The sequence below is a fragment of the Paroedura picta genome, chromosome 10 (assembly GCF_049243985.1).
Source record: "Paroedura picta isolate Pp20150507F chromosome 10, Ppicta_v3.0, whole genome shotgun sequence".
Classification (NCBI taxonomy): domain Eukaryota; kingdom Metazoa; phylum Chordata; class Lepidosauria; order Squamata; family Gekkonidae; genus Paroedura; species Paroedura picta.
The window spans coordinates 16,143,531-16,286,767 of NC_135378.1; the positions used below are offsets into that span (position 1 = coordinate 16,143,531).

At 47.6% G+C, this 143,237-nt stretch overlaps 2 protein-coding genes across 3 annotated transcripts; one reads left to right on the forward strand and one right to left on the reverse strand.

Moving 5' to 3' along the window:
* The first annotated feature begins 2,409 nt into the window (after positions 1 to 2,409).
* Positions 2,410 to 83,864, forward strand: CCDC149 (coiled-coil domain containing 149). Of its 2 annotated transcripts, XM_077301507.1 has the most exons (13): positions 2,410 to 2,665; positions 19,374 to 19,535; positions 20,776 to 20,814; positions 28,522 to 28,629; positions 47,300 to 47,416; positions 50,524 to 50,696; positions 52,556 to 52,628; positions 54,071 to 54,155; positions 56,589 to 56,733; positions 58,108 to 58,184; positions 67,982 to 68,014; positions 75,443 to 75,547; positions 82,777 to 83,864. In XM_077301507.1, exons 1-13 carry the CDS (start codon positions 2,618 to 2,620, stop codon positions 83,325 to 83,327), a joined length of 1,716 nt encoding a protein of 571 aa, XP_077157622.1. In that variant the 5' UTR covers positions 2,410 to 2,617; the 3' UTR covers positions 83,328 to 83,864. The 2 variants fall into 2 exon arrangements, with proteins under 2 accessions (XP_077157622.1, XP_077157624.1); XM_077301509.1 differs by lacking the exon at positions 67,982 to 68,014 and having other exon boundaries at positions 2,411 to 2,665.
* Positions 83,865 to 96,237: 12,373 nt separating this feature from the next.
* Positions 96,238 to 97,974, reverse strand: SOD3 (superoxide dismutase 3). The gene is made up of 2 exons (XM_077301510.1): positions 97,814 to 97,974; positions 96,238 to 97,314 (listed from the first exon to the last, which is right to left on the reverse strand). The coding sequence occupies exon 2, from the start codon at positions 97,261 to 97,263 to the stop codon at positions 96,577 to 96,579; it is 687 nt and encodes a 228-aa protein (XP_077157625.1). The 5' UTR covers positions 97,264 to 97,314; positions 97,814 to 97,974; the 3' UTR covers positions 96,238 to 96,576.
* Positions 97,975 to 143,237: the final 45,263 nt, after the last annotated feature.

A 143,237-nucleotide genomic window follows, 5' to 3' on the forward strand; every position in this document is an offset into this window, starting at 1 on the left:
CCTCCAGATGGAGCCTGGAGAGCTCCTGGAATTACAGCTCACCTGCAGAGTATAAAGATCAGCTCCCCAGGCAGAAAGGACTACTTTGGACAGGGATGTGATAGAGAAGAAACATTTAAGGCCTCCCACACAAGTTGTTGTTGAATTTAAAGACTTGAGGAGACAGGAGACAAAAGAGCCAGTTTCTTCTGCAGAATAATGCTGTGCAGTGACCTCAAATCTGCAGAGAGTTGCAAAGAAGAGACACATGGCTTGGCTGTGTCTAACCTCCGGGCAGAGCAGTATTTTAAGTGAGAAGGGGCTTTTCTGTGGCCTCCCTGTCAGCCAACTGTTTGGCAGAAGGGGAAAGTCCCCCCCCTCAAAAGGAAGGCCCTCAGGCTCCCCTGCGTTGCTCTTGGAAAGGCCTCCTTCCCTCAGTCAGGGGCTGTCAGAGGCTCCTTCGCAACAGGCCTGATGGGGGGGATGGGGGAGCACTCTGTAGCCTCCTTCCAGCTCTGTCAGGGTTCTGAGGCCATTTGCAGTTGGGCATGGCACTTAGGACAGCCTTGAGGTGAAAAGGGCTGGCGCAGCCTCTGTTCTCATCCCCCTTGGCAGCCCTGCTGACCTCCTCTCCCTGCGGTGGTCAGGAGCAGACTGGCAGCCAGACTGGGCTGGGTGAATGGAATTTTGGTCTGTCCTGGTGAGGGGCCAATGGGAAGGCGCTTTGCGTGCCGCCCCATTGGCCGCTTGGCCCTTGAGTGGCACTTGGAGGGGTGAATGGGAAGGCGCTTCGCGGCTCCTGATTAACCCCTCTGAGTTTTTATCACGGACAGAGCAAGCCCAACTCCTCCCCACGCAGGAGCGGTTAAAGATGGTATAGCCAGGAAAGCCGAGTATTATCTGGCAACCAGGCAAGGGTGGTTTGCCACTGCCTGTCTTCACAACATGACCCCTAGTGGAGGAACTGCCACCTAAATCCTTGGAGGTCTCCCACCCAAATACTAGCCAGGGTCAGCCATGCTTAGCTTCTGAGAGCTGTTGGAATCGGACTTGCTATCTGGGTCAGGGCTGTACCACAGGCAGTTTCACTTAGAATATTACTGGCACACCCCCCCCCCCCCCGGCCCCTGATATTTTTGAAACCCTTCATTAGGCATTAATGACATACATGTAGGGGTGAAATGAGCTGGCCAGGTGAGGAAAAGAACAAGAATTGCATGACTAAAACACACGGCCAGTGGGGAGAACAGGAGAAGTAGCAGGGGGAGAGGGAGATATTTACAAACCATCCGATAACCTCAAACAAGCTAGAAGAAAGCTAACAATTCACAGGTCACCCCGTCACGGGCCTTTGTTTTGAGGGTGGGACTTCTGCCATGTCATCACTGAATGTAGGGCCTTTCGAATATGCCCAGACCATCCACACAGGGAAGTCCAAGAGTTCAGACTCTCCTGTTAGCTTATTCACATGTCCCCAAAAGGCTGGAAGCAGAGGGGACTGCAGTAGGCCTGCTGGAGATGAATTTATGTTGCTGCCCAAAGTAGCAAATCAGTAGAAGCCCAACTGTGGGTTTTTTTTAATCTAGTGAAGTTTCCCAGACTGCAATGATACCATCTAGCACAGTGGTTCTCAACCTGGAGGTCAGGACCCCTTTGGGGGTCGAACTACCCTTTCCCAGGGGTCATGGCAGGGCGAGCAGCTTGCCCGGGGGGGGGCATCCCCACAACAGCCTTGTGGAGTAGATCAAGATAGAGTGTTCGTCTGTCTGGAGCAGTGGAAAAGAGCGAGATCGGCATGGTGGGACAAGAGGCAGGACTGAACTGAGAAATACTGGGGGAAAAAACCCAAAACAATTTATATACAACCATGAGCAATGGATCTTCATGCCATTGGTCAGTTTCGGTTTAATTTCTGTGAAAGAACACTTGCATAATTTTATGGCTGGGGGTCACCACGATATTAAAGGGTCACGGCATTAGGAAGGTTGAGAAACACTGGACTAGCTATACTCTATGAAATCAACGCATAAAGGCAAAGCATGCAGGCCATCCCTGCAGGCAATCTCTGTCATCTCCTGTTAAACCATCTGGCAAGAGGTGAGTGAAAGAGCTCGGCCTGAGACCCTGGAGAGCAGCTGCCAGTCTGAGTAGGAAATACTGACCTTGATGTGCCAAGAGTCTGATTCAGCATAAAACAAGGGGAAGGGGCCATGGCTCAGTGGAAGAGCATCAGCAAAAGGTCCCAGGTCCCATCCCTGAAAGCCTCTCCCATTGAAAGGACCTGGCAGGGGATGATGCAAAAGGCCACCCTAAGGCCTCGGAGGGCCGCTGCCCGCCTGAGTAGGCGACACTGCCTCTGACGGCCCGAGGTCGGACTCAGTATCCGGCAGCTGGACGCTTCCGGGCGTGCGCGCTCTGCACATGCTCCGGGGCACTCCCCGCAGCGCCCCTTTCCCCAGCCGAGGGGAGGCCGGCCCAGGTGAGCCGCCGCCGCCGCCGCCTTGCCAGGTGGCGAGGGAGGCCGCGGCTGGGGCTCCGCCTCTGGGCCGGCGGCCCTCGTCCGAAGCCCGCGTCGCGCAGCAGCCGCCGCCGGAGAAGGAGGAGCCGGCGCGCCACGGAGAGCCGGAGCCGCCGCGCCATGAACGCCAAGCGCAGCGAGAGCGACTGGCAGGGGCTCGTGAGCGAGGTGAGCGCGGCCCGGACAAGGCAAAGCAAAGCAAGGCCAGGCCAGGCCAGGAGGGAAGCCGCCCGCCCGCCCAAGAGGGAGCCCAGCCGGGCGCCGCCTCCGACGCCCACGCCTCCTCCTCCGGCTTGTCGGCCGCAGCTCATCCAGCGCGGAGCCCGGCAGGGAATGGGCGATCCGGGGGATCCTTCCCAAGCAGGGCCTCGCCTGCCCAAGGGACTCCCCCCCCCCCAGTCTCTCCCCGGGGATTTGCTGCAGAGGAACCGCAGGACGGGCGGGCGGGCGGGCGGGGCGATCTGGAAGGCTTCGGTGCTCCCCAGTTTCTGGGGCTGGAAACTTTCGGGGCCACCTGCTGGGCTCAGCCTTCAGCGGCAGAAGCTTCTTGGCCTGGACCCCCGGCTGGCGGGGGCGTTGCTACAGGGGTAGTCCCAACTGCGGCCCTCCAGATGCCCGTGGACTACAATTCCCATGAGCCCCTGCCAGCTTTCGCTGGCAGGGGCTCATGGGAATTGTAGTCCATGGGCATCTGGAGGGCCGCAGTTGGACTGCCCCATATGGCGAAGCCTGTGGCCGCAGCAGGAGGGGAGGATGTCTCTGCTTGAAAGAGCTGGCATCTTAAGGGGGAACAGGTGGGGCAGGGAGGTTGGTGGGGGAGGGGCCGAAGGGCCAGGTGAAGACCCTCACTGGCCACCAGTGGGGATGGGGGCAGGGCTAGGGTTGCTAGCTCCAGGTTGATCCTGGAGATTTGGGGATGGAGCCTGGGAGGGGGGTACAGTGCCAGGGAATCTGCCCTCCAAAACTGTAATGTTTTCCGGGGGAACTGATCTCTGGAGTCTGGAGAAGAGCTGCAAGGCCAGGGGATCCCCGGGCACAGTTGTCGGCTGGTGTTCTCAGCAGCGGACCTAATCAGTGTCAGGTTTAAGAGGCCCCACAACCTTTCCCCTCCTCCATATGGTCATTCTTGCAATTATTACTAATGGTTTTATGTTCAGTGGCCCCTCGTAATCTGAGGCCCTAAGCATGGTTGATTTAGCTTTTGTGTAACTGGCGGTAGGTATCAGGCAGAGGACGGACATGGCAGACAGTGGAACAAAGCTAGTTCTAGTCAAGAGACAAGAGGACCTGTGAATTTGGAGTGAAACAGGAGCTGTTATGGATGTTACGGATGTCTTATTGAGCCAGTTTGGTGTAGTGGTTAGGTGTGTGGACTTCTAATCTAGTGAGCCGAGTTTGATTCCCTGCTTCCCCACATGCTACCAGCTGGGTGGCCTTGGGCTCGACGTGCCATTCATAAAGCTATTCTGACTGAGCAGGAATATCTGGGCTCTGTCAGCCTCACCCACCTCACAGGGTGTCTGTTGTGGGGAGAGGAAAGGGAAGGCGAAAGTCAGCAGCTTTGAGACTCCTTCGGGTACCGAAAAGTGACATAGAAGAACCAACTTTTCTTCTTCTTCAGTAATCTCAGGGCTCTTTCAGCCTCACCTCCCTCACAGGCTGTCTATTGTGGGGAGAGGAAAGGGAAGGCGACTGTAAGCCTCTTTGAGACTCCTTCAGGTAGAGAAAAGCGGCACATAAGAACCAACTCTTCCTCTTCTTTTTCTTATGCTCCTTTACTTTACGCACTAATAAGAATAAGAAGATTTTAGGTTGCCTCTCTCCCATATTGGGCTCAGGGAAGTTTGCAAAATAATAATTAAAATGCATAAACAACATACTCACTTCCATTTAGAATTTAATTCCTATGCTTAAACCCAGTTAAAATCTTGTAGGTTTTTTTTTTTTTTGAATGGGCTGCCATATTTCAAGGCTTGTCCTGAAGGGTCAGGGCTACTTTCCATTTTTAGGGCTTCTCAGAGCAAGTACAAAAGGCTTCTCTGTTTGGGGTTCTGCCCCATGTTTGGACTCTGGCCGGCTGATACCCCCTGTGGCATGGTTCCGGACTCCTCCCCCCCCCCGCCCCCTTGGGGTTTTGGGCCTTCGGGTCTCCTGCCAAGCTCCTTTCTTGCATGGTAACCTGAGCAGTCCAAACTGGAGTGTTGTGCCTGGTTCTGTACCTGGCACAAAATAACCTCAGCTTTCCCCTCCATCTGGCCCACTTCTTTTGTCTGTAATAGCGCAATTGTGTGCACAGTTTCTCCACTTTAAGCCCATTGATATAATTGGAATAACTTAAATTGGAGTAACTTTGGAAACAATTGTATTATAGCAATAGTATGAACTCTGATGCTTTTCTCAGCATGAAGATACAGGGATGGTACATCCTGCTCAGTTCCTACATACTAAGCACCTGTCGTAGTGGCAGGTTAAGGGTCATCAGCTCTGGTATTTTAATAAAGCATTGAGCTGGAAGGGACGCAAATCTAGCTATCTGCACAGTAAGAAGTTCACAGCTGCCTATCTCCCCCCTCCCTCCCCCAGTGACCTCTGCTGTGTACCCAGAGGAAGGCAAAATACCTTCAGGATCCCTGGGCCAATTTGGCCTGGAGGAAAATTTCTTCCTGATCCCAGAGTGGCAAAAAGCATTAAGGAGGGGCCACAAGAGCCAAGCACCGACTCATCTCTTCCTGCCTTCCATCTCACGATCTGCAGGAAAAAATCCACAGAATCAGCATGGCTGTCGGGCAGCTTTCTGTCCTCTGCTTACAAATCTCCAAAGCTCACCTCCCTCCTGAGGAAACGTGTTCCACTGAGGAGCCTCTCTTACTGTCTGGAAGTTCTTCCTAACTTTTAGCCTAAAATTCTTTTCATTTTATTTCAACTCATCATTGGTTCTGATCCAGCCTTCTGGGGCAATAGAGAACAACTCTGCTCCATCCTTCGGAACAAAACTGGTGGCGTTCCTTTGCTCCCACAACCCATGTCTTGTAAATGCCAGAATGCAGTTCTGGAGATGTGTGAAGCAGGGATAAGGAAATATGCTCGAAGCATGTGCAGAGCGCATTTCCCTCATCACTGGATAAAGTAGCATGTCTGTCCACACACCCCCTCCCTTGGGCATGGTTTCTGCATGCCTTGTGGGCTCAACCTGGAGCATTTTTAGGTAGCGATTTTCTATTTCCGTGATAAACATACAAAATAAAATTGCCCCATTAAAAAAAACACACACATACACACTTTGCTATAATATTTTCTGTGGCAAACGTTTGATGAACATGCCACCGGAGACTGCAGTCTGGAAGAGGCAGACTTGACCTAATAATGTAGTCTCACTGCGAGCAATTTCAAAAATGGCTGCAGCCCTAGATTTCAGTTTGCTGCTGGTGTTCTCCAGAAATCCTTCCCTGCAGACAACAATTCCCTCAGCCCTTTAATTCCTGTCTGCTGTTGGCTAAATGCAACTAGCCCCCCCCCCCACACACACACCTGAGATTAGGTTAGGATTCCCATCTTTTGAGAAGTAAAAAAGAGGACATCATTCCCGAATGAATCCTTCAAACAAATGATCACTAGGAGAAATCTCATTTCTGCTGTTGAAGCTGTGATCGTTGCTACTCTCTATGAATATTTCTAACCTCCCAACCCCCAAAAGAGGACATTTTCATCATTTTTATAAAAAGAGCCTAAAAGAAGACAGACACCAAAAATCAAGACATCTAGTAACCCAAGATTAGATGAGCCGGCATCTATATGAGCAAGTAGAGCTTGGGGAAAGGTTTGTGGCCAGCCTTTATTTTAAAAAGTAGGGTTTTGGCTTCCATCTCTTGAATTAGTTTGGAAAACCAAAATTTTCCATGATTTTAGAAGGAAAGATGCCTGAGTCCAGGGGCACCTTTAAGACAAACAAACGTTTATTCCAAGTAGAAGCTTTCATGTGCATATATGCTTCATTAGATACCTTCATCAGTGGGCATGCACACAAAAGTTTATATACCTCTAATAAAACTTTATTGGTCTTAAAGTTGCCACGGGACTACGGTTGTGTGCTTCGGCTCAGTTTGGCCCCCTTGGCAATCACCGAAGCCCAAGGCAGCATGGCGAGGAGGGGTGGCAGTGGTGCGCCAGCCGCTGGTCACACACAGGCTCAGAATGTGCCTGCATGCTCCTGCTGGCTGGTACACCACCACCACCCCTCCTCCATGCCGTGACACTGGCCTCCTACCCATTGCTTTGGGCTTTGGTAATCACCGAGGTGGCCAAACAGATCTGAAGTGCACAACCCTACACTGACACAGCTACCCACCTGGCGTTTACCTGTATAGACAGAATATGGCACGAGAGATCCTGGTGGCAGTTGCAGGTAACTGGAATTTTATACAGATCCTCAATCTGATTCCAAAATGACTTCAGAATTGAACAGCAGGTCTTGGGAAGGGCAACACAGACATTCCCCGTTCAGTGGTGGAGGTGGTGTGGGCATGGAGCATGTGACAACATATGCTTGCTGACAGAGTGCAGCAGAGCGCCTTGGCCGTTTCAGATGTTTCTTATTTGTTTTGGCCTGTGTTCACAGAGCGCTTTCGCCCTCTGTGAGAGAAGAATGGTGCCAGGGCTCAGACCTGGTGTTTGCCATGGGCGGAACCTCTGGCCCTTCCACCTGAGTGTGCTGGGGCAGGATGTGGGTCCCGTGTGACAGGCTACAGCTGTTTAGTTCTATGGGGTTTGTTTCAGGGAGTAGCCATGGTGGTCTGCAGTAGCAAAGGACTCACGAAGCACCTTAGAGATGAACAAGTTTCCTGGGGTATGAACTTTTGAGAGCTGCATAGTTTGATTTCATGCAACCAAGCAGCCCTGTCTGGTGATCTGATTCCTGTCTGGCCGGTTTTCTTTGGTATATGACATCTGTCAGACGGTGGCCTTGAAGTTAGCTAACAGAGGCAGATTTTGAAATCTTTAAAAGACCTGTAGTTTCAGTGTAGCTTTGGTGGTCTTTTTGCACCCACCTTCATCAATGTGGCAGGGGAGGGGAGTTGTTCAGCAAACAGAGAAAAAACGACACCTGCCTGTCTTATGTGCTAGCTTCTAGGAGCAGGTTTGTTGTTGTTGTTTTTTAAACAAATCAGCATTTCTATTCATTTCTCCTCATGACACAACGTTACAGCCACCAGAACTGTTAGTCCTGGGCACTCTGCCACTTGACTTCAGAATTAGTTGGGCCTGTGAGCTGTGCAGATTTTTCTTCTTGACCCTGTTTGAGTGGTCCATTTGGTTGAGGGTGGTGGGGAAGGTGGATCAAGGAGACAGAGCAAGCAGGAAGCAGGGAAGGAACAGAAAGGTCAGAATCACACAGAGCTAAAAGACATCACGAAGGGCCATCCAGTCCAGCCCCGCACCTTCCCGGAGGATTTCAAAATCACACACATCCAATCTCCTCCTAAACATCTCCAATGAAAGAGACTCTCTGAGACAGCACATTACAACTTCAATAAAACCCTCACCCTCAGGAAATGCCTTCTGATATTTAAGTGGAACCTTCTTTCCCGTAATTGGAACCCATGGCTCCTAGTCCTGGGTGTAAACTGCACAGAGCTTTTATTCCAACCCCAGATCGATTCAGTCCCTGCCCTCTACACAGAATGCGATTTCCATTTGAATTTGGGGCGATTTTAATTTTCGTTCTGCAGCAAGGAGGATTGATCCGGAGTGACCCTACCTTTATTGTGCGATATCTTAGAGTGCTTTTAATCCTGAATATCCAGATTGGGAAAGAAAGCGCTGTGGTAGAGAACCTCTGATAGGCTACACCTGGTCATGTGACACACTTGCCTTAAAGGAGAAGCCCCTAATTTCTCTCAACTTCTGGCAGTCCTGGATTTTTCCTCCCTCCTCTGCCTTTTTCGATCCTCTCCCCCACCCCCTCCAAGAAAAGAAAGAAGCTCCAGGCCTAGCTCCTCCCCCCCTTCAAGAAAAGAAAGAAAGAGTCTTGGCTCCCCCCCCTTCTGAACTACCTTAACCACGTGCAGAAGACTTACCTGTTTCAATGGGGAGGGGGAGGGAGAGGAAGACCCGAATTCAAAGCGATCTGAATTCAACAGGATTGACAATGGAATAAAGAAAGTAAGTGCAGACTCTGCCCTGGTCTCTAAAGCAGCACTAAACAGGTTGTCCCCCTCTTCAACATGTCTGCCTTTCAGCTATCCGATCATCCCTTGGTCTCCTCCAGGCTACACAGACCCAATTCTCTCTACACCTCTCCTTTTAAGGCATGGATTCCCACCTCTCAGCCATCCTAGCTGCCTTTCTCTGAACATATTCAAACATGTCAATATATTTCTTAAGGTTTTCCTCTCTGCAATTTATGTAGGTTCCCTTTTGGAACAATGCAAATTATACTGCATACTCTCTTTTCCACACTTGATTTTCCTGGTAGTCAAACCGCAGGCAGTGGGATTGGTTTGGGCACAGTTCTGCACATCTGTCCTCTGCATTTTCACAACTGTTTTCTTCTGCTCAGGTCTCCAGTAAAGATGTTTTTCAAAGTAGGGTGCTGTTGCCATTGGTGACGTCATGGGGTGACATCCTCCATTTATAAAACAACATGAAAATATAGACGTATTATGAGAGAGTTGTAACAGTAGGCTTAGCCAGCTTGGTCCAGTGGTTAGGAGCACTGATTTATAAACTGACAAGTTGGCTTTGATTCCCCACTCCTCCACATGCAGCCAGCTAGGTGATCTTGGGCCAGTCACAGCACTGATAAAGCTGTTCTGACTGAGCAGTAATATCAGGGCTCTCTCAGCCTCACCCACCTCACAGGGTGTCTGTTGTGGGGAGAGGAAAGGGAAGGCGACTGAAAGCCGCTTTGAGCCTCCTTCGGGTAGAGAAAAGTGGCATATAAGAACCAACTCTTCTTCTTCAGTAATCGCAGGGCTCTCTCAGCCTCACCTCTGTCACAGGGTGTCTATTGTAGGGAGAGGAAAAGCAAGGCAAATGTAACCTGCTTTGAGACTCCTTTGGGTAGAGAAAAGCGGCATATAAGAAACTCCTCCTCCTCCTCCTCCTCCTCCTCCCTCTTCCTGAATTCCTAGCTTTCATTTTTAAGTCTCTAGTCCTGCGGTGGCCAAACTGTGGTTCTCTAGGTGTCCACGGTCTACAATTCCCATTGTAGTCCATGGACATCTGGAGAGCCAGTTTGGCCACCCTTGCGTGTAGTCCATTCTCTTGCAGAGATAAGTCTTTACCATTCTGTCTAAAAAATGGAAAGGGCTACAGAGTGACTTTTTTTTAAATGAAATTTTGGATTCAGAAAACCTGCTAAGCCTATTGTTACAATGGTCTAGTGAGACATTGATATTTTATTGCTTTTTTAACGGGTCTTGTGGGAGGGTGGTATAAAAATCAAATAAATAAATAAAACCAGCTTTCACAATAATACCGGAGTAACAGTGGTAATGACTGGGGAAGGCACTGGCAAACCACCCCGTATTGAGTCTGCCATGAAAACGCTAGAGGGCGTCAGCCCAAGGGTCAAACATGACTCGGGGGATACCTTTACCTTTAAAAGTGGTAACAGTAGAGCCTCTTGTAACAGTAGAGCGTCTTGTAACAGTAACAGTAGAGCCTCTTGTGGCGCAGAGTAGTAAGGCAGTAGACATGAAGCTCTGCCCATGAGGCTGGGAGTTCAATCCCAGCAGCCGGCTCAAGGTTGACTCAGCCTTCCATCCTTCCGAGGTCGGTAAAATGAGTACCCAGCTTGCTTGCTGGGGGGTAAATGGTAATGACTGGGGAAGGCACTGGCAAACCACCCCGTATTGAGTCTGCCATGAAAACGCTAGAGGGCGTCACCCCAAGGGTCAGACATGACCCGGTGCTTGCACGGGGGATACCTTTACCTTTAGCAGTGGTGCAAAAAAGAACTAGAAATAAAACTGGGGCGGGGGGGAGGACAAAGGTACAATGCTTTGTGTGGTTTTCAGGGGATAAACTGAAGCAGCATGGGGCCATAACCAGTGTGTGCGTGCGTGTGTGTAGGGGGGGGGGTAGAGAAACTTATGCATAAAAGGTCTCTCGGTGTTTATACATATTCCTTGTGCAAAATACCCTAACATAATTTAAAAGAAGAACGAGAAGACCATGCAGTAGGCTAACCTGTGGGACTACAGAATTCTAAATGGGAAACCATCAACGTCCTGAAGTCAGGTGATCTGAGAATCGTATAGTTGGGAATGTGGAATGGAAAGCAGAATATGTGTCCTTTGGTTTCCTTTGCTGCAGTAAGCATTTGCAACTAGGGCTCATGTTCAGATCCTGGCCATGTTTTCAAGTAAGTAGATTTTGTTGGCTCACTCCCAATTGATGTGCCTAGACTGCATGGACCTCATGGCATTTATTGGCTCTTACTTCTGAGTGGAGATGCCCAAGTTGTTCTCCAAGTTTCTTTCCAGTGGTTGCATCCCTTTAACCATTCTGCTGGTCTAAAGGTCACTTGATGTCTCTGTGATAAAACTTTACTTCAGAACGGAGAGTCCAGCTTGCAAAGCTATGCTACGCTAAATGATTTGACTTTATGAGCTCTTGGGGGAAATGGTTCCTGTTTGAACGCATCTTAGGAAAGTTGGCATACAAAGTTTCCTTCTCCTTAGGTTGGAACCTAAGGTTTACATTATTTTGTTTCTACAGCATAGTTTGCCCAGTCATAGCTGCAGCCTCTAATCTGGAGCACCTGATTTGATTTCCCACTTCTCCTGTATTCAGCCAACTGGGTAACCTTGGGCCTGTCACTGTTCTCTTAGGGCTGCTCTCCCAGAGCAGTTCTCTTAGAGCTCTCTCCACTCCACCTACCTCACAGGGTGCCTGTTGTGGGGAGAGGAAGGGAAGGCAATCGTAAGCTCTTTGAGAAAAGCTGGCTATAAATCTAGCTTTTATGCTGCCTCTGGATCAGGGATGATTATAGCCCATATCTAGTCAATTGAGAATCAAGTAGTCTGTGCAAGAGAAGTGATGAAGGTGAGAAGTCCAAGAGAGATGGTTAAGGGGGCTCCTATCATTTTTTTAATGGTATGAGTAGTTCAGGAGTGGAATTGGCTGCCCTGGTACGAGGGGTGAGCTCTCCCTCACAGGTAGCCTTCGAGCCGCGGCTGGATGAACACTTGTCAGGGATGCTTTAGGCTGAGCCCTCCTTGAGCGGGCTGTGTGTGGGGGGGATTGGACTAGATGTCCTGAAAGGCCTGTTCTGGCTCTCTGATTCACTGCTGTGAGCCAAGTGGCAGGCATTGGGAACTGAGGTAGGATCTTAAGCCAAGTAGAAGAAGAAGAGTTGGTTCTTATATGCCACTTTTCTCTACCAGAAGGAGTCTCAAAGTGGCTTACATTTGTCTTCCCATTCCTGTGCCCACAACAGACACCCTGTGAGGGAGGTGAGGCTGAGAGGGCCCTGATATTACTGAAGAAGAAGAAGAGTTGGTTCTTATATGCCGCTTTTTTCTACCCGAAGGAGCCTCAAAGCGGCTTACAATTGCCTTCCCTTTCCTCTCCCCACCACAGACACCCTGTGAGGGAGGTGAGGCTGAGAGAGCCCTGAGATTACTGAAGAAGAAGAAGAGTTGGTTCTTATATGCCGCTTTTTTCTACCTGAAGGAGCCTCAAAGCAGCTTCCAGTTGCCTTCCCTTTCCTCTCCCCACAACAGACACCCTGTGAGGGAGGGGAGGCTGAGAGAGCCCTGATATTCCAGCTAGGTCAGAACAGCTTTCTCAGTGCTGTGGCGAGCCCAAGGTCACCCAGCTGGTTGCATGTGGGGAGCACAGAATCAAACCCAGCTTGCCAGATTAGAAGTCCGCGCTCCTCACCACTACACCAAGGAAGGTGGAAGTCTGTAGACAGACCGAACATCGAAGAAGGAAGTTTTTTGGGACCAAGTTGGCAGAGACGCCGTGGTCCTAGTTCTAACAGTTTGTGACGCACTTGTCTCTTACATTTATTAGACGGGAAAGCATGTAAAACCTTGACCAGTGTTCTGGCTTCATCAGATTATGAGGTCACTTCTACCCAGGAGTTAATGAGGTCTAAGCAGATTTGTCCCTAAAAATAGCCGTGGGCAAACAGTGGCTGTTTGGGCGCAGAGAGGAGGGAAATGTGCCCTCCTGGAAAAGTCACTCTCTCATTCTCCATAGTTTAAAGCAGTCGGCGGCCTGAGAGGCAATTCAGGCGGTAATGTAATAAATCTGTCTTTACTGATTATGGGCTTGTCGCAATTACAGTCTGCTTATTGTTGGGAAATTGGTGGCGGAGACAAGTCTTGAGACCGCGGTGGGAAACGGTCCTTTTGCACAGCCTGAAAGGAAACGCTCGACCCCGTGACTTAAAAATACAAATAAAAACGATAAAGTGGAGTTTGAAAGCTGCTTAATGAACCCCCCGAAAGTTCACTTTGGCTGTTAGCGAGGCTCACGAGCAGAGTAGGCCGTGGATATCGGTCTTAAACTGTGGATCATTATTTCTGTCCAGGACAAGCGGTTCTCTACATTAAGTGCTTGGAGACCGAACGTTAAAAGTTAAAAAAAAAACAAAACACCTTCAAGTGAAAACCCAGCAAAACACTGTGGTGTCACTGTGTGCTATTGCCTACAATAACGGCTCTCTTGTTGTCATTCTGCAATATTTATTTAGAGCTGGAGGGGCCAGACTGTGGCTCTCCAGATGCCCATGGACTACAATTCCCATGAGCCTCTGCGAGGCAGAGGCTCATGGGAATTGTAGTCCATGGGCATCTGGAGAGCCACAGTCTGGCCACCCCTGATTTAGCGGGTCTCTCTGCACAACATTGAATGATCATCTGTTTATTGGCATCTGTTTATATGATCATCTGTTTATTTATGATGGATAAAGCTGCAAAACTAGGCAGGGCAGGAGAGGTTGACCTCAGTCCCTACCCTTATAAAGGGATCATGTGACTGTCCTCAAAACCATGCTAAGCAAGGGCCATTCATACACATTCTCCAGGTAGTACTAGGAGCGGATTCATTCATTCATTCATTCATTCATTCATTCATTCATTCATTCATTCATTCATTCATTCATTCATTCATTCATTCATTCACAGCCGGCTCACAACCATAAAAACCGGGAGAATCAATAAAAAGAAATCCAATAATGCATCTATTGACAGTAAACACTATGGCATCAGTGGCTTATACTACTAGATATATATCATAGTCTCTAGCATTGTATATGATTTTTTGTAGCAGGGGATTGATATTACGTAGAGGAGGGGGCATTAAGTGGTAACTGCTAGCTACCGCCCGGTCTTGCATCTTGCGTTTCTGGGAAAGGTGGTTGAGAGGGCTGCTGTGGACCAGCTCTTGGCATTCTTGGAGGAAACTTCAGCCCTTGGGCTTCCACCCTAGCCGTGGGGTAGAGACTGCCCATTAAGGCAGGAGGGAAACTGCTGCCAACCCCCTCCAGAGCTCCTGCAGACCCTCAGTTGGGAAGCCCTGCTCTACCATATCAAAAAAAGTCCCCAATTTGTTGGGAGATACTTGCTGTGGCCAAATATCTCTCCGTCATGTTTTCCTTAAAGAAATAAAGGCCCCTTATCTGCTGCTCAAGATCACTAGGTCAAAGGAGCTTGAAAGACATGAAAGGATTCGCTCAATCCATCTCATCATGGCTCTTCCTCTTTTCCTGCTGCTTTCAACTTTTCCTCTCGTCCTGGTCTTTTCCAGTGACTCTTGGGTTCCAGGCTATTGAACAACCAGTCTCAAGAGGGTCAGAACTGGGGGGCTCCGGGGAATCTGTGATGTTCTCCCTGACCATCACCTCAACGGAATCCTCTGCCGTTGCACCCGTACCCAAATCCGGAAGTAGTTGAGCAATAAATATATAGTTAAGATCATTGGAAAGACCTAAGTACAGAAACAAATTAGCATGCAGCATAATAAGTTACATGTGCATCTTGTCTCTAATTAGTCCTCGCTGGCAAGCCTTCTCCACCCTCTCCCTGTATGTAGTGGCTGGTGATTTCTGTTTCGGTGTATCTGAAGAAATGTGTAAAACTTTGTTCTCAAAGGCGTTGCTGGGCCCATACTTTGTTCTGCTGTTCAGACCAGCTGGACAGCCCACCTGCACCTAGCTTCCTGCGGACCGGACCTCAGTGGTGACTTGTGAGCTTGCATTTGTGCAAAGTGATGTGGGAGGTGGGAGGCAGGAGTACATGGCTGTGGTTTTAGGGCAGGTGCTCTGGCTGCTACTGCACTTGCTGGCTCTTAACTTTTATTTTCAGAAGTGTTCACGGCCCAGGTCCTTTGGAAGCCTTTTCCCACTGGGGCACAGGTGGTGCTGGCCGTGGAGGTCTAGAGCAGGGGTAGTCAAACTGCGGCTCTCCAGATGTCCATGGACTACAATTCCCAGGAGCCCCTGCCAGCATTTGCTGGCAGGGGGCTCCTGGGAATTGTAGTCCATGGACATCTGGAGGGCCGCAGTTTGACTACCCCTGGTCTAGAGCAAGACGCAAGGCCGCTGCGCAGCTTCTGTTCGGCGTGCATAGCCATCCATCCCACGCAGCTCCAAAGCGGTGTTCCTGGGGTTTTCTGGCAGGAGGCAAGCTCTAGACAGCTTTCGAAAGGCCTCCAGCTTGCCGCGTGGGCGTTTTGTGGTCCTCCGGCATGACGGTTTGGGATTGTGCTATTTTTAATCCCCGCTGTTTTCCGAGCCTGATTTATTTTAAAGCAGGTTTCATTGCTTGGGGAATCTCGTTGCTGGGTTTCTTGGAAGCCCCCTGAAGCTTTGGCGGGAAGAGTAGGGAGAGGGTGTGCAAATACTTTCAGGCAGCTGAAGTGTGTTCATTACGCAGACAGCCCAGCTGTTCTGTGAAGTCTGCAGAGGGGAGTGGTAAATCTTAGTCACTTGAGTATTCTGGTTATATCAGTTGTGTAGATTGCCTAGAACAGGGGTCGTCAACCTGTGGTCCTCCAGATGTCCATGGACTACAATTCCCATGAGCCCCTGCCAGCATTTGCTGGCAGGGGCTCATGGGAATTGTAGTCCATGAACATCTGGAGGACCACAGGTTGACTGCCCCTGGCCTAGAATATGTTTTCAAAGGGGGACTCCTGTTATTTCTCATAAATGCCGATAGGCAGGCAGACAGATTCCACCAAGTCACAGCTGTCTTGGTGACCCTGAGGCGTTTTTAAGACTAAAGACATTCAGAGGCGGAATAAAATCCAGTAGCACCTTTAAGACCCACAAAGATTTATTCAAGGTGTGAGCTTTCGAGTGCAAGCACTCTTCCTCAGACTAAGAACTCCCTACATGACAGGGGGAATATATAGCAAAAATTAATTCTGTTAAATTAGTAATCTGTGTCATACATCCAAATACAGCCATATGATAATCAGTCCCCTGGAATTCAGTTGTGGTTCACAAAAAACATAGGAGAAATAAAACTCAGTCAGTGATCAAAGGCTCCCACCCCACCATTTGCTGTTTGCCTCTGACTGCCTCCAGTGGGGTGTCAGGGTTAAGAGCAGCAGACTCTAATCTGGAGAACTGGGTTTGATGCCTTTCTCCTCCACACAAAGTCTGCTGGGCCACTTCTGAGCAAGTCTCAGTTCCCTGAGAACTCTCTCAGCCCCACCTGCCTCACAAGGTGCCTGTTGTGGGAAAAGGAAGGCAGTTCGAAGCCGCTTTGAGACTTAGAGAAAAGCAGGGTTTAAAAACCTACTCTTCTTCTTCATGCAGGTCCCTTTCCAAATACTAGCCAGGGCCGACCCTGCTTAGTTTATGAGGTCGGACAAGATCGAGCTAGCCTGAGCTATCCAGGTCGGGCTAGTGATCTCGCTTGGAGGATCTTAAACCAGGGGTAGTCAAACTGCGGCCCTCCTGGTGTCCATGGATTACAATTCCCATGAGCCGCTGCCAGCGAACGCTGGCAGGGGCTCATGGGAATTGTAGTCCATGGACATGTGCAGGGCCGCAGTTTGACTACTCCTGATCTTAAATCAGCATCTCATCCCAGATGTAGCTCGCAACTCCAGTTGTTGTCATGGTGGTTATTCCTTGTCAGCATGCTTGTGAACGGTGTCACCAGTGTGCTGTGCCTCAAAAATCGGACTGGGTGAGAACTGTGGTAGGAGAAGTGCTTGCTTTAGTTTCAGGCCGAAGCAACATTTTATAAAATCTGTGAAGAAGAACAGTTGGCTCTTATATGCCGCTTTTCTCTACCCGAAGGAGTCTCAAAGCGGCTTCCAATCACCTTCCCTTTCCTCTCCCCACAACAGACACCCTGTGAGGGAGGGGAGGCTGAGAGATCCCTGATATTACTGAAGAAGAAGAGCTGGTTCTTAGATGCCGCTTTTCTCTACCCGAAGGAGGCTCAAAGCGGCTTACAGTCGCCTTCCCTTTCCTCTCCCCACCACAGACACCCTGTGAGGGAGGGGAGGCTGAGAGAGCCCTGATATTCCTGCTCAGTCAGAACAGTTTTATCAGTGCCATGGTAAGGCCAAGGTCACCCAGCTGGCTGCATGTGGAGGAGGAGCGGGGAATCAAACCTGGCTCACCAGATTAGAAGTTGGCTCTCCTAACCACTACAAGCTAGCCAGTCAGAAGCCTTGCTGGGCACACTACCTATTTCCTAAAGACATTTGACAACCTGCAGGGAGGGTGTCGGCAGGTGCCGTGGTGCCATTGGCCATCGCATTGGGGGGTCCCTGCCATAGGGGCTTGTATGAGATTTATTCTTCCTCCTCCTCCCCATCTAACAGATAGGAGCTATGACAATAAGTGAGTAACGGCTGTGCTAAGACCATTCAGTACCTGGATATGGTAAAATCTGAACCAGGGACATTGTAGTTGTAACTCTTAACTATTTTGGTCTGTGGCCTCTTTTTGTCGAGAGCCAGCTATATATTCCAAGTTACAATGTCACTTCAATGGCATGTTAAAAGGTTCTGCTTCTGCGTTCGTTTTTAATCAGAGCATTGGCTGTTCTTAATTTGTCACTAAAGATTCCAGCACAATAGTGCTACTTTCTTGAATCTAGTGCCAAGGTATTGTAACTAAGAACGACAATGGCAGGAATTCAACTTTTGTAGCTGCCGTTGCCAGTAATAAAATTGGCTCAAGGTGAAGGTGTTCCCTTGGAAGTTTGTTTCCTTAGAATGGACCTTTTTCACGCCTTTTTGCAGCTAGATGTTTGCAGCTTGAGTTGCACCCGCATTACTATTTCTTTGTGACCAGAAGGAAAAAGGATTGTTCTCTGCACACTTCGGTTGCGTGGAAGTTCTTTAAAAAGGCCCATTATGCACGGAGTGGAAGGTCCGCATTCGGGGTGGAATGGCGGCGGCTAAAATCACCAATTATGCATGCTGCAGGTGGCAACCAGGCGCAGAGTCAACGTATGCCGCCAAAAAAGCCGTGTTAGTGAGATGCGGAAGAATGTGGAGCTTCCCGGGACCAGGGCGCAACCAGAAGCGGCTCCAGAGTAGCCGCATGCATAATCGGTTACTCTGGGTTTTGCCGCCATTGCGTTCCATCCCGTGCGTAAGCGGTTTGCTTCGCTTCTTCCTCCTCTGCGTTCTCCATGCTACCGTTTCATAATAGGCCAAAGGCAGCAAAGCAAAGGGGATCTTTTTGATATACGAAGGAGCATGCATAGAAATATAATTCTGCACTATCCAGTTTAGCATTGAGATTTAATATGGGGATTCTTCACGTATTTTGTGTTATAGTCCTACTGTGCTTTTTATTAAAATGTGGTCTATAAATGAGGTGAAATACAAATTTTCATAAAAATAGGGATGGAGCTTAGCTGCAGCTCTTAATTCTATTATATGTTTGGTTGCAAATCTGGATTTGCTGCCACAAATGTGTTGAATGCCCTTATTGCATTGTGCACAACCTGGAGCTGCATAGAAGACACTGCCACCAAATTGTGGTCTTCAACTTTCCCCATAATGCGTAGTAGCATCCTTGTGACAAGGGGAAAGGTACCAGCTGGATATAAGGAAGAGGAGTTCAGAAGTGGAATCAGGTGCTCTAGGGAGGAGGTGAACTCCCCCTTGCTGGCAGTCTTCAAGCAGTGGCTGGATGGATGCTTGCCAGGGAAGCCTTGGGCCATTATCGAGCAGGGGTGTGTGGACAAGACGGCCTCTACAGCCTCCACCCAAGTCTGTGATTCTGTGTCCCCACCTCCCTCACCCGTTATTTCTTTTTGAATCGTGAAAGAGAAGTCATTTATCCCCGTGAGCCATGTTGGCCATACTTAGGTCAACATATGTTCTAGGACAGTGGTCCCCAACCCGCGGGCCGTGGCCTGGTGCCGGGCCGCGGCTCCGTCTTCCCTCCCCCCCCCCTGAAGCAAGAAGCTCGCTTGGCCACGAGCAGATCGGCCGCCAAAGCGGCCGATTAGCTCGCAGCCCGGAGGGGCCGGGAAGGGAAGCCGCGGCCGCTGGCATGGCGGCGGCGCAAACGCGCATGTGCGGACTGCCGCGCACGCGCGTTTGCGCCCCTGCCGGGCGCAAACGCACATGTGCGGCAGTCCGTGCACGCGCATTTGCACTGGGGCTGCCACGCATGCGCGGGCCCCCGGGCCGCCCTCTCCGCTCACCACTCCGCAGCGGTCCGCGGCAAGCAGAAGCTTGCAGACCGCTGTTCTAGGATTCCTCCTGCCTTTAAGTGTCATAGCGTTATTCCAGAAACTCTCTCACTTCATAGTTCTTTTTTAGGAAATTAAATGCATCTTACCCGCCACCTCTACCATTCACCCTCTCTCTTTTTTTTAATGACCTTTTTGTGCCATGAGTGACCTGTTCATTGTTTCTGCCTTTTCTTTTGCAGTACCTAATATGTAAAAGGAAGCTCGAAAGTAAGAAAGAAGCCTTGCTGATCCTTTCCAAGGAATTGGACACATGCCAACAGGAAAGGGACCAATACAAGCTGATGGCGAATCAACTCCGGGAAAAGCATCAGTCCCTTAAAAAGAAGTACCGGGAACTGATTGTATGTAGCTGACTTGAAAATGCAGCGTTAACAATTGCCCATGTAAAACTCAGGGAACATTGTGTAATGGTTCCTTCTAGTCCTACGTTCTTAATACCATTATTGTCCATTTCAATTAAGGATTATTAATCCAGCTTTAACAAGCTCAATACCATGACTGCAATACTATTATTGCTTCTCAGAATGTAAAACTTAACACATGCCAGGTTTGTTTATACAGGGGTGGTTCTCCAGACGTCCATGGACTACAATTCCTATGAGCCCCTGCCAGCAATTGGAGAGCCACCCCTGGTTTCTAATGTAGGATCTAGCAACACTAATCTGTGCTCATAATAACCTCCATGTGAGAATCTTGTGGTGCTTTCTGTGGGGGCAGTTTCTGTGAAATCATTTGGGACATCCCCTCAACTTCAGAATATGGGGTGCTTGTTGATGGATATGCGGTCACTTGTCATTAGGATATCACCCAAATTTTGAAAGATCATTATCGACTAGTGCCTGTAAAGAGACAGGCCACCTGAGTGCTGGCTTTGACCGAGGCTACCTGGCATTTGAAGGACCTCTTCCTCCCATATTATCCTGCCAGGACACTGAGGTTGCCAGAACAGACTCTCCCTCGTTCCCCTCCTCTGAGGGAAATGGGAGGGTCATGGCAAAAGGACAGAAAGCCATTTTCTTTTGTTCACCCCTCCTCTGGAACATCCATTTGTCTGGTTCACACATCCCCTCCCCTGGTCTAATCCATGCTGGATAATGACAGGGAAGACTCAGGTCAAAGCCCCTCTTTGTCATGACCTTGACTAGATGACCTTGAGCCAGCTATTCTCTCTGCCTCACCTCATGGAGGAAGGAGGGAACTGTGTACTGTACTTTGAGCTCTTTGTGAGGAATTATGGGAGGAAACGTGACAGACACATAGGCAACACTGAGCACCCTCCAGAAACTCCCTCAATTTATAGTTCTTTGTAAGTGTCCCCTTGTCTCAAGCCCCATTTCGGTGACATCTGCAGGCATATCACAGGTACCTCTCTGCCACACTCAAGCTGACCGCCTTTGATTTTCTCTTTGGATTTGCGTGTGCTCTGGTGAATGTGGGATGTGGGCTGAGAACTTTAGCTGACGACGGTGGTTTTGTTGATAGTGTTTTACTGCTGAGTTGGGGGGGGGGCTGGGTATCAAGATTTTAAATAGGCAATCCCACTGTTCTTGCAATGACATGTGAATTTATTCCTCTCTCCAGGATGGGGACCCATCTCTTCCTCCTGAAAAAAGGAAACAGGTAAGCTTTCCCCTCTCCTCGTCTTCTGATCACATGCCTATGTAAATTCACTACTTTGCATGTATCTCACCTCTTCTCTGGCCAGAGATTCTGGTGTTGAGGGGGTGGCACAGAATAGGGGTCATTGTGGTGGGCAGGTAGCGGTGAATTTACTACACTCAGCAGGGGGTTGGACTAGATGACCCTGGGTGTCTGTTCCTACTCTGTGCTTCTCTTAGCAAAGTGGAATGTTTTCCTCTGCATTTGGCAAAGAGCTACATGGGTTGGGAGATGGGTCCTTCACCCAGCAGAGGGCTTCAGACTTCGTTGGATGGAATGGCGGGATACAGGCCCTTGTGCTGCGCTCTTGGTCCTTTTTAACAAGGCAGATGATATTTTATATTGCAAAATTGGTCTAAGCCGGGGGTGGGGGATCGGGCATGGGGCATGGCAACAGTTTTGATCCTGCAGGTACTTTTGGAAAGCTGACAGAGGTGTCAGATGGTTCTCATGTGGCGAACACATAAGAACACACCCTGAGAACTTCACTTTGGCCCAGGATGGAATGGTGGTTCTTGACCACTGTTATTTTTGACGGTGAGCTCCATTTGTTTTGAGAATTTAATGATATATACTGTTTGGGGCTGCAGTTTAATTACGTATTGGATGTTGAAAGAGTTTACTTCCAAGTGTTGTTTACCTGAAGAAGCCCCCCTGGGTGCTAAAACATGCCTGGTTATTGTTCACAGCAAATCTAACCATTAATGCTGTTCTTGGAATTGCAGGTGCAACATCTCATAGGTTGCTGTAAAAGTGGATTTATGTTTTTAACGGTGATATTTTTGTGTGAAGTTTTAATCCTATTTATGGGCACTAGTTTTCTATTTGCTCAGCTTTCAGGGTCTTAACTTGACCTTTCGGGTCGGGTTTTTGGTCTTCCTACAGAGGCACATGAGCACGACCACCTAAGGGCTGCCACAAGAGGTGGAACCAACAACAGACGGTCAGGCAGGGGTAGTCAAACTGCGGCCCTCCAGATGTCCATGGACTACAATTCCCATGAGCCCCTGCCAGCGAATGCAGTTTGACTACCCCTGGGTTAGGGTCTGCAGCCATGCATAACGCTAACAGTAACTCCTCGACATTTCACACAGAAATGTTGGCTGAACGAATCTATCATTTAATAATGTTCTCTTGCGCGCGCACAGAGCTTCTCTGAAGTCATGCTGTGGACAACCTTGCTTTGGGGGGCAGCTGCTGCAGCAGCAATGTGATTTTGATTTTGCTCAGCTCACACGATCGCCAGGGTCCAGCCCATTCCAGAAACAAGATTGCCACTCGTTTTCAGTTTTTGCAGATCTCATTTTGGAAGCTGATCTGGCTGAGGGCGCCCATGTTTCCCCCCAAAATGGAAAGAATCCCAATGAGCAACGCTTGGTTCCCTCTCTGTCACCTTTGGCCCTTTAAGGGAAACCCTTGTTGTATTGCGCAGCCTGTGTCCCCAATGGCCTAGTGTCACTTGGGTGCCCAGCGGGGAGATTTCAGCACAGATCAGGGAAACTTTTTTGCGGGGAGGGGGAGCAGGGAATGAGTTGACACCTGCAGAGGCCTAACCAGGGCAACAATAGCACAAACAAGCCTGTGATGGAAGACCTGCCAATAGCAAATGGGTTAAGGAAGCTGTGCTGCCAATGGCAGGATGTTGACTTGATGGATTGTCGGAAGACGATTCTTCAAGGGGAAAAAGTGTCCAGAGCAATTAGTGGATGCTTCATCAGTGGGAGCCAATGAGAGATGTGCTCCTGATTGCTAGCGTAGAGGGAAGCTTCACCTTTTGGAAAGCAATGCCCATTAGAGTTTAAAGCACACTCCACACCTGTGTGCAGTTCTGGAGGCCTCACTTCAAGAAGGACGTAGATAAAATTGAAAAGGTACAGAGGAGAGCGACGAAGATGATCTGGGGCCAAGGGACCAAGCCCTATGAAGATAGGTTGAGGGACTTGGGAATGTTCAGCCTGGAGAAAAGGAGGTTGAGAGGGGACATGATAGCCCTCTTTAAGTATTTGAAAGGTTGTCATTTGGAGGAGGGCAGGATTCTGTTTCTGCTGGCTGCAGAGGAGAGGACACGCAGTAATGGGTTTAAACTTCAAGTACAACGATTTAGGCTAGATATCAGGAAAAAGTTTTTCACAGTCAGAGTAGTTCAGCAGTGGAATAGGCTGCCTAAGGAGGTGGTGAGCTCCCCCTCAGTGGCAGTCTTCAAGCAAAGGCTGGATACACACTTTTCTTGGATGCTTTAGGATGCTTAGGGCTGATCCTGCATTGAGCAGGGGGGTGGACTAGATGGCCTGTATGGCCCCTTCCAACTCTACGATTCTATGATTCTATGAAAGCAGGGGTAGTCAAACTGTGGGCCTCCAGATGTCCATGGACTACAATTCCCATGAGCCCCTGCCAGCAAATGCTGGCAGGGGCTCATGGGAATTGTTGTCCTTGGACATCTGGAGGCCCGCGGTTTGACTACCCCTGCTTTAAAGAGTGAGAAAGCCTCCGTTTATGGGGCAGTTCTGATCAGAGGTGCTGTCATGGAACAGCCAGAGTCTGTTGATCCAGGTGACTCCTCGGAGGAAAAGGCAGCCAGCAAACCTGACCTAAACTCACAGCCAGTGACAGAGACACTGCAGGAGGAGGCGGTCTCTGAAGAGACGGACATGGCTCCACAGCCAGGTACCAGGACAATGACCCCTCGGCCTGCTGGCCCGGAGTGGGCAACAGAGAGCCAGCTACTGGCCAGTTCACCTCCCCAGTCACAGAGCCATGGGAGCAGCGTAGAAGGAAGAATAGGAGGGAGCCGCAAGGCAGAAAGGTGCAGTGCAGTGCCATATTGGCAGCCCAGCACAGGCTCCTGATTAACCGTGAAAATGAGTGTTTGCAGGAACAGGGCTGAGGTGGCTGGCAGGGTATAAAAGTGGCAGACAAGGGAGTGGTTGTGTGAATGGAGCTGCCTGGATTCTGGATTGAGTCCCTTGTCTCTGACCTGCGCTCTACAATTCTGCTTTTGGATTTCCCTTTGGACTTGAAGCTGTGAGTGTGCTTTACCTGGTATCTGGAGGTTAGAATGATATTTCAAATGCTTCTGCCTGCCTGTTGCATGTCTGGAGTCAGGGCAGGTACGCCATTCTAGACCCAATGATTTCAGTGGACTTAGATGAGTGTAGTTCTGCATAGCATGGTATTGCTCTGGCCTGGAGCTAGTTGGAAGAAGGAGGGAAAGTTCAGAGCGGTCCATGATGTGAAGGTGAAGCAAGTTTGGAAGCAGTAGCTCCTGTGGGGAATCTGAAAAAGGTGTAGTCAACCTGGACTCTTCCAATCAGTTGTTTGTGGGTAAAGTAAAGCTTACCCTGTGAGTTTCAAGTGCTATCTCATTCAAAGGAATCTTAAGCCAGAAGGAGGAAAAGCAAGAACACCTAAGGTGGGGGTCCCCAGTTTTGGGGAGGAGCACATTTGAGTCTGAGAAAGGATGGGGAGCACCATCCCAAAATGGCTGCTGCAGGAGGCAGAGCCAAGGGCAACATCTCCCTCCTTGTTTTGCAAATGAATTGCAGAAGAGGAATAAAAAAGCAACCAACAAAAGCTCAAGGGGGAGAGTAAGGATAAACTAAAGGAAGGGAAGCCTGAACCAGGCGCTGACTAAGGAAAGTATGGTTGCTTAGCAGTCCTTCTGTTCCTGCCGAGGGTGAGGCTGCTCTTTCTGTGGGAGCCCCTTTTCATTTGAATGAATGACCTTTCCCACTTTCTGATAAGCTCTGCAAGTCCTGGCGAGGGCCGTCGTGTCCACAGGTGCTGTGTTGGGGAATCCCACCATATTAGCTTGTGTGAGGCTTTTGAACTCTGGTGCTGGAGAAGACTCTTGCGAGTCCCTTGGACTGCAGGGCGAACAAACCGGTCAGTCCTAGAGGAGATCAGCCCTGACTGCTCCTTAGAAGGCCAGATCCTGAAGATGAAACGCAAATACTTTGGCCACCTCATGAGAAGGAAGGACTCCCTGGAGAAGAGCCTAATGCTGGGAGCGATCGAGGGCAAAAGAAGAAGGGGCCGACAGAGAATGAGGTGGCTGGATGGAGTCACTGAAGCAGTAGGTGCAAACTTAAATGGACTCCGGGGAATGGTAGAGGACAGGAAGGCCTGGAGGATCATTGTCCATGGGGTCACACCTAACAACAACAACAGTCTTTTTGCCTCCGCTCCATTTTGAGCTGCAATCTTTAAAAGCCCTTGGTGGTCTTCAGAATGGCAAATTCGAACAGACCTTTAACTTTGCAATCCCCGTCTTTTCTTTTCTTCCTTCCGAGCGTCGCCCAACGGCTGTTAAGCATCTTTTGTAGAGGAGCCTTGTCAAACGAAGGCTTAATACCTCTTTGGGAGCCGAGTTGCGTTTCATCTGGAATCCGACGGTTGCCACGGAGCTTCTTTTTGTCTGCGGCACGGATCGGTTTGATAATGGATTTTGTTGTGCATCTCTTTCCGACCGGAGCCCGGAGAAGCATATTATTTGGGTGGCAGGACTGTGACAGGCAGCTTTCATCACTTGGAAATTAATGCATGGAAGTTTGTTTTGACAACAAAAATGTGGTGCTGGCAGAGATCATCAATTTGGGCGCCCGCCGTTGAGCTGGCGGGTCTCTTACTAAGCAAAGCTGGTTTTACTGTATTAAGTTGGGTGCCACAATCACACAAAACCAGTGAAGTAGAAATTGCAATAAAATTGCTATCAATCACACTTCTCAAACATACTTGATGTTTCATCAGATTCTCCTACCTGTTCTCTTTTATTCCACTTGTCTAACTTGAGATCTGCCGGAAAATAATTTCAGCTTCCATCGGATTTGAGCGTAATTCAGATGCATCCGTATAAATGTTTTCCACACGGTCGTCTTGCTCCTTCCACCACTCCTAGTTTTGATCTCCCCCCCCCCTTTCCCTCCACCTGAACCCACTTGACAGGGCTTGGGTGGAGCGGGGTGTTGGATGACAACATCTTGTGGATGCCTGCTGAGATACACGTGCCGGGGAATCAAAGGACCAATAAGTTTGGGTTGCTATCCATCATGCTCACAGGAGTCAGAAGCAAAATAACTTTTGCGGCTTGAGTTCGGAAACTGTGTTAAAGGAATCGAATCTTCAGGTGTAGGGGAACTGTTACCAGGGATACTGTCTTCTGTTCTCATTGGTTCGGAGTCTACTTGGGTTGCTTAATGAGTGAATGAATCAAATTGTCCTGTGGCAGCTGTACTTTGGGTGTTATATCCATTTAGCTTGAGCTCCCCCTCTCTCTCCCCCCTCCCTCAGTCTCTTCCAACGATTGTCTTTGCTAAAACAGTCCACATTCGATGGAGCCTGGGAGCCCTTCAGGCCAGCCCACAAAACATCTCTCCAGCGGAGTCTGCTTTTCTTTGGTGCGTAGGCACAAGCTGCAGGCATTGCTGGTGGCTTTGCAGTCCTGTTCCTTGTGTGTTCAGGGGGGCTTCCCCCCCTGTGATGGCCTTTGCGTTCGTGGTCAGGAAGTGATGTGGGATTTTGTGAGCATGACCAAATGAACGGCTCTGCGATTTTAAGCTAGCGGCAAGAAAGAGACACATGCTAAGAGCATCGTCAAGCAATGAAACCGACAGCAGCCCAGCTCCAAGGGGGCGCACTTAAGGGAATTCTGTGCTTTGCAGACCTCTCCCCGTGTCCCAACAACAAATTGTCCGATTTATTGTTCGGCGCTTCAAGAAAGGCAAGTTGGGCACTGTTTCAAACCTCAAGTTCAGAAGCCTGTTTTTTTTTTTCTGATGTGCCACAAGCTGGCTTGAATGATCATTGGGCAATTAAAAAATAACAAATTAAAAAAAAAACAATCACAAAAGCCTTGGGGAAGCAGGATGTGTTTCAGCCGACACCACTTCTTCTGTGAGTTTTTTTGCGACTGATGTGAATGAGAATATGGAGTCGTGAGAAACTCCACTGCTGGGGCCTGGAGCACTGGACCCCTGGCAACACAGTGCTGGGTCCCTTGAGCTTTTCCAGGGGCAAAGGCCAGGAGGCTCTCCTTTGAAGGCTGAAAAGGCCATGCTGGGGGTTATGAAGCCGACACCAAAAGAACAATATGGGTTAGGGCTACTGTGAGAAAGACATGTGGGTAGGATTGAGTAGAAAATCTGGTGGGATTTTTAAAAAAAGTAAGGTATCATATTGTAAAGATATACCTTATTGCTTATACTTGTGCAAGAGAAGGCAATAGAACAAGGGTGGCCGGATGGTGGCTCTCCAGATGTCCATGGACTGCAATTCCCATGAGCCCTTGCTAGTGCTGGCTTATGAAGATCCTTTATCCTAAATCAGTCAGGGTCTGTATGCTCTACTCAGGCTGGTGGCAGCTCTCCAGGGCCTCAGTCTTAGATATGAGTCAAATGGGCCAGGCTCATGCCAGGGATTGATCTTCTGTATGTGAAGCAGAGGCTCCTCCATGCAGCCACAGTCCTGCCCTTTCTTGTAACAGCTCTGGAAAGACATAATTCCGGCTTCCTTGTGCAGCAGTCTACTGGGAGATATAAGAAAACCAGAGTCCAGTAGCACCTTTAAGACCAACAATGATTTATTCAAGGCGTGAGCTTTCGAGTGCAAGCACAGCTTGCACTCGAAAGCTCACGCCTTGAATAAATCATTGTTGGTCTTAAAGGTGCTACTGGACTCTGGTTTTCTTGTGCAACTTCAGACCAACACGGCTACCCATTGGAATCTAGTGTGGGAGATGTCATTGACCCAGTGGGCGTGCAGGATGCTTTCCACATCTGGAAGGGTTTTTAAGGTTGTAACTCTTGTATTGATGGGATGTTTGTTGTACACTGCCCTGAGCCATATGGGAGGGTGGTTTATACATTAAATAAACAGTAATAATAAAGATAACTTTGGATCCAGCTGTCTGAATGGGAATTGTGCAACATACAGCTCTTGTTGCTCTGTTCCTGCAGACGTCAGAGAGCAAGGGACAACTTCACATTGGATTGTGTCTACTTATGAGACATACACCAGGGGTGGCCAAACTTTAGCTCTCCAGCTGTCCGTGGACTACAATTACCTCTGCCAGTGCATCCAGATTGGCTGGCTGGGGAGGCAGGCGCTCTAGGGGCCGTCCCAATCCCGAGCTGGGCACCTCCTGATTGGTCGGCTGCCTGTGGATTCCGAGGCCCAGACCGACCGGGACAGCAGAGCGTGGACCCGGACAGTGCCGCCCAGATGGCTCTTTCAACTTTATTTAAGAGCCCATGGTTAAGATTCCTACATTCATGATTAGATACACCACTGAGGAAGACAATTTCAAAATGAGTTGACTTTGTCCGGAACCTCGTTTTGACTCTTGGAATTGTAAAGTTTGTCTGGGCAATAAAACTACTCAAGAAGTTTTTCCAGGGATTGACTTTTATTATACAGCCAGTATCGTTTCTGCATTTGTTTATGTGCCCCCGTGAAGGTTTATCTCACACATGGTTGATTTGTTTTTATTTTTGTAGCTATTTAGTTATCAGGACGATGCTTTTTTTGGCCTCATGAAGCACGAGGAGTACTGTCACCCCCCCAGTTAAACAAAATGCAAATGCAGCAGTGAATTAAGCCGAATGATGTTAATCCACTGTTACAAGTCACTTGTTGACGGGATTTGACCTTTTTCTTTTCCCCCCACCCCAGGCCAATCTGGCACAGCTACTTGGTGATGCTCGGGATCGAAATAAGCGTCTGGGAGAAGAAATCAAAGAACTTCAGCAGAGGCTGGGAGAAGTACAAGGAGACAATAAGGTATTGTACTAATTATCTCCAAAAGAAACCCAGTACTCCCTTTTGAATAGGCCGGTCTTCTGTTCGGTTTGCCAAATGGTAACAAAGGAAAGATTTTGCCCTCCGTTTTCCAGATTGCCTTCTTTATTTAGACGAGAGATGGCTGAAAAAAACCAATAATATGAATTTCATCTGTGTATTTCTTGTTCCTTGCTTTTCAATGCGGTTATGGTTGTCTTTATTCTGGGATTTGATTTATGAGGTTTGAAAAAGCTGTAATAAAGATAGTGCTGCCTGTACAATAATAATAATAATAGTTTTGCATTTATGTTCTTGGGTTTTAAACTTTTAAGGTAGACTGGGCTTCTTGTTGAAGCGGCGTGTTTATAGTAAGGAAATCTGAATGCTTCCAGAAAATTGATTTCTAGAGGTTTATTCGTGACCCCATTAAGAACCAATATTCATTGATGCAGCTTGTGATATTTTGGTCTCTCTTAAAACCGTGTAAAATTCTCACCTCAGAGTTCAGATCTCACCTGTTTTGGATTGTGTTGTAACTAGAGAACTCAAACATACCTTTCTTTAAAAAAAAAAAACTAATACGGTTTAAAGGATTATAGAGGAAAAACAATATAATTTACTTCAAGTGCCACAGAAATTTCTGGTGGATTCCCCTTTCATTTCATATATTTCTTTAACATATACAGAAGCAATATGAAGTCTTGCTTTAATGTCAATCCTAAAAATAATTCTAAGGAGGGTGACGGTCAGGAAAAGCAAATTGTGGCCTCTCTGTTGCAATATGTTGTTAGGGGAATTGGAGACAGGGAAGAAATCTCTCCTTGGTTCAGGAAATGGACGGGCTGAGGACTAGTAATTGGTTTTATATTAAATATATATCATTTTCCACTAACAATTGTCTCCTTGGATTTTGTAACTACCGTGATGCCCCTTACGATTGTACAATGTATTTCAGTGCCTGACTTCTGCATGTAATTGAGCCTTTGTCACTGGTAGACCTTTTGGCCCATTTGAGAGCTGGCATCACATAACAGCTATGAGTCTTCAGCAGTCTGGAAGACCCTCATCCTACAGCAGGGGTAGTCAACCTGTGGTCCTCCAGATGTTCATGGACTACAATCCCCATGAGCCCCTGCCAGCAAATGCTGGCAGGGGCTCATGGGATTTGCAGTTCATGAACATCTAGAGGACCACAGGTTGACTACCCCTGGCCTACAGGACCATCTCTCACATTACAACCCTCCTCTCCCCCTTCAGGCATTGTCTAGGAGCCTCTGGCAGGTGTCTGGCTCCAGGATGTCTTGGATAGCTGTCAACAAGGGAAGGGCATTTTCAGTTGTGGCCCCTACACTGTGGAATGCACTCTCATATAACCACCATGTCCTGCCAGACTTGTTTAGTTTCTGCAGGGCATGCAAAGCTGAAATGCACTTCTGATGCACTTTTAGTTCTTGTCGTTGTTGTCAGGTGCGAAGTCGTGTCCGACCCATCGCGACCCCATGGACAATGATCCTCCAGGCCTTCCTGTCCTCTACCATTCCCCGGAGTCCATTTAAGTTTGCACCGACTGCTTCAGTGACTCCATCCAGCCACCTCATTCTCTGTTGTCCCCTTCTTCTTTTGCCCTCGATCGCTCCCAGCATTAGGCTCTTCTCCAAGGAGTCCTTCCTTCTCATGAGGTGGCCAAAATATTTGAGTTTCATCTTCAGGATCTGGCCTTCTAAGGAGCAGTCAGGGCTGATCTCCTCTAGGACTGACCGGTTTGTTCGCCTTGCAGTCCAAGGGAATCGCAAGAGTCTTCTCCAGCACCAGAGTTCAAAAGCCTCAATTCTTTGACGCTCGACCTTCCTTATGGTCCAACTTTCGCAGCCATACATTGCAACTGGGAAGACCATAGTCTTGACTAAACGCACTTTTGTTGACAGGGTGATGTCCCCATCTGCAGTGATCTTGGAGCCCAGGAAAATAAAACCTGTCACTATCTCCATTTCTTCCCCATCTATTTGGCAGGAATTGAGAGGCCCGGATGCCATGATCTTCGTTTTCTTGATGTTGAGTTTCAAGGCAACTTTTGCACTCTCCTCCTTCACCCGCATCAACAGGCTCTTTAGTTCCTCTTCACTTTCTGCCATTAGAGTGGTATCATCTGCATATCTGAGGTTGTTGATATTTCTCTCTGCAATCTTGATCCCAATTTGTGACTCATCTAACCCTGCTTTTTCCTTGATGTGCTTCACATACAAGTTAAATATGCAAGGCGACAGTATACAGCCTTGTCAAACTCCTTTCTCAATTTTGAACCAATCAGTGATTCCATGCTCAGTTCTCACTGTTGCTTCTTGACCTGCATATAAGTTTCTCAAATAAGATGCTCTGGTATTCCCATCACTTTAAGAACTTGCCACAATTTGTTGTGCCCCACACAATCAAAGGCTTTAGCATAGTCAATGATGCAGAAGTAGACGTTCTTCTGGTACTCCCTAGCTTTCTCCATGATCCAGCTTATGTTGGCAATTTGATCTCTAGTTCCTCTGCCTCCTCGAAATCGAAAATTTCATTCTTGGGTAAGGTGCCCATCTTTCCCACTTCTGGTGGTACTGCCCTGCCTCCAGGCCAATTGCCCCGCATCACGCCCCGTTCCTTAAATGTCCCGCGACGGCGCCCAGGCCATTGCGAGGCGAGGCAGCGCGGGGCCTTTTCCCCCCAAAAAAGCCGCCAGCCCTAGGGAGCCGGAGGCAGAGGCAGCCACGCAGCGGGCCAGCCCGGATGGTAAGCAAGCTTGGAGTGGAGGGAGGGGACAGGCGGAGAGCACCCTCGCTGCCACTGCCGCCCGCCCCCCTGACCCCAGTGTCCCACCTTAGATCCCTCACAATCTGGTCACCTTATTCTTGGGTGTTTTCAATAGGGAGGGGAGTATTTTAAAAGAAGAAGGTCAGCATTGCTGGCCCTTCCCCAATTCAGAATATGGAATGGGTCCAACCACCTTTTCCACCACTAAAAAAGTGCGGAGGGCACCCTTTTGACCATTTAAAAAGATGACGCAGGGGATCATGGGAACTGCATCAGCATTGGTCTTGTGGCATGGGGATTGTGGTAAATGCGTTGTGATAAAACGTATGTGATGTTGTGGTTTAGAGCAGTGGTCCCCAACCTTTATTAGGCTGGGGACTGGCAGGGCATTGAGTCGCGCCCGCAGGGACCGCGCCCGCGCGGGCCACGCCCATGCTTCGGGCCGCGCCCGCGAGCCGCACCCGGCCGCGCCCGCGGGCCGCACCCGCGGATCGGGCCGAGCGGGCGCGGCCTGCACGGGCGCGGCCCGGCCCTGATTCCTTCTCCCCGCCCTCCCGCAGTAAGTAGCTTCCCGGGCCGCAAGCTTGCGGCCGGGGAAGTTTTTTACTGCGGGGGGGGCGGGGAGAGGGAGCCGCGGCCCGGCGCCATGGCCTTTGCGGCCCGGCGCCGGACCGCGGCCCGCAGGTTGGGGACCACTGGTTTAGAGTAGTGAATTGGTGCCTGGGTTTGGATCCCTACTCATGCTTTGGTAGCTTGCTGGATGACTTAGGGCCAGTTACACTTTCTCGGTCTATCCTACTTCACAGGTTTGTTGTGAGGGTAATAGGGAGGAGAGGAGAACGAGATAAGCCAGTTTGGGTCTCCATTGTAGAAAAATAAATAAACCGACTCAGTTGGGCTCCATGGAGTGAAAGAAAGCTGGCTGGAGCCAATCTGGCCTCTCCAGTTCAATCAGTTAACGATAACTGGTTACAAATCAAATAGTATCTGGGAGCCTTGGAGCCAGTGGTTTAGGGCAGGGGTAGTCAACCTGTGGTCCTCCATATGTCCATGGACTACAAATGCTGGCAGGGGCTCATGGGAATTGTAGTCCATGGACATATGGAGGACCACAGGTTGACTACCCCTGGTTTAGGGTCTCCATCGTTGGAACTGATTTGCAGGTCCGTTTTGCAGCACTTCGGTAACATAAAAATAAGTGTGTGATATTCAGCAATAAGTTTCGCTTAATGAGAGAAGTGTATATCTGTGAGATGAGCAAGATCCATGGTAGATTTGTGGCTTTATTTGGAATTGCTTCCCATAGCAGCTCCCGGCATGAACTAAACACCTGCTTCCCATTGGTGGAATCTAGCGATTTAATTCTTGACTTGAAACGTGGTGGGGCCCCTGTGAGCAGTGGCCGATCCAGTCCTTGGCATCGTAGCAGGGACCTCGCCCCAATTCTGTGGGGGTCTCTGGACCACCGTGTTTTAGAGAAGAAAGTCATCAGCTCCTGCAGGGAGTAGAAATCTGTGTATTTCCCTGACTCTGAATGGGAAGAAAGACAAATGAAGCACGGGCAAGCGGTAGCCCAAGGGCAAATCCAGGACACCCTTAAAATCCAGCAGCCGCTAAGCCGGCTTGCGTTCAGCTCTGTGCTTTGATTGATTGGCGTTTGTATTCTCTTCTGCTTTAATCCATTGTTCTGCAGCCTTTGCAGAATAAATCTCATTTTTAGTGCCGTGATCTGGTATCAGCAGAGAGAAATCCTAGCAGGAGGCCGATTTGGATGTCGCAGTGGTCCTGGAGGAAGCCCAGCCAAGTGGTCTCTGTCAGCATACCAGAACCCTTAGATCTTCCGGGAAGTTAAACCGTTGGTCTGCCCCTTGAGCCCCGGAAAGGACAGGGCTGCCAGCTTCTAGGTGGGGGCGGGAGACAATAGAGATCAGTTCTCCTGAGAGCCAGCATGGTGTAGTGGTTAAGAGCGGCAGCCTCTAATCTGGGTGACCTTGAGCTAGTCACAGTCCTGATAGTACTGTTCTCACAGAGCAGTCCTGTCAGAGCTTCCTCCGCCCAACCTACCTCACAGGGTGTCTGTTGTGGGGAGAGGAAGGGAAGGCGATTGTAAGCTGCTTTGAGACTCCTTTGGGTAGAGAAAAGTGGGGGATAAAAACCAACTCTTCTCCTAGAGAAAATAGCTGTTTGGAGGTTGGTGTCCATGGCATTAGAAGCTGCTGAGGCATGTCCTCCTATCCAAACTCCTCCATCTGCAGGCTCCACCCCCAAACTTACAGGCATCTCTTTTGGGGAGGCTAGTCAGGCCACCAAATTATCCAGATACCTCAGTTGCTAGCTTTTAATCCACTAGGAAAGAGGGAGAATCCATTTAATAGAAAGAAGCAGGGGGGGATGATAAAGCGGACTCCTTAACAGTCATTTCAGGCTCTTCCCTCCTGTCGATTCTGCCTGCTCTTTCATGCTAAAAGTTCAGGAAGGCTCTCCACAAAGCTTCACAGAAGAATGTGCTAGTATGTTGTGGCTGCATTCACCAATACTTTCAGCAGATATGATGAACACCTTCAGACCCGGACAGTGTGACCTCCCACTGCTTTGAACATTCATGATGTCCTGCTTTGGTCTCTGAGAACTTAAAAGGTTTCCATCGAACATGATCAGAATTTTGAAAACACACACAGTGTGTTCCTGTTGCTTCAGGGATTTTTTTCAGTTCTGCAAGAGTTTCGCTACCCCTAGTGGTCGACTCGATATTGCACTAGTATACGTCTGACATCAAAAACCTGTAGAGAGAGATGCCGGGCATAAATAGATGTAATATTGAGTCAACCCCTTAGAGCAGGGGTAGTCAAACTGCGACCCTCCAGATGTCCATGGACTACAATTCCCAGGAGCCCCCTGCCAGCGAATGCTGGTAGGGGGCTCCTGGGAATTGTAGTCCATGGACATCTGGAGGGCCGCAGTTTGACTACCCCTGCCTTAGAGGGAGCAGGGAGGGAAAAAACAAATCCAAACTATAGGAATACACAAGCAAGGCAAATAAGGATGTGAAAAAAACTTGGGTTTTCTCAGCAAGCATTCTAGAATTTGCTCCTTGCACCATGGGAGTTAAGTGAGTCAAGCTCTGCAGATGGTGGCCTGTTAATTTTGTTGCTGTTGAATCCTTGTAATACTTGCTTTAAAAAAAAAAACCCGACATACACACAAAATAACTTCCCTGTCCTTCAACAGGGTAGAATGTCCAGATGGTCTCTGCCAGTGTCACCTCTGGCAATAGATGAACAAGCAGCTGCTTTTTTTGCTGCCCAAGAAGACGGTTTGTGGATGAACTCTGTCTGGATGCGTGCGATTCATACAGTGGTTTCCCCCTCAGCAAACAGGAGCTGGAGGGGGACAGATGGAGGACTGCAGTGTGTGCTCTCAAATCTAAGACACTTCAAGCAATAAGAATGGAAGCGTTGGTTTTTAGAGGCTTTATAAAAAGAAAAGGGACCTTACTGACTTGTTCATGCTGATAACTGTCACGCAGTTGTGTCACTGAGCCTTGTGGCCATTGCTTTTTTTAAAAGTTAGTTCAAGAGGCTGTGCATAAAACAAAACTTGATTATATAATACTCTCTTATGAAAAAGATTTTAAGTAGGTTTCCCCCCCTCCAATTTATTCAGATGCTTCTCTAAATTTACAAAAGAAAGAAAACATTTCCTGATGGTCTGTTTAGAATACTTTGTGGCTGCTGTTAAGAGTCCTGGTGACGGATCCGTTGCCTCTTGCAGGCAGGGAGAGATCTGAGGCTGTTTATTCTTAGGGCAGATCACAGCCGCTTATGGTATCTGACACATGCCCCTGGGGGGGTTTCCAAATTGCTTTTTTTGCTTTTAAAGTTTGGAAGCGTTTTTGTTGATTTCTTTTGAACTGCCGTGGCGGGGAAGTGCTTCCTGGGCAATAAAACGGGAAAGAAACCGAGTGGTTGCAGTCTTAGCTTAAGAAGAAAGAATGTGAAATCCTCGAGAAGAACTTCGGGATAACTCTGAGTCACCAGTAGAAAAGTGTCTCTGGGGGTGGACTCGGTACGTTAGTTTAGCCGGAAGAGATGAGCATCAAGAAATGAAGTGACTCTCACTCAATGGTTAACGCTGTCCAGGGCGTTCCTATTTAAAGATTGGAAAGCATGTTTTCATGTTGCCCAAGAAACAGGAGCCCAATTTAGTCCTTCCTGCCTATGGTTAATGTCACACTTTGGTCCCCTTTATTGGTCTCTTTAACCCACTTTGACTTCCGAAGGCCAACTTCTTTCTGTGGCAAGCTTTCTCAAATTTACAGACCTTTTGGACCTGCTGTCTCGGGGTGGTTTACTGTATTTAATAATACAATAAGAATTAAAATAATTTAAACGGTTAGAAAAATCAGCCAAACCACTGGCGACCTCTCCCTTTGCTGTTCTTCTCATTAGGAAGCCGAAGGGAAGAGCTATCAGGATTGCAGCAGGCTCTTTCTATCTTTCCTGGACCTATCCTCTGGCATATGCCTGTGCAGAAGGGAGTTTAGCCGTAAAGGAAAAGAGGGTATCTTGGCTGAGGATTTTCTGGGCAGCCACACAAAGAAACACCTGGTTGGCCGCTGCAGAAAATGGAATGCTGGATAGTTGATCACCAAGAGCGCCTAGATGGGTCACCAAAACAAATACATTTGGACTTATGAGTCACCACTCCAAAAAGATTGGAATCCCTGTTCTAAACCGTTGAGGGGAGACATGATAGAAGCTTACAAAATCATGCATGGGACAGAGGTCGAAAAAGAAGTCCTTGTCTCCCTTTCTCACAATACGAAGACTTAATGAAATTAATGAGCAGTTGGGTTAGAACAGATAATAGGAAGTACTTCTTCACCCCAAGAACACATGGGTTACACTGCCCCAGTGAATGGTGACAGCTGCAAGCATAGAGCAGCGTTCCCCAACCCTCGGTCTGGGGACCAGTACCGGTCCGTAGATCAGTTGGTACAGGGCCACAGCTCCTCCTTGTCATCCTCCCTGGCTGCTGCCTCGGGGGCTGCCCTGCCACTCTGCCGTCGGCTCACCTTTGGTGCACTCCAGCAGCCACCATGGCTGGAACTCCCCCTCGGCATGGCACTATGCGGCTGCTGCTGGCAGTGCCCTCCAGCGGGCGGCAGGAAGTCAGGGACATGGGCAGGAAAGCAAGTGGAGCAGGGGCTCAGGCGGCAGCGACATCCCTCGGCAAAAGACTATCCCCCCCCCCCCGGGCCTCAGTAAAATTGTCAAGCGTTGACCGGTCCCCGGTGATAAAAAGTTTGGGGACCACTGGCATAGAGATCTTCAAGAGGGCAGTGGATAAACATATAGAGCAGAGGTCCATTGGTGATATTAACCATAATGTATAAAGGGGACATTGTGTCTGGGGCATTGATGCTGTGTATTTTGGGGTGCTTGGGGGCAACAGTGGAGGCTTCTGGAATTCGGGTCCCACTCGTGGACCTCCTCATGGCCCCTGGGTGACACAGTGTTGGACTGGGGTGATCCTACATGGCTTCTCTTATGTTCTTAAATGATGATGATGATGATGATGTTATCCGTTCAGTCGTGTCCGACCCTCGGCAGTTCTATAGGAAAGTGTCCGGGCGGGGATTACAGGGCCACGGGGGATACTTACCTGGAAGCGGAGACTGGTGAAGATCAGGACTCTGGAAGGGGTCGTCAGTTATCAGCGCCGATAGAAGCCCTCATAGAAAGACGACCCTGGGAAAAGGAGCAACAAAGACCTAAGGAATGGAGCAGGGAGAGTCAGCGACAGACGAAAACAGTCGAAAGGGGAAACAATCGGGAGCGTATTCCAAGACCCGCCCGGACTTCAAACAAACAGGGAAAAAGAGACAACGGAGAGGCTTGGCCGTGGCTGCGAGCCGGAGGCTTGCCTAAGAGACAGAGGGGGGTCGAGAGACAGCGTTACCTCCTCGAGGCAGGGCCAGACCTCAGGTGCGCCAGCTGTGGATTAGCTACACGGGGATGAAGTCAGGGAATGCGCTAGTTTGGGAAGGGAAAAAGGAAACGCCCCAAACAGGAAATGTGGAGTGGGGCGGGGTTTTTTTGAAAGGTTGGAAGGGCAGAGCATAAGGGGATATAAGGACAGTTCACAAGGGTAGAAGGGTGGAGAGATTTGGAGAGGCTTAGACACGGAATAGAGACGGAATTGAAGAGTGTGACGCGGTGAATAAAGCAAACTTACCTGAACAGATAAGTTCCTGAGTGGTATTGTTGGTGGGCGTTTCCAGCAGAGCACCTGAAAAAGAGGTAAAGAAGAAGGGTCACCTATCGAGGAAGACAGGGGGCGCTTCACAGAAAGTCTCCGCCATGTGCCCCTGTCTCTGACTGCTTCTTTTAGTTGGTTCATGGTCATCCCTGTATCAGCTTTGATCGTGTCGAGCCAGCGGATCCTTAGGTGACCACGTTTCTGTTTGCCGCTGACCATGTGAACATTAATGATTTTTCTAGCGAGTTTGATCTCATCATGTGCCTAAAGTAAATGAGCTTTAGCCGTAATATCTTGCCTTCTAATGACATAGTTGGTTTGCTCCTATAAATGAATACATTACAGACAATTATGTTGGAGGCTAAGGACCAAGCCAGTTGCATTCAGGAATACAATGGGTGTTAGATTGTGTGTGTGAGTGTGGAAGAACTCTGTGGATGGCCTGCCCCTTCCCCCCCCCCCCCGGGACGTGGAAAGGCTGGAGGCCTCCAGGCAGGGAACTCATCAGCAGGGACAGCTCTTACACAGCAGGGATCTACAGTCTCTGAGCCCTGGAGAGAAGTGGAAGGAGGAGAGGGTGGTCAGGGGTGGGGGATGGAAGGCGATTGACTGGCTACTAGACAAGCCGGTTGGAGGGGGAGGCACTCAGGGGTGGGACAGCTGCCCTGAGTGGCACTTAAGCCATGAGATCAGCTCCTCCCGCAAGGCCTTACCAGAAATATATTATGTGGAACAGATAACTGCCTCAATTCAGCAAGGAGATTCATATAATTTATAATAATCTTTTCTCTGTATGGCTGCATATCTGAGGTTGTTGATATTTCTCCCTGCAATCTTGATGTCACATGTAAAACCTAGTTGTCCACAAGTACGCTTGGAACAGGTTAGCAGCTTCTTAAGCATTACATTGATTTGCAATTATTTCTGTACAGCCAGCACGGTGGGCAGTGCTCTGGATTCCTTGGGCAACATCGACATATTATTATTTTAAAATTAAATTTGAAAGCTGCTCCCCCCCCCCTCCGCCGAAGAGCCAAGGTGACTTGTGGGCATCACGCAAAAGCAACGTGAAACATAATTCAAGCCCCGAAGGTCCTATTAAAATATCCCACTTCCTTTAAAGTAGAAATTAAGCAGCTGTTCCATTACTAGAATGACTGCCTAGCAGTTCTTTGTAGTACCTACCGTCGAGTAAGTGGGATATTTAAATACCCTAATTCAAAATTATTTTTATCTGTCTGCAGATTACGTTGTAGTTCAGCTAATCCCTGACTTCTAATCAACCCATTAAATATGCTTACATTTAAATATATTTATGTATTGACAAGACTTCAGTTATAACTGGGTTTGAAATCTGCCAGATTTCCCTCATGGTCTCCAGAATTTCACAATGTGAAGGAGATGCAGAGCTTTGAGTCCATGTTGGAGGAGATTATGCAGGGGAGAATTGACTGTGGGGAGAAGATGTTTGACGCTTTCTCCTCCCTGCCTCCCCCCCGAATCCGCACAACAAGCTCTTTCGTCAGCAGAAAACAGTTGAAAAAACTTCTATGTTCTTCATAGTTTGCTGTTCTCACTGGGACTCAAGGCAAATTACACAGTTTGAGTCAACGCAATCGACAACATGGGACAGTCAATAAACGGTAAAATGGGATTTGGGTTGTAGAAAGCTTTAAAACAAGAACCCAGAACTGAAGCAAAGCATAGACTTGACATTTTAAGTGATGCAGGATTACACAGTGGGATCCAATTTACAGGTAACTATGCACAGACGTATAGGCCACAGCCCCTAATAGTTTGTCCTAGTAATTTATGAATCATTCTGTACAGGGTTAACCTGTTGCCTGAAGAAAGGCCCTCTTGGATAATTCAGCTCTGCATCAGTTTGGATTGGTTGCTGTTTCTGGTGTGAAGTAGCAGAACCACGTTGGAGTCCAGGGGTGTTTGAAGACCAGCAAGGTTTCATTCGAGACATAAGCTTTGGTGTGCATGCATGCTTCCTCAGATGCAGTGGAATAGGAATGACCAGGGCTGAATCTGCACAGAGCTTTTATTCCAATCTGGAGTGATCTACCTTTTCTCCGCAATATCCTGGAGTTGATATAACCCTCAATATTTGAAAAGTCAGCATGAGAAAGCATGCAGATCTCTGCTTTTCCCCAAACTAACTTGCTGCTGAGCAAGTAGAAAAGCCCTGATTGACTAATGCTTCAGTTCAAAGGCTTCCTCATTCCCAGGTTGCAAGCTTGCCTTAAAGGGGAAACCCTAACTTCTCTCAGTAGAGATTTGCCTCTTGTCTTTTTTCATCCTCTGCTATCCCCAATCCTCCCCCCCCCCATTCAAGAAAAGAAAGAGACTCCTGCTCTGCTTGGCTCCACCCCCCCAGAGCTTCCCTAATCATGTGCAGAACACATTTCAGGGGGGAGGGGGGAGGAAGACTCGAGTTCAAATCGATCTGAAGTCAGCAGGATCCACAACGGACTAAACAAAGTAAGTGCAGACTCTGTCCAGGTCAGATATAGAGAGGGTGAGCAGTCATAATGTTGATGTTTAGCTGATTCAAGACCCATTCAGGAATAAGAAGCTAAGTTTATAAGGTTATCATTTGTTTGGGTTTAAGCCTTGGGAGGGAAACATAGTGAAGGAAGGAAATAAATATGTCAGAAATGGCAGCTGCTTCTTTGAAGTGGGGCAGTTGGCTAAGGACAGTCATCTCCGCTGCCCCCAGACCAGAGAAATACCTTGCATGGTACAATGAAATAAGTTAGTTTACAGTATACTATCCAGTTCCATTATTCCAAATAAGAAATGAAATAATAGCCAGGAGACTTTAAACATTTAAAAGTAATACATAAAGATCCTTCCCCGAACCATTTCACCCCCTAGTGAGTCTTTGATTAGCAAAGCAAAGAGAAAGGGCCTGGAGGGGCGGGGGGGGGGAGTAATAATAATTAAAAATACATTTTAACGTGTCCTTCCCTGAAGGCTCATGGTGGGTCACAACATCTATACGAACAATGAATAACAATATATTCAGGTGGTTTGCCATGTTGGTCTGAAGTAGCAGAACCAAATGTGAGCCCCAAAGCACCTTTAAGGCCAACCAAGTTTTATTTGAGCTTTCGTGTGCATGTGCACTTTCTCAGACAAAAAATAACAGTCATATTAAAACATCCATTAAAAAATTGCAAAATCAGCTTAATTTAAAGCCACCTTTAATTTCCCAGTAGGGCGGTGCAGATGTCCAGTATGGTGAAAGACTGGCTGATGTTTTGGGCAGGGAGGCCAGAATGTCATTGTTATTTCTGCCTTTGACCATAGGCCTGGTGGAACAACTCTGTTTTACAGGCCCTGCAAAACTGTCCCAAGTCCCGTGGGGCTATGATCTCTCCACGAGATCATAGCCCCACGGGCCAGGGTCAAAATGTGTCTTCTCCTTCTCCTGCGTTAACATAAAAATCTGACTCTGCAGAAAGGAGAGTCAGTCTCATGTGTCCCAGTCCTCTGATTGGCCCCGGGTAGAGGTTGGAAGAGACACGGACAGCTGAAGTCCTGCCTGTGTTGCTGGGTGATGGGGCTGAGAAAACTCTAACAGAACTGTTCTGCAAGAACAGCCCTAACCAAGAGAACTGAGACTGGCCCAAGTTCACCCAGCTGGTTGCACCTGGGGGAATGGGGAATAAAACCCAGTTCTCCAGATTAAAGTCCGCTGCTCTTAACTAGTACACCAAGCTGCCCTGAACGTTGTCCTACCACGTCTTATCACATTTTATTTAAAAAAAAACATTTACAGTTTTACATCTCCCTGATGTTTTCAACATCTTTATGCAGCCTCTTGCCCAGCTGATGTGAGGTGTCAGGCTTGGGCGTCATCAGTATCTGGATGACACACAGCTCTATCTCCTGAGAGATGGTCAACTGGCTGTCCCTCCAAGCTCATTGATCCAGTGCTTGGCGGTGGAGATGGAATGGCTCAAAACAAGTCGCCTGAAACTGAACCCTTCAAGGATGGGGGTTCTGTGGCTGGAAGAGCACTTTTCCAGGCTGGATGGAGTGCAATGTACCTTTGCACCATTGGCCAGGAACCTGGGAGTGATATTTGATGCCTCACAAAGGTAGCACAGCTGCCGTTTTCCACCTACGCCAAGCAAAGATACTAGCATCCTATCTGGCTCTGGAATACCTAACCACAACGATCCATGCAATGGTCACTTCCAGGCTTGATTACTGCAACTCGCTCTCCACGGGCTTCTCTTGACTCTGCTCCAGAAACTGCAGCTGGTCTAGAATGCAGCTGCCCGGGTTCTCATGCAAACACCATGGTCAAGCCCATATAAGGGCTCCAAGTTGAATTCCAGATACGGTTCTGGTACTAAGCTTCAAGGCCATATGTGGTCCAGGTCAAACATGTCTGAGGGACAGCTTATCTGAATATGTCCCCCAGAGAGAGCTACAGACAGCCAATTTTATTTATTTTTCGATTTATTCCCCACCACTCCCTGCCCGGCTTGTGGAGGGTTACAGCGTCTTATAAAATCCCCATTAAAACAGTCATTAAAAGACATTTTAAAAAAGGCCAAAATGGCGGAAAACCCCGACCTCCAGTACTAGTGGGGTGGAGAAGGAGGTCTGGTGATGTACTACTCAAACCCTGGGGGGGGGGTGTCGATCTCCCTCGCCAGCCCCAGCCTCAATCATTCACCAGCTGGCCCTAAGAAAGTATACTTGGCCTCAGCTAAAGCTTCCTACCCTAAGGGAACCCCATTGGCCTAGAATCATAGAATAATGGGTCATCTAGTCCAACCCCCTACGCTATGCAGAACACTCACAACCCTATTGCTCACCCACTGTAGCCTGCCACCCCTTTGAACCTTCACAGAATCAGCCTCTCTGTCAGATGGCTATCCAGCCTCTGTTTAAAAATTTCCAAAGATGGAGAACCCACCACTTCCCGAGGAAGCCTGTTCCACTGAGAAACTGCTCTGTCAGGAACTTCTTCCAGATTTTTAGATGGAAGTTCTTTTGAATGAATTTCATCCCATTGGTTCTGGTCCGTCCCTCCGGGGCAAGAGAGAACAACTCTTCTCCATCCTCTATATGGCAGCCTTTTAAATATTTGATGGTTATTATATCCCTTCTCCAGGCTAAACAGGCCAAGCTCCCCCAACCTTTCTTCATACGTCTTGGTCTCCAAACCCCTCACCATCTTTGTTACCCTCCTCTGGACTCATTCCAGTTTGTCTATATCCCTCTTCAACTGTGGTGCCCAAAACTGAACACAGTACTCCAAGTGAGGCCGAACCAGAGCAGAGTACAGCGGTCCCATCACCTCCTGTGATCTGGATACGATACTCCGTTTGATACAGCCCAAAATCCCATTTGCCTTTTTAGTCACCGAGTCACACTTCTGACTCATGTTCAACGTATGGCCTTGATGATAGCAGAACTTGGTATTCCATCGTTGAGAGCACACATCCATCTTGCAGTGCTGAAGTCACAGAAAAGAAATAACAGATCAAGTTCAAGTTCATTGATCCAACAGTCATTTAGACCCCTTACGTTGCACCCACATTAAGATCCTTGTATCACATTATCCCATTCATGATGTCTTGCTAGGCCCCCATGCTGACAATCCATAGTTCAGAGGCTGGATTTTTACTGGTGATGCACTTTACGACAGGACATTAATTTTACAATTGCAATCTGCAACGTGGTTTAAAATATTTCAGAAAGATCATTGCAGATAATCCTACCCAGCTGGAATCTCAAATAACAATTTAAGAGGAGTCTGCATTTTGAGACAATGCCGACTGCAGTTCAGTTAGGCCAGTATAACCAAACACTGAAGGGCCAAGGACATTGTACTTGTGGTCAATTATCTGTGGAAGATCTACCACATTATATTCTCGAATGGCCTTTATACTCACACCCTAGAGCAAAGTTTATAGATGGGCCTTTCTGTGGCTTAAAACTCGTTTCTGTTTCACATAAGTTGAAATACTTGCTGTCAGATACTGATTTTAGCATCTCTTACAGCAGTGGTCCCCAACCTTTCTGAGGCTGGGGACCGGCAGGGCATCGGGCTGCGCCTGCGCGGACCCAGCCTGCGCATCGGGCCGCGCATGCGCGATGCTCGGCCTGGCCCTGATTCCCTCTCCCCGCCCTCCCACAGTAAGAAGCTTCCCGGGCCGCAAGCTGCGGGGGGGGGCGGGGAGCGGGAGCCGCGGCCCGGCGCCATGGCCTTCGCGGCCCGGCACCGGGCCGCAGCCCGCAGGTTGGGGACCACTGTCTTACAGAATGTCTCTCCTTGCTGTGACAGCAGAAGAAAATAACAGCCAGAATTATTTTGTCTAATGTGGCTACTTATGGCGGTTTTAGCCATTTTAAATATATTTGGTAAAAGATCTTAATTTAGATACATTATTTTACCTAGGTATTTTGCACACCGTATAGATCTCTTTTTTGGTGTGGAATGTATTTTATGTTTGCGTGTTCTGGAATTGCAAAGACCTATGGTCATATGCAATAAAGTTTCCTTGTACTTGTACTCCTACCAGTGGAACAAGCTCCCAGGCAAGATCAGGGCCCTGGCAGAACTCACTAAATTCTGCAGGGCCTCCAAGATGGAGCTCTTCCGCAAGGCTTTTGGTTGAGGCCAGCGGAAACACATCTGACTGGGCTTCCCTTCCCCCTCCCCCTCCCCCTACTGCTTCCCTGAACCTTCAGGAAATCCGAACTCGACACCAATTGGTCCTGACATCTTGTTTTCAATTTGCTAATTTAATTATTCTATATTATGGATTTTATTGTTTTAACCTTTACGTAATCGGTTTTTGCAGATGTTGTACGCAGTCCTGAGATGCCTAGCTCAAGAGGGGTGGTATAAAATTCGAAATATAAATAAATTACATAAAACAGTTATAAAATTAATTCCACTTATCTCTCTCCTACCCACTTGCCATCTTGGAATGCAAAAATAACCCAGTTTGCCAAAATGAAAGTGACGGGGGCAGGGGATCAGCACCATACTCAGAGCTATGGATCATCCCCCCCCCCCACGCCCCAGACCTTATCCAGTGGGGAATAGCTGCCATGCCAGTGGGGCAGAGGATCGTGGGCCATTTGCATCAGCAATATTTTAATTGGCCTGTAGATACTACAGTGATTGGCATGCTGAAATTGATTTAGGTAGCCTTAGAATATAATGCTCAATTTCAGAAGAGGGATCTCCTAATTTATGGAATATAATGATCTGCACTAATTTTGAAGCACAGTCACAAAACGTTAAGTCATGCAAGTTTTCACCGCAGATTTCTCATGACTCTGCCTCTGTTCTACAAATTGGACCACTGAGATGCTTTTTTCCCAGCTACTCAAAGTGTGTGTGTGAGTTAAATAGCTGCACTCACCGCAGGCTATTCATTCTGAAAACTTCCTGTGTACTTTTATTTCAAGCCCTCAAAATGGCGTTCTGACAGCAGGTATGAAAATGGTAGGGTGTTAATTGAGTTCAGGCAACTTAATATGCCGGCTATCAAAGATCACAACACTACTAAAATATTTGATAGCTTCACGTGAGGTTCATCTTGACAAACTGTAGTAGTGTCTAAGATCTCTTGAGAGCTAGTTTGGTGTAGTGGTTGGAGTGCGGACTTCTAATCTGGCGAGCCAGGTTCGATTCTGCACTCCCCCACATGCAACCAGCTGGGTGACCTTGGGCTTCCCCCAGCACTGATAAAGCTGTTCTGACCGGGCAGTGATATCAGGGCTCTCTCAGCCTCACCCACCCCACAGGGTGTCTGTTGTGGGGAGAGGAAAGGGAAGGTGAGTGTAAGCCGCTTTGAGACTCCTTCGGGTAGAGAAAAGTGGCCTATAAGAACCAACTCTTCTTCTTCTTCTTCTTCAAATAAATGAGCACCCTTTTGTGATCGAGGCATTTAATAAATGTATACTAAAGGCAATCCTGGCTCGGACTACTTCACAACCAATGCATGCTAAGGTCTATTATGCCAATATTGGTTTCTGAGTTCTAGTTCTGCATGCTACAGTTCCGGTGGATCTTACTCCTGAGTCACCAATTGGATTTCAGGCATTAAATATGTATGTTTAAAGATGGGGGTGGTTGCAGTTGTATTGTACTCTGGCACCTGGGGGGGGGACCCAGTTTCAGCAACTTTTCAATAGATACATATATGGAGTGTAGATCTCCTTGCAGTGCATCCTCTGTGTGAATTTCTTATGGTCAAAGTTGTTCTAGTATGGGAGGGGAGAGTACCTGGTGGTGATTTGAGATGAAAAAAGAGCCAGTGCCCTTTGACTGCTGTTAGGAATGCCACAACTAGCTACCTTATCTGTGGTTGTGGGATATATAGAGGGTCTGCACAGGTGGATCTGCTGTCATCATAACTACCTTGTGGTTCTAATCAAGTAGAAGAGCTTATTCATTCTTTGTGGCATTGTCCTTTATATCAGCGGTCCCCTACCCCCTGTCTGGGAACCGGTACTGGTCCGTGGATTAGTCAGTACCAGGCCGTGGCTCCTCCTCGTCCTCCTCCCTGGCTGCTGCCTCAGGGGCTGCCCTGCCACTCTGCCGCCAGCTCACCTGTGGTGCTCTCCAGCGGCCGCCATGGCTGGGGGTCCCCCTTGGTATGGCATTGCGCAGCTGCTGCTGGCAAGCGCCCCCCAGCGGGCAGCGGGAAGTCAGGAGCGCCGGCAGGAAAGTAAACAGAGCAGGGGCTCAGACGGTGGCAACGTCCGTCAGCAAAAGACTACCCCCCCAGGCCTCAGTAAAATTATCAAGCGTTGACCAGTCCCCAGTGATAAAAAGGTTGGCGACCACTGCTTTATATGACTCAATTCAATCAAAATTAATCTTAACATGATCCGATATTTCTAGCAGGAATGAGGGTTGTGTGATGGATGGATGCAGTAGTGGATGGATATGAGTTATTAAAAAAAAAAAACCAGAAAAGGTTGAGGAGGAGGTGGAGTGGTGCTGTATGTGAGGAGAGGGCTTGCCTGCTAAGTAATATTAGAGGAGAAGAGTGACATTTTGTTGGAAAGTATCTGGGTGAAGATAAGGGAGGGGAAAACAAAGAGTCTAGTGGTTGGTGTCTGCTACAGACCACTTGAGCAGGGTGAGGATGTGGATGCTGCCCTCCTTGAACAGCTTGATAGGATACCTAGGAAGGTATGGTAGGAGCCAACCATCATCCAAAGTGTGCCACTTACTGGACACTGAAAGCGCTCGGCTTGACCAAGGCCTGCTTTTCAAAGATTAGAGGCCCCAATTTATTTTATCTGGCCTTCTGGTCCACAGAATTAACTAAGGTCCAAAGGATCCCGAGTATATAATATCACTACGTATAGGAGCTAACTCTGTATATAACAATCTTTGTAATTCCTGCATTTCATGTATGCTGTTTTTATTTCATGCCTGACCATTGATAAAAGCGGCAATGCTGAAATGCGTTTGGTCAGTGAAGGCATTGGTATGCATGGATGCATTGGTTTTATTGAGGCTATGCAATAAGCCTTGGGTTTTTAACTTTAATAAATATTAGAACTAAATGTTTACTTGCTTGGCTGCTAACAAGGAGATGCCTGTTGCTTTTTTCAGCTCCTCAGAATGACGATAGCCAAACAACGGCTTGGGGATGAAGAAGTCGGAGCACGTCATTTTGCACCCCACGAGCGGGAAGACCTCGTCCAGCAATTGGAGAAGGCACGAGAACAAGTAATTAGAACCATGGGCCTTTGTGGAATTCTCAGTTCTGAGCAGTGACTCCTCAAAGCTCCTCCCTTGCCACAAATTGCTGTGGTCTTTAAGGTCCTACTCGTTTCTTGCTCTTTTATCCTATTACGGAAAGACTCATACAGCCACCCATCTTGACCTGATACCTCCAACATTACTTACTAACTTGTGAGGGCTTTGTTAGATGGAAAGCAGGGTTTCGTGTTTTTTGCCGTCCCTCCAGGGAACCTGCCCGTTATATATATATACAAGCAAGAAAGCCCATTGTAGGCAGGAATGCACTGGACGCTAGGGCCCAGGGGACACCGGGAGGTGCAGATCTCTGTGTGTGTCTCTCTCTCTCCCTCTCGCTGCTGTCTCGGTGTGCCTCGCAGCAGAAAGCATAGCAGGTAATTAGGGCTGGGTTGTATGAGGGAAGGAGTGCTGCTGTGCAGTTTGGGGCAGCTCTCTCTGTCTGTCTCTCTCTCCCTCCATCGCAGCAGGGATGGCTCTCTCTGTGTCTCTGTCAGCAGCTTGGGGCAGCTCTCTCTGTGTCTCTCTCTGCCTCCCTCGCAGCAGGAGCAATAGGAGGGAATGAGGGCTCGTGTTTGGTCTGGCAGTGCTCCTTGTGTCTCTCTCTGTCTCTGGCGCATCTGAGAGGAATGTGGCTAGCGTCCAGGGAGGGAGGGCAGGAGCTGTAGGGGCAGGGGCAATGCTGGCTGCACTCTGATTGGCTCTATTCCAACTTGGACAGCCGGACACATTCCACTCCCCAGTCTGTTTCACAAATATATATAGAGGAACCATGGATAAGGATATATATCACAGGACACAGTTCATATTCAGAATACCTTTATTGACATTATTACAAAGCAGATTTAAAGGGGTGTTAAATATTTTCCAGGCTAAACAAACTATCAACAATGCTCTTAAATAAATAAAGAACCCCATTAAGAAAAAGCGAAAGGGAAGGTAGGAGGAAACAGGGCAGAATGGACTCCCTTTTCCCTCTCCTAATAATCACCTATAGCAGTGGTCCGCAACCTTCCGGTTTGCGCCGCCGCCATGCCGGCGGCTGCGGCTCCCTCTCCCGGCCCCTCCGGGCCGCCAGCAAATCGGCCGCCAAAGCGGCCGATTAGCTTGCGGCTCAGCAAGCTTCTCTCCCCCCCCCCCGAAACAAGAAGCTTGCCGGGCTGCGAGTTAACCGGCTGCTTCGGCGGCCGATTTGCTCGCGGCCTGGAGAGCTTCTCGCTTCGGGGGGGGGGGGCGGGAAGAGGGAGCTGCGGCCCGGCACCAAGGCCTTCTGGGCCGTGGCCTGCGGGTTGGGGACCACTGACCTATAGGACAGAAACCAGATCAGCTGTCAGAATCAAGTGACCTGCTTTTTTAAAAGAAGGCAGGGAGGCCCCTTGCCTTGAGAGCCAGTGTGGTGTGGTGGTTAAGAGCAGCAGCCTCTAATCTGGAGAACTGGGTTTGATTCCCCACTCCTCCTCCAGATGCAGCCAGCTTGGGGCAGTCACAGTCCTCCCAGAGCTGTCTCAGCCCCATCTGTTGCCTAGGCTGTATCTTGAGAGGAGAGGAAGAAAAGGATGTTTTAAGCTGCTTTGGGACTCCTGGTAGTGAAAAGCAACAGAGCATCATAGGCTTGGCTCGGCCCGGCCCTATTTCTGCAAACTGCTCCTCTGGCCCAGGATTGTAATAGCTGCAGATCGCAGAGAAAATGAAACATGGAGGAAGTCACATTCCAACAAGGAAAAAGGAGTGTGCAGCTTGCGTCTACATTGCCCCAGATAATTTCTTTCTTCTGTCCCTGGCCTAGATGGACTAGGCTAGTCTCATCTCATCTGAACTCGGAAGCTCAGCAGGATCACAGACTGGTTTGTTCCTGATTGGGAGACCTCTGAGGAAGTGCAGGGTCACTGCGGAGAGGCCAGCAATGGCAATCCTCTTCTGAACGTTTCCTGTCATGAAAATCAGTGGGTAGGAGTACACTTCCTGCCTCTGCTGTGAAAAGTGGGGCTGGATGGAAGAAAAGCAGCTGTGGCCATGGGGCCTGCACTTTCTAGCCCGTTGCCCAGTTTCCTCTCCAAGAGGCCCACGTCCTGATGGAGCAAACCAAGTTCCAAATGGCCTGCAAAACGGCATTCCGCCCCCCAGATTTGGGGTTGAGGCCAGAACGACAGAGGTGTAACTGTGCCCCCTCCATCTCTCCTCTTTATGCACTTTCCCCACCTTCTCCTTTTCCATCTCCCATTCCAATTCCCCCCCCCCCACACACACACCTGTAGAGTCCATCATGGTATCAGATGGAGTGACCGATCCGACTGTGGGGGCTGCAAAAATGGTGGAAAAGTTAGATTTTTAATGTTTTTTTTTAAATCCTGCTTGAAACATAGCCTTAATATGTTTATGTTGTGAGTCACCCCAAGCCCGCTTGCAAGGAGGGTCAGCCTAGAAGTCCAAGTATTAAGCCAGTTTGGTGTAGTGGTTAGGAGTGCAGACTTCTAATCTGGTATGCCAGGTTCGATTCTGTGCTCCCCCACATGCAACCAGCTGGGTGACCTTGGGCTCGCCACGGCACTGATAAAACTGTTCTGACTGAGCAGTGATATCAGGGCTCTCTCAGCCTCACCCACCTCACAGGGTGTCTGTTGTGGGGAGAGGAATGGGAAGGTGAATGTAAGCCGCTTTGAGACTCCTTCGGGTAGAGAAAAGCGGCATATAAGAACCAACTCTTCTTCTTCTTGTTCTTGTTCTTGTTCTTGTTCTTGTTCTTGTTCTTGTTCTTGTTCTTCTTCTTGTTCTTCTTCTTCTTCTTCTTCTTCTTCTTCTTCTTCTTCTTCTTCTTCTTCTTCTTCTTAAATAAATGAATGAATTTCCAAAGATCCTGGCTGAGATGCAGTTGAACCGCTGCTATTAGGTCACCTTTTGCACCACATTGAAAGAGATGTGCCCGGCTTGGCCCGAAAGGGTAACCAGAAGCTTAAACACCAAGGCCAATAATTTGGCGAGAAGGGATTTGGAAATGAATAGCCAGCAGAAACTGGAGTGACTTTATTTTCTGCACGTGTGAAGCGCCGTTCAGGTCTTGAATCCGGCTTCCTTTTCAGATTGAGACTTTGCAACACGACCTCCAAGCGGCCACGGACGAGCTGCAGGACACAAAAGAGGAGCGGTTGTTTTACCAAGACAAATCTGACAGATTAAACCAAGAGCTGAACCACGTCCTCGGGGGGCACATCAACCGCATCATTGACGTCGATGCGCTCTGCATGGAGAACAGGTGAGTTTGCGAAGAGAGCGTCACTGCTTCCCAGGAGACCCAACTGCAAATGGCTCAGAATTGTCGCTTCAGAAATTCAGGCCGCTGCTAACGTTTTGTGGTAATAGGGACCAGTTTGTAAAAGTGCAGAACTCCAGGGACTCAAAGGATACAAACTAGTTTCGGAGTCGGTACGAAACCAGTTTAGTGTCATGGCTCTCCCCAGGCAGCTGTAAGTTTGTGAAGGTACATTTTCCTTTCCACTCTCCATTTAAAAAAAAAATAAAATAAAACTTGAAGAAGAAAAAGAGTTGGTTTTTATAGCCTGCTTTTCACGGCCCAAAGAATTCTCAAAGCGGCTTACAATCGCCTTCCCTTCCTACCAACAAACACCCTGTGAGGGAGGTGAGTCTGAGAGAGCTGAGAGAAACTGCTCTGTGAGAACAGTTCTGCTGGGACTGTGACTAGCCCAAGGTCACAGAGCTTGACTGCATGTGGAGCAGTGGGGAATCAAACCCAGTTCACCAGATTAGAAGCCACCACTCTTAACCACTATACTAAGCTGGCTCTCCGGATTCCTGGTTTGGGTTTGAAATATGCTGTGGGCTGTGCACGTACCCTGACACAAGTGCCAAACAGGGGCATGCCAGATCAGACTCCTTGGGCGTGTGGCTGGTTCTTCATTCCGGGAACAGAGGTGATTTCACAAGGCCAGGGGTAGTCAAGCTGTGGCCGTCCAGATGTCCATGGACTACAATTCCCACGAGCCCCTGCCAGCATTTGCTGGCAGGGGCTCGTGGGAATTGTAGTCCATGGACATCTGGAGGGTCGCAGTTTGACTACCCCTGCACAAGGCCTTAGCAAGGACTTGGGTGTGCTCTCAGGACATTTGGTGGAGAACAACTTTTGCCCCCTTTTGTTTGGCAGCTCACCATTCTCTTTGTGGGTAGATGTCTGGCACTTAGTCCAAAAAGGTTGCCCACCTCTGTTCTGATGTTTTTGTTACACCAAGCTATTTTGGATGATTGCAGGGGAGGTGTGACTCCTGCTTGCTCTTTTCCCACCAGCTCAGTTTCTTGAGCTAATACCGGGGGGGGGGGGGGGGGGCGGGGCGACGACGACACCAGATTCTGTGCATGCATTTAAGCGAATGTGCATTTCCAGAAATGCTGGAAGGAGAGGCACCAGCTGCTTGCACTTCTCGGTGGTCCAGACTATCACATTGCAAATGTTATACTTGGATATATTATGCCATGATCTAAGTAGCTTTAAACAGTGATGTTTCTGTACTATGGGAGCTGAGCATGGAGATAGCATGAATATTTCCAAAATTATTTTTTATGGCTAGGTTTCTTGCTGCCTCACAAAGTCCTTCTTATGGGGAGAGGAAAGGAATGTGATAGTAAGCCACTTTGAAACTCCTTAAGGTAGCGAAAAGTGAGATAGAAAAACTTTCCACGTCTCCTCCTCTCCTTCTCGCCTTCTTCTCCTTCCTCCTTCCATCCTTCTCCCTCTCCTCCTCCTCCTCCTGCAATTCTCATGTGTACCAGAAGTGGCAAGAGTTCCTGAGTGTCCCGGACTTTACAGTGAGGCTTGCAACTACATTTAATTACCCTTTGTAAAGTTATGTTTCTCCAGGGAGGGCTGGCTGATTGGGCATTGGGCTGAATTTCTTTGGACTAGAGGGCTTAATTTGGAATGGACTGAGGGGGCGGGCTGAGTTCCCCATAGTGAACCCCCTCTGATCTCAGCCTTGCCTATACCACGGCTCCCTTTGGATTTCTCCCCATCGCAAACCTTGTGCAACATTTTTAGCTTGCTTTCAGGAACAGTAAGCCATATCGGAGTAATCTGTTAGGGCCTGTTATCTGACTTGCCAGATACCTTCACGAGCGGTTAAAGCAAATTCAAGAAGAGGTCAACCTGCTAAAATCCAACATTGTGAAGTATAAGGTAAGGCATGTTTTGCACTACGTCATGCTGTTTGCTGCAGATGCTTTTAAAGCAATATAAGTTCTACGAGGGTTGACCTCATTCATTAGTTTGAAAATGTAAAGAATTCATGCCGGTCCCTTGATCTGGCCAAAGTATCGAAGCATTTTATCATTGGAAGGAGAAAACATCTCATATGCCATATTTGAAAGCCACACATAACGTTGATTATTTACTCTCAAAGCAGTGTCGGTATTACAGTTTATACAGTTTATTTTCCATTTAAATATTCAACTTCAGAACAACAGGGCACGAGGCGCGGGGAAATTCTGTGCATCCCTCATTTAAGTGGATGGGACCTGCAGAGGTTTTCTAGTCCTCAACCTTTCCAAGAACATTTTGAATTCTGCAGCTACAAAATGGCTGACGCAGGAGGCGGAGCTAGCCACACAATGATTGCCAAAGCTTAATTTCAATACCACAGAGGAGATCCAATCTCCCATAGTCAATCCAAAGGCATTCAGGGTGACAGCCCTCCCTAGCCTCATTCACTTCCTAAAAACATTTGGTGGGCACCAGTATGGGCAGCAGCAGGCACTGTGATGCAGACAGGCACCACATGTTGAGAGTCCCCGACACATGTGGTGCAACATGTGCTAGAAAGGTCCGCCAATTCCACCCTTTGCAACCCATTGGCAAGTGAAGTTTCTCTACCAAGAAACTCACTCTGAGACAGGGTGTGCAGGAGGTATTGAACACCGGTGGGATTCTGCAATATGGGTTGTTGTTTTTTAACCTACTGGGGTTTCTACTAATGTGTATCAAGAATGCTTCCTTCTGCCTTGCCTTCAAAATGGTCTACATCCCACCGTTGCTGAAAAAGGAAAGGAAAGAAAATGTAAGCAGAGAAAAGAGTTAAAATCTAACACGAAGTAAAAGAGGGTGGGGGAACATCCTGCAACTGGCAGGCCAAGAGAGAGGAGGAGATCGAATACATTCCACACGACGCTGGATAATGCGCTTTTGCAGCTGGATTTTCTTGTGCGGAATAGGAAAATCTACTTCTAAAGCAGGGTTGTGCGTGGTGGTGTCCGAATCGGCTGTACCAGGCCGATTTGGCCGCCGCCGTGCACAACCCTATTCTAAAGTGCTTTAAAAGTGCATTAGCCCATGTGTGCGGAAAGGGCAAGGACAAGCTGCTAAGAAGGAGCGGGGAGCAAAGATGTCTGAACAGCCATGTGGAGAACTGATACATTTGGGGAATGTTGCAGGGGGTATGTAAAGCGATTCTTCAATTCATTAGTGGGGTAATGGCCCTAGTTTGTAGGGGTGGTGATCTGTGATTCTGTGATTTGCTTGTAAGATGAATGAAGAATGATTTTTAAAATGAACTTTAATCCATTTTTTTTTAATGTGGGGTTTTTCCTTCAAAGAAACTGACAAAAAATTTTTCTTTGTTTCAGAATGCGTTAGAGAGAAGGAAAAATTCCAAGACTAATAGTAAGTCCAACAGCAGTGCACTAACAGGAGTCCTCTCCGCCAAGCAAGGTACTGACCGCATCTACGTCTTTAACTCTTTCCTTCCAAGCCTGGCGTCTGCTTTGCTTGCTTTGAGTCATGAATGAAAAGAGGGGATATCTTCTTCCTAGTGGGAACTCTCAATACGCGTGATTTCCTTATCCTTCCTCCAGATCTGCTCAGAATTTGCTATGAAAAGAAATGAGGAGTGTCGGCACCCCCATTTCTCTCCCTGGAAATATCTGGCATAAACAGTGTTTCCCCACAGTGTCCTCAGCCCGTTCATAGAATCATAGAGTTGGAAGGGGCCACACAGGCCATCTAGTCCAACCTCCTGCTCAACGCAGGATCAGCCCTAAGCATCCTAGAGCATCCAAGAAAAGTGTGTATCCAACCTTTGCTTGAAGACTGACAGTGAGGGGGAGCTCACCACCTCCTTAGGCAGCCTATTCCACTGCTGAACTACTCTGACTGTGAAAAATTTTTTCCTGATATCTAGCCTATATCGTTGTACTTATAGTTTAAACCCATTACTGCGCGTCCTCTCCTCTGCAGCCAATGGGAACAGCATTTCAGTTCCCGGCCGCCCTTTACATGTGGTTGGCTAGCAGGGATGGGGAGAACTCCCAAGTGTGATGATGTCACATCACCTGTGGTGTTTATACTGGGTCTCTCATAGCCAAGAAGAGGTGAAAAGACAGAGGTTGGGTTGGATCCTCTCTAAATTCTGTGCTCAGAAGCACAACTTTCCTGCTTCCCCCCTTCCAAAACAGCCCCCAAATGCCCTTCCAAAAAATGCTGCTGCTAGGGAAGAGGGGACTCCTGGGAGCAACGTGGAGGAGGGGAGTTGGACAGCTGCTGCAGGAGAAGAGAATTGTTCCCCACCACACACATGTGGGATCCAACCCATGGACACATTATGGTGGCAGCCCATTATCTCTGGCACTGCCCTGGGGCTCCTTGGAGCAGTTTGGAGGAAGAGGGGAAGGTGACTTTGGTTCACTGAATGTTCATTGTCCTTGTATTAAAACAAAGTACTCATCTTCTACCCAGTTATCCAAATCGAGCTTGGTCTAGCTCAGAAATACAAATATCTGAAGAAGTGTGCATGCACACGAAAGCTTACAGCCAGAATTAAACCTGGTTGGTCTTAAAGGTAACACTGGACTCAGATTTTACTCTGCCCACTACATAATTACACAGATGGCCTGATGCTGGCACCAAAGGGGACCGCCTAGGTATGTGTGCGTCTGTCGAGTCACCAACCCATGGCTTAGGCTCCCAGCATAGCGCCGAACGGTGCAGTCCGGCCAAATCGTATGAACACAAGATTTAGTGCCAGAGCAGTTGTGGAGGGGAGGCAGTTGTGTTCCTCCAGTTGTAATGTAAACAAGGCTAGAGAGCCAGCTTGGTGGTTAAGAGTGGCGGCCTCTGGTCTGGAGAACTGGGGTTGATTCCCCACTTCTCCTGCAAATGCAGCCAGCTGGCTGACCTTGGGCCAGTTACAGTTCTCTTGGAGCTCTCTCAGCCTCACTTACCTGACAGGGTGTCTGTTTTGGGGAGAGGAAGGGTGGGCAATTGCAAGCCAATATGAGACTCCTTCAGGTAGTAAAAATTGGGGTACAAAAACCCAGCTCCTCCTCCTCTTCTTTCTTCCCCTTCTTCCTCTTCCCCTTCTTCTTCTCCTTCCCCTTCTTGCTCTTCTTCTTCATTTGTAAAAAATGGATGGGACGTAGTATAGTTCAGTGGTCCCCAACCCCTGGTCCGTGGACCAGTACCGGTCCGTGATCAGTCGGTACCGGGCTACGGCTCCTCCTCATCCTCCTCCCTGGCTGCTGCCTCGGGGGCTGCCCTGTCACTCTACTGCCAGCTCACCTTTGGTGCTCTCCAGCGACCGCCATGGCTGGGGCTCCCCCTCGACATGGCACTGCACAGTTGCTGCTGGCAGCGCCCCCCAGTGGGACTCTGTATAATGGGTAAAGGTAAAGGTAAAGGTATCCCCTGTGCAAGCACCGAGTCATGTCTGACCCTTGGGCTGACGCCCTCTAGCGTTTTCATGGCAGACTCAATACAGGTTGGTTTTCCAGTGCCTTCCCCAGTCATTACCATTTACCCCCCAGCAAGCTGGGTACTCATTTTACCGACCTTGGAAGGATGGAAGGCTGAGTCAACCTTGAGCCGGCTGCTGGGATCGAACTCCCAGCCTCATGGGCAAAGCTTTCAGACAGCTGCCTTACCACTCTGCGCCACAAGAGGCTCTTGTATAATGGGTAATGAACCCCTTAATATGGGTTCACATGAATAAAATGGAATGCTCCCTTTCCAGCTGTGATGAATCTCGGGACATCAGCAGGAGTATCTGTTTGATCCCCCCTCCCCCAACTCTCAGGTATCGTTTCCATCCTTCAGACCATGAAGTTAAATGTACATGTCTGTGTTTTCTTTTGTGCGGAATGCTTCTAGTCCAAGAGCTGTTATCCGAAGATCATGGGTGCAGCCTCCCAGCCACACCGCAGTCCATTTCTGATCTCAAGTCCTTGGCGACTGCTCTGCTGGAGACCATCCACGAGAAAAACATGGTCATTCAACATCAGAGGCAAACCAACAAGTAAGTCTTTTCTGTTAGCATTTCACGGAAGCCCTGGAAATCCGTCTGTTGAGTGCATTCTGTCTTTAGGGGGTGGGACCCTCAAAGGGAGAGAAATCCCCTTAGTATGGGCATGTGACTCTCCCTCTGTTTAACTGTGAATGGTATGATATTTTAAGGAAAACCACCAAAATGAGTGTGAGAGATGTCATTTTCAAAGAGATTGCAGGGGTCTTTGTGGCGGCCCACCTCCTCCTGCCAGCTGGAGGCCAAGAGGGCCCTGATCATCTGGAAGAAGCTTGAGGACACAAGGGTCGTTTTTTTGCTGCCATCCCCACCCTGGAGTAGGCTTTCAAATGAGCTCGAGCCTGGGCCTTGAGGGATTCATCCAGGGTCTTTCTCCACCATTGCTCTAGCTGTCTACCCAATCTCGTCATCACCCACAGCCTCTTAGTAAACCAAGGGGCTGCCTGGGCTCTGGGCAATCAGAGGGTGCAATCAGAGCAGAAGGGGAGGAATCAATGGGCTGCTGCAGGAAGGGGAAGACAAGGGCATCCTGCCCTTTCGACTTCTCTCTTCTTCTGATGCTTCACATTCAACTTACAGTCTGTATGTGTGGCAGGGAATCCCCCTGAGTCTTACAGTGCAGTCCAACCCCATTAATTTTCATGGGCGTAGACCCGAGGGACCTTGCATAAGATTGCACAGAGCATCTCATGCTACCTATCTCAAGGGAACTTGCATGGGAATATACTGGGTTGGATCCTGTCACTCCTTTTCCATTTAGTTATTTATTGGCTTTATAAACCACTCCTCCCTATGTAGGCGCAGGGTGGTATAAAAACATGTTAAAATTCTCAATAAATATAATTTCTTATAAAACAGGGAAACCGTAAAACGATGACCCTGAGCGCCCCGTTTTTCACCTCTTGGCCTTGTTCATGTATCTGTATCATCAGGCCCTCTAGGTGGATATACTCTCTGGGGGGCTGTATTCTGGGGAGGGGGAGCCCCACTGATTTTATTTGTTTGCTCTGGCCTCAACTGCCAAGTGAGGAGTTTAACTCCAGAAGACAAAGTTTCTTCCTCTCGAGGAAGACTTTTCACAATGGGATTGAGATACAGGATCGAGCCCATTACCTTTAACAACACTATCTCTGAAATTAGGAAAATATTTTTCATCTGGCATGGAAAATATAAGTATTATAAGGCTAAGTATTAAATTTAAGTCCTAAATCCAAATGAAGTTGTGCCCTTTGTTAGTATGTAGACATCAGAACAGTGTTTCCGTTGTGGGATATTACGCAGTCCTTGCAGATAGACCCATCGGTGGAGAATGTCCTAGCCCTTGTGTGTGTGAATTCTGTCTCCTGAAATGCCGTGAATTCCTTTCAGAATTCTGGGTAATCGTGTAGCAGAACTGGAAAAAAAGTTGCGAACCTTGGAAGTGTCTGGTCTGTGGAGTCTTCCAGGTTAGTAAATATTGACAGTAGTAGTTATTTAAATTTTAAGTATCAGAGCACAGGGAGAATTTTGTACACACCAAAGGAAATGTGAACGTTTATGTTAACAATGCTTTGCTCTGTGGGAACAAGGGGGCGAGAATAAGGATAAATTGCAATCTGCCAGTAATTGAGTGGGTGAATTCTCGTTAGACATTTCTGCAGCTTTTCGCCCTGCGGATCACATCACAAGTCACTTTTGAAAGTTTCTGCTCGGCGGCCAGCCATTTACTAGAACTGGTCTGCTTGTTCAGAAAATCGACGTGGTAGCAGATCTTCCGGATCTAACCCACTCGAGGACACTGGTGGAGCTTCAAACCACTGAATCCCACCCTTTCTCCTTTTTCTTGCCAACCACTCCAGTTCAAACCTCCTGCATACAAAGAGTATTCTATTTCAGAAATGGGTAGGCTAGAACTCGTTTCTCTTGACTAGTTTTCCCAAGGGTGAGTCTCATACAGAAGTGTTCAGATGCCGGAAATGCAGCTGGTGCAAAATGCAGCTGCTAGGGTCCTCACAGGTGCATCTTGGAGGGCCCATACCCAGTCGGTGCTGAGGCACCTGCATTGGTTGCCAGTTGTTCTCCAGATCAGGTTCAAGGTTTTGGTTCTGACCTTTAAGGCCTTATGTGGTCTGGGCCCAGCATATTTGAGGGACCGCCTTTTGCCCTATGCCCCCCACAGGACTAATTTATTGGTCATTCCCAGCCCAAGGGAGGCTCACCTGGCCTCGACTAGGGCCCGGGGCCTTTTCGGTCCTGGCCCCGACTGGTGGAATGAGCTCCCGGAGGAGTTGCGGGCCCTGCGGGAGCTTTCAGCGTTCCGCAGGGCCTGCAAAACGGAGCTCTTCCGCCAGGTCTATAGTTGAGGCCGGGCAAGGTTGATCATGGCCCCCCACTGGAGTGGCGGTATTGAAAGTCATCAACACCCTCTTGCCCCTTGCCCCTGTGGATTAGTTGGGAGATTTTGGGTCCGTGAAGTGTTTTTTGTGCTGCAGCATCTTGTTTTATGGGGTTGATGTTTCATTGTGTATTTTATATTGTATTTGATATTGGTTTTTAAGGTTGTTTGGGGGTTTATATATGTTGTAACCTGCCTCGAGCCTTCGGGGGGAGACGGGTAAGAAATGACATCATAATAAAAAATAACAACAATAACAACAACAACACCCTTTACACTGTCTTCAGCCCTAGGAAGGCTGGAGGAGTGTGTCAAGTGTTTTTTTCTGAAAGGGTAGATTAGCCTTAAGTAGTAATGTGGAAAAAGATGGGAGATGCAGTCTGGAATGATTCTAAATCTGTTACCCAAAGCATCCGGGGACTGAAAGTCTCATTATTTCTCTGTTTCATTGGTTTCTTTCGTGTCCTGTCAACTGTAGATGGGATCTAAAATAGCCTCCTTTTCAGAGCAGCCTATTTGCTCCCTTGCTCACAAATCCCCCCTCCCCAATTCCATTGCACTTAATTGTGGTTCCTGGAACTAATTATGCATGTTACAACATCAAGTCCATAATTTATTGTTCTGGATTACATGTGTGTGTGTGTGTTTGTGAAGGTACCTAAAAATGTAATGAGAGAACCACAGTATGTATGACTGTCTACGTCAGGGGTAGTCAAACTGCGGCCCTCCAGATGTCCATGGACTACAATTCCCAGGAGCCTCCTGCCAGCGAATGCTGGCAGGGGATCCTGGGAATTGTAGTCCATGGACATCTGGAGGGCCGCAGTTTGACTACCCCTGGTCTACGTGAGAAGTCATGTGTATAGCAAGAGTCTTGCCCTGTTAAATAGTTCAGTCTTGCAGTGGTGGCAGAAAGCTGATGAAGGGGGAGCCTTCTTCACATTCTCAGGAAGGCCATTGGGCGATGTTGGTGCCAGAAAGAGCCCCAGCCTGTAAGACTAAAGGCCTAACTTGTAGCTGCCCCTGGGGAGTGTCCAGCATTGGCTCCCATCTCATTCTTTTTCTCCCATCCTCACAAATCTTGATGCTCACACTTCCTCCCTTCTCTCCACTGACACTCAGTTCACATAAAGGCCTCATCTAGATCTCCAGTGAGGACGTAGTGCTGTTCTCAATCCCTTCACATGGTGAATGTAATGGCAAGTTTCTCCCTATCCTACATCAGAGTTGGTTTCATGATGATAGCCCTGACAGAAAAACAGTTTGCAAGGAGGGCAACATTTCCTGAATCAATCACATGGGTTAAGGCGACAGAATCGCACTCTGCCCTCTATTGCAGGGGTGGCCAAACTGTGGCTTTCCAGATGTCCATCGACTACAATTCCCATGATCCCCCATCAGTGCTGGCAGGGGTTCATGGGAATTGTAGTCCATGAACACCTAGAGAGCTACAGATTGGCCACCCCTGTTCTGGATCTTGGGAGTTTCATTTAGCCATCTGAAAAACTCTCAAATAGAAGAAGAAGAGTTGGTTTTTATATGCCGCTTTTCCCTACCCGAAGGAGGCTCAAAGTGGCTTACAGACGCCTTCCCTTTCCTCTCCCCACAACAGACACCCTGTGAGGTGGGTGAGGCTGAGAGAGCCCTGATATCACTGCTCTGTCAGAACAGTTTTCTCAGTGCCGTGGCGAGCCCAAGGTCACCCAGTTGGCTGCATGTGGGGGAGCGCAGAATCGAACCTGCCATGCCAGATTAGAAGTCCGCACTCCTAACCACTACACCAAACTCTCCAAATAATCAGTGTTTTTTGTGTTTTTTTTGGCCACAGTTGAATTTTTTCCACAGAAAGTGCCCTCTTTTGTTACAGTTTACACAGCCGGGGAAGCCTCACTGGGTAAACGAAGGCTTGCCGGTGCGTTGATCTCCACTTGCTCGGAGAAAAAAAAATGGCGATCGCTTCGCCGGAAGATCAGAGGAGAGAGCCAGGGGGAGGGACTTTGTAGAAACCACAACAATGGTAACGCACAGAACTTTCCCGCTAGTGTTGCAGATTGGTTGCAGGAGTATAGCGCTTTCCGGAGGGTGAATCCACTTTTGGGGATTTCCCTGAAAGCGCTACAAGGAAGCGCTTTTTGCGGATGGGTTTCAGGTGTGTGGCAGATTGTCAACGACGTTGTGCATAATGGCAAAACTGTAGTGATTTCAATTGGCAACCATTGTGCGATTTTGAAGGAGTGCGGAAAGCCCCTAATTATTCCTCCACTTGAACAACACTTTCTGAATCACATAATACACTTATCGTCCTGTGGGTGTCCTAGAAGTGGGATATCATTTCAAAAGCACTATTAGGCCATTATTACAATTGGGGTGTAAAATAGTGAATTTGAGGAACTTTTTAAAATATGCATGTTTCCTGAATCCAGTGGCATCACGTCATGTTGGAAAAGCTGAGGTGGAAAGAGAGCGGAAGTGATAAAAGTGGAAGCAGGAATTCTTCAGTCCTGTCATGATCATTGGCGTCAAGGATACATAATGGGGTGTGGCCACTGGATTTGTGCCCCCTGTATAGATTTTCAAGAATAGGAACCTTACCCTGATTGCTTTTTTTGTTGGGAAAATGTAGACGGACTTTTGTTGGGTTCAGTAGGCACTCTGATGCAAATGTAATGAGGTACAAAAATATTGTGACGTTGGAAGTTATTTGAAGTTGGGGGTTCTCTGTATCTTTCCCAGAAGTGCCCTGACTTTATCTGTGTCAATAATGAAGTTATGTTCTTTTTTTGATAAACATTTTTCTCAAAAAGAACAAAGTTTGAGCCCAGTGGCACCTTTAAAGCCAACAAAGAAGAAAAAGCAGAAGAGCTGGTTCTTATCTGCCGCTTTCCCCTACCCAAAGACATCTCAAAGCGGCTTACAGTCACCTTCCCTTTCCTCTCCCCACAACAGACACCCTGTGAGGTGGGTGAGGCTGAGAGAGCCCTGATATTCCTGCTGGGTCAGAACAGCTTTATCAGTGCTGTGGCGAGCCCAAGGTCATCCAGCTGGCTGCATGTGTAGGAGCGTGGAATCAATCCCGGCTCGCCAGATTAGAAGTCAGCGCTCCTAACCCCTACACCAAGTTTTATTCTTAAAGGTCTTAAAGCTGCCACTGGACTCAAACTTTGTTCTGCTACTTCAGACCAACACAGTGAGCAGACTGAATCTATTTTCTTGAATGTTCTGCTCCACGAAGAAAATTTTAAACTTATATCCTGATTAAAAGCTTTTTACTACTGGTATAGTCCTTGCACATTCTTTGAACGTTCGAAGGTTCGCCCTCAGCTTTGAACTAAGGGAACTGGGTTCTTCTGTTCTCAAACAGAAAAAAATCTTTACTACGAGCATGGAAACAAATGTTATATGTGTAGATAGAACAGTCATTTCCCCCCAGTGATTTTTTGATAATAGAATGCAGCCTCTCATACTGTCATTTAAAAGGGGGGGGCAACCGATATGGAGGGGAGGGTCTTTCTACTTCCACTAGGTCAACTAGCCACTGCCCCAGTTACTTCTATCCCCTGAATGACAGGTTGTGAATACAGGACCTATACAGTAGCGATCCCCAACCTGTGGGCAGCGGACCACATGTGGTCCTTCGACTAATTGGACGTGGGCCCTGAAGGACGCCTTCTCCCCCCCCCCCGGCCCTTTACTTCATCCCCCCCAGCCCTTTACAACACACTTCATTGTTGTGGTGTGTCTGTATCTTATTTTGAAGGGATGGTTAAACATTACCATAGCGATCAGAGAGTGTTAGGGCAGTGGTTGAGCGTAGAGGAGGAAACTACCCCCCCCACTGGGCCTCAGTAAAAGGCGTTGAGTGGTCCCCGGTGATAAAAAGTCTGGGGACCACTGCTATACAGGACTATGTTTTCAATGGGAAACAGAATGCAGAGTAAAGGTTAGATAGGTCTTCCCCCTTCTGCTGTTGAGTCTCTTCCTTTAAATCACAACCATGGTGGCACAGTTTTGTTAAGACAAAAGGGGAAATAAATAACCTGATCAGTGGTTATACTATAAGAAATGCTTTTACTAAAGCGTGGACTCTCCTGTTACTCCTAAGTATTTTACCCTGGATTCATTGCAATTTAAGATTGCAGTTCAATGGGACGTCCGTCTGGGTAAGCATGCGTAGTACGGTGTAGCATGCTCCGTTCACAAGCAAGAATGCTGGAGTCTTTACGTTGTCCTTTATTGTATGCCCAAATATCTGTTCTGTTGTTTTGTTTTTTTTAACAGTGCTTTTGTTTTGCCTCTGGGCTGTTCAGAATCTCTGACACCCATTAACGCCTTCTGCCACTTGCTTTCCTGCATCCAAAAACGATATGCCCCAGTGAATTGATTCCTTTTACTGAACCGAGCAGCAATTTAAAAATTTCAAGGACGCTTTGAACCACATTATCCCCTTCAGAGATGAACGGGAGTCTTGCGGCCCCTTAATGACTTGCAAAATTTTTATTCCAGCGTAAGCATTCATTGACTAGAGCACCCTTTCCCCAATGTAACGAGTGAATCTTCACTAGGCAGGCATTTTATGGGGGGTGACACCCCCCCCCCCGCCAAAAAAAAAAGCAGATGCAAGGGGATATGAAATGCAGATAGCTTAGGATGAAACGAAATTCTGCAACACTCTCCTCTTTTGAGATAGATCTTAAGAAAAAGGCTAACATGATGTTTATTTATTTATTCATTTGAATACTTTTAGGCTGCTGTTCTTCAGGAACACAGAGCACTTAAAGCAGCTTTAAAGCCTCAGACAATCTAAGAGTCTGATCTTACACTTTTTATGCACCTTCAGGGCTTTTGAAGAAAGAAAGACTGTAAGAGATCACAGCAGTGGACTTAAGCATTCTGAGGACCACTGGGCTCATCTGGACTCTAGCTTGCTAAAATAACCCCACGTTGGCCCAAGTTGCAAGCTCATTATCATGAGAGGAGTTCTGTAACTCCCTTCCAGTAAGTTCAGTCCAAATGGGCTTGAACTCTCTTGTCTCTTAGGCAGCAATATCCACCAGCAATCATCATTGGAACTTCTTCTCTCACTACCTTTCAGAGGGGCCTCACATCTGCTGGATTTTGATTTGTTTGCTCCTTCATTTTAACCAATACTTATTGGAGTTTTTCCAGTCTTGACACTTAATAACCTGCTCAGAACTTGGTAGAACTCCAAAAGAAGAGAGCAAAACCTCTTCAAATGCCCCCTGTTTAATATTTTCCCTTTCCAAAAACCTCTGGGTGAGGGGGGGCTTTTGGATGGGTATTGGATGGAGTAATAAAGTTCTCCTGTCACACATTTTACTCTTGGTCGGAGAATGGGTAAGATCAATTAACCTTTCCTTCTTTGATGATGATTGGAAACACCTTCTTCCCTGCAACAGGGGTAGTCAACCTGTGGTCCTCCAGGTGTTCATGGACTACAATTTCCATGAGCCCCTGCCAGCATTTGAACATCTGGAGGACCACAGGTTGACTACCCCTGCCCTGCAACACAGAATCAGGCCTGTGTGGCACTGTTAAAAGGAGTTCCCAAATGGGAACTCGGTCTACAAAATGGTCATGGTTCCCCAGGACCCTAAGACAAATTCCTGTCTCCAACAGTGTCATATATTCACATGATTTCCAGTTGGAAAACTGGTTGAGGGAAAAGGGTTGAAATGGGTCCTCTTTTAAAGCAAAGCCATTTTTGTAAAAAGAAAACAAATAAATGTTGAATGAGATTATAAATATATATAATGTGTGGTTTTGTTCAGAATATGTCAACTGGTAATCTCCCCCACAGCATTCAACATCTTTATGCGCCCTCTGGCCTAGCTGGTCTGGAGTTATGGGCTGGGTTGTCACCAATTTGCGGGTGACACCTAGCTCTATCTCCTCATGGACGGCCACCTGGACTCCCACCTGGACTCCCACCTGGAAACAATCACCAGATGTTTGGAAACGGTTGCTGGATGATTAGAGCAGAGTTGCCTTAAACTCAACCCCTCCAAGATGTGGCTGGGCAGAAAGGCAGCTGGACAGAAAGCACGTTTACCAATTTTGGCTGGGGTACGGCTTAACACCACAACCTTGGCCAGAAATTTGGAGGTGATTCTTGATCCCTCCATTTCTATGGAGGCCCAGATCACAGCTGTAGCCCTCGTGGCATTTTTCCACCTTCACCAGGTGAGGCTATGAGTGCCCTACCTGTCCTCAGACTGTCTAGCCACAGTGATCCATGCAACCGTCTCCTCCAGATTAGATTTCTGTGCCTCGCTCTATGTGGGCCTACCCTTGTCTTTGACCCAGAAATTACAGCTGGTGCAGAATGCAGCTGCTAGGGTCCTCGCTGGCCCATCTTGGAGGACCACGTCCAGCCTGTGCTGAGGCAGCTGCATTCGTTGCCTGTTGTGGCCCGGATCAGATTTAAGGTTTTGGTACTAACCTTTAAAGCCATTCGCAGCTTACGCCCTGCCTATCTGAGGGACTGCTTGTCTCCTTATACCCCCCACTCTGCGGGGGCTAATCTGCTTGTGGTTCCTGTTCCCAGAGAAACACATCTTGCCCCAACCCGGGCCAGGGCTTTTTCGGTCTTGGTCCCAACCTGGTTGAATAAGCTCCCAGAAGAGCTGAGGGACCTGATGGAGCTGTCTCAGTTCCACAGAACCTGCAAAACGGAGCTCTTCCACCAGGTCTTTGATTGACCAAGAACTAGGGCCCCTCCTCCGGCCTACATGATACTATTCCGCAAACCTCTTCCCTGTGATGATTGACTGTCGAATGGGGGAGGAAAGGAGGTTATGCCGCCTCTTGTGTTTTTATGGTATTAGGGGTTATGACTGTTCTATTGGGGTTTTTACTTGGTTTTAGGTAACCCGGCATGAGTCCATGCAGAGTGGTGGGATATAATTTTAATTAATTAATTAATTAATTAATTAATTAATTAACTAACATGATGGCTTGGTTTGAGCATTTCCACTCTTTTTTTCTGTCCCTTTGTTTGCCATCTCAGAAACGCCCTTCTCTCTTCCCTGCTGCAGTCACCCACTGCCTTGCTCAAGTCTTACCCTCCACACTTGAAACAATTGGAGATTTCTTAAATCAGATTGCACGGTGCATCATCTCCCATGGGTACACCTGAATGCCATATATGGCAGTTCCATTGGTTTACAGAACACTATGTCTCCATAGTTATGTATTCTAACACAGGTCCCTTTCATACAAACTTAAGAACAAACTCACAGTTCGTTTCAGACAAATCATGGTTAGCATTCACTGGTCTGAACCCCAAACATGCCTGGAAGTATTGATTTAGCTTTGTTCCCTTGGGGAGAGTCATAGAGAGATGCAAGGGTTTCTCAGTGGAACAGGCTTCCTCGGGAGGTGGTGGGTTCTCCATCTTTGGACATTTTTAAACAGAGGCTGGAGAGCCATCTGATGGAGAGGCTGATTCTGTGAAAGTTCAAGAGGGTGGCAGGTTATAGTGGATGAGCGATAGGGTTGTGAGTGTGCAGGGGTTGGACTAGATGACCCAGGAGATCCCTTCCAACTCTATGACTATGATTCTATGAGATTGGCTAGTTGCTTTGTAAACAGAGGTTGGAGAGGAAAGGGAATTTTCATATGTTTGGTTAAGGCAAATATCCCTGTCACACTATTGTGCTAATTCCCAAGGAGTCACCATGTTAGTCTTTTGCATCAAATCAAGAGTGAGAATATTTATTCCAGGTAAGGTTTTGCTAGTCAACACTCAGTTCATCTGCTGCTCCCACCATGAGTGAATGCTCCAGTGCATCAAATGCTGGGTTTTGGGTTAGGGACAGGCGCAAACCAATTCATGTCAACATTTGCCAGGAATGTAGGGGTTCAGGGGAAGCACTTCCCCAAACGTTTCCCATTTATTTTGTCCATTTTGGCATTTGGACCTTTTAAACCCAGCAGTTACCTGTAGGCTCCGCATTCAGGAACACCCCAAACCAAACCTGAATTTTCCGGTTCATGCCCTTTCCTAGGGTTCCTTGACATGTTGTCTGTGAGTGCATAATGCCCATCAACACTTTTTCTGGTGTCCCCCATATATTTTTGGAAAGTGGGTAGGGCCCGGTTTGGTTTCTGCCCAACAGAGTTTCTGATAGGCCACTGGAGATCTAATTGGCTGTGCAAACCAGTTGCTTCGGCAGCTGCAGCGGTGGCCCAAGGATCATCGTTGTTCGACTGAATATAGGCTGTATGTATTCAGGGAAGTATTTTTGAACAGTATGTTCAATTTAAAAACACACCAAGTTAGATAGAGCTTCTGACTGTAATGTTGAAGCGTTATTATTATGCATGACCTCACTTCCTGAGATTTTTGTGGTTGGCTCCACCTCTTCTGGCAGCCATTTTCTCATTGGTCTCACCATCGAGTGTTAGAATTCCAAAGGTGCTCATAGGTTTAAAAAGCTTAAGGATCCCTGATCTAATCAAATGAAGAGTGACCCATATATTTATGCTGGAATACATTTTGTTAGTCTTTCAGGTGCCTCCAGGGTCCCCTTTCCCCCCTTCAAACTATCTTGGTAGCCCATGCTTAGCCAGTTTATCTATACTGACGTTACCATTAGCCATGTCTACACAGTACCTTTAGGAGCTCATAAAAATGGCCTTAGAACGTTTGTTCCATCTCAAGTAATTTTACCATCCTCTAAACTTGAGTTTTGACCATTGAAAACAGAACAGTGATAAAAAAAAGAGAGAGGCAATGACAGTTCAAAATATCTTGCTCTATTATTTCTCTGTCTAGACATCAAATTAATATTTATATAATAACTGTTTTCTTTCCTTCCCTTTTTTCCCCCTTCTTGCTGCCTGAAGGCCTGAGCTACAATGTCTCTGTGGGATTTGGGAGTAGGTTTTTCTTGACATGTGTATTTTTAGTAACTAATCTTAGCGGTGCATTAAATGTTGTCACTGCATGTAAATAAATGGAAATGTTATCTGAATGTTTTTATATCTGTCAGATTAAGATGTTGAGCTGGGTAAGTTAGATAGCCACAAGAGAAATAGAGAGCGCTGTGTAAAATCATTCTTAATTGGGGGAAATGGTAATAAGGGAGAATGTGAAATCGTTCTTGATTTAATAATTGTAAGTTGTGCACAATGTGACTTGATTTTATTTAATTAAAAAAAAATATGCAGTAAGTCAAGAAATTCTGTTCCCACTAACGTGTTGATTTTGATTGGGGTCAGCATGTAGGGTACTTACTCGGGTTTTACCTCTAGACTACTCTTACCTGTTTTTATTTCATCAAATCACAGCTGACGAGTGACTCCATAGGGCAGGGGTAGTCAAACTGCGGCCCTCCAGATGTCCATGGACTACAATTCCCAGAAGCCCCTGCCAGCAAATGCTGGCAGGGGCTTCTGGGAATTGTAGTCGATGGACATCTGGAGGGCCGCAGTTTGACTACCCCTGCCATAGGGCAAGAGTGGCCAAACTGCAGCTCTCCTGCCCTCCTGATGTCTGTGGACTACATTTCCCATGAGCCCCTACATGGAATTGTAGTCCATGGACATCTGGAGAGCCACAGCTTGGCCACCCCTCCCATAGGGTTTTCAAGGCATGAGACATTCATGGGTGGTTTGCCATTGCCTACCTCTGTGTAACAACCCCAGTATTCATGAACTCATGAAGCTGCCTTCCACTGAATCAGACCCTTGGTCCATCAAGCTTAGTATTGTCCTCTCAGTCTGGCAGCAGCTCTCCAGGGTCACAGGCAAAGGCAAAGCTGCTGCCAGTCTGAGTAGGCAGAACTCTCCTTGATGGACCAAAAGTGGTGTCCCATCCCAAGTCTTAATTGGGTTGACTCTGCTTAGTTTCCAAGATCTAACGAGATCACACTAGTCTGGCTATCCAGGTCAAGTCTTCTATGCTCCAAAATCAGGCATGGTCATAGACATTAAGTAGAGGATGTGGATGTATCTATATCACCAAACCAAACTGGTTTCATAGTAATTCCATTTTTCCAAAGACCCCCAGCGGTCTTGCATCCCTATGATGCAGTGGGGCAGAGAGTTTCCACCGTGCAGGGAGCCAATGGGTTTTCTTCTTATTTGCACAAAGGTGGGATTGCATAACAACACAATCCCACATTTGTGCAGTTTTTTTTAATGCTCTATTTGGCACTGTGGTGCCACGAGGTGCCGAGGAGCCAAATGGGGCATTTCTCATCCCTGCTGGGATGCCGTAGACAGGGAGGAGCCAGGCCTGGAAGGCATAACTGTTACTGTTTATGTTTATTCAGTCAGTTGACCCATATAAATGATATATCCACAGAAAACTGTAATTAATAAGAGAAGTTAATAAATATGACATTAAAAATACAAGAATATTGCTACATGAAATATTAAAATAGTAAAACAATGTTAAAACAATGAATTGTTGGGAACATAAATACTGTTATTGTGGGTAGGGATAAAAAGGGGGTTATAACATGTAAAGAAAAAAGGGGGAAGAAACCTCAGGGAGTTAACTACAGGGACAAGGAATCAAGGAGTCTTCTTGAACAGTCCATTAACAGTCCCAAGTGATCAGATGACAGGCCTGGAAACCTCTGCTCTTCCCCATCCTCACGGACCTGGCCCAGAATGGCCACCAATGGCGCCCGTGGGGAAAAAGGGAACTCAGAAATGTCCATGCTCCCTTCCCATGGGGCAACAGAGGGCCTAAAGTGGGCCAGTGCCGGGTCAGCGCCAACATCATGTGGATGAAGGGATTAGCCCTGCATCCATACAAGCAGCAGCCTGGCCTTTTCCCGCCCATACAGAATCAGCCCGAGTGTACAGCTCTCAGAATCCTGTGATGGAACACATTACAGTTAAACTGGGGGAAATTCAGCCCCAGTTTATAATTTAGATATGCTGTTACAGCAGATCTGCATGTTACTGTTCCTGTGAGGTTGTAAACCCCAATGATGCCCACACAGGACTTTCTCTGCAACCTCTGGATCTTTGAGGATGCGTAGTGGGTGCTTCCACAAAATGGCTGCCTCGAGGGAAAGGGGCAAGGTCTGGTCTAGGTTGACCAGATTTTAAGATTAGTAAAGAGGGACACCATTGACCCCGGTGGGCGGGCAGTGCCAGAGAGCAACCGTAGGAGATGCTTGGTTGCCGTTTCCTGGTGAGAGGGCTGTTTTCCCGGCAGTGCATGTGTGCCCGGCTGCCCCATCTCCTCCTCCCCTCTCGTGCGTGGGCATGGGCCAAGGGCCCACCCAGGTAGGGGGCTGACCCACAGGGGGGATGGGTGGTGGTGGTGGGGGAACAGCCTGGCCCAGAGGTGCCACACGCTTGCAGGGGGCTTGCAAGGGGGAATTACACCATGCAAAGGAGATGCAGCCTGCGCCCCCACCCCGGATCCTGCCCCCTGGCCCAGCTGCTGGAAGGGGCTGAGGAGTCCCCAGCCCCACGGACTGGCTCTGCCTGCACGGCTAGCCCCTCCCAGGCACACAAGTTTAGGTCACACGCTCCGAAGGAGCCAGCCCAGGAAGGAACTTTCATGGCATGGGGAGGTGCTGGCGAAGGTGGGGGCAGCACTTCCGAAAGTGAAGGCGGTGGTGGGGGTTGGGCACAGCTGTGCTGCACTGAGACTGGCCGCTAGCCATGGCTAGCGGGACTTTTGAAGACCTGGTGGAACACGGGTCTATTTCCTAAAATTGCGGGAGTATCCTGAAGAAGTTGGGACCAGTCACAGCTTGTTGAGAGATTAGAAGCCAAGTGTCCTCTCATCATTGAGGGGGCTTCTGAATGGAAGATACCTTGTAGGCGTGTCAGAGGTTGAGGTGGAGGAAAACCAGGACTGGCTACTTGCTTTCTGGAAAAAAGAAATAGGCTACAGGAGACTAATCAGTGGACACTCTGGTGCCTGTAGGTTCCATATTTGGGATTGATGCTCTACCCATTCCAGTGTTGTCATGATCGCCCTCATCATACTGCAGAGTGTCACACCCTAGCTCCACATTCCTGGCTTCCATGGGTAGGATGAAGTTTTTTGTAACTAGCTTCAAAGACCGTTCCAGGCATCTTAGGGTGGCTTTGGGCCGCAGCTCACAGCCAGATCAAGTGGGGCGGGTGGGGGCTGGCCAGCTCTTTAGCAGGTCTGAGACAGAGGCCCTCGTTAGCAGGCCCAGAGCAGTAGCCTGGAGGCCCTCATTAGCAGGCCCAGCCTAGCAGGCAGGGAGGCCCTTGTTAATAGGCCCAGCCCAGCAGGCTGGGAGGCCCTCATTAGCAGGCCCTCCACCATGACCCTTTGCCCAGGGCCCTCTCTTCTTACCGGCTACTGGCTCCAGGCACTGAAGTACGTCTGAAAGAGGCTAGAGTCCAGGGATAGAGGGCAGGAGCTGCAGGGGCAGGGCCAATCAGGGCCCTATTCCAACTTGTACAGCCGGACATGTTCCATCCCCCAGGCTGTTTCACAAATGTATAGAGGAACCATGGATAAGGATGAGTTTGTGGTGATGCGTGCAAAGAGAATTGTCAGAAGTTCACAGTGGAGAGGTGACTTCAGTGAGCAAATAACACTAATAGTCTGGAACAACCACACAGGCTCCCCAGTTTGTACCTAAGCCCATTCAAGGGGCTCCTTTACAACTAGAAACAGTAGAACAGCTATCCTAAGAGTCTATGTGTTGCATGATAATGCTTGCAAAAGATCCCCAGCATTTCACACCTGGTGTCTGTGGTGGCTGCTGATGTTTTTGCTGCCATCCCAAAGCAAAGAGCCAGTCCTGGTTTTCTTCCATTTCACTGAAGCAAGAGATGCTTCAGAAGGCTCAATAATTGGAGGACACCTGGCTTGCAACATCCCAACATTTTGTTAATATCTCCCTGTGGCGGCCATTTTGTCATCGGTCTTGCCTCTCTTGGCAGCCATTTTGTGGTGGTGTCCACCCCCTTTTCTCAAGTCTCAATAAGTTAAGGACTCTAGTCACAGAGCCGCAGTATCACTTTGTTCAACAAGAAAAATAGCACCTTTGAGGTGAGGCATATTTGGAGCAGGACAGGAAGAAGAGGCACGGAGTCCTTTTCCTGTTAGCCTTTGCCTTCCTCACCCGCTTCCCCCCTTTGCCAGGTTCCAGTCGTGTTATGAGTTGCTAACAGCACTGGGGCTCTCTTTCCCATGTGTTTGTTTTGTCTGGCTGGCTCCTCACAAAGCGAGACTGCAGCCCAGTTGCTTGTCCTTCCCTGCAAACTTTCCCTCTTTTGACAGGCGGTCCCCTCCGTCCCTCCCTTTTCCTCTCGCTTCTAACAACATTTTCTTATGCCAAGGGAAATTTCTCTTGGCCAAACAGTGTTTGTTAGTGACAGGCCTATAATTTCTCCACATTATGAAATCCACACGGAATCTTCCCTCTTCCAGGGTGACGTTGTTTTTAATTTGATTTTGATAGCAGCAACAAGGGGGAGCTGTTAGATACGAAGCCGCAGAAGACGGCGCTTTTCTTTCTTTCTTTCTTTCTTTCTTTTTTTTAGTACCGCCACAGCCAAAAAGCCATTAGCAACGGCATTTTTGACTTCTCCTCAGCTAGCGCCTACAGAACCGTTCTGATCACCACTCTGTAGACGCTTAATTGTTTCTTGACCAGAAGGCTTATGGCTGTGTTTTCAAAAGTGACTCGTGGGTTTTGAGCTTTCAAAATCAGACATGCTGAAAGAAGTCTGTTCTTCCCCCCACCCCACCACCCCCCAGAGGCCAAATGCCAAGATATTCTGGGGAAATGGCTCCTTCAGGGGTGTCTCAGGCTAGAATCACAAGCTTGTTAATCTTGTGTCAGAAATCTTAGCCCATTAGGTTGACAAAAACCCGAATGCCCTATGCAAGGAAGGTGGGGTGTGTAAATATATATTTCTATAGGTGTTTCTCATTATTTGGATCAGGGGTAGTCAAACTGCGGCCCTGCAGATGTCCATGGACTACAATTCCCAAAAGCCCCTGCCAGCATTTGCTGGCAGGGGCTTCTGGGAATTGTAGTCCATGGACATCTGGAGGGCCACAGTTTGACTACCCCTGGCCAAGATATTCTGGGGAAACGGCTCCTTCAGGGGTGTCTCAGGCTAGAAGCACAAGCTTGTTAATCTTGTGTCAGAAATCTTGGCCCATTACGTTGACAAAAACCCGAATGCCCTATGCAATGAAGGTGGGGTGTGCAAATATATATTTCTATAGGTGTTTCTCATTATTTGGATGCTGGATTCCAAGGAAATGGGCTTGTGGTTTTTCCTGCAGCTCCATGACTGAGAAACCTTCATAGTTGATTCTAAAAGATAGCCTGGCATCATTTTTATCAAGAGCTGGGGTGGTGTAGCGGTTAAGTGCGACAGACTCTAACCCAGAGAGCCAGGTTTGATTCCCTGCTCCTCTTCTTGGTGAAGCCCGCTGGGTGTCCTTGTCCCAGTCACAGTTCTCTCCAAGCTTTCTCAGCCTGCTAGGGAGAGGAAGGGAATGTGAGCATAAGCCGCTCTGAGACTCCTTGAGGTAGAGAAAAATTGGATATAAAACTCACTCCCCCCCCCATATGACAGTTGGTGGGAAGAGGCAAAGCGAGTGTAGCTTGCCTACAACCACCCACTGGGCTTATAGGTGTGCTAAGAGATGGCCTTGAAGTTCCAGATTTATGCTCCTCTTTCTATGTTGCACTTTTTGCTAAAGTTTCTTTTATTGGAGTGTCCCTTGTCAATCAAGTACATTTTGTAATTCCTGATGATGTCTTGAATCTTACTCTAGATAGTTATGGTCTACTTAGAATTTCTTCAGATAGAGTTGGTTGTGCTTGTTGGCTGGCCTTTTTAGAGAACGAAATATAACACTGGGGGCCATTCCGCACAAGGACCAATATTGCCAATTGGTTCCACAAAGCGGAAATGCAATTTTAAACAGTGGAATCTCTGTGTTCCGCATGCCTGCATTTGTAGTGGAATCCAGTAGCGTTTCATTCGTTCCCCACAGGTTTCCGGTCTCGCAGGAATCGCTAGAAAGGAAGCAATTTTTTCCTGTGCTTGTTCCCACCCCTGGCCGTCAATCAAACGAACAGCCAATGGTCAGTTGTTATCATGCTCCCGAAAAGCCCCTTTCCCTTTAAGCACAGGTTTAAAAAACACACACACACGTTGCAACGAATATGCATTGATTCGTTGCAACGGAGAGACCCATCTAGCTGGCGTGTGAGCTGTTGAGTCATCGTTACCATGCTCCCCCGAGTGAAAAAAAAATCGCCCCCCCACGGGAGCGATTTTTGGCCGAAATTAAAGGGAACTGGCAAACAGGGGGCTGTGTTGTGTTTGGGGACTTAGGGGAGCTTTAAAGCACTTCTGTGGAGGGACTGTAGCCCGAGAAGCCTCGCTGGGTGAATGAAGCCTCGCTGGTTCGTTGCTTTCCCTGCTCGCTCCGAGGAAAAAAAATGGTGATCGCTTCGCCGGAAGTTTGGAAGAGAGAGCCAGGGGGAGGGACTGTTGCAACCTCTACATTGAGAACACACAGGTCTTTTTCGCAAGTGTTGCAGGTTGTTGGCAAGAGTGTAGCGATTTTCTGAGGGTGAATCCACTTTTCTGGATTCCCCAGAAATCTCTACAACGAAGCGATTTTGGCGCTAGGGTTGCAGGAGTGTTGCAGATTGCTCACGACGTCATGCGGAACGTAGTTTTAGTGGCGAAAGCAAAATGTAATACTAGTGCTATATTAAAGTCTTGCGGAATGGACCTGGAGGTTCTGCCAACCAAATTCTTTTGTAGTTGAATTGACCACACAAAAAACCCACAATTTCTTTCTGTCTCTGGAACTCTATAACATGGATAGCACATTGGGTCTTTTTCTTTCTTACATTAGAAGAAGATCTGAGTTTGAATCCAGTCTTGATTCAGGTCATTATTTTGTGACCTCATGGGACAAGTTTGGCTGCCCAGGCCAAATGTAGACAATGAAAAGTTTGTGGAAGGTCTTTCTCAGGATACAGGGATTTAAAGTATTATCTGCATAAATGTTGCACATTAGCCTGAAAATGTTTATTTCTGTTTGGTTCTTCCGGCATAGAGTACATCTGGCTGGATTCTTTGTTTGTGCCAAATGAGAAAACCAGATATGCTGATACAAAATGTAATCTTTGAGCTTGATACTATTCAGCTGCCATACATTTTGGCTTGTAATCTAACCCTGTTATTGATGTCGCCTCATGGTGCAGTAGAGAATAGCCAGTAGTGTGCTCTTGCTGCTTGAAATGTCAAATTAGATCATGTTCCAAGCATGTGCCAGGGAGTTAACTATTTCTGTATCCTCCTAAATTGCAGGTGGCAAGGATACCATCACGTTCAATGATACTGCTCTTCCTGTCATCCAGAGGTCTCAATCACCCTTGTCAACGTTCACTGATAAATCACAAGAGAAGAAAGAAGGTAAACAGCTGAGGTCACGGGGAGCATATGGTTTAGATGGGGTTCATCATCAAATTTCTGCGCAATCCCACATGAAGAAGTTGGGTTTTATACCCTGCTTTTCAGTATCCAAAGGACTCTCAAAGCAGCTTACAATCCCCTTTCTCTCCCCCAGAACAGATACCCTGTGAGGTAGGCGGGGCTGAGAGAGTTCAGTGAGAACTGTGACTGGTCCAAGGTCACCCAGCTGGCCTCTCGCCGCGTCAGGCCGCCGACCAAGAGAGCCCCTGGCAGCCGTGCTCTGCGTGACTGCCGGGGGCTCCCATGCCTAGCGCCTGCTGTATTTTAGGTATACAGCGGGCTTGATTACTAGTACGATACGATAACATTTATTGTATGTAGCCAAAGGCCATTACAAAACACAATTAAAACAACATGGCACAAATATAAATAAATAAAACAATATTTCTCCAATATTGTGAACCTAAAAATGTAAACATGGACAACTAAGTTACAATAAAAGGGATAAAATGGTGTATCAAGGTGTAATAATAATAATAATAATAATAATAATAATAATAACAACAACAACAACAACAACAACAACAATAACAATAACAATAAATCACCTCACGACAGTTTGGAGGCTTGAAATAGAGATTTTCTATTTTCACAGGAGGTTAATGATATACTTCTGCATTCAGTTAGGTCTTTTATGTATAATGAATGGAGAATAAACGGAGAAAGTTTTACCACTGGTGCATGAGTGAGGAGGTTTCCCCAGGTAGCACTTCATTATAAGTTAGATTTGAATATCTTTTTCACCTGAGGAATAAGGGTATGGCTTCTTCATCTCTTAAGGTCCACCTTGCTGCCATATCTTGTTACCACAGGAGAGTGGATGAGGGATCAGTTTGCCGCCACCACCATTTACCTAAAAGATTTCTGCAAGAGCCATGTAACCTTTGCCCTTTGAGTCTCCAGTGATCTTTCTCTTGTGTTAGCCACATGGTCATTGGCTGAACTCTCAATGAAACGCTCTTTTCTAGTGGCTGTTACATCAGCCAGGAGAATAAGTGAGCTAAGGAGATCAGACGGATCTCTCATCTGTGAAGATTTGCCCTGAGATGGTTGTTGACTGACCCAGCCTTAACTTTCTACCTAAAGTCGTTCTTAAGTTCCACTTATCTCAGGATACTATTTTGCCCGTATTTCTTTCCCATGCCAAGTCCTGAAAGTGACTGCACTCCTTAGACCCGCCTCCCTCAACCTTCTTCCCATTGAGAAACCCCTGAAATGTTCTTCAGGCTTTGAGAAACCCTGGAAGTGATGCCAGCAGGCTACACCTTCCCGCCATGCCCCCAGAAGTCACATGTCACCAGTAGTTAACAACAACCATAACTCGCTCTACGCGGGCCTCCCCTTGTCTTTGACTCGGAAGTTACAGCTGGTCCAAAATGCGTCTGCCAGGGTCCTCACTAGAACACCTTTGAGGGCCCACATTCAGCCGGTGCTTCGTCATCTGCACTGGTTACCAGTCTGTTTCCGAATCAGATTCAAGGTATTGGTATTGACCTTTAAGGCTATACGCGGCCTGGGTCCCGTCTACCTGCGGGACTGCTTGGTTGCTTATGCCCCCCGCAGGGCACTCCGCTCTACGGGTATGAATTTACTGGTTGTCCCAGGCCCACGGGATGTTCGCCTGGCCTCGACCCGGGCCAGGGCCTTTTCAGTCCTGGCCCCAACCTGGTGGAATGAGCTCCCAGAAGAGCTAAGGGTCCTGCAGGATCTACCAGCTTTCCGCAGGGCCTGTAAGATGGAGCTCTTCCGCCAGGCATATGGTTGAGGCCAGGGCAGCTCTCCCACAAATCCATCAGAGGATCCCCTCCAATATTGAGATCTCTAACATCGAGATCATGGTTAGATCTATTGTATTGGTGCCACCCTCTTCTGAACATTATTCTCTCCACCAGGCTGAACTAAGATCAGAATTGTGACCACCACCGCTGTATGATATATGTAACTTTTAATTGGGGTTTTTATGGGGATTTTATTGTGTTTTAACTATTTATGTTGTAAACCGCCCTGAGACCTATTGGGAGAAGGGCGGTCTAAAAATTTAATAATAATAATAATAATAATAATAATAATAATAATAATAATAATAATAATAATAATAATAATAATAATAATAGTGACATCACCCAGGCACTCCTACTGGATGTGACATCACCAGGCCACTCCCACAGCACAGGAAGTGGCAGCACAGAAATATTTTCAGATTACTTGTGAACAGAACCAGACCTGCACTCTGGGCTGGACACCAATTTGATTTTCTTCACCAAAGGGAGCCTGCAGTGGGAAATTGCAGAAACAGGGTGCATCAGGGTGCTGATGCTTCTCGGTTGCTTACACACACACACACACACACACACACACACACAGAATTAAGTTAAAATGAGAGTACTTACCTATCTGGACTAAAGTCACTATTAACAACAACCATAATAATAACAACAGTAATAACAATAATAGTAGTAGTAGTAATTAGATTTAATAATAATACCAGCAAGGATTTTTATGGCCACCCCCCCCATCCAAACCCCTCCAGGCCCATCATTGGCAATTGGAGGGTCAGGGCAGGTCACCATGACCCTATAGGGTCATATCACCTGATAATTTTTTTAATTAAAAATATATTTAAAATTCATTAACTCCCACCCAGTCAGTGAAACCCTTCCAGGGCTGTTGGGAAACTCCAGGGTTTCGTGAAACCCTGGTTGAGAAAGCCTGGGTTAGATGTTAGAAGGACCATTTTATTTTACCTGGAGAGAACCCTGGAGCTCTGTAAAGGCATAGCACTATTTATATGTTTTGCAAGTCCTAATGAAGGGAAGAAGGCCCACCACGGGCTCTTTACCACTGCACCACAAGAGTTCAGTATTGGAAGTGGCCCAGATTGACTCATTCTAAATACATGTGCTGCCAAGTGCTGCAGGCCATGGAAAGTAATGCATCTGCTCCTCTGAGCATCCTCTATAAGAGAGAGGCTCCTTCTGTCAGAGGAAAACGCCTCTGCTCGGGGAACGGTTCTGCCAAATCCAGCAGTCTGCTCTCAGCTGGAGCCTACTGCCGAGTTTGGTTAGATATTAAATATCAACGCTGTCATGAAAATAAGGTTTCATAATTTAAACAGGGCAGAGGATAAGGAGGAGTTGATAGGAAGGAAAGGATATCTACAGCGGTAAGGGCATCTCTTCCAGCAGCTGACTTTCCACCAGATTTGGGCCCATGTTTCTAGCAACGCCTTCCCGTAAGGCAGGAGTAGTCAACCTGTGGTCCTCCAGATGTCCATGGACTACAATTCCCATGAGCCCCTGCCAGCAGATGCTGGCAGGGGCTCATGGGAACTGTAGTCCATGGACATCTGGAGGACCACAGGTTGACTACCCCTGCCATAAGTTGATGCCACCTGGTAGGACCAGTTCCATCAACATTTAATAGTAAGCCTCTTAGCCTGCTCTATTAATTAGGCTTAATTTAGGACTAAATCCTTTTTAGGCAAACGGGTCTTGCTGCTAAGTAAAGATAAGGTTGATCTTTCAGTGCTGCTGTTCCCTCTGCCTCTGTGATTCCGCATAGTGGAATCTGAACCCAAATCTCTCAACAATCACCTCCCCTCATTCTTGGTATGTCTCCAGTTACTGCATCAGTGCTCCTTTTTGGCTTGTATTTTGACCATGTTTGTCCTCTGGGTAATTGTGAGCTGATGTTGCGTTGACTGGGGGTTTGAAAGGGATTTCTGGTGAGGCCAGTATCCCCCTATTTTGACTGTGTGTGTGCATCCTCAGGCACATGCTGGGATATATTGGCTATAAAACAATAGAAATGTAGTTTTTTTGAGTCTTGAGCCATGGCCTGTATTGCAAGTTGGGTACAAAGTTCATACAGTCTTGGTTCTTCCTACTGGCTTCTCATGCTGAGTGTTGTGATGTGCATCAAAGTCTCTGTGCTAGTTCTTCACCGTAATTAGACCATGTCTCCCCCCCCCCCCCTGGTTCTTTTCTCTTTTTTACGTCATCACAATGTCAGATAAAATCTGACTGCAAGGCTGATTTGGTTCCGTGGACTTGGTCAACTGACTTTCTTTTCTCCCCTAGCCCAAAATAAGCATAGTTTGAAGAAGCCCATTAAGCATTCCAGTCGTAAAATATTGCAGGCAGACTAACCTCAATTATCTAACAAGACTCGGGGGGACAATCACTCTGTCAAATTAACAAGTAAGCAAACTCCTCTCTCCGCAACTTACTACTGTCTCTGAGTCTGTTCTGAAAGGCCCTGTTCTGAAAGGCTGTTCATTAGGTAGGTAGGTAGGTAGGTAGGTAGGTAGGTAGGTAGGCAGGCAGGCAGGCAGGCAGGCAGGCAGGCAGGCAGGCAGGCAGGCAGACAGACAGACAGATAGATACCCACAAAGAAAGAACCAAATTTTGAATAAAACAACATTAAAGGTAAAGATAAAGGTATCCCCTGTGCAAGCACCGGGTCATGTCTGACCCTTGGGGTGATGCCCTCCAGTGTTTTCATGGCAGACTCAATACGGGGTGGTTTGCCAGTGCCTTCCCCAGTCATTACCGTTTACCCCCCAGCAGCAAGCTGGGTACTCATTTTACCGACCTCGGAAGGATGGAAGGCTGAGTCAACCTTGAGCCGGCTGCTGGGATCAAACTCCCAACCTCATGGGCAGAGCTTTCAGACTGCATGTCTGCCGCCTTACCGCTCTGCACCACAAGAGGCCCTAAAACAACATTAGATATTCTTTATCTATGAAAAAGTTGTTTTCCTGCCTGTTCAAGTTACTAATTTTTCATCCTCCATTTGGAACCCAATAATAATAATAATAATTACATTACATAATTGTAAATATTGGCATGGTGGGAGAGATTATAGATAGGCAAAGGAATGGAGAACACAGGGTTAAATCTAGCCAGATTTTTCAGTTACCTTTCCTGCTTCGTTCACTGTCCCACATGGCTTTCAGGCTTTCATTTCGGCATGATAGCCTTTTAGGTGTCACAGGGACCGTCTCCTCCCTTTCTCACCAGCAGACAAGCTGGTTGGGTCCATGGCTCTTGAGCTTGACATGGGAGATTTTGCTGCTGGAATTTCCAGGGAAAAAATCCCTGATTTTTTTAAAAATACAGGTAAAGACTTCTCCCTAAGCCCCCTGAGTAGTCAGATCAGCTGGTATAATGCCCAGTGGACCCAAAGTCTGACTCAGTGTTTTGTGGGTTGATAAAGGGCACAATCCAGCCAACTTTTAACATTTCTATTTCTAGTGGGAAAGGAGGACCTTTCGAAGTTCTTAATTTGGCTGGTTTATCCAGAGCTCACTGTGTTCATGAAAAAGCGCGTAGGTAGAAATGGATCATGTAGCAAGGCCAGCTTGTCCGCTCAGCTTTCCCATTAAAATAAAAAATGCTCAGCGTTGGCTGGATGGTGCTCATTATGGAGCTGTCCGCATTGAGTCAGGCTTTTGGTCTGGGGAGCCCAGGCGCGCTCTCTGCATTTCCCTTCTCCCCACAGTAACTAATTGCACAGGAAGAGTGCGCTAATAAGCAAGGGGCTATGTTGCTACTGCAGCTCAGAAGCAATGAAAGGGAAAGACCCCATCCAGTCCGTTTTCTGGTACAGAATTCAGCTTCCTGCAAATCTGGACAGCTTCAGGCATCTGTACTTGTTAATAGGACAAGAAGTTTGTGGAAAACCAATGTGACGATTGTATTTCACAGTGCAGATTTATAATCCAAATTCTTGGAAAAACCCCTTCCCCTTGAAATGGCCCGGTGGTGTGGAAAGTTAGACTTTTCCTCCTGGGATTGGCTAACTTTCAGGCTTTGGAATGGTCTGTTTCAGCCAACTTTGTCAGAGCTTGGGAATTAAGCAGGGTTGGCCACGGCCATTCATTGGATGAGAGCCCACCATGGAAGACTGGGGAGGAAGACAGTGGCAAACCACCTCTGCTCATTGGTTGCCTTGAACACCCCACGGTTGAGGTCACCACAAGTCAGTTACAGCTTGAGGACACATTCGTAACTCTTCTGTAAGAATGGTAGACTGCGTTGGGTGAGTAGTGGGGAATCAAACCTCGTTCTCCAGATTAGAGTCTGCTGCTCTTAAAAACTACATCATGCAGAAACACAGCACATGCTCCCCCATGCCCCAAGAATCTGGGTTTCTCCTCCATATGAAGCCTGCTGGGTGACCTTGGGCCAGTTCCAGTTCTCTCTGGACTCTCTCAGCCCCACCTGCCTTACAAGTTGCCCGTTGTGAGGAGAGGAAGGGAACGGAGATTTTAAACTGCTTTGAGACTCCTTCAGGTAGAGAAGATCAGGGTATAAAAACTTACTCTTCTTCATCTCCTTGCTGATGAGGATCAGCAGCTTGAGAAATACTCATCCTTTTGCTCCTCATCTTTTGAACATTTGAAGAGGAGGGTCTGAGTACACATTGCATTTCCCCCAGGACTGCATGACTATGTGTTCAGCATTGTGTGCTGTTTGATTCATGTCCAGCATCACTTTTGAGAACAACACCAGTTTGACCGTTTATGCACTGGACACTTCACTGCCCCGGCTCTCGTGTAGGAGCACAGATCGGGTTCAGATGAGTCGCACTGGGACAAATGCTCCCCCGTGTGGGTGCAGGAAGAGGTGGGGCAACCTGCCACGACTAAAACTCCAGCCTGCAGCCCAGCATGAAACCTCCAGTGCCTTTCAGGGCATAAACCTTAGATAGTCAAAGACAGATAGTCAGACGCAAGTAGGCATGGATCTCTGAGTCTTTTTATCATCGTCAGAAGGTACGAGGGGTATTGTAAAGAATGCAAAAGGACCATGCCTATGAGGGCAGAGAGGAAATCCTTGGGGGACAGAAAAGTAGCATCTTTAGTGAGATGATAATTCTGTGTCCCGTGGTTCTGAATTTGGGAATCATCTCCAATTCAGCAATCTGGTAATTTCCCCTTGAAGTATTTTTGTTTGAGGACTTCATTCAGTGGTGTGAACTTGACCCCGTGGGATATGAGGCTGATTTGGATCGCAGTGCGCATCTGCAAGGAAAAGGTAATGTAGTGGGACCCTGAGCATCGCAAATTAATTTGTTACATGTGGGTTCCTGGTTCCTAAGCCAGATCCTTAAACTCTGCCTTGACACCCACAGAAGTGTGATCCTGTTCCATTTCTGCCTTTTAGGCGGGCAAGCAGGGGGCTTGGAAGAAACGTGTGCCATCAAAACAGAGCTGCCCTGTCCAGAGAAAACGGCCACCGCTTCGGAGGAATCGCACACCCACAAAAACAACTGTAACAAGCCCAGTCATTTCCAGCGGCCATTGCCTGGGTTTCCTACTGACAAAGACAACGCAAATCCGGTCGGGAATGAGATCGTTAAGCTGACAGAAGTGCAGGCAGCTGCAGAGCTGGAAGAGGCCAGAGCACAATGCCGGACTGAGAGCCAGACGGCGGGTCAGCCAGAGCTCAGATGCTTCTCTGAAGGAGAGTCCCCCTCCTCCAGCCCACAGCCTTCTGAGTCCCCAGAGTCAGGCGAAGCCGGAGAAAACCAGTCTCTGGAAGAGGAGGACGATGAGAGCTCAGACAGCGAGAAGGAGGAAAACGGGGGCAGGTCAGACGCTGGAGAGGACAGAAAGTTTCAGGAACTCACTCTTCCCAGTCCAGAACTGAATTACATCCCAGATGATTCCCCTGAAGCCGTGAGAGAAAGGCCACTTGGTCAGGACTCCTTATGAATATGTTCAGCAATCAGGCTGTTTGCTCAAGGGTTGTGTTCCCCCCCAAGTCCTCAGCTGCCTCCTTCGGGCTGCTGTAAACACAGAGCAGAGAGGGTGTCCCGGGGTCTGTCTGCTTTAAAAGGTTTCCTGGCCGACATTCCTGATGGGATGCTTAATTGGAAAAAAAAATAGGTGAATATAAAAATAGAGCAGGGTTAAAACGATGGCTTTTGAAATCCCAGCCTCTTGCTATGTGCCATGATTAACTTTACATAATAAAGAATAATGAGATTCGTCACTCCATCATTATGGGGCTTTTTTTCATGCCGTTTCTATCTCCATCTCCTTAGTATATGTATTTCTGGCACAGTCCCTAGCTGAATGTGTCGTAAAGACCCACGAGGCAGAGAGAGTTGATTGAGTGTTTGGCTAACAGAGCTTGAGTCCGGGGGCACCTTTGAGACCAACAAGGTTGTATTCCTGGCACAAGCTTCCGTGTGCACGCATGCGTTAGTTGTAAAAATGCCACTGGACTCAAATTTTGTTCTGCTGCTTCAGACCAACATGGCTCCCCACCTGAACCTGTCTTCCTATTGTTTGGTCAAGTACATGGAATCAGAAAGGATCCGATAACAAGTGTCTTGTTTCTATATCCCTGCCCCCCCCCCAGTTTGGTGTAGTGGTTAGGAGTGCGGACCTCTAATCTGGCATACCCGGTTCGATTATGCACTCCCCCACATGCAGCCAGCTGGGTGACCTTGGGCTCGCCACAGCACTGAGAAAACTGTTCTGACCAAGTAGTGATATCAGGGCTCTCTCAGCCTCACCCACCCCACAGGGTGTCTGTTGTGGGGAGAGGAAAGGGAAGGGGACTGTAAGCCACTTTGAGCCTCCTTTGGGAAGAGAAAAGCACTATATAAGAACCAACTCTTCTTCTTCTACAGTAATATCAGGGCTCTCTCAGCCTCACCTCCCTCACAGGGTGTCTGTTGCGGGGAGAGGAAAGGGAAGGCAAATGTAAGCCGCTTTGAGACTCCTTTGGGTAGAGATAAGAACCAACTCTTCTTCTTCTTCTTCTTCTTCTTCTTCTTCTTCTTCTTCTTCTTCTTCTTCTTCCATATACTCAAGTTAGTACAAAACAAGATGACAGCATGATGCAAACGAGCCTCCATTGGCTAGCCACCAGTCAAAGTCTAGACCAGGGGTAGTCAAACTGCGGCCCTCCAGACGTCCATGGACTTCCAGAGGCTCGTTTTTGTGCTACCCTGGAATGTGCTTTTCCAGTAAGTGCAGAGGCACAAACACAAATCTGAGAGAGATGTGTGTGCATGTCGGCATTCTGTTGTTCTGTTTTTTCTTGTTGGGGGCATCCCTCGCTGTGTGTCTCCCACCCTGTCCTTTGCCTTTCTGTGTTTATTTGCTGAGTAATTCCTGTTCTGGCAGCTTCAGACCTTGGCTTCCCTGTAGCCATTTGATCCCCCAGGCTCAGCTTCTGTTCTGGATGGCAGCACTTGGTGTTCATTCATCCTAGGAGTGAATGTAGAGCTCTTCCCATTTTGAATGGAGCTCTTTAGGACGTGACGAAGGGGGCATGAGGCTTGGGGAAGCTCCAGAGTTTTGTTTGGGCCGTGTTAAAGTCTGCCCTTGTGAAGGGGGGAAATAAATGTTCCTTTTCTTTCCCCCTTTCTGAGCCGGGTTTAGAGAGGCCAAAGTGATCCTTCTTGGAACCATTTCCCTTTTAAAAAATCCTTCTCATGCTGGCGATAAGAGTGCTGTTGAGGGTGGGGGGAGCGTATAGAAGTCCCTCTGGGCTTGCGGGGTGTTTTGCTTGCATTGTTTCGGCTCAGTGATGCTGTGGCTGTTGTCCCTGGCAGGACCACGGCTGCAGAATGCGTGCTGTTGTTATTTTACAACTGCTTTCTGGTGGTGGTTATTGCCCCCCAAAACAGGAGACCATCTTAGCAGCTGTGGAGCTGGCTTGGACCTCCAGCCATAGAGGCAGTTTTGCTGCTGGCTTGGGAACCTAATTGCCTGTCAATGTTCCTTTCTCACTCCAGTGGAAGAAAGGCTTAATCCAAATTGAACAATGCTGCTTATAAGAAGGGGCGGTGGTCCTTCTTGTACTGAGCCCTTGTTTGACAAGGCACATGTCTGCCAGCCGTGCATTATTATGGCTGGCTTGTCAGAAACACCAAAAGTGCAGGGCTGTCATTGAAAACAGTGTCCATCTCCTGCCCGCAAGCCCAGCTAGATCACTGGTGTCACTATGTTCAAGAGGCTAAGTCAACAAGTTAAGTTGGCCTGAGCAGTATGTGAGGTGCTTGTCCAGCTAAAAACACCAAATGCTGGTGGCCAAATCCAATCTATCTCCTCCCGTTGCCACCCACCCATGTCCAATGGTAACTTTGCTGGGTGGTGGTATCTTCTGCCCAGATGTCCAGCCTATAGGGCCTATACAGGGAGGGACCCGATCTTCCTATCCTGGCCTCAGCCAAACGCCTGGTGGAAGAGCTCTGTCTTGCAGGTCCTGTGGAATGGTGATAGCTCTGTCAGGGCCCTCAGCTCTTCTGGGAGCTCATTCCACCAGCTCGTGGCCAGGACCAAAAGGACCCTGGTCCTGGTCTTGGCCAGGTATACCTCCTGGGCACCGGGGACAACCAATAGTTTCAAACCCTCAGAGTGGAGGACCCTGTGGGGGGCATAAGAAGACAAGCAGTCCCTCAGATGTGTGGGGCCCAGGCTGTGGATTATCTTAAAGGTAAGAACTAAAATTTAAACCTGATCCAGAGGCTAATTGGTAACCAATGCAGCTGCCTCAGCACAGGCTGGATATGGGCCCTCCAGGGTGACCTTGTAAGGACTCTAGCAGCCACGTTCTGGACCAATTGCAATTTCTGGGTCAGAGATAAGGGAAGGCCCAGAGATAAGGGAAGAGCGAGCTACAGAAGTCTAATCTGGAAGAGACCGTTGCATGGATCACCATGGCCAAGTGTTCTGGGGACAGGTAGGGCGCTAGTAGCCTCATCTAGTGCAGATAATAAAATGTTAACTGGGCTACCCGGATAATCTGAGCCTCCATAGAGAGGGAGGCATCAAACATCACCCCCAAATTCCTGATGGTAGGTATGGCTGTAGGCTGCACCCCATCAAGGAAGGGTAAGGATGCTTCCTGGTCCTGCCCCCTTCTACCCAGCTATAGGACCTCGATCTTGGAGGGGCTGAGTTCCAAGCGACACTTCCTGAGCCATCCAGACACCTCTTCCAAACATCTGGCAATTGTTTCCGGGGGGGTTGGTAGTCCGACAGGCTGTCCATCAGGGAACAGAGCTGGGTGTCATGTGCATATTGGTGACAGCTCAAAGCTCCAGACCAGCTGTGCCAAGGGGCACATGTAGATGTTTTGATCATGGAGGAGCCCTTGAAATAAATGTTCAGACTCTGAGGAGCCCCAGAAGTGATGTCAACTGGCTGTGTCTCCCTGCCGCACCCTCAGAAGTGACATGTCACCAGAAGTGACATCACCCATGTTAACAGGGAGGCTCAAGGAGTACTGGGGGGGGGGAGTTTAAGGAGGGAGTAGGCATACAGGCTCCATCCCCTCCCAAGTGCAGAAATCATGAGAGATCTCACTCATGCTTGGATGGCAATGAAAGCAGTGGATTCCATTGGTTCTCTAGCTTGTGGCCAAGTCCATCACGGCAGGAGAGGAAAGGCCATGGAGCCCCTCTGGACCTCCCGCAGACCCCTAGGGGGCCACGGACCCCTGGTTGGGAATCCCTACTACAGAGAATCAGCAAAACTCAAGTGGATGGAAAACTGACACAAGAAGCTCTCTGAGACCTTTTCCCCACTGGGAATTTGCCCCCCACCCCTTGCTCATCCTGTGGCGTGGCAAATTCCCAGTTCCACATGAGGCCATGGCCGGGTTGTAGACATTCCAGGCCCTCATTTGCCCCACAGTTCAGGAAAGCGGATAATTCCACATTCCCTTTTTTTGCCCTGGGTGTTGATGGGGCCTATGTCGGGCCTGGGCCGTGGGGAAGGAAAGAGTAGGGGCATCTTGTTCCAGCTCCTCCCCACCCGCCGCCATGACTGGGTGTAAAGGACCAAAAATGCCCCAGACAGCTGTCTAGGGTGATTTTTAATTTTTAAGAATTTGGTATTGTAACACAATACCCTTAAAAATTACAAGTGGCCCCTGCCAACCTGCAGGGCAGTGGAACCTCGCCACCTTGGCTGCCTCATCCGGAGGCACAAATCCGGTGTGGACTGGGTACAGCAGGGAAAATGTTCCCCCGTGTGGACCTGGGGAGAGGCGGGGCAATGTGCCCTGGCCAAACACTCAGCAGCAGCCCAGTGTGGCACTGCCAGTGTGGAATGGGTCTGAGTGGCAACCATCAGAACCAATAGCTGCTACAGCAAACCAGGAGCTTCTAGCTAAGCAGTTTTCCCTTTTCAAGCTTCTTACAGGAATGCAGCCCAAAACTGTAGAATCTTATAATCTGAGCCATGGATAGCCTCAAAGCCTTGGACTCTAGAAACGAAAAGAATTCCCTCTGAAATGACCCTTGAATATCTCCTGCTCTTGGGAAATGTACCACCTTCTGCTATTTGTATGCCAACCCGTTTTTAAACAGTGGTTAGTTTCAAATTAAATGCTTCCGTCTCTTGCGTTAATTTAAAAAGTTGAATCATTTATTAGCATGCATAATTTCATTTCTCATAGTGCGGTGGAAAAGAAGTTGGTAGTGGCGGGGGGGCAGGGAGATTACATAATCTCTTGAATTTGTGGCGCTCTGGCTTGTATTGATAGAGTGGCTGACAATGTTATCAACTCCATCCAGCATTCGTGCTTTTATTGGTAAAATAACAGATAGCCTTATTGTCCCGATTTGTTGTTATAGGAATGACAAAACTGATAGAGTCGGAAGAGTAATGAATATGCACCAAACTCATGAATATGAAGTTCAGGAATTTGGCTCGTCATAAATAAGGCATTCCGCATCCCACTGCTGGTTTCAGGACGTATATTTCTTTCCGGTTTTGTCACGGCCTGATAAGGACTGCAGCTAATGTTGATGAAGCGGTGGTGTGGGAAAGCCGCTAAGAAAGGGTTATTGCTTTGAGCGACCAAGGACTGTACCGCAAATGGCCAGCGTTTTGCAGGGCCAAGGGGGCTGAGAATGCTCATTCACAATTTTGGCTGGGGATTCCGGTCCAAAATGTTCAGCCTGGAGAAAAGGAGGTTGAGAGGGGACATGATAGCCCTCTTTAAGTATTTGAAAGGTTGTCACTTGGAGGAGGGCAAGATGCTGTTTCCGTGGGCTGCAGAGGAGAGGACACGCAGTAATGGGTATAAACTTCAAGTACAACGATATAGGCTAGATATCAGGAAAAAAAAATTCACAGTCAGAGTAGTTCAGCAGTGGAATAGGCTGCCTAAGGAGGTGGTGAGCTCCCCCACACTGGCAGTCTTCAAGCAAAGGTTGGATACACACTTTTCTTGGATGCTTTAGGATGCTTAGGGCTGATCCTGCGTTGAGCAGGGGGTTGGACTAGATGGCCTGTATGGCCCCTTCCAACTCTATGATTCTATGATTCCATGAAAATGCAGGGAAGTCACTAGAAACACTGGCATTTGAACTCAGGCGTCTCAGATGAGCTTGAAACATTGTGGGCTGGTTCTAGAATGCCAACATGCAGGTTTTCTCTATTGCATAATTCCCTCCGGTGAACTGCTACTGCAGTTGATCATCAGGCAATCAAAATCGGTTTCCCTGGAGAAGATGACTGTTTTGGAGGCAGTGGTGTCATACTCTGCCAAAATCCTCCCCCCCAAGCCCCTATCTCCTCACTGTCCACCCCCAAATTCTCCAGGTATTTCCTAACCCGCAGCTGGCAATCGTAGTTGGATCAGGCCACTCCACTTGACTGTGGGCAGTGCGTTCCACCCACCCTGTGTTATCAGGGGGAACAAAATCTGCATTTCTGTGTGCATGAAAGCAAATAGAAGCTAACCCCCCATGGCACATCTGGCGATTCATGTAACTGTGGTGGGCGTGCTGCCCTCTTGCCTGTGGTATGTGCTTCAATTCGACGGCGAGAGGACATCTGGTGACCCGCAGCTTTGTTCTTCCTTTTGACTCTATCAGTGACTATCAGTACAAGTGCCTATTGAATTTCCCTACTGGCATCCAAAATCCATCCCAGAAGTTGTCCCCCACATGGAAATATTGATCTGCTAGATTTGAAACCTGAATTATGTGGACGCTCTAGGTCAGGGGTAGTCAAACTGCGGCCCTCCAGATGTCCATGGACTACAATTCCCATGAGCCCCTGCCAGCATTCGCTGGCAGGGGCTCCTGGGAATTGTAGTCCATGGACATCTGGAGGGCCACAGTTTGACTACCCCTGCTCTAGGTTTTCTGTCAACAATATTCAGAAACATGTTGTAACTGCGCTTGTAGAAATGCCATCCCTCCCATATTGCCTCCATAGACAACAGCAAAGGTCCAGTAGCACCTTAAAGACTAACAAAATTCATGGCTGAGTGTGAGCTTTTGCGATTCACTGCTCACGGAAGCTCCTCCCCTGCCATAGGTTTTGTTAGTCTTTAAGGCACTACTGAAGTCCTGCTTTTTCTTTTTTCTGCTCAAGACAGACTAATCTGATGACCCATTTTGACCTAGTTTTACTTTGCCTTTTGTTCTGTGGGTGTTCCAATTCTTTTTGTGAATTTTTTCTTGACAGCCATGCATGGGCCTGCTTTTCAGTCCAGGTCAGTGTACTTAAATGCCATTTGACCTTGGGCTCGCCACAGCACTGATAAGCTGTTCTGACTGAGCAGTTATATCAGGGTTCTCTCAGCCTCACCTCCCTCACAGGGTGTGTGTGGTGGGGAGAGGAAAGGGAAGATGAATGTAAGCCACTTTGAGACTCCTTTGGGTAGAGAAAAGCGGCATATAAGAACCAACTCTTCTTCTTCAGTAATATCAGGGCTCTCTCAGCCCCACCTCCCTCACAGAGTGTCTGTTGTGAGGAAAGGGAAGGCAATTGTAAGCCATTTTGAGAACCAGCTCTTCTTTTTCTCCACCCAATGTCCAGAAATACTAAATTATATTGCAGACTATTCCAGCCTTTGTCAACTTTTTTATCATTGAGAAACCTCTGATATATCCCTCAGGCTTTGAGAAACCCCATAAGTGGTATGATGATACAGAATATGATTGTTTAACACAGGGGTAGCCAACCTGTGGTCCTCCAGATGTTCATGGACTACAATTCCCATGAGCCCCTCCCAGCAATTGCTGTGGAGGGGCTCATAGGAATTGTAGTCCATGAACATCTGGAGGACCATAGGTTGACTACCCCTGGTTTAACACATTTTTAAAATATATAAAAAATTAATTAGCCCTTCCATGGCTGTCAACAAAGCCCAGAGTTTCACAAAACCCTGGGTGAGAAATCTTGCTCTATTTCCTTTGTTGCTGGTGGTTTGCAAGCACTTTGGATCGTGGAAGGGTTTACACTTGCATCACAGTGTTTAGATAAAGAACATCAACATGTTCAGATAAGGAAAGTCAGTTCGGAACATTCCAGCACAATCTGGCAGGGCCAAAAATGAAAAATGAAATGAGTTCTATGTGGAAAAGAGTAGACAGTCTACAATCTTGGGAAGTATTTGCGTTCAGAACCTGCCCTGCCCCTAACCTTGGTGATGCTGGGAGAGGACAGCACCTGAGCCCGATCTATACAGTGTCTGACTTGCCTTGTTTTCTTGATTGTGAGTGAAAAACCACTTTAGTTCGTTCAAGGAAAATGAAAGCACAGATCAGTCGGAGGCAAAACCTGCCTCTTGGCTGGCTAATGGCTGGTTTGGGGTTAATATGCATGCCCCCACAGAAAGCCAAATGCCATCTCCACATATAGAGCTCATAGAAACCCATCATACCTTAGGGCAGGGTCCCAAATGTCGGTGGGGCCAGTTGGGCTTTAGTCCAGTGTGGCTTCTGAATGGTATTGGAGATTTGATTGGATACAGATTTGTTTTAAAACATTGCTTTGGCAGCAGCTGCCAGCACAACACAAGAATTTGCACTGTGACTGGGCAATCGTTTGTGGCAGCTCCGCCTCCTAAGGCAGCCATTTTGTGCCAGTCGTTTTGTGGCTGTGCCCATCAGCTCAAATAGGGACCCCTGCCTTAGGGTCTTTGCAGGAGAAAAATCCTCTCTCCATTGTTGCTTGTAACTTAGAAGCTACTACTTTGGCATTTGATCCTATGCACCCTACTGTCAAAAGTTATCATTGGTGTCCAGGGACTCAAAAAGGGTATTATGTAGGCGAAATAAGGAGTAAGTGTACAGTATGTGCTGTGTCCTTTTTTGAAGTTTCTTTTCCACGCATGCTGTGACTGGCACTCTTGGGTCTTGATTTTATCAGTTGCAGAAATCTCGAATTTCTTTCACAAGCAATGTCTTTATTTGGCAATGCATTCTATTTTGGCAGCATTCCCTTACAACTTCCTTTGCATCTTTCTGTGGAAGCCAGTGGGCAGCGAAAGTGTGTGTGTGTGTGGGGGGGGCAAATGTTCTGTTTTAAGGATCTCAGGTTGAGTTGTTTTCAAGAGGGGGTTAGCGAACCCTTCGGTTCTGCACCAGCTTGTCAGAAAGAAGTATCTTTTTTTTTTTTGTAGGAGAAAAAGGTTATTTCTTTTGTAATCAAGAAAATGGTTTGGCATAGGGTGATTTTTATAATGAGTTCTGTAACTCTTGTATTTTCAGGAGTGTACTTTTATAAATAAGGTGGGAATAGGGTTTGAACATACACATTCCTTAAAGATTTTATTTTTAAAATGCAGCTACTGATGAATAGCCTTCCTTAAATGCAGCCTGTGTTGACTTTCAGGCCTTGCTTCCAATGCATTCCTTTTGTCAAGTAACAGCATGTACATTCAGCACCAATAAAGCAATTTCCTAATATTTATCTATATTTTGTGTCGCCTTCACTTATTGGTGGTTCATAGGACTTCTTTAATTGATTGTATCAATTTTGTTTTATCAGTTTTCCCTGGTTCACTTCCAAGAGATCTCTGATACCACAATGAAGAGACAATCTGAACAGGCAGTTAGTTTTCTGTCCTCCCTGGATCAGAATACACAGTTCTACACAACATTTGTGAACGCTGCTTTGTTGCATGATGGCTGCCAAGTGTGAAGGCAGCAGTGGAGTTTTAATTCAGAAGCCATTCTCCTGTGTATAGGAACAAGAGGCCTGCTGGATCAAACCACTGGTCTATTTTGTCCAGTGTCCCATTCAACATGGTGGCCAACCAATTTCCTGGAGAGCTAATGAAGACCAAGGCCTTCATGTGATGTTGTCTCCTAGCCCTTATCCTGAGAGGTTAATTGCTTCTGAACATGGAGATTCCCTTCAGTCACCCTGGCTAGTAGTCATTGACAGACTCATCTTTCATGAAGCTACTTACTTCCCTTTTGAAGCCATCTTTGCAGATGGCCAACCCTGTGTTCCCTGGCAGTGAATTCTACAGTCAAATCACTCACTTGAGTATCTTTCTTGAATCTATTGCCCATCATTGAGTGCCCACAAATATTAAAGGAGAGGAAGAAAATGTTCACTTTCTGCACAATGCCATGCATAATTTTAGGAATCTATGATTGGCGCGCACACACACACAAACACACACACACACACACCTTAGCTGCCATTTTCTGAACTAAATCTTTCCAAGACACTTGAGCCTTTTGACATAGGAAAGGTGCTCCAACTACCGAATTCTCTTGGTTGCCCTTTTCCTTTTTCCCCATCCCTGCAATATCCCTTTTGAGATACGACAAGACCGGCACATGGTACTCCAAACAAGGCCACATCAGAGTCCAGCATATGACTCATGGGCAAACTGTGTCCCACCTCGGATTTTTAGCAACATTTTAAATCCATTCCAAGTAAAATCCCAGGGCAATTACATCATGGAAATGGACATTATGAAGAATTATTGACAAACGTTATAGACAATTGTAATTGAAATTTTAATTGCCCGTAAATAATGTAATGCGATCTGTGTTGGGTTGATTTGTTTTTTACTTTGGTAACTAGACAGACTTCTTTTCAGGGCTTGACATGTACTTGAAGGTTTGAACTTTCAAAAAATGAGTCGATTGAGGTTAGGTACAAATCTTGCAAAAGACATCAACATTTAACTTCAATTAACTCATTATTTGATCATAGGTCCCTGAAAGCCAGCATCTGTGATACAAACCAGGAATCAGAACTGATATATCTGCCCTGAGCCAGCAGGGATGGGTGGGCTATTAATAATAATAATAATAATAATAATAATAACAATGACGATGATGATGATGGTGATGATGTGCCCTGACAATACAGAACCCAGTTCTCAAGGGTAGTCTTTTAAATACCAGTATTCTCATTGACTTGATCAGTGACTAGAAATAAGCCAATAACTCTGCCCTTGTGTATACCTAAAGTTGATTAAACTGATTTTTGGACTTTTTTTGTATTACTATTAAGATATATATAATTAGTTTAAATAGCTAGCAGGCTAAACTTCACCACTGAAATGAATCCAGATTGCACACAACCAACTAAAATATGAATTTCTGTTCATATGGCCCACAGCTGGGAAAAAAGTAGATCTCTATTGGGGGCCTTCACAGTGCTGGCTGTTTTATTTTCAGTCCCCAGCTCTGAGTTTGCCTTTTTCACTTCTGCTACACACTGAGCTTGCATTGTAATCAAGCTGTCCTGTTCAGTCTCAAGACTGCCCCCCCCCCCCCACCACTGGGCCTGGTCGGATCCCATTTCCATTCAGGATTTTTTTGTCCCAAGGTGACAATTTAGGTACAGTGCATTTAGGTACAGTGGCCTTCATTCTTTACAGCATTGCTGCCAGCTCATGCAATTCAGAGAGATCCTCTTGGAGCTTTTCACGATCCATCCTAAGGGGCATTCGCACCCAGAAAATATAGTGAAAGGCTTATCTTTTGCTGATGCCATATTTTTTGCGTTTTAAACGACGTCATCAGCATCCAGCATCCCAGCAGCAAACTGGCAGCTACAGCCTCCATTTTAAATTGCTAGTTGGGGAATCCACTTTTGTGGATTCCCTCAGCCATGTAGCATGAGCTAGAGGATAGCAACCAGCAAGTGCTATCTCTGCCTCCAGAAGAAGAAGAAGAAGAAGAAGAGTTGGTTCTTATATGCCGCTTTTCCCTACCTGAAGGAGGCTCAAAGCGGCTTACAGTTGCCTTCCCTGTCCTCTCCCCACCACAGATACCCTTGTCAGCTGGGTGAGGCTGAGAGAGCCCTGATATCAATACTCGGTCAGAACAGCTTTATCAGTGCCGTGGCGAGCCCAAGGTCACCCATCTGGCTGCATGTGGGGGAGCGCAGAATCGAACCCAGCATGCCAGATTAGAAGTCCACACTCCTAACCACTACACCAAACTGACACCAAACCACTACACCAGTGCCTCCCTCTCCCTTCTCCCAGGGACTTTTCTTTCTTTTCTCTTTTGAAGCAAACTGCCTGGAGCAACAAATATCCGCTAAAGTGTCCAGGCAGAGCAAAAAAAATATTTCCCTCACCAGTTAACACACAAGGCATGCTTCTCTAAAACCCCCCCTCAAAAAATGAGAACAAGATTACTTTTTTAAAGCTTCAAGTTTCATAATTATAAAGAGAAGTGGCAGTAAAATAAGCACTATGCATCTAAGGTTAGTACATAGCCATAGAAACGGAGAAGTTTTACTTTTAGAAATAATACCTTGCATTGAGGGCCTTTTAAAACAGGGAGAAAGGTGATTGGCTGCCTGGCTTGATTGATAGGTGGAGGAGAGTCACGTGTATAGCACATTCCTCTCTTCCGCCATTTCCAGCATGTGTGCGGAGCACCAAGAAGCGTGAGCAGGAGGCACAGGAAAGCGAAAGACCCAGGAGGTGAGGAATGGCCGGAGGTGTGATTTTTTATAGCGTTATGCCATTGCGCTGGCATAACACTCTTTTTTTCTATGTGGGCGGAATGGCCCTGGGTTTTCACCCTCCTGAATAATCAGTAACATCCGCAAATCTGGCCACTACACTGAAGGATTTATGAGCAAATTAAATAGCACTGGACCCAATACCAGTCCTTGTGGTTGTGCATAAATTATTATGATTTGATCCCTTTGAACCACATTTTATTACATTGCAAAGTTTTACAAAAACCCCATACTGGGTTTACTTCCTATAAAAAAAAGCTATGGAAGCCCATCACCTTCCACGGAACTCCATAAAATGGTACCATTCGTTTTTAGCTATTGTTTTTTATCCTTTGGACATTTGCCATGGATCACACCTACTATTAATTCTTCATTTAAAAAAAAATTAGACTTGTGAAAGCAAAATAACTTTGAGGTGAAGATCATCTGCCCCCTCCTAATTTGTCAACAGTTTGGTTAAGCTACAGGATCTGGCATAATTTGTACAGTTTTTCTCTCTGGAAGGAAGTTTTCCCCCATGCCTGAACTTTATCTACATTGTACAAAAGGCAACGTGTCATTTGACCCAGATGTGGGTGGGAAGGAAGCGCTTCCAAATATTTCTCTGCAAGGAACAAAAAGCTAGGTATTTTCTTGTAAAAGGTTCTTTTCAAATGTAAACTGTGACGGGGCGACATGGTTGAGGAGAGCTCAAACAGCTAAGAGGCTTAGAAGTGTTCGGGCGCAAATACCTGCAGAATGAAAGAGCAGATCTGAAGTTTTAAAACAGAAAGAAAGCGTGAACTCCTACATGTGCCCACGGGGGGAAGTCCGTTATCGCGGCCGGCCAGCCTGTCCTCAGGATAGTGGAAAGACTGGGAGGAAAAGAAAATAGATGCATTTCAGGTATCTAAAAAAACAGTACACTGACTTAGTTCAAGCCTTTTATTTTTTTTTACCCTTTTGTTCCTCTAGCTTTCTTGTTCTTGAGACGGTTTCCAAAAGATAGAACGTGAAATAAACAGAACTGTTCAAGATCCCCCATAGCAAAATATTCATTTCTTACCCTGCAACGCTAAACTTTGAAGCCCAAAAGAGACCTGGATATGAACTTTTGAAGAAAATTCTCCTCCTCCTGTCTAGTCTGCTTACAGAATGGAAGACTACGCCAGAGCAAAAGGCCTTCAGGGATATTTCCTATTATTTAGTAGCAAGTATGGCCAATGTAAAACTGCCTATTGGTCTTCTTCTAGGCCTGGCTGTTGCGTTTTCAGTCATTCATCTTAAGAAGTTCCTTGTAGACCTTCATCCATGCTTCTTTTTTGCAGTACCCAATGACGCAGCAAGCCAAACGTTTGCCTGCATTCCCATGTTGCAAGCTGCCACTGTCACCCCCCTTCCCCATATCGTCTGTACCCTCGTGGATCACGACAGATCTTCCGACAATAGTGAGGGGCCCAAAGAGAGCAGGCTGGAGGTTGGACATCAATGTTCTGATCTTGCCCGCTTTAGGATAGAAGTTTCCAAAATCCCCTGGATGGTGGGGGTGCTTGACATTGAAAGGGTTATAGTGGTCCCCAGCAGACTCACAGCCATTGCTGAGGTCTCCCAGTTCGTGGACGTGGATAGCTCTACCAGTTTCGTTTTCGTCCTCAGGAAACCCATCCAGGTAGAATATGGCAATCAGTTTTCCATGTGGGTTAATTTGCTTGAAGAGGACTTTTCCTGTCACCTGCGGCTTGCCAGCTTCTAGGTTAGCACTGGGCTTCACTTCGCAAGTGGTGTAAGTCCAGTTGCCTTCGTAAAGGTGCTCGTACATGTTTGGGAAGAGGACAGCCAACCACAGTAAGTTCAGCTTTCCCTGGGTCTCCTTAATGGCCAGCCGGGACTGTTCTTGCGTCGTTCCATTGGATACAAAAAGGATCGAGCCTGTGACTAGAAACAGTAGTAAGGACATGCCAGGATTCTTCAGGAGACTTTCAAGAGACAGTGAGAGAAGTCGGTGTTGCTTTTAGACAGAGAGAAAAAAAAGGCAAAAGTACAATGCTTAGATTCATCAATATTAATCAATGGCAAGTAGGGGGTGCTTGGAAGTACACAATCCCTTCCAAGGTAATTCGATAGTATCATCTTTGTTAGAAGTCGGAGTGGCTAAGGTTAAGTTTGGAGGAAGTTTTTGAGTTCTCACCTCCCACCACACTAATCGGCATGCTACAAAACACCAGCTTGATTTGCTTCCTAAATCTTTCCCGATGGCGACAAAACCTTTAGACTGAGCAGAGCCCTTGACATTCTGCGAAAAGCATAACACAAACATGGCTGGGATAATGCCAAAAAACTGGGTCTGCCCCTTTCCCTTAGGAACCACATCTGCTGAAAATGCGCACACACTCCCTCGGAGATCTAAGAGGGAAAGATTCTTCTGAATTCCACTGTGACATTCAGGGTCAAAGACAAACATTCTGACGTGAAGCAGACCCAATGGTTACTAATTGCTCTCTTCCTACCGTTAATGCAGAAGCGCCTTGCGGCTGGTTGTGATCTTTCGTGCAAACGGTGGCCAGCAACCGAATTCAGCTTCCAGACTATCCGTGGAGTTATGAATGCTGCGTCTTGCTAGGGAACTTAGACAACACTAGCTGATGGGAGTGGTTAGCAGAGAGGCAAAACGAAAACTGGAGAGGGGAGGGGGAACCCAACTCCGAACTCAAACTCTTGGCAACTTTCCAGACCAAACCAAATGGAACTGATTTCCTCTTTCATTATTTTCTGTGCTGAAGCAAAAGACCTTGAACATGAAATGGCATGCAAAAACACAAGGTGCACTCACACTCACACACAGACACCCCCTGGTTATACAACTTGCTCTATTCTGTCGGTTTTTCCACACACGTTTGCTCTTGGATCCAGAGGGAGCGAGTGAAGAGACTGCCTCAGCTTGGTTTGTTCTTTAAACCCTCTGGAAGCTGATTTTTTAGGCCTGTCAAGAAAACAAACCACACAACAGTTCTCTATGGCTGCTGTTATAAAAATATATATACTGGCTGTGGTAACCGGCTTCATTAGCGAAAAATAAAAGGTTGGGGGGGTTTCATGTCAGTTTTGCACTTTGAAAGGTTTGTCAGAATCATTTGTTTCAGTGCTCAAAACATAGCCCGATTGGAGCCACAAATATGATCCCACTGCGTAACTAAGTGGATTTTTACTTCTGAAGGTGTCTATACTGGACAGTCTGAATGGCTCAGTTCCCTTCATAGCCTTTTTTTTTTTTGCCTCATTTCCATATAGCGTTGTTAGCAATCCCAGTTTTTCTATGCTCCCCCCTTTCTTCCCTGGCTTGCCACTGGCCAGGAAGAGGGTGTTAGAGCTGCTAGATCCAGGTTGGGAAACTTCTGGAGATTTGGGGGTGGAGCCTGGAGAGAAAGGGGACCTCTGTGGGGTCCACCCTCCAAAGCAACCATTTTCTCCAGGGGAACTGATCTCTGTAGTCTGGAGATGATCTATACCTCCAGGGGATCCCTAGCTCTTTCTGAAACCTGGTTGTTCCCAAACTCCCCCCCCCCCCTGAAATAGCTTGATTTCATTTTTTTTTTAAGCAGCCTGTAATGTCTGTGCAGTTTCATTCTCTTTCACACTGCTTCACCCATGAAGAGCTGAAAAGCAGCTGAGCAAGGGGGCAGAAGAAAAGCCGGGAGGTTGTACCCTTCCTTTTATTACCCAAAAGGAGTCTCAAAGTAGCTTACAAAGTAGCTTGCAGTGCCTTTTTCTCCCTACAGCAGACACCCTCTGAATTAGGTAGAGCTGAGAGAGTCCTGAGAGAACTGAGAAAGGCCCAAGGTCACCCAGCTGGCTGTATGTGAAGGAGAAGTGGAGAATCAAACCCAGTTCTCCAGATTAGAGGCCACTGCTCTTAACCTTGACACCAAGTTAGCGCGTAAGCCACTTAAAACCCCGTTTTTTGATCCCCCCCAAAAAAAGCAGTGGAGAGCAGAAAGCAAGGCGACAAACCAATATAAACTGGTTTGTGAACCAACCTCCCAGTTCATATTGGTTCATGGTTGAGTTAGTGGTTTGGTTTTTGGTTCAGCTATGAACCACATACTGAATTGCAAAAAAAAAAAAAGTTGTTCATGCTCATTCCTAGTTAGTTCTGTACTACTATGTCAGAGAGTGTATATGAAGAAGAAGAAGAAGAAGAGTTGGTTCTTATATGCCTTTTTTCCCTACCCGAAGGAGGCTCAAAGCGGCTTACAGTCGCCTTCCCATTCCTCTCCCCACAACAGACACCCTGTGAGGTGGGTGAGGCTGAGAGACCCCTAATATCACTGCCCGGTCAGAACAGTTTTATCAGTGCCGTGATGAGCCCAAGGTCACCCAGCTGGCTGCACGTGGGGGAGCGCAGAATCCAACCCGGCATGTCAGATTAGAAGTCCGCACTCCTAACCACTACACCAAACTGGCTCTCATCATACTAGCATCAAATTTTTGGGATTAAATTTTGCAATCTGAAAAGAGCTGTCACTGTATGAATCATAAAATTGTTTGACCAGTGTATAAGCAAAAATGAAATAGGAGGGAGTAGGACCCAGTGATAGACACAAAGCAAGCAATAGGGCCCTGGGATTCTAATATGGTACAACAAATATTCCAGTATAATAAAAAAACTCCCAGGGAGATTTCAAACTTCAGTTGATTCTTTAATATTCAAAATTCTAAATAGATTCCAATGTGTTTCACTGTGTAGCTTTATCAAGGGACATCAATTCTTAGGAATTATACAAAAGTATAATTAAAGGTAAAGGTATCCCCTGTGCAAGCACCAAGTCATGTCTGACCCTTGGGGTGACGCCCTCTAGCGTTTTCATGGCAGACTCAATACGGGGTGGTTTGCCAGTGCCTTCCCCAGTCATTACCGTTTTACCCCCCAGCAGCAAGCTGGGTACTCATTTTACCGACCTCGGAAGGATGGAAGGCTGAGTCAACCTTGAGCCGGCTGCTGGGATTGAACTCCCAACCTCATGGGCAAAGTTTTCAGACGGCTGCCTTACCACTCTGCGCCACAAGAGGCTCTTAGGAAAGTATAATTAGTGATTGTTAAAAAAAAAAATCAATAAATGCATCACAAGAATATACTTGAGCAATGACATGAATACATACTTAAATTGTACTTAGCTGGCAACTACAGTTTAGAAGAACAGTCTCTTAACAAAGGATCTAAAGCAATAACAAAATGTTGGAAATATTAATTACTAGCAGTCAAGCCTGTTGCATGCAGGAATGCAACAAGTGCTAGCAGCATGTCCAGTCAGAGCGGGCAGACGGCAGCCAACGTACCTGAGGTGCTGGTGGCGTGGCAGTCAAGCGGGGCACAGTTCTGGCGGCCGTGGAACGTCGCTGGAGGTGGTTGGGTCACTGCATGCCATCAGAGGTGGCAGGCTCACTGGTGGGTGGGGCAACGTGCATGCTGGGGTTGGGTCAGCATGGCTGCTGGCGGGCGGGTTAGGTGGCAGCGAAAACACGGAGCCATGGGAGAGCCCTCCTCGCCAGCCAGGAAATGTCTGGCAGCAAGGCTGGCTGAGAGCCTCATGGCCGGCTTCTGGAGGTAGCCGCTCCAGGGGCTGGCCCAATCCGTGTGTGCCTGGCTTTACTGGGAAGCGCAGTCTGGACACCCAGAGGCATCCTGGACAGCATTCCTTTCAGGCTGGCTTTTCCAAAATATTAGAGCAAATGGTTAGGATTGTGGTAACATGAATATGAACATCTGTGTTATAAAAAGAAAAATCTACCTAGTATATATGGTTTTTAACATGAATACTATACAGCAAACCACTGTAAAATTAAAGAAACTAAGTTACAGAAGAACCAAAAAGTCCTAAAACTTTTTCTTTCTAAACCCAAGTAAAATAGAAATGACAAGATTATTATAACAAATTCTATAAACAGCTACTCCTAGCTTAAGGCATTCCAGACGTACCTGAATCTGGGTTGAAGGAATGTTAAATACCATGGGCCTTTCCGCACAAGGACCAATGTTGCCAATTGGTTTCACAAAGCGGAAACGCTATTTTAAATAGTGGAATCTCGGCGTTCCGCATACCTGCCTTTGTAGGGGAATCCAGTAGTGTTTCATTCGTTCCCCACAGGTTTCCGGTCTCGCAGGAATCGCTAGAAAGGAAGCGATTTTTTCCTGTGCTTGTTCCTGCCCCTGGCCGTCAATCAAATGAACAGCCAATGGGCGGTTTTTATCATGCTCCCGAAAAGCCCCTTTCCTTTTAAGCACAGGTTTTTAAAAAAACACACATACGTTGCAACGAATATGCCTTGATTCTTCCTAAGTAGAGACCCATCTAGCTGGCGTGTGAGCTGGCAAGTCATCGTTACCACGCTCCCCCGAGTGAAAAAAAAATCCCCCCCCATGGGTGCGATTTTCGCCTGAAATTAAAGGGAACTTGCAAACACGGGGCTGTGTTGTGCTTGGGGACTTAGGGGAGCTTTAAAGCACTTCTGAGGAGGGACTGTAGCTGGAGAAGCCTCGCTGGGTGAATTAGTAGCGTTTACCATTTGCAAGCCTTCTGCTACTTTGAACTCATGCGGAATGGCCCCATGTGTAACTAGCAACAGCTGTAAGGTACTTCAAGGCAGTGACGAATCAGCAACTATTAAAAGCACTGGAAATCCAACAGGTTGTTCAGCCTCTTAGGTTCCACAATCCCAATTTTAAAAATGACATGAGTTTCCTCCTATTCCAGCATCTAGTCTCCTAAAGCTTTCTTTTTCAAACCTTTTGAACACATAAAATTGCAATTGTTCCCGTTTATGATTTTTCCACAAAGTTCCACAATAGGAGCAGATAGAATTCCATTTTTAAGATTTATGTTCACTCAGGCCTGTTCTTATGGGATGAGTACTTTTACCCATGTAAATCAAGGAACAAGTGCATCAAATCTGTACACCGCCCGTGGCGCCATGGGCGCCACGGACTAAATAAAACTGTAAGCCCTCCTGGGGCGGGATGTGTCCGGGATGAGGAAGGGTCCGGATTGGACCCTTCCTCATGACAGACAATCGGAGGGACCAATTGGCAGGCGCAAAACGCCTGCCGATTGGTCCCTCTGATTCCCAGCAACTGCGAGCCGCGCGGAGCGCAGCTGCCGGGGGCTCCCTGCCCGGCGGCCTGACGCGAGGTCCCACATCAGATGCGGGCGGCGGCGGCGGCGACGCGATCAACGATGGCGCCATGACTGTTGCCGCCGGAAGAGCCGCCATCAACGGAGGAAGCGGCGGCGCGATCCCAGGCGGCGCCCGCCCAGCAAACGGCGGAGCCTGGGCCGCGATCGCCGCTGGGCCCATGCTTCGCCGCGCCGCCAAGCCGCAGCAGCAGCAGCAACTCCCCCGCCAGCGCCACAGGCCGCCGAAGAGCCAGTAGCACGCCGAGGAGCCACTTCAGGAGCCGGCGAAGAGCAGCCGGCAGGAGCCGTGGAGTTGCGCGCCGAGGAGCTCAACCCGCAGCCCAACCCGCAGCCAAGGAGCCACCGAGGAGCCGCAGCCCTCTTTCAGGTAGCCTTCCGTCCCTCGCTCTCACCCCTGCCTGCTAGAGCCCATTGTATTCTTTATACAATGGGCTTTTTTTACTAGTTAAATATAAAACACAAGAACTGGCACAATTAAGAAAAACTGCTATGTTTTAAGGTAACATTATAGGTAGACCTGGTATAGTCAAACTGCGGCCCTCCAGATGTCCATGGACTACAATTCCCATGAGCCCCTGCCCCTGCCAACATGACTATATATATTGTTTGATAAATGTTTAACAAATTAAAAATATTTAAAAATACGACAACAAAGTCTTTATTGATGCAACAGAAGGAAAGAATAAACAAAAATAAAATACAGTACAAACATGGTGCGAACCAAGTTTGCAAAACAAAACAATTATAGACAATCAAACCTGTCAATCAAACTTGATTGTCTATGATTGTTTTGTTTTGCAAACCTGGTTCGTGCCATGTTTGTACTGGGTTTTATTTCTGTTTATTCTTTCCTTCTGTTACGCCAGTAAAAGCTTTGTTGTTGTTATATGAAAAATAATGATATTAATTAACTCCCATCCATTTGGCCATCCCAGGACCATCAAGAAACCCCAGGGTTTCATGAAACCCTGGTTGAGAAAGCCCACAATAGAGAGTTACCACTATTATGCTGTGGTTAGGAGTGCGGACCTAATCTGGTGAGCCAGGTTCGATTCTGCACACCTCCACATGCAGCCAGCTGGGTGACCATAGGCTCGTCACAGCACTGATTAAGCTGTTCTGACCGAGCAGGAAGATCAGGGCTCTCTCAGCCCCACCCACCTCACAGGGTGCCTGTTGTGGGGAGAAGAAAGGGAAGGCGAATGTAAGCCACTTTGAAATGCCTTTGGGTAGAGAAAAGCAGCATATAAGAACCAAATCTTCTTCTTCTTCTTCTTCTTCTTCTTCTTCTTCTTCTTCTTCTTCTTCTTCTTCTTCTTCTTCTTCTTCAAGCCAGTTTGGTGTAGTGGTTAACACTGATAAAACTGTTCTGATTGAGCAGTGATATCAGGGCTCTCTCAGCCTCACCCACCTCACAGGGTGTCTGTTGTGGGGAGAGGAAAGAGAAGGCATTTGGTTGAGACCAGACATCAACAGCGACTGAAGGGCCCCTGCTCCCCCCTCAGAACACAGAACTCCACAAGTATACTCTGGACCTGTTGCAATGTTTATATTGTTTATACTGTTATATTGTTAAACTAGAAATCAAGCCCGCTGTAATTTGAAGACAGCGGGCGCTAGCGGGGCCGTGGAGTTTCGCGGAGCAGCAGGGACGGATCAGAGGCCGGGCGGTGGGCGGCCTGTGAAGTGGCGGCAAGTGCCCCCCCGGGCCGCGGGCCACCTGTGTCTTGAAGGGCAGGGAGGAACTTGCAGCGGGCAGTAGGCAGCTTGCGGGCTTGGGCTTGGAGGGCAGGAGGCAGCTTGCGGGCTTGGCGTGGCTCCTCCGGCGTGGGCGGGTGAAGTTCGGCCGGCGGGTGGGCGGGGTGGTCGTCGTCGTCGGCACTCTAGGACGGGTCGGCGGTGGCCGGTCCTGGCTGCATGGCCCAGGGGTGACCCCCGGAGTGTTTTGGCGGCATGGCGGGCGGGAGCGGCAACGTCTCGCTGTGGCGGGTGGCGCCACAGGCCGCTCCTGGCCGCATGCGGCTTCGGCGAGGGGTCGCAAATCGAGGCGCGGTGGCAGGCGGCATCGGGGCTACGGCCGCGGGTGGTGCCTGGACTTGCAGGCAGGTGGCGACCTGCCTCGTAGAGGGCGAGTGAGGGAATGGTGGTGGTGAAGCGGACGTGAGTGAAGTCGATGGGGAGCGGATCGGGAGGCGCGAAGCACCTCCCGATTCGTCAGTCCGGCGTCAAGGGACCAATTGCGAGCTAAGCTGCTCGCAGCTCGCGATTGGTCCCTTGCTGCCGGACTGACAATTGGAGGGCCCAATTGGCAAGCACTTTGCGCCTGCTGTTGGGCCCTCCGATTGTCAGTCCAGGGAAAGGCGACTATCGGCACCCTTCCTCATCATGGACAGAGCCCGCCGTCGGGGTCCTTAACCGATTATTTTATCTGCTCCGCTAGGAGCGGTTAAAGAAGGTTCCAACAATTAGTTGTTATTATTGTATGGTTACTCACATGTTATAGACTGTTTCATTTACTGTTCTTATGTTCTTACTAGTAATCAAGCCCACTATATGCCGAATACAGCGGGCGCTAGAAACTGACCTTGTCGGGCGGCGGCTCTCTTGGGCGGCTCTCTTGTGGAGTAGACGGCGGCTCTCTCGGGCAGGGAGCCCCCAGCAGCCGCACTCTGCGCGGCTGTCAGGGGCTCCCTCAGACGGCGGCCTGATGCGGCGAGAGGCGCAAAGCGCCTCTCGCCGCGTCAGGCCGGGAGCAACTGTGAGCCGCACTGCGCGCGGCTCGCAGTTGCTGGGGCTGGGAATAAGAGGGACCAATCGGCAGGCGCTTTGCGCCTGCCGATTGGTCCCTCCAATTGTCTGTCATGAGGAAGGGTCCAATCCGGACCCTTCCGCATCCCGGACACATCGCGCCCCAGAACGCCTTACTCTTTTATTTAGTCCGTGGCGCCCGCGGCGCCACGGGCGGTGTTCAGATGTTCTTATGTAAACTGCCCTGAGTCTCCGGGGAGGGTGGTATATAAATATAATAAATAAATACAATAAATAAATAAGCCGCTTTGAACCTCCTTCGGGTAGAGCAGTGGTCCCCAACCTGTGGGCTGCGGCCCGGTTCCGGGCCGCGAAGGCCACGGCGCCGGGCTGCGGCTTCCTCTCCCCGCCCCCCGCAGTAAAAAATTTCCCAGGCCACAAGATTGTGGCCCGGGAAGCTTCTTACTGCGAGAGGGCGGGGAGAGGGAATCAGGGCCGGGCCGAGACCGTGCGGGCTGTGCCCGCGCATTGCGCATGCACATGGTGCATTCATGCATGCACAATGCGTGGGCGCAGCCTGACGCGCAATGCACGGGCGTGGCCCGGTGCGCAATGCGCGGACGCGGCCCGATGTGCGGGCACGCCCCGATGCGCAGGCGCGGCCCGCAGGCGCGGCCCGATGCCCTGCCGGTCCCCAGCCTCAGAAAGGTTGGGGACCACTGGGGTAGAGAACAGCAGCATAAAAGAACCAACTCAGCAGCAATGATAAAATAGCAGAATACTCACTATAAGGATGTTTCTGTAGTGCTTACCCTTCAACATCGAACATTCCTGTTACTCATGACAGTAAAGATGTGGATGTTCTAGCCCTTAGATTCCTTTAATGAATGATCAGAGAGGAAACGAAGTGTGCGCAGCCATGTCTGAAGAGCCTTCCCAGGGAGTTCAGATATCAAAATGATATTCACAGCACACATCTTGCCAGCAATTGTGCAGTAAAAAGGGGCATTGTTCCCTGTGTGGAAGAAAACAAACTTTCATGGCAAAGTGGCTTCCTACCTTTTTAAACAGTATCCACTCTAATGTGTTGATATCACAAGCATAATTTAAACCCTGGGAGACTAATGAAGTTTAGCAGTATGTGTTAATTATTTTTCTGTTGTCTTGGTGAACACGAGGTCCTAAATCCTATTTACAGCTTGCAACTTCAGAGATTCCGGCGCTCTTGTACAACCTTAACATCTTTGGTTTTCACGCGGCTTTTGCAAGTGTTTCCGCGTTTATTTAAATCTCCCTGTGGGAAATGCTTTTTGAGATCTGAGGTCTGAGGATTCTGAATGGGAGGAAATTTGCTCTTCACTCGCTTCGACTTTTAAGTAACAAGTCAGCTTTTAGAAAGTCCTTGACTGATAAATGAGAGGGTATGGGCAATTTGATAATTGCATCTGTGTTACTCGGGCACAGCTGGCTCAAAGGATGGGAATTTGCCCCTCTCCTGTAATAAAACCTTTTGGGGTGCCTTTTAGTTAGAACTCAGTCTTTGGGACTTCTTACCCAGCAAAGCATATCCTGCTACTTCACCGGTTCTTTCCATTTAAGGTAAAAGGTAAAGGTATCCCCTGTGCAAGCACCGAGTCATGTCTGACCCTTGGGGTGACGCCCTCTAGCGTTTTCATGGCAGACTCAATACGGGGTGGTTTGCCATTCCCTTCCCCAGTCATTACCGTTTACCCCCCAGCAAGCTGGGTACTCATTTTACCGACCTCGGAAGGATGGAAGGCTGAGTCAACCTTGAGCCGACTGCTGGGATTGAACTCCCAGCCTCATGGGCAAAGCTTTCAGGCGGCTGCCTTACCACTCTGCGCCACTAGAGGCTCTTTCTTTCCATTTAACTGTGCCCAAATAAGCAGAGTTATACCCTTGTAAATCCATTGAATTCTGCTGGAGGATATAACTCTGCTTAGTGGGGCCTCAATAGTTGCCCTCTTGCCCTGAACCTTTTTTCAACCTGCAGGCACCTTTGAAATTCTGATACAGTGACCTTTGTGACCTGGGCTTCCATTGTAAGAGAAGCATCCAGGATCACACCCAGGTTTCTGTCGGAGTGCGTTGCTAAAAACTGTACCCCATCCAGGGTGGGCAGACGTGCTTCCTCCCATGGTCCCTTCCTACCCAACCAGTCTTTGTGAAATTGGTGAGGGAAGTGCTCCGCAGGTTGGCCAAGCACAAACTGTACTCCAAGTTATCCAAATGCGAGTTTCACCGCCCACAGGTGGACTTCTTCGGCTACTGCGTCTCCACGGCAGGGATCCAAATGGACCCTGCCAAGGGTCAGTCCGTGGTAGACTGGGGGGGGGGGTTCCCTGCACCCAGCGCTAACTACAGGCCTTCCTAGGCTTCGCTAACTTCTACTGTGACTTTCTGCCATGCTACTCCCAAGTAGTCCTTCCCCTTACCAATCTCTTAAAGACAAAGGGGAAGGGTGAAAAGGACCCTTCCCTGGACGCCAGAATGTGATGGGGCATTTTAATTAATCAGTGCCCGCAGGAGCCAGTTCATTGCCCAATTCTGGGAAGTCCTCTCTTGGGGACTCAGCACTGCTTACCACCCGGCCACAAATGGCCAGACGGAATGGGCAAATCAGGTTCTGGAGCAGTACCTGCGGTGTTTCCTAAACTATCACCAGGATGACTGGATCCAACTACTCTCCCTCGCGGATTATGCATACAACAATGTGGAGCACGTCCACACGGGCCGTGCCTGTTTTGAAATTGTCCATGGCTACACTGCCCCCACTTTCCCACTTTCTCGAAGCCTTCAGGCAAGGCAGCCTCTCTCCCGCCAGGAGTCGATGATTGGGCTGCAAAGGTTCGGGACACTTGGGGGGAGGCCATCTGGCTTGGCTGGGAACTTTTGTAACTTTTTGCTAATGTACCTTTCCTGCTTTCCTGATCCCTCATCCACCTCCCATGCTTCGTCCCCCGTATAAGTACACCCCAATGCCCATTGGAGCTTTGTCTCTGCCAAGGCGGTTGTTCAATGAGTTTTGGCTCACGTTAGCTATTGTAACTGTTCTGTCCAATAAAGCCTGTCTTTTGGATCTACTCTGCCTGGGATCCTGGAGGCTCCTTTATCACAGACTTTGCTCGCTGACTCTAGCCTGATTCCTGACAATCAGAAGGTGCCAAAGTGCCCTTGCGCAAAATCCTAGGAATGTCATAAGCTAAGGGTTCCCAAAGTGGGCGGTACTCCCCCCTGGAAGGATCATGGGGAGGGGGGGGAGGAATTTGGGGGCAGTAGGGGGACAGCAGTCTGACTCTTCCTGCCGCATATGTGTCCTTTCAATCCATCAATGCACTCTGAAACTGGATTTTACTGTGTGAATGGGCAACATCTACAAAAATGCATTGAAAGTGTAAGCAAGTGCCTAAAGAGAGGCATCTCTTTCAAGGAGTTAACACCCTGGCAGAGATCAGAGGGGCTGATCCTGACACACCCCTACTTGCTTACAGTGATGTAGCACTCCCCACCCCATTCCCACATCTGGGCATGCTGAGAAGCTCACTGCAGCATTATCCTGACTCCTGGGACCCGGCAGGCTGGTGTGGGTAGAATCCCCTGTGAGAGAAAGGAGCCAACCTAATGGCAGTAACAGCCTGTTTAGGCCTGAAAGCATCGATGCAAATCACTCTGGGAAGCCGTAGCTAGCTGAAGTTGATGTGCCTCAGCCATTTGTCTGCCTGGAGACCTGTGCTGCTGATCTGTTCTTTGAAACCAGCCTGTAAATAAATACATCTTCTGTGTTGTTGGTATACGAATCCTGCCTCAGCGATCTCTGTATTCCACAAATCTTACCTCATGGCAGTAAACCCATTCGTATACACTTGTTACCTTAAGAATACCTGGAACCTCTGCCCTTTGGAGGCACTAATCCTCTAAATCAGGGGTAGTCAACATGTGGTCCTCCAGATGATCATGGACTACAATTCCCATGAGCCCCTGCCAGCAAACACTGGCAAGGGCTCATGGGAATTGTAGTCCATGGACATCTGGAGGACTGCAGGTTGACTACCCCTGCTCTAAATCACGTAGCCAGGAGGCACCCTCAGGGGAAGGCCTCAGCCTCTATGCCTTGCTGTTGGCCATTCAGAGGAACAGATTGGCCACTGTGTGGAACAAGATGCTGGCCTAGATGGACCACCTGGTCAGATCCACCAGGCCTCTTCTGATGTTCATATGAAGGCCTCAGTCTATCTTCAGTGTTGTTGGCTGGCCAGAGGAACTGGTTGGCCACTGTGTGAGATGGGAGGCTGGACTAGATGCACCACTGGGCCGATCTAGCAGGGCTGTTCTCATGTTCTTATCAGGGGAAGGCCTCAGCCTCTATGCCCTGTTGTTGGCCATCTGGGGGAATAAGTTGGCCACTGTGCAAGACAGGATGCTAGACTAGATGGACCGCTGGCTTGATCCAGCAGGGCTGTTCTCATGTTCTTATCAGGGGAAAGCCTCAGCCTCTATGCCTTGTGGTTGGCCATCTGGAGGAATAGGTTGGCCACTGTGTTAGACAGGATGCTAGATGAGATGGACCACTGGTCAGATCCAGCAGGGCTGTTTTCATGTTCTTATCAGGGGAAGGCCTCAGTCTCTATGCTGTGTTGTTGACCATCTGGAGGAATAGGCTGGCCACTGTGTGAGACAGGATGCTAGATGAGATGGACCACTGGTCAGATCCAGCAGGGCTGTTCTCATGTTCTTATCAGGGGAAAGCCTCAGCCTCTATGCCTTGTGGTTGGTCATCTGGAGGAATAGGTTGGCCACTGTGTTAGACAGGATGCTAGATGAGATGGACCACTGGTCAGATCCAGCAGGGCTGTTTTCATGTTCTTATCAGGGGAAGGCCTCAGTCTCTATGCTGTGTTGTTGACCATCTGGAGGAATAGGTTGGCCACTGTGTGAGACAGGATGCTAGATGAGATGGACCACTGGTCAGATCCAGCAGGGCTGTTCTCATGTTCTTATCAGGGGAAGGCCTCAGCCTCTATGCCTTGTTGTTGGCCATCTGGAGGAATAGGTTGGCCACTGTGTTAGACAGGATGCTAGATGAGATGGACCACTGGTCAGATCCAGCAGGGCTGTTCTCATGTTCTTATCAGGGGAAGGCCTCAGCCTCTATGCCTTGTTGTTGGCCATCTGGAGGAATAGGTTGGCCACTGTGTTAGACAGGATGCTAGATGAGATGGACCACTGGTCAGATCCAGCAGGGCTGTTCTCATGTTCTTATCAGGGGAAGGGCCATCTGGAAGTGGAAAATCCAGGCTGTCCCCAGTGAGGGCATTGGTTCCCCTCTCCCCTCCTGAGCATCACTTCCATCCACAACAACCTCCCACAGCTTTTAAAAAGAAGACTGAAATTGTGACACAGCAATTTAGTTACACTGGAATTGCATTGTTACACAAGTCCAACCACCACTACCTCTTTTAAAAATTACGTAATGATTTCAGCCTTGGAACGTGGGGGGAGCTCAAATGCGACAGAATTCGTCAGACAGTCCCTGTATTCGAGAACCTTATTGGAAAGACGGTATCATTAGCAAATGGAGGAGTGAGACACTCCATTGGAGTTGAACAGGTAGACTTTTCAAAATTGAGGTCATGCTGAGGTTTCTATAAAGTCAGGGCTTTTTTGCAGTTCTGGTTAACTACGTTAAAATTAGCTGTTTTGCAGGTAGCACGGGAGGAAAGAGAGGGAGACCATCTGCAGCCTGGGTCTTTCCCCCAGAATGCTTAGAATTACAGAATCATACAGTTGGAAGGTATCTCCAGGGTCCTCTAGTCCTACCCCTGCACAGTGCAGGAACTCACAACTACCTGCCCACCCACAGTGACCCCAATTCCATGCCCAAGTGATCCCCCCCCCCCACCAAAAATCTCCAGACTCCAGCCTGGCCTGGGAGAAATCCACCAAGCAGCAATTCCCTGGGTATGCAAGGAAGGGCCACAAGAGATAAACATGGGCACATCCCTTCCTGCCCACCCACTCACAACCTGCCTAAATTAATAAAATCAGCATTTCTGTCTGTCAGGAGACTATCCAGCCTCTGATTAAAAACTTCCAAAGAAGGAGAACCCACCACCTCCCGAGGAAGCCTGTTTCGCCGAGGAACTGCTGGAACAGGCTTGTTGACAAGGACGCTGATCACGGCAAGCAATGTGCCAGTGGTTCTACAGGAGCGAAGGCCTTAGAATATGGCATGAAAACAAGAATAAAAGAACCATCTTTTGCCGCTAGCCTCTTGACAGCGAGCAGCAAAGAGAGATTCAGTTCCTGACATGCGGAATCTCTGCCCACGAGCTGTCATCTATTTGTCTGATACCCCAAAGCCTACTGATATTATTAAAACTGCGGATTATGAGGTTACAGTGCTTTGTAGAAGCTAGATACGGATTGGATGTTTTTATTAGAGGATTATCCCCTCCTTTCTTTTTTGTCAACAGGAAAGAGACTGAATAATTCCTGCTGCTGGTTTTATCTTAGCAAGTCAAGATGCCAAGGAAGTTTGAAACATGCCCTTCAGAAGCACTGATTCCTTAGCTGTGCTACCAAATGGTTCCAGCATACATCCAATCTCTATCAAGCCTTACACCCTCCTTGTCAGGATTAGGCCTAATCCTACCATTACTTAGTTCTCTTTCTCTGGGGTTGCCTGTGGGGCTTAGGTTTGGGGCCTGCCTGTGATGGGCCTAGTATACTTTGGCCAAAGCCTTGTGCATTCTCCAGAAAGCTTTGGCTGCTTGGGAACCTCACCCTGCAATGGTATCTTTTCCCTGGGCAGGGGGAGAAGCAGGTAGCCTAGATGCTGCAATTGTTTTGTCTCAGCCTCTGGGCTTTGAGATATTTGTGCTTTCAAAGCTGGGAGGCGTGCGGGAACAAGGAAGGTCCCAGCCCTTCGTTTATAATGCTTTGCTAATCATGCTATTCCTCATATTATTCCATAGGTTAAGTCATATAGCACTTGGTAGTTCTTTAAGGCAGTGGTCCCCAACCTTTTTATCACTGGGGACCACTCAACGCTTGACAATTTTACTGAGGCCCGGTGGGGGGGGCAGTTTACTCCTCTACTCTCAACCACTGCCCTAACGCTCTCTGATCACTATGGTAATGTTTAAACATCCCTTCAAAATAAGATACAGACATGCCACAACAATGAACATAAGGAACACTTTATTTTCATGGAAATTTTAACTCATGACAATGACAAATCAATGGGAACCCTGAGCTTGTTTCTCTGCAACGAGATAGTCCAATTTGGGAGTGATGGGAGACAAGGACACTCAAAGTGTGTTGTAAAGCAGTGGTCCCCAACCCGCGCGCCAGGCCGCGGCTCCTTCTTCCCTCCCCCCCCGAAGCTAGAAGCTCATCAGGCCGCGAGCAAATCGGCTGCCAAAGCGGCCGATTAGCGGCCCGGCAAGCTTCTCACTTCGGGAGGGGAGGGAAGAGAAGCTTGCCGAGCCGCAAGCCGCAAGCTAATTAGCCGCAAGCTTTAGCAGCCGATTTGCTTGCGGCCCGGAGGGGCCGGGAAGGGAAGCCACGTCCGCCAACATGGCGGCGGCACAAATGCGCATGCATGGCAGTCCGCGCATGCGCGTTTGCACTGGGGCTGCTACGTGTGCGCGGGCCCCCGGGCCGCCCTCTCTGCCCACTCCGGAGCAGCGGTCCGCGGCAAGCAGAAGCTTGCCGACCGCTGTTGTAAAGGGCTGGGGGGGAGGGGGAGAAAAGGGCCGGGGGGGGGGAGGCATCCTTTGCGGCTCACCTCCAATTAGTCGACGGACCACATGTGGTCTGCAGCCCACAGGTTGGGGATCGCTACTTTAAGGTTAACAGTATTTAGCATTTTGCATTGAGCTGTTTGTGGTTAGATTTGCTTGTTGTTGTTGTTGTTAGTTGCGAAGTCGTGTCCGACCCATAGCACCACAGCCAGTTTAAGGATTAGCAGGGCCCTTGCAGAGTATAATCGCGGGAGCGGCCGCCAGACCGGTGGCAAAAGGTCCTCTATGCCTTGTTGTTGGCTATTCAGGGGAACTGGTTGTCCACTGTGTGAGACAGGAGGCTGGACTCCTTGCCCCGTTGTTGACTCTCCAGGTTGGCCACTGTATGAAACAGGATGCTAAGCTAGATGGACCACTGGACTGATCCAGCAGGGCTCTTGCTATCCTCATAAGGACAAATCTGTGATAATATCCTAAGTATATTTTAAGTTTAGAGACTTCCTCTCAGACAAATCTGAAATTGGATTGAAAATGGAGAGGGACTTTTTAAAAAATGAAAGCACACATGGTCCATGACAGTGCACAGGATGCTAAATAAAACATTGAAGAAGAAGAACAACAACAAGAAGAAGAAGAACAAGAAGAAGAAGAACAACAACAAGAGCAAGAAGAGCAAGAAGAACAAGAAGAACAAGAAGAAGAGTTGGTTCTTATATGCCACTTTTCTCTACCCAAAGGAGGATCAAAGCAGCTTACCGTCCTCTCCGCACAACAGACACTCTGTGAGGGAGGTGGGGCTGAGAGAGCCCTGATATTACTGAAGAAGAAGAACAGTTGGTTCTTCTATGCCGCTTTTCTCTACCCGAAGGAGTCTCAAAGCGGCTTACAGTCACCTTCCCTTTCCTCTCTCCACAACATACACCCTGTGGGGTGGGTGAGGCTGAGAGAGCGCTGATATCACTGCCTGGTCAGAACAGTTTTATCAGAGCCGTGGCGAGCCCAAGGTCACCCAGCTGGTTGCATGTGGGGAGTGCAGAATCGAACCCGGCATGCCAAATTAGAAGTCCTCACTCCTAACCACCACACCATACTGGCATAATTGGGGGTGATGGCACCAGATGGAGTGCAATGTATAGCAGTGTGGGTTGGAGTCTGCATCAATCTACAGGCAACCTGCTAATAACTGTAGCCTTGCCACTTTCTTCTCTTTTGAGTTGCCAGGGATGGGAATAGGAGTCTGGAATTAGTGTAAAATTTGCACAGAGTGGAAAATAAATCATCATCTTACTCGGCGCCCCTGAAAACATGCCAACTGGAACGAAATAAGAGTCCGCATTAGACATGATCTATTCTTCAGGTGCATTCATTATACATTCTCTTATTATCAGCATATAATATCTTCCAGACAAGCTAAACAAGGTGTGTAATGTGTTCTGAATGTTTATCGTTTGGTATGTCGCTCCCATCTTTTTGAAAGCTACCATTAGCGGTTTCGATAAAAGATTTTTATAGATTTTTTTTTAAGCCAGAAGGGGCCGTTATGAAAACCTAGCATGACCTGCTGCATAACAAAACCCACAGTCTCATTGCCCGCAATTATTGTAGCAAGTCCCGAACTTCTGTTTGAAGTTGTTCCACATTCTTTCGTGTGGATTTGCTCTGCAGTACTGAATGGATGGATAGCTCTTGTCTTGTCATCTTGCTCTTGTTATGGCATTTCAGTAAAAAAAGTTGAGTCTATTTTCTAATTCGAGTTGTCTGCAAGTGTTAGAACTGCCCTGCTGGGCCACATCACAGTCCATTTAGTCCCCCATTCTGTTTTCATCGGCAACAGATGCCTCTGGAAACTTATCCTTATGCATAATCTGGTACGCAGTGGGATACTTTCTAGAAACTTCTGCTGTACTCTGTACCCCAACTCCTAGGGGAAATTTGCTTTGGAAAGGGGGAGGATGACACCCAACAGGACCCCTTAAATCTATTTTCTCCCTTAAATCCCTTAAGGCTATTTTCTCCCTTAAATCTCATTGAAGAAAATCTCCCCAATCATCATGGGCCTTAAAGGTCTTTTAATTTAATATCCCAGTTGGGATGGAGAAATTACCCTTGCTCTTAACATCTGATTTGTCACTTTCCATAGCTAAGAAAGACTGTCAACTCTGGGGATCTTACAGAGCTGTGCTCTCTGCAGCATAAGGGAGCTACCAAGCTCATTTGACCTAGCTGTTGAACCCATCACCTTTGTAGATCCAGGGGTTGTCTTGGCTAGGGGCTGAGCTATTGGTCACTATTGCTTCCTCCTTGAACTCAGCCAGAATTACAGGTTTTCCACAATCTCATTTTCCTCACTTGTAACTTCCTATTTCTTGAAGGGGCGTTTTCTATTCTGTGCATGTTTTTCTCCCTCTAGTGGTCAATTTGATATTACTCCGGTTTATGCTCAGCATATCTCCCTGCAGATTTATGCTGGACATAAACTGGTGTAATATCTAATCAACCACTAGTGGAACAGAAAGAATCCCTTCTGTCAATGAAACAAGAAATTACAAACAAGGAAATTTAGAATATTGAAAAGCCCTTAGACAGGTCTTTTATGCTCTGTGGCAGGCGGGAATACTGGCTTCCTTACACAGACAACATCTGTATGTAATCTAGATCAGACACTATAGCAATTTGTCATCCCATCCCCCCTCCCATATAAGAGAAGGTGAGGGGCTCCTGATTTTAACATAAGCTGAATTTTGTATTTTAATGCTTAAACTTTTATTTATATTTAACATTGTAAGCTCCCCTGAGCCTGCAGGGAAGGGTGGCAAAGAAATTTAATAAACAAATTTATACCCCATTGTAATCCATCCCCTCCCAAACACCACCCTTCTAATGCTCCACCCTCCAAATCTCCAGGTATTTCCTAACCCGACTGCCGACCTATTTGTTTTATGTTTTACACATAGAAGACATGTATGTTTTACACATAAAACACATATAACTTATGAGAATGTTAACAAAAAAAACGGTTTTAAAAATTAGATATAGAAAATAAAATGACCGGCCTGGTTGAGACCCAAGATAGGGCAGGTTGAGACCCAAGATAGAGACCTGAGTAGGGCAGGATGAAAAATTTTGTGACACAACAAACAGTTCCCTTTCTTGATCAATTTGTTTTCAGTGCACTAGTTAACATGTGTTCATAGATGGGGTATTAGCAGTGACTTGCTATCTCGTGCATATATTTTGAGACAGACCTTTTTTCTCATCCCCACATGGGATGCTGTGAAATAAATATAAAGAACTATGAGATAGGATTGCCAACTTCCAGGTGAGGCCTGAAGTTCTCCTAGAGCAACTGATCTTCATCGTACAAAGATCAATTCCCCAGAGAAAATGGCAGTTTTCTTGGCATCACATTCCTTTGGAGCCTGTATCTTCTACAGGCTTCACCCCCAAATCTGCAGGAATTTCCCAACCTGGAGTTGGCACCCTAAAGGCCTTTGTTGTTGTTGTTGTTGTTGTTGTTGTTGTTGTTGTTGTTGTTAGGTGCGAAGTTGTGTCCGACCCATCGCGACCCCATGGACAATGATCCTCCAGGCCTTCCTGTCCTCTACCATTCCCCAGAGTCCATTTAAGTTTGCACCGACTGCTTCAGTGACTCCATCCAGCCACCTCATTCTCTGTCGTCCCCTTCTTCTTTTGCCCTCAATCGCTCCCAGCATTAGGCTCTTCTCCAGGGAGTCCTTCCTTCTCATGAGGTGCTCATGAGAGGACTAATCAAAGGCCTTTGGGGACTAATGATAAGTAAAAATCATCTGGGGGGCAAATGCTCTTTTCTTACTCATCTAGACCCCTGAAACACCAGACCCCAAACTTCCACAAGAGTCAATGCAAGTTCTCAGACAAACCAGAGACAGAGAACCAGTTATTAGTAAATCCCAGGGCTTAGTTTGGACTGAATAAAAGCTGCAATCCAACAAATAAATGAACCATCCAGTTTGAATTTATGTAGCATAGAAAACACATAAAACCTGCTTGACCGAGACAAAGGCCTCTTCTGCGATGAATAATGAGGCCGGTGCATTGTAACATTCCCTCTGAAGAGACATTAAACCCCAAGGTCCTTTCTGTTTGCCTCTGGTGGCTATCCAGGTGGAAGCGAAGACTCTTCTGTGCCATTTTTATTCAGCAAATCTGGAAACTCTTCAGTGTCACAAGGAGGTTGAAACAACAAGCCCCGGAGCGAAATGGCAGTGAAACCCTTGATGAATACTAAGTACCTGCTGGGTGGCCTATAGGAAAGGACTGGAGGCCCAGCACTGGTACCATTATAAGCGGGAGAAAATAATCTGCTGGCAAACTCACAGCAAAGCCAGATGGCTGTCACTGCAAGGGCTGGGGGTGGGATGATTTGGCACTTTCGGGCAAGACAAGCGGACGTTTCATTTTATCGGCCCTCTGGGCAGGTTGCAGAGTGAGGCCAGGAGAGGTCAAATTGCAGTGTGCTGGGAGAAGATGTTGGGGGGAATCGGGGGTACCCAAGAAATAAATGTGATGAGGCAGAGAGGAACTTGGCAGATTCTGGCAAAATGTGGGGTGTTCATTATCGGCTTGCCAACCTCCGGTTGGTAGCTGGAGACCTCCTGGGATTACAGCTGCTCTCCAGGAAGCAGAGAACGGTTCATATAGCTGTTTTGGAAGGTGGACTCTATGATATTACACCCCACTGAAGTCCCTTCCCTCCCCAAACTCCACCCTCTTCAATTTCGACTCCTCTAGTCTCCAGGTGTTTCTTAACTCCCAGTTGGCACCCTAATTAGCCACAAATGCTTTCGTTGAAGTCCTAGAACAGGGGTAGTCAAACTGCAGCCCTCCAGATGTCCATGGACTACAATTCCCAGGAGCCCCTGCCAGCATTTGCTGGCAGAGGCTCCTGGGAATTGTAGTCCATGGACATCTGGAGGGCCACAGTTTGACTACCCCTGTCCTAGAACCTCCACAGCACCTTGTCAACAATTGACTGTAGCAGCCCCTCCCCATGCAGCTTTTGCTACAGTCGCTGACTCACCTGTGAGTCTCCCAAAACCTATTGTCTGCAGGCAGCCTCAATAAAATAACTTAACTGTTGTTGTTGTTAAATGCAAAGTCGTGTCCGACCAATCGCGACCTCATGGACAATGATCCTCCAGGCCTTCCTGTCCTTTGCCATTCCCTGGAGTCAATTTAAATTTGCACCGACTGCTTCAGGGACTCCATCCAGCCACCTCATTCTCTGTCGTCCCCTTCTTCTTTTGCCCTCGATCACTCCCAGCATTAGGCTCTTCTCCAGGGAGTCTTTCCTTCCCATGAGGTGGCCAAAGTTAACTGTATTTATTTAAAACTTAACTGTATTTGTTTTAAGAACATATAAAGTTATTATGAGCCTCTTGTGGCGCAGGGTGGTAAGGCAGCTAACATGCTGTCTGAAGCTCTGTCCATGAGGCTGGGAGTTCGATCCCAGCAGCTGGCTCAAGGTTGACTCAGCCTTCCATCCTTCCGAGGCCAGTAAAATGAGTACCCAGCTTGCTGGGGGGTAAAATGGTAATGACTGGGGAAGAGAATGGCAAACCACCCTGTAATGAGTCTGCCATGAAAATGCTTGAGGGCGTCACCCCAAGGGTCAGACATGACTTGGTGCTTGCACAGGGGATACTTAATGTAAAGCTACTATGGATGCCAGCTTCTGGAAGAGAAATACCTTGAAAATTAGAGGTGTAGGGTTTTGGGAAGCAAGGGACTTCAATTGAGTATCATGTCATAGAACTGACCCTCCAAAGCAGCCATTTTCTCCAGGTGAACTGAGCTTCGTCACCTGGAGGTCAATTGTAAAAGCAGGGGCCATTTCGCACGGGGATCTTTGTTGCAAATTGGTCACTGAATGAAAAATCGCCATTTAAAATAGTGGAATTTGTCGTTTTCCACAACTGGCTTTGTAGTGGAATCAGTTGCGTTTTTTAGCGTTTCCCACAGGCTTCCGGTCTCGGCAGAAATCGCTAGAAAGGAAGCGCTATTGCCAAGCTCGTCCCGCCCCTGGCCGTCAAGCAGCCAATGGGCAGCCGTTAGCATGCTCCCAAACAGCCCCTCTCCCTTTAAGAAAGGTTTTTTTTAAAAAAAACAGACCCATAGCAACGAATCTGGGTAGATTCCTTGCAATGGAGAGACCCATCCAGCTGCCTAATGTGAGCTGTCGTTTTATCGTGTGATCGTTGCCACGCTGCCTCGAGTGATAAAAAAAAAATCCCCCCCCCCTCTCACGGGCCCGATTTTCGGCTGAATTAATGTGTAAAAAATAAAGGGACTTTATTTCAGCAAACGGGCTTTTATGTGGTTTGTGCTTAGTGACTAAAGGTGAAGGACTGAAGCCAGGGAAGCCTCTAAACAGAAAGAGGCTCGCTGGTGCGTTTATCCCCGCTCGCTCGGAGAAAAAAAATCGCGATCGCTTTGCCGGAAGTTTGGAGGACAGGCTCAGGAGGAGGGACTTTGAAGAAACCGCAACAATGGTAACGCACAGAACTTTCCCGCTATTGTTGCAGATTGGTTGCAGGAGTGTATCGCTTTCCGGAGGGTGAATCCACTTTTTGGGATTCCCCTGAAAGCGCTAAAACGAAGCGCTTTTTGCTGATCGGTTTCAGGAGTGTTGCAGATTGTCTACGACGTCGTGGGTAATGCCAAATTAGTAGCGTTTTCAATTAGCAACCATTGTGCTATTTTTAAGCTGTGCGAAATGGCCCCAGGAGATCCCCAGGTGCCAGCTGGAGGTTACAACCCAAAGAAAAAGAACCTCTTGAATTGGCAGTACAATAAAATCTCTTTAATACAAAATAATTTTTTCCAGTCAATTTCTTGAAACAGAATATTCACGGAGCCCAGCTAAAAAGAGGTCCAGATTCAATCTCACTTTCAAAATGTGCCACTTTCATCAGTAGCTTGCCCCTTTCTGCACAATTGTTCACTTGTAATTCTGCAGTAATTCAATGTTCAGTAATCTCAATTTTCACCTTACAATGTCACTTGGAACATAGGTTCCATTCCCAAGATGGAGAACTCTGTGTAGGATAAATACGGCTCGTGCTAGAATCTCAAGCTGGATCTCCAGAATCCTAAAGCCCATCTTTCTCCCAAATATTGAAGTCCAAAGCGGGTCACAGCATAGAATGAAACCAGAAGAAGAAATCCACTGAAAAATGAAGAGAGTAGAAAAAACACACAATTAGCTATTTGCACCACTCAGCATTTCTACACTGCCCTCTCACGTCTCCCAAAACGCTCTCTTAAATAATCCCGTTTCCTAGCCCAGGGGTAGTCAACCTGTGGTCCTCTAGATGTTCATGGACTACAATTCCCATGAGCCCCTGCCAGCAAACGCTGGCAGGGGCTCATGGGAATTGTAGTCCATGAACATCTGGAGGACCACAGGTTGACTACCCCTGTCCTAGCCCTTCTGGGAAGCTGACCAAGATGGCCCAGGTGACCCTGATCTTGTCAGATCTCAGAAGCTGAGACAGGTTAACTTAGTATTTGGATGGGAGACCATGCAGAGGCAGGCCATAGCAAACCCCCTTGTCTCGAAAACCCTACAGGATCACGATAATTTGGGTGTGACTTGAGGACGCTTTACACACACAAGGTCAATGGGGTCGGAATTTCCCTCACGTTCCACTGGAGTGGATTCTAGAGCACAAGGAATGCCACAGGGAAAGCCCACGAGATGGTGGAGGCCGTTTGTAATTCTGAGGAGGTGGGGACAGGGGGAAGGAGCTTGCGTGGCACAAAGGCTGCCGTGCATGCTGGAATGCTTTAAACATACAATTTATTCTACCCTAAAATTAATTGCGAGAGATCTCAGGGGCTGGGGAAGGACAGGGCTCTTCTGTGACTGGCCCCTACTGCAACCTGCAGAAATTGATAGATGATTTTGGAGGAACGGAATGACAAAGGCAAGAAGAATGATCCCACTTAAATGGGGACAGCTGGCTCCTAAGACAAGGACATTCAACGGTCACGTTGGTCTGCCAACCAAAAAGACGGATGGAATCGCATCCAGGGCGGAGAGTACACTTTCCCACTCACCCTAATTACAAACTAATATGTAGGCTAATTATGGACACTGTTGATGTTAACCGTTTCCTGGCTGAAGAGAGGTGTCTGGGCAGCAACGGGCCGCAGTTTATCCTGGCAGTGCTTTCCCTATTTGATGGCCACATTGACCCCGTTCCTACATAGGCTTCTCCCGCTTGCATTGTTTTAATAATGCCTTTCATAAGTAGTGAAAGTAGTGAAATTTGATTATGGCAGCCAGCCTCCGGGGTGAGCGGCAGTACGTTTTCTCTTTTCTCCCTCAGTCAAGAGCCAGTTTGGTGTAGTGGTGAGGAGCGCGGACTTCTAATCTGGCATGGCAGGTTCGATTCTGCGCTCCCCCACATGCAGCCAGCTGGGTGACCTTGGGCTCGCCACGACACTGATAAATTTGTTCTGACCGAGCAGTGATATCAGGGCTCTCTCAGACTCACCCACCCCACAGGGTGTCTGTTGTGGGGAGAGGAAAGGAAAGGCGACTGTAAGCTGCTTTGAGCCTCCTTCGGGTAGGGAAAAGTGGAATATAAGAACCAACTCTTCTTCTTCTTCTTCAAAAAAAGGAAAAATAGTTTTGTTTGCTCCTTGACTTATCGCTATAGCTCAAACTCAGTCATCTCAGCGATCTGTCATTTGCCCTCTGGTGAAGGTGGGGAAACAGTCAGTGCGTGGAGTGGTTGGTAGCAAAGGTCATGCTGATTCTGTGAATTTAGGCAGATTGTGCAGGTTGGGCAGAAGGGGACTGTGTCCATACTTGGCTGCTGTGGCCCTTTCTTGTGTGCCCAGAGAAATGCCAATTGCAACTTTGGGGTCGAGAGGAGAATTTCCTCCAGGCCAGACTGGTTAGGGATTCTGGGGGGTGGGGTTGGGGGGGTATTATCTGGGCATGGATTTGGAGTCACTGTGGATGGGCAGGTAGTTGTGAATGTCCTGCATTCTGTAGGGAGTTGGACTAGAAGACTCTGGAGGTCCCTTCCAACTTGGTGTAGTGGTTAGGAGTGCAGACGTCTAATCTGGCAAGCCGGGTTTGATTCTGCGCTCCCCCACATGCAGCCAGCTGGGTGATATTGGGCTGGCCACAGCACTGATAAAGCTGTTCTCACCAAGCAGGAATATCAGGGCTCTCTCAGCCTCACCCTCCTCAAAGGAAAATCAGATACCAGTAGCACCTTTAAGAACAATAAAGATTTATTCAAGGTGTGAGCTTTCGAGTGCAAGCACTCTTTGTCAGACTATGATCTTCTTACATGACAGGGAATATATAGCAAAAAACAATTATGTTGCATGAATAGTGAGATAAAAAGCCTTTGTCCCTCTGTTCTCTACATAGGGCAAACAGGTAAAACCCTCTGACAAAGAATTAATGGATACAAGTCTGACATCAAAAGCCACAAGACAAAAAACCTGTAGGGGAACACTTCAACCTTCCAGGACATTCTATAAGGGACCTAAAAGTAGCTGTTGTATTACAAAGAAACTTCAAGAACAGGCTAGAAAGGGAGATTGCAGAAATGCAAGTTATCACTACCCTCAATACTTTGACATACCCTGGTCTCAACAAGGACAAAGGTTTTTTTATCTCACTATGCATGCTAACCTTATGTAACTTGTGTATCCACATTCCTCACAATTTATTTTAATTGGGATTATGTGACTGTTATTACAAAACTCAATATTATGACATACCCAGGGGCATTTCCCACGGCTTAAAAATAGCACAATGGTTGCCGATTGAAAACGCTACTAATTTGCCATAACGCACGACGTCGTCAACAATCTGCAACAATCCTGAAACCGACCCGCCAAAAGCGCTTCGTTGTGGCGCTTTCAGGGGAATCCAGAAAAGTGGATTCACCCTCCGGATAGCGATACACTCCTGCAACCAATCTGCAACACTAGCGCTAAAGACCTGTGCGTTACCATTGTAGCTGGTTCTTCAAAGTCCCTCCCCCTGGATCTCTCCTCCAAACTTCCGGCGAAGCGATCGCCATTTTTTTTTCTCGGAGCGAGCGGGGATAAACGCACCGGCGAGCCTCTTTCTGTTTAGAGGCTTCCCTGGCTTCAGTCCTTCACCTTTAGTCACTAAGCACAAACCACTTAAAAGCCCGTTTGCTGAAATAAAGTCCCTTTATTTTTTACACATAAATTCAGCCGAAAATCGAGCCCGTGAGAAGGGGGGGGGGAATTTTTTTTTATCACTCGAGGCAGCGTGCAAACGATCATACAATTAAACGATAGCTCACATTAGGCAGCTGGATGGGTCTCTCCGTAGCAACGAATCTACACAGATTCGTTGCTATGGGTCTGTTTTTTTTTTAAAAAACCTTCCTTAAAGGGAAAGCGGCTGTTTGGGAGCATGCTAACGGCTGCCCATTGGCTGCTTGACGGCCAGGGGCGGGACGAGCTTGGCAATAGCGCTTCCTTTCTAGCGATTTCTGCCGAGACCGGAAGCCTGTGGGAAACGCTAAAAAACGCAACTGATTCCACTACAAAGCCAGGTGTGCAAAACGACGAATTCCACTATTTTAAATGGCGATTTTTCATTCCGCAAACAATTTGCAACAAAGATCCCCGTGCGAAATGGCCCCCAGGATTCAATAGGGACAAAGGCTTTTTATCTCACTATTCATGCTAACCTTGTTCCACTTGTGTATCCATATTCCTCACTATTTATTTAATTTGTGTTAATATGACTGTAAGATATGGCATTGTAATGGAATTTTGACTTTGACTCTCTGGCCTTGGGAAGTGACCAGCAGTTCCCTGGCAGGAATGTCTCACACTTGTATGGAGCCAGCAGCATATGGAGAGGTGACAGCCTTTGATCTCTCTACGAGCAACACTTTGGTTTCTCTTTGTAAAGTACCATATTGTTTTAATTGTGTTTTGTAATGGCCTTTGGCTACATACAATAAATGTTATCGAATATCGAATATTGTAAAGTACACTGAATTCTAGGGGATGGATTGGCTGTTTTGACAAAGGATTATCATTGGCTGTATTTGGTTGTGACACAGTCTACTGATGTAACAGAATTTATTTTTGCTATATATTTCCTGTCATGTAAGAAGATCATAGTCTGACGAAGGGTGCTTGCACTCAAAAGCTCACACCTTGAATAAATCTTTGTTGGTCTTAAAGGTGCTACTGGATTCTGATTTTTTGTGCTACTTCAGACCAACACGGTTACTCATTTGATGCCTCCCTCATTTGAATCCCTATTGTAGGTAGAGGAGAGGAAGGGGATTGGAAGCTGTTATGAGACTCCTTCTGGTAGAGAAAAGCAGTATATAAGAACCAACTCTTCTTCTTCTTCAGTAGTATCAGGGCTCTCTCAGCCTCCCCTCCCTCACAGGGTGTCTGTGGTGGGGAGAGGAAAGGGAAGGCGATTGTAAACTGCTTTGAGACTCCTTTGGGTAGAAAAAAGCGGCATATAGAACCAACTCTTCTTCTATGATTCTATGATTTTGCAAATAGGGAAGAAATGCTGTATGACCATATACAGATGCTAATACCAAGGGTTGCCAAGAGGGGGGACTTGGGGGGATCCCTGGGGCCCAAGTCAGCTGGAGGGGCCCTGCAGCCAGCATCATGTTGCAGTCATACTGCATCTTGATTTTACTTCTAATGCAATTCTGCACTGAGGCCACTATGGATGCAGGGAAAGCATTGTTATTAGTCTCTACTGCTTCTCATCCTTGATTGGCAACCTAATAGTAGTAGAGCAGCACACTCTTGTTAATATTATGAACAAAAGCAGGGGAAGAGTTAATATTTCCCTATAGAACTAGTCAAAGTATGTTCCCCCCTCTAAATGCATGCATGTTAATTCCTCCCCGCTTGGTCACTGGGCCAGCCAATCACCACCAACCCACCCATCTCCATCAAAGGAAAGTTTCCAACTGACTAGCTCACATGATCATTGTTATGACCACCTCCAACCAGCTCAACCCAAGACCAAGGCTGAGGAGGACCAGCAGGGCCAGGGAAGGCCTAGCATGGCAAAAGCACTGGTTCATGAGGTGCCACTAGCACCAGAAGTCATTTTGTTGGATCCTGCAAGCTGAGTCCTAAATTTTGTCCCCTGAAATACTCACCAGGCTTTCACTGAGCAGATCTGGATCCGTAGTCCATAGGCATTCAACTTAGATCTCATTGTGTTCAGATTAATAGATCACAAGCTTTTGGACGTGGGGATACGGGGATCAGCTTTACAATGAATGGTCTCCTTTCTCCAAGCCTGAGGACAGAGGGTAACTATTGGGGAGGAATAATTGGCCAAGTGGGGACTCCAGGGTGGTATACCTCAGGAAATGATTCTCTCCCCAACGTTATTTAACATCTTAATGTGCTCTTTATCACAGCCGATCTGGGGGGGGGGGGTTGGACTGGGTTGTCACCAATATGCTGATGACACCCAGCTGTGCCTGTTTATGGAGGGAAGGCCAAATGCCCCTTCCCCAACCTGTTGGCCAGATACTTGGAGGCAGTGGTGCTGGGCCGCTTGAAACTGAACCTGGAAAAATATGGATGGTCTGTGACTGGGTAGGAAGGGATGATGAGGAAGTATGACTCGCTGTCTTGACAGGGTGCAGTTAACAGCTTTGTGCTCCATCAAGAATTTGGGTGATCATCGATGCCTCCCTGACATTGGAGGTGCAGATCCTGCAGGTAGCTCTCTAGGCTTTTCCCCACCTTCAACAGGTGAAGCTACTAGTATCTGACGTAGGCCGAGGAAATCTCACGACAGTTCTGAAGGACCACCTCTCCCAGTACAGCACCCAGGAGAGCATTTAGATCATCAAGCACCAATATGCCGTTGATTCCTGGCCCAAAAGAAGTGTGTCTGGCCTCAACCAGGGCCAGGGTTTTTTCAGCACTGGCCCCTGCCTAGTGGAACATCTGCCATCAGAGACCCTGAGGCAACTATCGCAGTTCCACAAGGCCAGCAAGATGGCACAGTTCCACCAGGTGTATGGTTGAGGCCAGTGCATGTAATAAGCCCAATGGATCCTACCCTCCTCTCAGAACTTATCCTGCCCCAAGACTTGTTAGCATAATTGGCCAATGACTTAATTCAGATATAAGACCAACCGAGAAACTCACGGAGCAATAGAATGAGGGTTTTAAATATTATACTACGTATGGTTTTTAAAAATTGTTATGTCAGTTTTAATACATTGTATACTGCCCTAAGCCTTATAGAGAGGGATGGTTAACAACAACAACAACAACAACAAAAGAAGAGAAGGCTTTTATGTCCCACTTGTCTCTACCTTAAGGAGTCTCAAAGCAGCTTAAAATCTCCTTCCCTTCCTCTCCCCACAGCAAATACCTGGTAAGCCTGAGAGAGCTCTGAACGAACTGTGACTGGCTCAAGGTCACCTGATAGACCTCATGTATCTCAAAGTGGCTTACAATCACCTTCCTTTCTCCACAACAGACATCCTGTGAGGTAGGTGAGACAGAGAGCTCTAAGAGAAATGCTCTGCAAGAACAGCTCTAAGAGAACCATGACTGGTCCAAAGCTTCCCAGCTATCTTCAATGTGGAGGAAGATTGGGGAGTCAAACCAAATTCTTCAGATTGTTTTCCTCTGCAGGACCATCATGTCAAGAGAACAAATGGGTCTGTCCATTAGAGGATGATTCTAGCTGGATGGAAGTAAGGAACAATTTGTTAGTCGTGATAAGAGAAGTGAGGAGGAGGAAAAGAAAAGGGCAGGATCCTACATGATAAATTGTGTGTGAAGTATACTGAATGAATGTAGCTAATTCAAACAGCTCAGAAATGGCTCTCTAGTTCTTCTCATAAGAGTCTGAAATGTCTTCCTCCAGAATGCTGAAAGAAAAGTTTGTATTTCCTGCAACTAAATTTCATAGGGACACCAACTGTGCACACTCTGTTCCAAGAGGCTGCCTTTCCCCCTTCTAGCCTACTTGAACAATACTCACAAGTGTTTACAAGGAAAGAAGGGCCAAGGTGTTTCAGCACTGTGTGGAAATAGCCTGTGAATCCATCCTATCTGGTCCCCAACCGCTTGAGCCAATTTTGTTTGAGCTGTGGTGAAACTTTCCACCCAGTCATGAAGGGAAGCTTTTCAAAATGGGAGAGAGATCACACCTCACATGTCTTTCTTTGATTTTTCCATGCAATACTGCAAGTGATAGCTAATCAGAGATTTTGGGAGAAGACCCATGCAATATTGACAAGGAGCCCACAGGGACACACTGTCATGGGATTTTGAGAACAGATTGCTGACAGGGCAACAAAATGGCTGCAGGGGTGAGTGCAATCAGCCACAAAATGGCTGCCATGGGGGGGCAATCACAAGATCTAATGTTTTTCTGTTCACAGATGACTACCAAAATGAGGAATGGTTTAAAGCAATCGAATATGAACAGTAACTAAAACGTCCTTACAGAAACGGCTAAGCTTGTTCTCAAACTGTGTCTTGTGATCTTGGGTCACGTCCACAAATGGCCACTTTCTTAACATAAGAGAATTGCCAATTGTCAATTTCATCACTACACTGTTGAAGGACAACAGCAAATAAAGGGCTACTTTGAGCTTTCAAATTTGTCCCCATCCCCCAGTGTACCTCATTTCCCAGTTCCTTCTAGGGAAAATGACAAGACGCCTTCCAGTCAGGAATTTCAGATAAGAATCTCAGTTGCCTGCCTGCAAGAAGCCTTATTAATTTTTAATAGCCAGATTGAGAAGGGGAAAGTATGTAGGATTCGTACACTTGTCTGTCTAGTTAAGCTGGAAACTAGTTTACAGCTTCTTGATACACTACGTCTGCCCTCCTATGTGAGGAGGTCTGGTTGATAAGCCAGATGCCTTACAAGTTCCTCGACTTCTCTCTGAATAGCAGAACAGCTTCAGTGTGATGCACCCTACAGCAGGGACCCCAATCTTGTTGAGCCTGTAGTCATCTTTGGAATTTTGAGAAGTACCTCAAACGGCTGCATCAAAGGGCAAAATGTCATAGCCCCACTATATACTGCATTGGTCAGACGGCACCTGGAGTACTGTGTGCAGGCCTGAAGGATGTGGACAAAACTGAGGAGAATGATGATGATCTGCGGCCTGGGGACCAAGTCCTGTGAGGAAAGACTTAGGGACTTGGGAATGTTCAACCTGAAGAAAAGAAGATTGGGAGGGGATATGATTGCTCTCTTTAAGGTTTTGAAAGGTTGTCACTTATAGGAGGGCAGGGAGTGGGTTCTGTTGGCAGCAGAGTCATGGCTTTAAACTATGTGGAGAGCAGTACAGGCTAGATATCAGGGAGGGAAATTTCACAGTCAGAGTAGTTCAGCAGTGAAATGGGCTGCCTAAGGGGGGTGGTGAGCTCCCCCTCACTTGCAATATTTAAGCAGCAGCTGGACAGATACTTTTCATGGATGCTTTAGGCTGATCCTGCATTGAGCAAGGGGTTGGACTGGGCTTAATCTGCACTGGGATTTTTATCCTCTGTTAGCTTGAATATAAAAACCTAAATCTGCACCTTATTCGATTTACATATTGATATTGATCAACTGCATGGTGACACCACCTTTTCTCTGGGATATCCAGGAGTGGATATTACTTGCTACATCTGAAAAAAGTGCTATGAAAGCCCCAGGATTGCAAGGGTAGATGTTGGTGTTTTGCCAGATTAACTTCCTGACCCTTCTCCAAGCCTCCAACACTGATGTGGTGCAGTAGCCAGTGTTGGTCAGGGCGTCAATTCAAAGACTGCAGGAAAACTGGTTCCCTGTCCCCATTCTTTCACAAGTTTTATTTTTACCCTCATTTTTGGGATCCAATTACTGTGTTACAAATTTTTTAAAAAGGAGTCTTGAAGTCTTACACAGAAGATTTATACTGTTATAACTTAAAAAAAATACATCCAGGACACTTTGGGGGAAGGGGAGAGGTGATCAAGAGCACAAAATGGTGGGATTAAGGAGCACAATGAAAACAAAGGTGCAATAAGACCTGCTTTGCGAAAAACACATTTTTGGAAAAGGGGAAGGGAGCAAAGCATGATGGGAGGTTGCCTCCATTGTAGGCCTCCATTGGTGTAGTGGTTAGGAGTGCGGACTTCTAATCTGGCATGCCGGGTTCGATTCTGTGCTCCCCCACATGCATCCAGCTGGGTGACCTTGGGCTCGCCACGGCACTGATAAAATTGTTCTGACCGAGCAGTGATATCAGGGCTCTCTCAGCCTCACCCACCCCACAGGGTGTCTGTTGTGGGGAGAGGAATGTGAAGGCGACTGTAAGCCGCTTTGAGCCTCCTTCGGGTAGGGAAAAGCGGCATATAAGAACCAACTCTTCTTCTTCTTCTTCTTCTACTTAATGCAGAAAGCATGTCATGGATTTCAGCCTGGGAAATAAAGGGAGGAAATCCCTAATGCAGAAATGCAAAAGTTAACTCACAGCATCCAAAGGAAATCCAAAATTAGGCAAAAACAAGATGTGTCTCCTAATGCAGAAACGGTCATTGTGCATGTCTCCATAGCAGTGTCTGTTGTGGTAGCAGCTCAACAACAGGTAGAACGTTTAGACATACTTGAAGGCAGAATCACATAAGTTAGGTGTTCTTAAGCACCATTGATTTCCATCTGGGGTCTGTGTGTGTAACTGTGTGCAACAGTACAACCACCATGTATGTGTGGGGGAAGCAGTGGTTTGTCTTGGGCTTCAGTCAGTATTTTATTTTTCATGAGCATTGAGGAAAAGGCAGAGGCGGTCTTGTGGGGAAGGGAGAAGAAACACCACCCAGCCTAGGCAATCAAAATAACTTTGATCCATGAGCTTATTCGTGGCATCACTTTATTTTGTTAGATGCTTTGAAACAAATAAAGAATTGCTCTGCGATTCCTTTCCAGAGCCAAAATCCAGCTTCCTAGAGCAAGATGAAAAGCTAATTTTCTTGAAGTTTAACATATTTGTGTAAGGACGTCAGGTGAAATAAATGACATTGATATTCCGCATGGAAGGAAGGTGGCACCGGCTCCCAACCTCTCTTTTTTCATCTTACGGGAACATTAACTTATGCTCCTGAGGGCTATGCAGCATGCAAAAGAAGAAAGCACAAATCTAAGAGATGATTTATCACCACTTGTGTCCCATGTATCATGTTCCTTTCCCCAAAAAATTTCCAAGCAGGAGAACGGATAAAAATAAGTTCCTTTTCTCTTTGGCCCCACTTCCCAAGTGTGCTTACACATGGCTATTTATTCAACATTTGTGTCTTTCCTGGTTTGGTTTCCATTCTTGAGTCCTCCCAGACTATTTGCTCTGGAGGCCCTCTTCGAGAACCAGCATGTTGTAGTGGTGTAGTAGCCTCTAATCTGAAAAACCAGGTTTGATTCCCCACTCCTCCTTTACATGCAGCCAGCTGAGTGACCTTGGATTTGTCAGTTCTCCTGGGGCACTCCCAGCCTTACCTACCATACAGGATACCAGTTTTGGGAAGAGGAATGGTAGGTGATTATAAACCAAACTGAGATTCCTTCTAGTAGTAAAAAATGGTAACATAAACCAGCTCTTCTTCTTCTTCTTCTTCTTCTTCTTCTTCTTCTTCTTCTTCTTCTTCTTCTTCTTCTTCCTCTTCTTCTTCTTCCTCTTCTTCTTCTTCTTCTTCAGTTATTGTAATCCATGTTCATTTCAGATTTCAGTAGAGGGAAGTAGGCAAGAGTCACAGACAGATGAATCTTGGATACATTCAAGATTAAATTGCACCCACACAGCCAGAAATATCCACAACAGCCATTGATTCCAGCTGTGAAAACTTTAGACCGGGCTTTCTCAACCAGTTTTCATGAGATGCTGGGGCCCTGGAAGGGTTTGACGAATGGGTGGGAGTTAATTCGTTTTAAATATATTTCTAAAATGTGTTAAACATTTATTGGGTGATATGACCATATATAGTCAAGTTGACCTGCACCTCCCCAAAAATGGCCAATGATGGGCAAAGAGGGGGTGGGGAGGGGAGGGCATGGGTGGGCATGTCCACAGCTCTGCTTTTCAACCCATATTCTGCACGGTTGCACCACTTCTGGGGTTTCTCTAAGCCTGAAGAATGTTTCAGGGGTTTCTCAATGGTAAAATAGTTGAAGAAGGCTGCCTTAGACAATTCATTTGTTGTTAACCTTCTTAAAACATAATATTCTTCCTGAATATTCTTCAGCTCTGAATTTTATCAGTTCAGTGTGAGAGAAACCGTTCCGATGAAGCATCTGCCAACCTCAAGGTGGCAACCTGGATATCTCCTGTTATTACAACATATCCAGGCAACAGAGATTGGTTCTTTGTAAGAAGATGGCTGCTTTGGAAGATGGACTCCATGGCATTATACCCTGCTAAGGTCCCTCCCCTAGCCCCACCCAACTCTCTGCTCCCCCCTCCTACATTTTTCAACAGTTTCTGAACCCAGAACTGGCAACTCTATGACCATTTATGCACTGGAGGTTTCATGCCAGGCTGCAGCCTGGAGTTTTAGTCATGGCAGGTTGCCCCACCTCTTCCTGCACCCACATGGGGGAGTATTTGGCCTGGTGCACCTCATCCGGCCCGGATTTGTGCTCCTGCACGGGAGCTGGGGCAGTGAAATTCCCAGTGCATAAACGGTCTATGAAACACCAAGCTTCACCCTTTTCCTGCTCAATTTAGGGCTCTTGTGGCTTCCTGTGTTACCTGCACCCCTTTTTTTTTGTGGCTTCTTCTTCCTTGATTAGGCACATGCTTGAGCCCAGCCAATCAGGGATCACACAGTATATATCTTAACCAAATTCTGTTGGGTAGCTAATCAGGGGTGGGCTATACAATGAAATGACTGCAGGCAACGATGGCAATAGAAACAAAAGTGGACTTTTTCAAAGATGTCCTGAAAAAAATACAGCCAAAGGAGGTGTGCTTCGCATGGATGGACATATAATGACTCCAGGTGAGAAATGTTTCATGCAAACTCTCTGAAGTTTGAGCTCAGCTTCAGGTAACACACCCACACACTTATGTTAAGGAAAGACATCTGCACATTTGGCACGCATACCTATCCCTTGGGCCACACAATGGTTTGTTTTAAAAGTCACCCGGTGGGTAGAGCCAGTGAGCTGGCCGGAAATTGAAGTGCTTCCAAAGAACATCCACCTGAGAGACGAAAAAGAGGGTGGGTGCCCTCCCTAAATAAGGATTCTGATGGGGGTGGTGTGAACATTGGCGGTTCTGGCTCTTCCAGTGCCTTCCTTCTTGGAAATATGAAACAGTATTTTATATCCCCCATACTAAATGCATGACTGGGCATCTTTTCCCATAAAGGAGTGGGCGGAGGGTGCTTAATAAATAGATTTCTGAACGGTGTTAAGCTGCAAAATGGAACAGAACAATGTCTCCCAGCAGAAAGACATTTGACCTGGCAAACATTCAGCACCGCCGATTTAATTACTCGCGGAAAGGCAGAAGCATAGAATCAAAACCTGAGCTTTAATAAAAAATCCCAGGTAGGCAACATTTATATTGGCTGCGACGATCCCCACAACACGGATATTTCAGAGGAGCTCTATTAAAGTCCAGGGGACTGTTGTAAAGCCAAAACCTCTCAAAAGGCACGACCGGCTTTGTTCCTTGCAAGGGTCACCATATTTACCCTTTGTGTAGCACTTTCCACCTAAGCATCGGAAATCGCTCTAATTTGTTTAAGGCATGTCATTTCCCTGCTTCCCAAGCTCTGCTTCTGCCCATGGGAAAAAGGGAACAGCTGAAGGAAGTAGGTAAGAGCTTGTCCTGCCTTGTCTACTGTTCTCCAGTAATTTCCTTTTCCAGCCTGCTGAGTTTGACTGGCCTTGCATGCACATGATAGATATCCAGCGTGGTGTAGTGGCTAAGAGTGGTGTGCCAGGTTTGATTCCCCACATGCAGCCAGCTGGGTGACCTTGGGCTTGCCACAGCACTGAGAAAGCTATTCTGACCGAGCAGTAATATCAGGGCCCTCTCAGCCTCACCCGCCCCACAGGGTGTCTGTTGTGGGAAGAGGAAAGGGAAGGCGATTGTAAGCCGCTCTGAGACTCCTTCAGGTAGAGGAAAGCGGCCTATAAGAACCAACTCTTCTTCCTCTTCAGTAATATCAGGGCTCTCTCAGCTTCACCTCCCTCACAGGGTGTCTGTGGTGGGGAGAGGAAAGGGAAGGTGAATCTAAGACTCCTTAAGGTAGAGAAAAGTGGTATATAAAAAACAACTCTTCTTCTGTTTCTTCTTCTGTTTCTTCTTCTGTTTCTTCTTCTGTTTCTTCTTCTGTTTCTGTTTCTGTTTCTTCTTCTTCTTATTTCCTATACTGGGCTCTTTGCTCGCTTGTTTTCTCAACTGGCAAGCTCCTGCCCCTGGGGCAAGACAGCAGGCCCAGCTACTCCTGAGAAACACAGGGGGCACCCCATCCCTTAAAGCCTCCTTTCAAATCCCTGGAGAAGAATGGATGCAGGAAAACAAGGAACGAGATCTAAACAACAGAACAAAGTGGTAGTCCAGCAGTGCTCTAAAGACCAACAAAGTTCAGTTCTGGGAACAAGTTTTCATGTGCAGACACACATCCACAGAATCATTGAAACGAGACTTCCTCACCCATTATTTATAGGCAGAGAGAGGGAGAGAGGCTGTTTCCCAGGAAGGGCTAGTTAGAATCAAGATGCATAAGTCACTGGGCGATAAGTATGGCTGAGATTGGATGAATGCAGTTGGTAAGACCTGAGAATAGCAGCAAATTAGGATACAAACATCCCAGTTTACAAACAGATGGGAGAATGACATTTGAGTCCAGTAGCATCTCCAAGACCAACCAAGTTCAATGCTGGGTGTGAGAGAAAACTCAGAGGCTTAGTGTACGGAGATGCCCACTTCCTCAGATACATTGAAACAGATTTCCTCAAGTGCTAGATATAGGTAGAGAGGAGAGGGGTTAAGGTTATGTCCCACGTCTGGGTCATGTCAATTTGGTCACTTTCTCCTGGGCTTGAGTTGTACCCCAAGGGGGTGCCCTACCTGCTGTGTTATTTTCTAGCTCTCTGAAGAGCAGAGGCTCATGGGAATTGTAATCCATGGACATCTGGAGAGCCACAGTTTGGCCACCCCTGGCACAGGTGATAGAATGGTGCCCTGTAGAGCTCCACAAGATAGATCCCACACAGATGTTCCAATAGGAACCCTTTGAGTCTTTCCAGGTTTCTTTGTTTAACTCCCGGGGGTTGCTTTTTCACTCAAAATCACTGACCTCCCCTCTTGTTTACTGTGGTGCCCTGGCTCCAGACTTCTAGATGTACATTTGCCATTGGGGCTCATGAAACAGAAGGGAGAAGGAGCTCTTTTTTGGCCATCAAGTTGCAGTTGACTTATGGAGACTCCATAGAGTTTTCAGAGAGACGTTTGTAGGTGACTTGCTCTTGCTTTCCTATATGTAGAAACATTAGTGGTCCCTGGTGGTCTCCTACCCAAATCCTAACCAGGGCTGACCCTGCTTAGGTTGCAAGATCTGAGATCCAGGTAGGCTGGGCAAGAGAAATAACTAGGAGCAGTGAAGTAGCAGGTGTGGGAAACATTGAAGTGTACCTTCCCATGATTTCAAGAAAAGCAAGCCAGAGCATAGCCAACTCATGAGCAGGTGATCTGGGGGTACTGCAATCCCGTCAGTAGAGACAAATTTTCTTAAGGCAGGAACCAAAGTGTTTGTGTGGTCATAAACCAGGAAATAAGGGTGACTCAAAGACTGACACTACAGCACCTTGGACAGTTCTAAGTCAAACTGAGTCTCTGGCTCTTCCCAGCTTGCCTGTCCCTCCTTTGGGATGTGGGGTTGGGGAACTTTAAAGAGACTGTTTCGGAGGGTTGACTGGGAAATAGTTTACCCTTAGTGCCCAGGCATCTAGAAAGCTCCTGATGACCTAGTAGCCAGTTTGCTGTAGTGGTTAGGAGTGTGGACTTCTAATCTGGCAAGTCAGGTTTGATTCCACACTCCCCCACATGGAATCAGCTGGGTGACCTTGGGCTCTCCACAGCACTGATAAAGCCACCCATAAAATGGCTGCTGCAGCTTAGCTTCAGTCACACAGTACATGTGCTGTGGTGGCAGCTGCTGCCAAAGCAACACACTTAAAAAATAAAAAGCCCAGTGCTCAGTCAGAAGCCCTCAATTTTATATATAAACATTAAAAGTTCTAAATGGTGAGCACCAAAAAATGTGTTAGAGGGGACCCTGGAGCTAGAACCTGGAGGAAGTGCTACCTCAAGAGAAGTTCCAATGGAAACTATAGCTGGTAGGCTGAAGGACCCTCCCCCGAGGGCCACACGGTAGGCTAGGCCGGGCGCCTACCTGGCGTGTTGGCGGGCAGCCGTGTAATGGCGTCTGTAGGCCGAAGGCGGCCCAGGTTGGGGAGTAAACTGTCGATTGGCCCCTTGGCACTTCACGCCACCCGATTGGGCCCTCCGTTTGTCAGTCCAGGGGCAAGGAGCCAATGGGCTCTCTTCCCCATCCCAGATTGAGCCCACCCCCACACCCTTTACTGCTTTATTTATACCGCTCCCATGGAGCGGTGTAAAGATAACATCATAACATTGCTTTGTAAAACTGCAAAAGAGGGTTTTTTTTTTACTTAGAAACAGTGTTGTAACCCAATCATCCCTTTCTTTTTAAAAGCAGATATTTTGGGACAGAGGGAGGGGGGAGGGAGGGAGGACAGTGATGAGGAAAGAGGAGTTCCCAAACAGCTCAAAATGGTGGATGTGGGGAAAACCTCGATTGCAAGCATTTCCGCATGTGGCAACCCCGAACTAGACCCTGTTAGTCCCCACTTCAAAAAATGAAAAGTGGTTTTCTGGGGGTTTCCTTTGCTGTGGAACCAAGTGAAGAGGCAATTGGGATCTGTGCCCGAAGAGGTGAATCTCAGTGCAGAAACAGCAAAAAAAAAAAAAAAAACCTTGACCCTTTCCAAACGCAAATCTGAACAATATCCCTAGTGTGGAAACAGTCAAGGAGAGACAGTGTTTGCACTGGTCTGCCGCCCTGCCCCTCCTCTGCCGTCTCCATGGCTTCAAATGTCAGTGGCCAAGTTTAATATGATGGGGGGGGGATGACACAGGAGCATGGAAGTCTGGGTTTGACATCTTTACAGTCCAGCAGAGGGGGAGGATCGTTGTAAGAGGCTTGCGCCTGTCAAGTATGAAGCAGATCCGAGCTCTAAGTCTCTGCCCTTTAGGAAGTGCTGAGGCAGCCCTCATTATAGCTGTGCAAATAGCATTGATATAATATCTAAAATAAATGGATACAGCAAAAAAAGAAAAAGCCCTGAGATCTGTATTTCCTTACAACCATGTGATTACGAGCAAGCAGCTTCCAGGAGGGGTTGTGTGTGGGGGGGAGAGGCCCGGCTGGATTGTGTGCAGCCGGTTTGGGGGGGGGGGAGTCTTTGCTGACACTGCCGGAGTCGATTCTGTTGCGCCAGCATTGTTAGAGAGAAGCGCCTGCACAGGGGAACATTGCAAAGTAATGAACTTTGGAGTGCTGTGGCAAGGAAAGGATTACATGCGTGCACGCATTAAGAGGGAAAGGGGGCGAAGGAGGCTCAGAGCGGTGCGCTTTTGAAATCGGTGCATGCTCAATAAAAAAAGAACACTGTTTCTAATGTAATTGATGCGCTTTCACCTCAGCAGCTGGGAAGCCATAGGACTGCAGTTCCAGATGCAGTCGGAGAGATGGTCTGATGCAGCAAGGTTGCCCAGTTGACCTGTACCAATTTGCTGACCAATATGCCCTATTAATATTATTTACATCTGAATATTTATTTGCGATCAAAGTCAGTGTTCGCGTTATTTCTTGGGGCGATCGCTAGGGTTAAAGAGAAACTTTGAGAGATCCCTGCACAATTAATTAATTTAATATTAATTTAATGTATGCTTTAGAATTTTAAATGTTTAAAGGTTGAATGTTGAAATTTGGTTTGTAGATATGTTGTATCTTCCCCTGATGTGAACTGCTCTGAGGCCTCAGAAAGGCTGGAATAAAAATAAATAAATAAATACATGAATAGATTTCTTGAGGAGGGAAATGGTTTCAGCTTGATGTAGTGGTTAGGAGTGCAGACTTCTAATCTGGCGAGCTGGATTTGATTTCCCGCTCCTCCACATGTAGCCAGCTGGGTGACCTTGGGCTCGCCACAACACTGAGAAAGCTGTTCTGACCGAGCAGTAATATCAGGGCTCTGTCAGCCTCACCTCCCTCACAGGGTGTCTGTTGTAGGGAGAGGAATGGAAGTCGCTTTGAGACTCCTTCAGGTAGAGAAAAGTGGCATATAAAAAACAACTCTTCTTCTTCGGTAATCTCAGGGCTCTCTCAGCCTCACTTCCCTCATAGGGTATCTTCTGTGGGGAGAGGGAAGGGAAGGTGAATGTAAGCCACTTTGAGACTCCTTTGGGTAAGGAAAAGGAGCTTATAAGAACCAATTCTTCTTCCTCAGTAATCTCAGGGTTCTCTCAGCCTCCCCTCCCTCACAGGGTATCTGTTGTGGGGAGATGATGAGGAAGGTGAATATAAATTACTTTGAGACTCCTTCGGGTAGAGAAAAGCACATATAAGAAACAGCTCTTCTTTTTCTTCCCCAATGGATCCAAAAAGAAAGAAAGAAATTAGACAAAACCCAATACAGAAATCGTCTGAAGCCTTTCAGCCTTCTGCACCTGTTTGTGGCAAAACTGCTTCATTGCTAGATAATCATAAGCACAGGTGACCTATTGGTTCTGGTAGGACCGGGTATGGATTGCTTATGGACATCCCACTCAGGGCACTTTTCCTAGCAGGACACTTTTCCTAAGGACAGATAGTCATACGTTAAATGAGAAGGAGTTTAGCAGAGGAGGCAGTAGTGCTCATACAGCAGTACTTAACGGTGTATGAATTGTGTGTGGGAGAGAGAGTGAGAGCTATGTCATGTGAATGAATACACGTGTGAGCACACCCATGGATGGGGAAATATGCGGAAGAGCAAAGAGGGCAGGGCCGCAGCAGACACGTCCGTGAGCATTATGTGTCGGAAACCTTATCTGGTGGCTACAGACTTTCACGGAGGGCAAAGTTACACAGATACGGCAGATGATAAATGCAAAAAGAGACGGGACTAACAGAGTGTGTGTTTTGTGCATAATAAAATGCTCCCTTTATGATGCTAATAGATCTTTTAAAAAATGAATAGCTCTGACGAGCCGAAGCTTTAATACACATATACAAAATTATGTCCTCAAAAACGTATAAATCACCCCCGTGCCGGAGCACAATTAATTTTCATTGCTGTGTTTGTGACCTACTTAGTCAGACCACACACACTAATCTTGGTAGGTAATTAAAAGAGAGTAAATATCATTTGTCCAGCACTTGGATGATTTGTTTTAGATGCTGAACAAATTCTCCGCTGTAAGTTTACCGATAAGTAATCCGCGGCTGTATCCCGGCTTTAATTTGCAGTTAACACTGACAAACCTTAATATCGGGTTCTTCTGTGCGCATCTGGAAGATAACCAACTGTAGTTGATGTGGAAGGGGAATGTTTTACCCAGCGGTGGTTCTTGGGCTTTCTTTTACGAATGCGTTATTTTGGCTGCAACAAGATCGGGCCGTATTGTCCTCAAATGGCAAGCTCTTTCCCCATTTTACTGGTCATTAGACTTGAGAAAAATGTAAGTTTAAAAAATAATGTAGACAGGAATAGTTCATCTACACATGACAGAAGAAAATATCTGACACCTGCGATAAACATGGTGAAGGGATGCAAGGGTGAGGGAGGGAATACCCATACTGCAAAGGACATAGTACCTATCCCCCACTCACTTTAGCAGAAGTATGTTAAACAAACAAACACATCTTTATTCTTATATCCTGCCCTTCCTAAATGCTCAGGGTGGGTAACAACTGAACTTACAATCAATAAAATATAAGATAACTAGAAATAAAGCCCATTTTATCCCGAAATAAAGGGCGAAGGCTTCCTGGGGGGTGGGGGGGTGGGACGGGCAGAGATCAGGCCCCCGACCCTGGAGCATGGCTGGGGCTTCTCCAGCCTGGAGAAGGCTGAGTGCCCCTCCCACCCACCCCAGACCATGCCCGGGGCTTCTCCAGGCCGCAGGAGCCACCTCGCCGCATCAAGGACATGGCGAGGCCTCTCCAGTGGCCAGGAGAAGCCGGAGAGGTGCCCCGAAGCCAGGCGGGGCGGGCGGCGGAGGCTTGTGCCGGGGCCAGGCACTCCTCGTGGGTCGGGCGGCGGAGGCAGCCGCGAGGGAGCGGCTGGGGCCGGCACAAGCCGCAAGGGATCACCTGGGGCTGGCAGAAGCCGGAGAAGCAGGGGGTCGGGCGGCGGAGGCGGCCGCGAGGGAGCGCCTGGGCCTGGCAGAAGCCAGAGCATGGCTGGGGATTCTCTCGGCCGCAGGAGCGGCCGGGAGAAGCCGGAGAGTCCCCCACCCGGGAGCATGGCTGTGGCTTCTCTTGGCCGCTTGAGCGACGTGGAGAGGCCGCTCCTGCGGCTGGGAGAAGCAGGAGGAGGAGGAGCCGGTCGGAGGACTCACTGCGTGGGCTGGTAGTCCAGTCTGAGCATTGAGTCCCCGGTCAGGCAAAGCAGCTAATGGGGAGCCGTGCTTTGCGCTTTGCACTTTGCGCGGCTCCCCAATGGCTCCTGGGCCCTGAATGGACACTTGGAGGGGCCAATCAGGAGCCACTTCGCAGCTTCTGATTGGCCCCTCCAAGTTTTTATCCCGGATGGGGCCTGCCCTGACTCCTCCCCCACAGCCCTTACCCTTTTATTTAATCCGCTCCACAGGATATGCACTCATATGGTTCAATAAAACAGTCTATTACAAATGGTTCCTTCAAGTATTTAAAAGGGTCCCATCGAGGATGGAGCAGAATTGTTCTCTCTTGCCCCAGAGGGACAGACCAGAACCAATGGGATGAAATTAATTCAAAAGAAATTCCATCTAAACATCCGGAAGAAGTTCCTGACAGTTAGAGTGGTTTCTCAGTGGAACAGGCTTCCTCAGGAGGTAGTGGGTTCTCCATCTTTGGAAATTTCTACACAGAGGCTGGATAGCCATCTGACAGAGAGGCTGATTCTGTGAAGGCAAAGGGGTGGCAGGTTACAGTAGATGAGCGATTGGGATGTGAGTGTCCTGCATAGTGCAGGGGGTTGGACTAGATGACCCATGAGGTCCCTTCCAACTCTATTATTCTATGATTCTATGATTCTAATTAATTTCTGTTGCGGGGGGTCAGCTTGCAGCAGGGAGGCCAGCTGTTTAGGCCAGTTGTTCCCAGCCATAGGCCTGGTGGAATAACTCCATCTTGCGGGCCCCACAGAACTGATTAAGGTCCTGCAGGGCGCTGATCTCTTGACAGAGCATTCCACCAACCAGAGCCAAGGCTGAAAAGGCCCTGTCCCTGGTCGAGGCAAGTCTCACCTCTTTTGGGCCAGGGAGCCTAAGCAGGTTTTGTTCAGATGGTCTTAATGACCTTGGGGGGCAGGGTGTAGTGGAGAAGGCAGTCCCATACATATGCCAGTCCCAGACCATTCAGGGCTTCAAAGGTTAATACCAAAAACTTGAACCTGTTAAGGCAATCCCGTCTCACAGTTTGTCTGGTCTCCATTTACCAGAGTGGAGATGTCTTCTTTCTGAAGGTATACATTTTCTGAAGAAAAAGGGCCATGGCTTAGTGGACGGATGGCCTGGTTTTGCTTTTAGGTTCAATCCCATTAGGGCTTTGGATAGGCATTGCATGTTAGAGCAGGCAGTACTGAGTTATATAGACCAGGTAACTTTGTAATCACACTGAATTCAAATAATGTTGCCAATGAGTAATTATTTTTGCATTTCAATGAGGTCTTTGAAACTTTGAGTAGAGATACTTTCTTTCCAGTTCCTGCTTTAACTCACAAGCATAGGTTTCTGATTTTCACAGACACTTCATGTTTAAAAGGCAGGAATGTACAACAAAGTCCCCCAAATCGTTCTCTTCACACAGACTACAGATCACCCCTAATTTGAGGTTAACTCCCTTTTCACTGGACAGGGATTATTCCTCTTGACTAGAAGCTCTGTCCTATTTCAAAATGAATTTTCACTCTTTTCACTCTTGTTTCCTTCCCAGTTGTACATTCCTGCTTTCCCAGTCTTCAGTCAGAGCTTAACTGTCTCTTCTTCAACTCTCAGTTCTCAACTGTCATTTCTTAACTGACACTTTCCAAAGAATTCCATTTGAACAGCCTGTCAATCAAACATTCTCAGACTCTGTGAGGCATTAACCCTTGACAGTTCTTCACAATGTGTGCGGTATTAATGACTGTCACTGGGACAGTTAAATGTTTCAGAAACAGCACTTTTTTGTTTGTTTTGATCAGCCCCTCCATAAACCTTTTAAAGTCTGCAGAACCCATCAGATCTCCAGTGCTCAATGAAAAGCCATACTCGGCCTCACTCGGCCCCTCTCACTATCTAATTTTTTGGGGGGTGGATGTCACGATTCCTACAGTCACCATTTTGGGGACCCTTGGTTAAGATATTGATACCCTATTTTCAGGGACAGCTTGGCAGTTGAACACAGGAAAAATTCCTGGTGGGCCACTGCCCTAGCAGACGACGGATGGACAGTAGCAACAGAGCCAAGCCTCAGGCAGTACTTGAGCCACTGCATGGGTTAGATCCCACTCATCTGCAATGGCAATTGGTATCAGTTCACTAGTTGTATTTTCCTGCACTGCTAATATCCACAGTTTGTGCCGCAGAGCAGAGTGATTCCTGATGTTCTAGCTTGTTGCCTCACAGGGGCCTCTCAGCTTGGCTCCCTCAAGATGGTGTCCACTTCACAATTGACTCCTGCCTGCTTTTCTCCTCAATGGGAACCCAAAGCACCTTACGACATCATTCTCCTCTCCTTCTAACTTTCATCCTCATGACATTTGTTTTTAATTTCACTCTATCTCAGCTTACTGAGAGAGCGAGAGAGGAATATAGGTGGAGAGCGAAAGAGGAATATACTCCAAGGATGTCCAGCAAGCATCTTGGAGAGCCCATATTTGGCCTCTGCTTCAGCAGCTTCACTGGCTTCCAGTTGAATTCTGGATCAGGTTAAGTTATTGGTTCTCACTTTTAAGGCCATCTGTGGTCTAGGTCTGGTGTACCTGAAGGACTATGCCTTTGTCCTCTTTAGAGTGCTTCACTCTGCCAATACGAACCGGTTGGTAGTCCCTGGCCCCAAGGAAGTACGTCTGGCCTCAACCAGGGCCAGAGCGTTCTCAGTCCTGGCCCCTACTTGGTGGAACGAGCTTCCAGTTTCGCAGGGCTTGCAAGATGGAGGTCTTCTGCACAGCTTTTGATTCGGATCCATGATCCCATAACATCTAACAGCACCCCTTCAAAAACACTCCCATGTCAACATCATAATCTGTCAATAGACCTATTCATAGAGATGGTACGAGAAATAATAGCTGAAAGTGATGTTGCTGTGTTTATATGCCAATAAAGGTGGTCGTTGATGTTGCTGTGAGTTATAGATGGTTTCAAATGGTTTTAATATGTTATTTATTATTTTAATTATACAATTGTTATATTTGATGCCCTACATTGTCCTCAGCCAGCTTGCCCGATATATAAACAGAATATATAAATAAATCCATGCTGCAGTGGGGTTTCAATTCTGGTTCTACACCCTGAGCAATATTGGAAGGGTGGGTTAAAATAAAATTATTATTATTATTATTATTATTATTATTATTATTATTATTATTATTATTATTATTATTATTATTACTAGCTTCAAAGCCCGTGGATTGACCTGCTGACCCGGACACCACCCAGACACCACTCGAACAGGGTGGCTGTCCGGGCCTGGACAGGGCCACCCTTTTAACTTTATTTAAGGGCCAATGGTTAAGATGATGATGATGATGATGATGATGATGATGATGATGATGATGATGACCTGTTGGAGATGGAGCATAGGTCTACATTGACTTACTCTGTCTGTGTTCTCTGATGAAAAGGATTTCTCCCGATGCAGAATGTGCAGTGGCATTACCTCTGCCTGATGAGTGTCATTCCCTTGCAGAACTCCTTTTA

Excerpts from the sequence above, each read along its gene's own strand:
- CCDC149 (XM_077301507.1), top strand. The coding sequence starts at position 2,618 with ATGAACGCCAAGCGCAGCGAGAGCGACTGGCAGGGGCTCGTGAGCGAG. Across the intron at positions 19,536-20,775 it reads AGAAGTACCGGGAACTGATT|GATGGGGACCCATCTCTTCC; the intron begins GTATGTAGCTGA and ends TCCTCTCTCCAG. Across the intron at positions 68,015-75,442 it reads TGTCTCTGTGGGATTTGGGA|GTGGCAAGGATACCATCACG; the intron begins GTAGGTTTTTCT and ends CCTAAATTGCAG.
- SOD3 (XM_077301510.1), bottom strand. The coding sequence starts at position 97,263 with ATGTCCTTACTACTGTTTCTAGTCACAGGCTCGATCCTTTTTGTATCC.